Source organism: Hyperolius riggenbachi, chromosome 4, assembly GCF_040937935.1.
Source record: "Hyperolius riggenbachi isolate aHypRig1 chromosome 4, aHypRig1.pri, whole genome shotgun sequence".
Taxonomy (NCBI): domain Eukaryota; kingdom Metazoa; phylum Chordata; class Amphibia; order Anura; family Hyperoliidae; genus Hyperolius; species Hyperolius riggenbachi.
Window position 1 is genome coordinate 249,771,373 of NC_090649.1, and position 144,179 is coordinate 249,915,551.

The following is a 144,179-nucleotide window of genomic DNA, read 5'->3' on the forward strand; positions in this document are numbered from 1 at the left end:
ATCACCACAGCATGTCAAATGCTGATGCACATGGTGTTGCAAATGCTGCAATTATGCTGCACTTAATTTCACCCAGTGGTACTCATGATCGACAGCCAGGATGTTGTACCTGCCGACAAACACACAGTTCAGCCTCCTATACATTTAAATGTTTGTTTTACTTTTGGAAGCATGTATCTGGTCCATCTTAACCGGATCTCAGGCCAAGACATTCAGTCCTTTTAGTCCCTTATTCAATAAACTTTTCTCGTGAGTTTTCTCCAAAGAGACATTGTTACACCTTCTAAAAAAATACATTTAGGTTACCAGCATATAAGAAAATTTGTTTGCTAATACTTTTTACCTACTTTTTGGTACTTTCCCCACTGCAAAGTGCTGAAAAGTTACTTTGTAGAGAAGATGAAAAAATATAACCTGGGAGAAAAGTGAATTGCATATTATCCCTTCCATCTGTTATGGCCTAATGCTATAAAAAAAAGTTCTATAAAGAAACTTTGCATGTTTTCACTCCAAACAGCTTTTTGAATTCATTGCAATCTTTAAAATTAACCTGATTCTCTAGTTAACAACTGTCACGGGTAATTGTTTATTATTTTGTTGTATCAGGACCAAAGTTCGGCCTGTAGCAGAAAATAAAGAATCTCTCTGATTAAAATGTGTGAAAAAGATATGCACACAAGAATGTAGTCATTATACAGGTGAAAACTCGAAAAAAATTAGAATATCATGCAAAAGTTCATTTAATTCAATATTTAAACTTTAAAGGTGAAACAAATATATGAAATAGACCCATTACATGCACAGTAGAGTATTTCAAGACTTAGTTTGTTATTTTAATGTTTATGATTTACAATTTGTGAAAATCCCAAAATCAAAATCTCAGACAGTTAGAATATTGTGAAAAGGCTCAATATTGTAGGCTCAAGTGTCAGACTCTAATTAGCTAATTAATACAAAACACCAGCAAAGGGTTCCTGAGCATTTAAAGTAAACCTCAACACAAGAAAATAAAAAAGTAGTATAACCATTTGAGGACCGTGGGCTTTACCCCCCTTAAGGACCAGGCACTTTTTTTCCATTCAGACCACTGCAGCTTTCACGGTTTATTGCTCGCTCATACAACCTACCACCTAAATGAATTTTGGCTCCTTTTCTTGTCACTAATAAAGCTTTCTTTTGGTGCTGTTTGATTGCTGCTGCGATTTTTACTTTTTATTATATTCATCAAACAAGACATGAATTTTGTCAAAAAAAAATGATTTTTTTTTAACTTTCTGTGCTGACATTTTTCAAATAAAGTAAAATTTCTGTATACATGCAGCACCAAAAATGTGGACAAACATGTTTTTGATTAAAAAAAAAAACTCATTCAGCATATATTTATTGGTTTGGGTAAAAGTTATAACGTTTACAAACTATGGGGAAAAAAGTGAATTTTCCCATTTTCAAGCATCTCTGACTTTTCTGACCCCCTGTCATGTTTCATGAGGGGCTAGAATTCCAGGATAGTATAAATACCCCCCAAATGACCCCATTTTGGAAAGAAGACATCCCAAAGTATTCACTGAGAGGCATAGTGAGTTCATAGAAGATATTATTTTTTGTCACAAGTTAGCGGAAAATGACAATTTGTGACAAGAAAAAAAGAAAAAAAAGTTTCCATTTCTGCTAACTTGTGACAAAAAAAAAAAATGAAATCTGCCACGGACTCACCATGCCCCTCTCTGAATACCTTGAAGTGTCTACTTTCCAAAATGGGGTCATTTGTGGGGACTGTTTACTGTCCTGGCATTTTGGGGGGTGATAATTTGTAAGCACCCCTGTAAAGCCTAAAAGTGCTCATTGGACTTTGGGCCCCTTAGCGCAGTTAGGCTGCAAAAAAGTGCCACACATGTGGTATTGCCGTACTCAGGAGAAGTAGTATAATGTGTTTTGGGGTGTATTTTTACACATACCCATGCTGGGTGGGAGAAATGTCTCTGTAAATGACAATTGTTTGATTTTTTTTTACACACAATTGTCTATTTACAGATATATTTCTCCCACTCAGCATGGGTATGTGTAAAAATACACCCCAACACACATTATACTACTTTTTGTCGCAAGTTAGCGGAAATTGATTTTAATATTTTTTTTCACAAAGTGTCATTTTCCGCTAATTTGTGACAAAAAATAAAATCTTCTATGAACTCACCATACTCCTAACGGAATACCTTTGGGTGTCTTCTTTCTAGAATGGGGTCATTTGTGGGGTTCCTATACTGCCCTGGAATTTTAGGGGCCCTAAACCGTGAGGAGTAGTCTTGAAAGCAAATGTCGCAAAATGACCTGTGAAATCCTACAGGTACTCATTGGACTTTGGGCCCCTTAGTGCACTTAGGGTGTAAAAAATTGCCACACATGTGGTACCGCCGTACTCAAGAGAAGTAGTATAATGTGTTTTGGGGTATATTTTTACACATACCCATGCTGGGTGGGAAAAATATCTCTATAAATGACAATTGTTTGATTTTTTTTTACACACAATTGTCTATTTACAAAGAGATTTCTCCCACTCAGCATGGGTATGTGTAAAAATACACCCCAAAACACATTATACTACTTCTCCTGAGTACGGCGATACCACATGTGTGGCACTTTTTTGCACCCTAACTGCGCTAAGGGGCCCAAAGTCCAATGAGTACCTTTAGGATTTCACAGGTCATTTTTGTTTCAAGACTACTCCTCACGGTTTAGGGCCCCTAAAATGCCAGGGCAGTATAGGAACCCCACTAATGACCCCATTTTAGAAAGAAGACACCCCAAGGTATTCCGTTAGGAGCAGGGTGAGTTCATAGAAGATTTTATTTTTTGTCACAAGTTAGCGGAAATTGATTTTAATTGTTTTTTTTTTCACAAAGTGTCATTTTCCGCTAACTTGTGACAAAAAATAAAATCTTCTATGAACTCACCATACTCCTAACGGAATACCCTGGGGGGTCTTCTTTCCAAAATGGGGTCATTAGTGGGGTTCCTATACTGCCCTGGCATTTTAGGGGCCCTAAACCGTGAGGAGTAGTCTTGAAACAAAAATGACCTGTAAAATCCTAAAGGTACTCATTGGACTTTGGGCCCCTTAGCGTACTTAGGGTGTAAAAAAGTGCCACACATGTGGTACCGCCGTACTCAGGAGAAGTAGTATGTGTTTTGGGGTGTATTTTTACACATACCCATGCTGGGTGGGAGAAATATCTCTCTAAATGACAATTGTTTGATTTTTTTTTTACACACAATTGTCCATTTACAGAGAGATTTCCCCCACCCAGCATGGGTATGTGTAAAAATACACCCCAAAACACATGATACTACTTTTCCTGAGTACGGCGGTACCACATGTGTGACACTTTTTTGCAGCCTAGGTGCGCTAAGGGGCCCAACGTCCTATTCACAGGTCATTTTGTGGCATTTGTTTTCTAGACTACTCCTCACGGTTTAGGGCCCCTAAAATGCCAGGGCAGTATAGGAACCCCACAAGTGACCCCATTTTAGAAAGAAGACACCCCAAGGTATTACGTTAGGTGTATGGTGAGTTCATAGAAGATTTTATTTTTTGTCACAAGTTAGTGAAAAATGACACTTTGTGAAAAAAAAAACAATGAAAATCAATTTCCGCTAACGTTCTATGAACTTGTCATACACCTAACAGAATACCTTGGGGTGTCTTTTTTTCTAAAATGGGGTCACTTGTGGGGTTCCTATACCGCCTTGGCATTTTACGGGCCCAAAACCGTGAGTAGTCTGGAAACCAAATGTCTCAAAATGACTGTTCAAGGGTATAAGCATCTGCAAATTTTGATGACAGGTGGTCTATGAGGGGGCGAATTTTGTGGAACCGGTCATAAGCAGGGTGGCCTTTTAAATGACAGGTTGTATTGGGCCTGATCTGATGGATAGGAGTGCTAGGGGGGTGACAGGAGTTGATTGATGGGTGTCTCAGGGGGTGGTTAGAGGGGAAAATAGATGCAATCAATGCACTAGGGAGGTGATCGGAAGGGGGTCTGAGGGGGATCTGAGAGTTTGTCCGAGTGATCAGGAGCCCACACGGGGCAAATTAGGGCCTGATCTGATGGGTAGGTGTGCTAGGGGGTGACAGGAGGTGATTGATGGGTGTCTCAAGGTGTAATTAGAGGGGGGAATAGATGCAAGCAATGCACTGGCGAGGTGATCAGGGCTGGGGTCTGAGGGCGTTCTGAGGGTGTGGGCGGGTGATTGAGTGCCCTAGGGGCAGATAGGGGTCTAATCTGATAGGTAGCAGTGACAGGGGGTGATTGATGGGTAATTAGTGGGTGTTTAGGGTAGAGAACAGATGTAAACACTGCACTTGGGAGGTGATCTGACGTCAGATCTGCGGGCGATCTATTGGTGGGGGTGGGTGATCAGATTGCCCGCAAGGGGCAGGTTAGGGGCTGATTGATGGGTGGCAGTGACAGGGGGTGATTGATGGGTGGCAGTGACAGGGGGTGATTGATGGGTGATTGACAGGTGATTGACAGGTGATCAGTGGGTTATTACAGGGAAGAACAGATGTAAATATTGCACTGGCGAATTGATAAGGGGGGGTCTGAGGGCAATCTGAGCGTGTAGGTGGGTGATTGGGTGCCCGCAAGAGGCAGATTAGGGTCTGATCTGATGGGTAACAGTGACAGGTGGTGATAATAGGGGGTGATTGATGGGTAATTAGTGGGTGTTTAGGGTAGAGAACAGATGTAAGCACTGCACTTGGGAGGTGATCTGACGTCGGATCTGCGGGCGATCTATTGGTGTGGGTGGGTGATCAGATTGCCCGCAAGGGGCTGGTTAGGGGCTGATTGATGGGTGGCAGTGACAGGGGGTGATTGATGGGTGGCAGTGACAGGGGGTGATTGATGGGTGATTGACAGGTGATTGACAGGTGATCAGTGGGTTATTACAGGGAAGAACAGATGTAAATATTGCACTGGTGAATTGATAAGGGGGGGGGGGTCTGAGGGCAATCTGAGCATGTAGGCAAGTGATTGGGTGCCCGCAAGAAGCAGATTAGGGTCTGATCTGATGGGTAACAGTGACAGGTGGTGATAGGGGGTGATTGATGGGTGATTGATGGGTAATTAGTGGGTGTTTAGGGTAGAGAACAGATGTAAACACTGCACTTGAGAGGTGATCTGACGTCGGATCTGCGGGCGATCTATTGGTGTGGGTGGGTGATCAGATTGCCCGCAAGGGGCAGGTTAGGGGCTGATTGATGGGTGGCAGTGACAGGGGGTGATTGATGGGTGATTGATGGGTGATTGACAGGTGATTGACAGGTGATTGGCAGGTCGATCAGGGGGGATAGATGCATACAGTACACAAGGGGGGGGGGTCTGGGGAGAATCTGAGGGGTGGGGGGTGATCAGGAGGGAGCAGGGGGCAGTTTAGGGAATAAAAAAAAATAGCGTTGACAGATAGCGACAGGGAGTGATTGATGGGTGATTAGGGGGGTGATTGGGTGCAAACAGTGGTCTGGGGGGTTGGCAGGGGGGTCTGAGGAGTGCTGTGGGCGATCAGGGGGCAGGGGGGGGAATCAGTGTGCTTGGGTGCAGACTAGGGTGGCTGCAGCCTGTCCTGGTGGTCCCTTGGACACTGGGACCACCAGGGCAGGAGGCAGCCTGTATAATGCACTTTGTATACATTACAAAGTGTATTATACACTTTGTATGCGGCGATCCGGGTGCTAGTAACCCGCCGGCACTTCCGAACGGCCGGCAGGTTACAGCGCGAGGTGGGCGGAGCCAGTCCCCGGCGGAGGATCACATCACGGATGACGCGATTACTCTGCCCATGCCCCTACAAGGACCGCCGCCTCTGTGCATGTGGCGGTCCTTGCGGGATCCACTCTCCGGCCGCCCCTGTGCAGTGGGCGGTCGGGAAGTGGTTAATTTATCTGGGGCTTCTACCAGCCCCCTGCAGCCGCCCTGTGCCCACACCATAACAAAGTGATCCTCCAGTTCTCCCCAGCGACCCTCTGTCACTTGGATGCCCGGCCTGGGTCCACGCACCTCCCAGTCGTGGTCCCGTAGATGGGAGCACTCTGTGCATGCGCAGGGGGAAAAAAAACTCTACTGCATATGCACAGAATGCTCCCGGCAACAGGAGCATGATAGTGAATGCGTCTGGCCACGGCCATGCATGCACAGTGGCCCGTCGACTCACCAGTCAGCCAGCCAGAAGAGGGGCACTGCAGGGGACTGGAGGGACACTTATTGACAGAGTGGGCACAGGATGGCTGCAGGGGGCTGGTAGAAGCCCCAGGTAAATTAAACAAAAAATTTTTCTTGAGTTAAGGTTCCCTTTAAATGGTCTATCAGTCTGGTTCAGAATTATTCACATAAACTAATTTTTGCATGATATTCTTTCTTTTTTTATTATTTCATCTGTAGATAGTGCTGGCAGTGCAATTTAATAGAACCAGCAAGTGGTCACACTGACACCTGACTTTATAGAGATGTTGTTGGTTCCTTTAGTTTAAAAAAAACATGTTTTTCTTTTTAATGGTTCCCCTATGCATGTAACTTTGGGTTTTCCTGTTACATGCAGTACTTTGGCAATGCAGATCCTTATATCCATGCAAGTATAAAGTAATTATGCAGATTGTTTATCCTGTTGCCAGTTCCACAAAACAAACAACATCCTGAGATGGTGTCTAATTGTCCAAACAGCCTACAAATGGGAATTCTCTAACAAGGTGTTAAAACTCCCACAAGCACACATGTTTTTCTTCCCAGCTCTTATTTTCTTGCACTGACTAGTACAGGAACTTCTCCATAGGACCCCCTTATTTCCTAGTAGTGGCTGAGCTATGTGAATGTAGCAGGGAGCTGTCAACTTCTACCCAGACTTGCAAGCCTCTCATTCTTCAATGCTAAAATAAAAACCCCTTGCCTGGTATTTATATCAGAAGTTCATATACTCAACATTTGTCATGGCCTTAACCTTCAAATGACAGAACATTTTTACACTTGCTGGTTAAATATAACATGCAGTAATGTGCTCTCACTAATCCTTGGTAATATTTCACTTCAGTCAAACTGATGAGTTTTTAAGAGCCTCTTCTGAACGTGTCATTTAACAGTGATGCCACCTTACAGATGCTTGAGCATCTTAGTGGTTTATATCAAATATTTATTTCTTAGTTATAGCTGAACCTTGTGTGAAACCCTCAGGATGCTATAGCAGTATATGACAAGAATGCAATACTTTCTATTTACTGTGTGCTTTGCAATTATATAGTATACACCCTAACAAAGTTGTGCCCATTTGGACACAGGTGGAATCTGCACTTTGAGAAAGGAAGATGTAGAAAGGCAATCAGGTGACAGCAAAGTGTCAAAAGGCCATTTTCACATAGGTCCAGTTTAACTACTGTGCACAGGGAGTACATGTCAATTTTATCGGTACAAATGCCAGGGGAGTAGGGATGTCAATGCTTAGAACTCATGGAGAAGCATGTGATCGGTTTGATCAGCTGACAGATTTGTAAGGTTCTGATTTGCTGCGATTAGAGATGGGCCGAACGGTTCGCCGGTGAACGGTTCCACGCGAACTTCGGTGGTTCGCGTTCGCGTCCCGCTGGCGAACCTTTGCGGAAGTTCGGTTCGCCCCATAATGCACCTTGAGGGTCAACTTTGACCCTCTACATCACAGTCAGCAGGCCCAGTGTAGCCAATTAGGCTATACTAGCCCCTGGAGCCCCACCCCCCTTATATAAGGCAGGCAGCGGCGGCCATTACGGTCACTCGTGTGCTGCCTGCGTTAGTGAGAGTAGGGCGAGCTGCTGCAGACTGTCTCTCAGAGAAAGATTAGTTAGGCTTAACTTGTTCCTGGCTGGCTGCATACCTGTTCAGTGAACCTGCCACTGCATACCTGTTCTGTGAACCCATCACTGCATACCTGTTCAGTGAACCTGCCACTGCATACCTGTGCTGTGAACCCACCACTGCATACCTGTTCTGTGAACCCACCACTGCATACCTGTGCTGTGAACCCATTACTGCATGCCTGTTCAGTGAACCTGCCACTGCATACCTGTGCTGTGAACCCATCACTGCATACCTGTTCAGTGAACCTGCCACTGCATACCTGTGCTGTGAACCCACCACTGCATACCTGTTCTGTGAACCCACCACTGCATACCTGTTCTGTGAACCCACCACTGCATACCTGTTCAGTGAACCCACCACTGCATACCTGTTGTGTTCAGTGAACCCGCCACTGCATACCTGTTCTGTTCAGTGGACCCGCCACTGTATACCTGTTTAGTGAACCCGCCACTGCATACCTGTTGTGTTCCGTGAACCTGCCACTGCATACCTGTTCTGTGAACCCGCCACTGTATACCTGTTCTGTTCAGTGAACCCGCCACTGTATACCTGTTCAGTGAACCCACCACTGCATACCTGTTGTGTTCAGTGAACCCGCCACTGTATACCTGTACTGTTGAGTGAACCCGCCACTGCATACCTGTTCAGTGAACCCGCCACTGCATACCTGTTGTGTTCAGTGAACCCGCCACTGCATACCTGTTGTGTTCAGTGAACCCGCCACTGCATACCTTTTGTGTTCAGTGAACCTGCCACTGTATACCTGTACTGTTCAGTGAACCCGCCACTGCATACCTGTTCTGTTCAGTGAACCTGCCACTGTATACCTGTACTGTTCAGTGAACCCGCCACTGCATACCTGTTGTGTTCAGTGAACCCACCACTGCATACCTGTTCAGTGAACCCACCACTGCATACCTGTTGTGTTCAGTGAACCCGCCACTGCATACCTGTTCTGTTCAGTGGACCCGCCACTGTATACCTGTTCAGTGAACCCACCACTGCATACCTGTTGTGTTCAGTGAACCTGCCACTGCATACCTGTTCTGTGAACCCGCCACTGTATACCTGTTCTGTTCAGTGAACTCGCCACTGTATACCTATTCTGTGAACCCGCCACTGTATACCTGTTCTGTTCAGTGAACTCGCCACTGTATACCTGTTCAGTGAACCCGCCACTGCATACCTGTTGTGTTCAGTGAACCCGCCACTGTATACCTGTACTGTTCAGTGAACCCGCCGCTGCATACCTGTTCAGTGAACCCGCCACTGCATACCTGTTGTGTTCAGTGAACCCGCCACTGCATACCTGTTGTGTTCAGTGAACCCGCCACTGTATACCTGTACTGTTCAGTGAACCCTCCGCTGCATACCTGTTCAGTGAACCCGCCACTGCATACCTGTTGTGTTCAGTGAACCCGCCACTGCATACCTGTTGTGTTCAGTGAACCCGCCACTGTATACCTGTACTGTTCAGTGAACCTGCCACTGCATACCTGTTGTGTTCAGTGAACCCGCCACTGCATACCTGTTGTGTTCAGTGAACCCGCCACTGCATACCTGTTGTGTTCAGTGAACCCGCCACTGCATACCTGTTGTGTTCAGTGAACCCACCGCATCAGTGCGCATACCTGTGCAGTTAAGTGAACCCACCTACCTACGTGAGTGCACGCAGTGTGATATACCACTCCGTGCATACCCGATATGGACAAAACAGGTAGAGGAAGAGGTAGTGCCAGAGCCACAGGAAGGCCACCCGGCAGGTCTGCGCGAGGTCGTGTAAATGTAATTTCGTGTGGACCTGGCCCACAGTACAGTGCTCGGAAGAAGGCACGTCCCATCACCTCCCAAGATTGTCAGGACGTGGTTGAGTATTTAGCGACACAGAACACCTCATCTTGCTCAGCCACCAGCGCTACTACTAGCACCACTTCCGCTGCATTTGACACTTCGCAAGAATTATTTAGTGGTGAAATCACTGATGCACAGCCATTGTTGTTACAGCCAGGTGATTTTTCACCAGCTCATATGTCTGCGTTACGCGGCAACACTATGGATGTAACGTGTAAGGAGGATGAAGGACCTACTGATAGTGCATGTTTGGATTTTTCTGAGGCAAGCGAAGCTGGGCAGGATGATTACGATGCTGACGATGATAGGGATCCTCTGTATGTTCCCAATAGAGGAGATGAAGAGGGGGACAGTTCAGAGGGGGAGTCAGAGAGTAGTAGGAGGAGAGAAGTTGCTGAAAGAAGCTGGGGCAGCTCTTCGTCAGAAACAGCTGGTGGCAGAGTCCGGCACCATGTATCGCCACCTATGTACAGCCAGCCAACTTGCCCTTCAGCATCAGCTGCTGAGGTCCCCATAGTGCCCACATCCCAGGGTGGCTCAGCAGTGTGGAAATTTTTTAATGTGTGTGCCTCAGATCGGACCAAAGCCATCTGTTCGCTCTGCCAACAAAAATTGAGCCGTGGAAAGGCCAACACTCACGTAGGGACAAGTGCCTTACGAAGGCACCTGGAGAAAAGGCACAAACAGCAATGGGATGGCCACCTGAGCAAAAGCAGCAGCAGCACACAAAAGAAAAGTCACCCTCCTTCTCCTCTTCCTCCTTCAGGTGCATCATCTGCTTCTGCTGCTTTCTCCCTTGCACCTTCACAGGCACCCTCCTCCACTCCGCCTCTGCCCTTGAGCGGTTCCTGCTCCTCTGCCCACAGCAGCAGTCAGGTGTCCGTGAAGGAAATGTTTGAGCGGAAGAACCCAATTTCGGCCAGTCACCCCCTTGCCCGGCGTCTGACAGCTGGCGTGGCGGAACTGTTAGCTCGGCAGCTGTTACCATACCAGCTGGTGGACTCTGAGGCCTTCCGTAAATTTGTGGCCATCGGAACACCGCAGTGGAAGATGCCAGGCCGCACTTATTTTTCGAGAAAGGCCATACCCCAACTGCACCGTGAAGTTGAGAGGCAAGTGGTGTCATCTCTTGCGAAGAGCGTTGGGTCAAGGGTACACCTGACCACGGATGCCTGGTCTGCCAAGCACGGGCAGGGCCGCTACATTACGTACACAGCCCATTGGGTGAACCTGGTGGTGAACGATGGCAAGCAGGGCGCAGCGGACCAAATTGTGACACCTCCACGGCTTGCAGGCAGGCCTCCTGCCACCTCCTCTCCTCCTGCTACATGCTCTTCGCTGTCCTCCTCCTCCTTGGCTGAGTGGCAGTTCTCTCCAGCTACACAGCCCCAGCTCCGCAGGGCCTATGCTGCATGCCAGGTACGACGCTGTCACGCCATCTTAGACATGTCTTGTCTCAAAGCGGAGAGTCACACTGGAGCAGCTCTCCTGGCTGCTCTTAAGAAACAGGTGGATGAGTGGCTGACCCCGCACCACCTGGAGATAGGCAATGTGGTGTGCGACAACGGCAGCAATCTGCTTGCCGCTTTGCATATGGGGAAGCTGACACACATACCCTGCATGGCACATGTCATGAATCTAGTTGTTCAAAGATTTGTGGCAAAGTACCCTGGCTTAGCGGATGTCCTGAAGCAGGCCAGGAAGTTCTGTGGGCATTTGAGGCGGTCTTACACAGCCATGGCACGATTTGCAGAAATTCAGCGGAAAAACAACATGCCGGTGAGACGCCTCATTTGCGATAGCCCGACTTGCTGAAATTCGACCCTGCTCATGTTCTCCCGCCTGCTAGAACAGAAGAAAGCCGTCACCCACTACCTCTACAACTACAGTAGAATGAAACAGTCTGGGAAGATGGGGATGTTCTGGCCCGACAACTGGACACTGATGAAAAATGCATGCAGGCTCATGCGGCCGTTTGAGGAGGTGACCAACCTGGTGAGCCGCAGTGAGGGCACCATCAGCGACTTAATTCCCTACGCTTACTTCTTGGAGCGTGCTGTGCGTAGAGTGGTGGATGAAGCTGTGAATGAGCGTGACCAGGAACCGTTACGGCAGGAACAGGCATGGGACCAATTTTCATCAGACCCAGCTGTTTCCTCAACACCTGCGGCAGCACAGAGGGGGGAGGAGGAGGAAGAAGAGAAGTCGTGTGCAGAAGACGAGTCAGACTCAGAGGATGATGAGCAAGGTGTTTCTTTGGGGGAGGAGGAGGAGGAGGAGGGGACGGCGGCAGGAGAACACCCGCAGCAGGCGTCGCAGGGGGCTTGTGCTGCTCAACCTTCCCGTGGTATTGTTCGCGGCTGGGGGGAGGAGGTTGACTTACGTGACGTCACTGAGGAAGAGCAAGAGGAGATGGAGGGTACTGGATCCGACTTTGTGCAGATGTCGTCTTTTATGCTGTCCTGCCTGTTGAGGGACCCCCGTATAAAAAACCTCAAGGGGAATGAGCTGTACTGGGTGGCCACACTACTAGACCCTCGGTACAGGCACAAAGTGGCGGACCTGTTACCAACTCACCGGAAGGTGGAAAGGATGCAGCACATGCAGAACCAGCTGTCAACTATGCTTTACAATGCCTTTAAGGGTGATGTGACAGCACAACGCCAGCAAGGTACCACTGCCACTAATCCTCCTCCTGCAGTCAAAGACAGGACGCTCCAGCGATCTCATGGTGATGTCGGACATGCGGACGTTCTTTAGTCCAACGCCTCGCCGTAGCCCTTCCGGATCCACCCTCCACCAACGCCTGGAACGGCAGGTAGCCGACTACTTGGCCTTAAGTGTGGATGTAGACACTGCTGTGAACAGCGATGAGGAACCCTTGAACTACTGGGTGCGCAGGCTTGACCTGTGGCCAGAGCTGTCCCAATTTGCCATCCAACTTCTCTCCTGCCCTGCCGCAAGCGTCCTGTCAGAAAGGACCTTCAGCGCAGCTGGAGGCATTGTCACAGAGAAGAGAAGTCGCCTAAATCACAAAAGTGTTAAGTACCTCACCTTTATCAAAATGAATGAGGCATGGATCCCGGAGGGCTGCTGCCCGCCCCAAGACTAAGTCAGTCCCCGCACACACAGCATCTCTGCCTGCACGCCGTGTGACTGGCTGCCTGGGCTGCCCCAAGAAGACTAAGTCGCTCCCAGTCCCTCCACACAGCATGTCTGCCTGCAGGCCGCTTGACTACCTTCTCCGCCCCCACCAACAGGGTCCGGGACTCCAGGCGGATTGCTGAATTTTTTAGGCCGCTGCTAGCAGCGGCCGCTGTAATAATTTTTCTGGTGCGTGTACATGACTGCCTAATTTTTCTGGCTGCACTGCGGGCAGCTGCAACAACAAAAGAAAAGGCATGTACATGCGCCCATTCCCCTTCGTGATCATTACCTTGCCGTGGTGAAGGGGCTTGCGTATCACAATGAAGCAATGACCGGCGCCTAGATGAGTGTCTCGGGGGGCACACAAAAGATAATAAGGTCGTTGCTTCATTGTGGTCAGACCAAATTTGATCAGCTGGACAGTCACTGTTCTGTCATTCAGCTACATCAGCCAGGCGACCATATGGGCTGTAAAGCCACCAAAACCTGCACTCTCGCCATGGTGCGCACCAGTCCAGCACGGCCATCACTACACAAACAGCTGTTTGCGGTGCGTTACACGGTGAGTTTGGTGTGTCAGTGTGAAGCAGTACCTTAATTACACTACCTGATTGATGTATACACATGCAAGATGTTTTAAAGCACTTTAGGCCTGTCATTTAGCATTCAATGTGATTTCTGCCCTTAAAACGCTGCTTTGCGTCAAATCCAGATTTTTCCCCGGGACTTTTGGCATGTATCCCACTCCGCCATGCCCCCCTCCAGGTGTTAGACCCCTTGAAACATCTTTTCCATCAGTTTTGTGGCCAGCATAATTATTTTTTTTTCAAAGTTCGCATCCCCATTGAAGTCTATTGCGGTTCGCAAACTTTAACGCGAACCGAACGTTACGCGAAAGTTCGCGAACCTAAAATTGGAGGTTCGGCCCATCTCTAGCTGCGATGACTTCCTGCTTTAACACATGATTATGACCAGCAAATCAGAACCTTACAAATCTATCAGCTGATCAAACTGATTACACAGGAATCCATGAGTTCACCTGAACACCTAAACAACATCCCTACAAGGGGGTAGCACACAGTACTGCTATGCAATGGTAATGCAGTGCATCATGCTCATTACCACAGCAACACCCGCAGTACCCTGGTAACACAGGTTGTGGTAATTGCGTAATGCATGTTACTCCCCTGGCGCTGGTAACATAACATTTCCGTGTGGTTCCTGTACACTGCAGTTTTGGGGACCTATGTGAATCAGGCTCAAAAAGACAGCAAAGTCATGGGGAGCTGAGATGATCAATGAGAGGCAGATCATTTTGATAATACAATACAATACAATAACATTTGTAAAGCGCTTTTCTCCCATAGGACTCAAAGCGCATAGCTGTGTCTCAGATTAATACAGGGTTTCAGGCTGGGTTGTGTTACAGAGGAGATAGTCAGATGTTCATGAATGCCAGACTGAAAAGGTAGGTTTTCAGTTTAGACTTAAATGCTTCCAGGGATGGGGCTGTCCTGATTGGGTGTGGCAGGGAGTTCCAAAGTGTAGGGGCAGCATGACAAAAGGCTCTGTCTCCAAAGGTTTTGAGGTGGACTCTGGGGGTGACCAAGGTGTTACGTCCTTTTGATCTAAGATTGTGGGGGGTGTGATGTAGTTGCAACAAGTCCTTCAGGTATCCAGGGCCCAGATTGTGCAAGGATTTGAATGTCAGTAAGCCAATCTTAAACAGAATTCTCCATTTTATCGGTAGCCAGTGGAGTGAGCTCAGGGTTGGTGTTATGTGGCAATGGCGGGGTTGGCTCGTTAACAGCCTTGCGGCGGCATTCTGTACTAATTGCAGGCGGCGTAAGTCTTTCTTATGCAGGCCTGTGTAGAGGACGTTGCAGTAGTCTAACCTTGATGTGACGAAGGCATGAACTAGGGTTGGAAGATCCTCTGAAGGAATTCGGTGTTTAATCCTTGCAATATTCCTTAGGTGAAAGAAGGAATGTTTCACAACAGCTGAGATTTGATTCCTGAAGCTTAATTTCCCATCAATCAGTACTCCCAGGCTGCGCACACAGTCTGAGTTGTTCAGGTCTGAGCTCCCTATCCTTAGCGGTGTTGGTTGAGACTGGAGCTGCTTTGCTGTTGAGCCCTGGCCCTCGATAACAAGAACCTCAGTTTTGTCAGCATTAAGTTTTAGCCAATTATTATTCATCCACTCCTGAAGCTCAGCTAAGCATGCGTTTATTTGTGGAGTAGGGTCTGTGACATCAGGTTTGAATGACAAATATAGCTGGGTGTCATCAGCATAGCAATGATATGTCAGGCCATGTTGATGTGCATGCAGATTTGTATGCAGCTTGAAATTACGCCAATAATTTTCAGAAGAAAGTGAGCAAAGCTCTGCAGTGTGAGAGTAAAAAGTATCAGAAAGGGAGAATGTGAAATATCACCGAAAGGGAGAAAAAAACATAAGCTAATTCTCCATAGAGTGATGGAGAGGGTGATAGGGTAAAAAGAGCCAGAGAGAGAAAGAGCAAAGGCAAAGGCTTCAATCCACAAAGGGCTGTTTGATTAGAAAAAAATTCAGGTCAGTAAAATACTGCATTCTGTATTTTATACTTTTTTTTTCCAAATTCACACAGATTTTCACAGTTGTGATAGAAGTTCGGTAATTTACAGAAAAATGTTGCTTCAATTCACCAAGCCTTGTTCGGTATGTAGTGGAAAGTGAATTAGGTTTCTGCAAGTTGTGTGGACTAGTTTGCATCAGCAGTTCCTGTGTCCGCTTGTTACAGAGGAAAATGCTTCCTGCATCAATTTAGATCTGCTTACATGCCATTAGAGGCCACTCTGCTGTGTATGGCTATATAGATCTGCACACCTAAAGTGATGCAGAAAAGTCTCTTTGAGGGCTGGTGCACACCGAGCGGCTTTTTGGGCGTTTTCAGATCCGCTTGCGGCTGCGGATCTGCTTGGTCAATGTATCTCAATGGGGTGGTGCACACCAGAGCGGCAGGCGTTTTGCAGAAACGAAAAATGCCTGGGTGAGGCATTTTTTGGATTTCGGATGCGTTTCTGCCTCAATGTTAAGTATAGGAAAAACGCAAAACGCTCTGAAAAACGCCTGTTCAGAGCGGTTTTGCAGGCGTTTTTGTTACAGAAGCTGTTCAGTAACAGCTTTACTGTAACAATATATGAAATCTACTATACTGAAAACCGCAGCAGCAATCCGCAAAACGCTAGCAAAACGCCTCATAAAAATAAAAAAAAGCGTTTAAAAATCTGCTAGCGTTTTGCGGATCTGCTAGCGGGTTTTGGTGTGCACCAGCCCTAAAGCCCAGAGCCGGATTAAGGCTAAATGGGGCCCTAAGCAAAGTAACTGATTTGGGCCCCCCCATCATGTCGTAATAGAATCAGAAGATGCAGCTGCACAGCAATATGTCGCACACACCGGGCAGCCGAGCTACTGGTTGCTATGGGCAACAGCACGCTTTCCTCTGTGGGTGCACAATGCAGGGAATAGCAGCGGCAAAATGCAGAGTGAGAGATGAATGGCTGGGACATTTGCACTCAGGGGCCCGGCTGGGGCACCCCTGTGAAGAGGGCGCCAGATATCACAGCAGCAGCACTTTCCCCCTGCATCTCCAGCCTGGCAATAGCAGAAAGCTCTGGACACCGCCAAACCGGAAGCCGTTCCCCAGACAGAATTATATAACCACTCCCACCACCGAACAACCAATTTCCTCCCAAACTAGACGGACACCATGCAGCCTCCATCCCAGTGAATACGATAGTCCAGCAGAGAAGGCAGCCACAGTGGGGGAGAATGACAGCACCAGATGAATCACATTCACCCATTGCGATCCAAGCAATAGAGGTCCCGTCATCCGGAGCCCATCTGTCTCCTCTAGAGTGCTGCCGCTCTGTTACTACTACTATTACTACTTCCTACTTCATGTCTGATCTGAGAATCAGGAAGTTCAGAGCGAGCGGCTGCACTGTAGAAGAGACAGATGGGTTTCAGATGACGGGATCTCTATTGCTTGGATCATGGATAGGTGAGTGAGCGTTTGCCATCTGCTGCTATCATTCTTGCTGCAGCTGTGGTTCTCTGTGGGAAGGGAGGGTGGAGTGGGCAGCGGCAGAGCGCACAGTAGCAGGAGGGGGACCTAGGAGGAGAGCCTGGCTCTGAAGACAATTAGCAGCGCACGGCATCATTTGACAAGACAAATAACATTTATATCGCGCTTTTCACCTGGTGGACTCAAAGCGCCAGAGCTGCAGCCACTAGGACGCGCCCTATAGGCAGTAGCAGTGTTAGAGAGACTTGCCTATGGTCTCCTACTGAATAGGTGCTGGCTTACTGAACAGGTAGAGCTGAGATTCGAACCCTGGTCTCCTGTGTCAGCGGCAGAGCCTTTAAAGGGACTCCAAGCAGTGCCTGTGGATATGCCTTTAAGCATACCCACAACTAATTCATTACATCCTCACACCTACCAGCATGATGTTTGTAATTATATCCCCCTGGGTTCCTTATATTTCATTGCATTGTGCTGAATCGAGCTGCCAACTTTGGAGAAAAGTCGTCCTGTGGCCGTGATTTCGATCGTGAAAATATCAAAAACTAAAAGGCATAGAGCAGCTGTTTGTATATCATTGGAAAGAGGAAAAAAGAGCTTTAAAATGATATGCATCTTTCCATAGTTACTGCACTGCTCAGAGTCCCTTTAACCATTATACCATCCAGCCACCGCTGACTTTGGAGAAAAGTCGTCCTGTGGCCGCGATTTCGATCGCGAAAATATCGAAAACTAAAAGGCATAGAGCAGCTGTTTATATATCATTGGAAAGAGGAGAAAGAGAGCTTTAAAATGATATGCATCTTTCCATAGTTACTGCACTGCTCAGAGTCCCTTTAACCATTATACCATCCAGCCACCGCTGACAGGATGGCAAGGGCTGGTTTATGTGCTAATGGGGCCCCTTTGACTGTGAATGGGGCCCCAAGCGACTGCTTTTGTTGCCTGGTCGGTAATCCGGCCCTGCTAAAGCCTGGTGCACACCAGAGGAGTTTTTCTGAGCGTTTTGAGTTTTTAAATCTGCTGCTAATTTTATCCTATGTGTCTGTGCACACTGGAGCAATGAGGTTTTGTAAAAAACCCCATAGCATTACATTGGGAAGAGCTTTTAGAGGTTTCGAAAGCTCTTCCCAATGTAATGCTATGGGTTTTTTTTACAAAACCTCATTGCTCCAGTGTGCACAGACACATAGGATAACATTAGCAGCAGATTTAAAAACTCAAAACGCTCAGAAAAACTCCTCTGGTGTGCACCAGGCCTGAATGTCTCCTTCTTCTGCTCTGCCATTCTGAAATCCCACCCATAAGTGCATTGGATCAAAAGGGGTGAGAAGCAGGAGGGACAGGCTCTTCCTATTGGCTCTCTGCTTTCTGCTCTCTGCTATCTGTCAGTGCTATTGCATGCTATTAGCTAGTTTCCAACAGATCAGAGCTGGGGGTAAATACAGAACATCTTGGCTTTACTGCGTGCTCAAATCTTTGTGACTTGACATTTACTGACATGTGTTGAGGTATTTATCACACAAGTCAGTAATTTACCTCACTGGTAGGAAATTTCAGCTTGCCACGCGGTAACAGTCTTAGTAAATTGACATTTCACTAAATGTTCAGTAAAATCAGCTGTTTTCTAGAAATGCTTTGTGAATTGAAGCCAATGTATTGTAGAGAAGAAGTATAAAGTAATGTGTAGAAAAATCTTGCAAAGTGCCAAAGAGAGAGACAGCAAACAGTTTATCATTATTAATTTATTATTATTTAGTATTTATATAGCGCCAACATCTTCCACATCACTGTAAAAAGTATAGTGTCTTGTAACTAGCTGTCCCTCAGAGGGGCTCACAATCTAATTCCTAACATAGTCTTATGTCTATGTATGTATGGTGTAGCGTATGTATCATAGTCTAGGGCCAATTTAGGGGGAAGCTAATTAACTTTTCTGTATGTTATTGGGATGTGGGAGGAAACCTGAGTGCACGGAGGAAACTGACGCAGACACGGAGAGAACATACAACTCCGTACAGATAGTGCACTGACTGGGATCTGAACTGGGGACCCAGCGCTGCAAGGTGAGAGTGCTAAGCACTACGCCACTGTGCTGCCCAGTTTCACACAGAGAGAGAGCATGCACAGTATAGTAAAATGAGAGAGGCCACACAATGTCTTATTAAGCACAAGAGTGCTGCTGAAAGATAAATTATGTACCACTGAGAGACAGAAAGGGAGAGTGCAAAATGCCCCAGGGAGAGAGTGCAAAGTGTCACAGAAAAAGAGTGCAAGGTGCAGCAGAGGGTCAGTACAGCAAGAACAGAGAAAATGCTAAGTTTGAGCAGAGGCATTGCAAAGGGTGGGAGTGTAATGTAGTGACCATTCTCTGTGATACTGTATTGGCACAGATACATAGGAAGTTTTACACAATTGTCAGTAATACATTTATAAAAATACATATTATTTCATCAATATACATCTACAAATTGGATTTTATTGCAACATTCATATATTAGATTTTTTTTGTTTGTTTTAGAAACACCTAGAAAAGGAGTTACAACATTTTTGTATGATAAATACTTTAATGCAGTGAGAATTTGTATCTTAAAAACAAAGTTGACATCACATTATGATATATGTAGGCATTTATTTTTTTACTCTGAAAGTACCACCATGCCCTGTTAGAAGAGAATGTGGTCACATTAGTATAACGTATACAAACAGCAACAGTTAACATGGTATTTTATCAGTGTTTGGTTTCCATAGATACAGCTTAAGTAGCATACAGTGGGAGCAAAGTTACTTTCCCAGGAATCCTGACAGTTTAATGGGAATTATTGGAGTTATTGTAGCCTACTACATGCTACATATTCTGTAGATGCCTGGATTGCTTTTTGTCACCCAAGGGTCCTGTTCAGATCCTTCTCTTTCTTTCATTTGGAGAGAAATCTTTAAATTACCCACCAAAGCTTATGTATTATATTTACAAAAATTAATGCATGTGAAAATGAAATATTGTCCTAATAATCTGCAAGGGAATTGTTTTTTGCTATGCTGGAAGTGCAAAAAGTAGAATTCCATATACCGGTAAAAATGCTGGTAGTATCCTAAAGAATGAAAAGGTGATGCTCATCTTCTCAAAAAACTCCATAAGGCCCCTAGTGGCTCTTCTCTCTCTTTTTTTTCCCACCAAGTTCTCCACACGCCCAGCGGTGCTGATACACAATCCAAGATTATCACAAGTCCCGTCCTTTCTCATGCTCACCTTCATGGAGCAGCTCTGATTGACAGGGCCTCTATCCAATGACCAGAGCAGTGACTGGAAAAAGTGGAGTAGGACAGACAGGAACTACAGACTTCTCCAATATACTGAGGCTATGCCATCTTAAAAAGGAAAGGAGTTAGAGAACATTGTGAACCAATGGGAGTTTTTCTGGAAAGGGAAATATTATCTTTACTTCCCACCGGTTAAGTCTTATGCTTTGGCTAAAATACATGCTCATTATTACTATTGTATATGTATATTTATGTAGCAGTGAGATATTATGCACTGCTTTACAGAACATATAGTCTTGCCACGTAATGATGGCCTGAACATCAAATTTTCGGAATTTGCCACAAAGGTCAGCGAATGGGTGAAACGCCATAGACAGGCGAATTCTAAAACCTAGAGGGGCTGTTTCTGGCCCCAAAAGTGACGGAAAAGTTGATTCAAGGGGCCTAACACCTGGACCGTGGCATGCCGGAGTGGGATCTATGGCAAATGTCCCACCAAAAATTACATAGTTGACGCAGTGTCATGTTTCAGTCTCTAAAGGGCAGAAATCATATTACATGCCTACATTTGTGGAATAAAGTTGCTTTAAAAATTCCAGGGCATGTACATTAGTGATATCGCGAACCTCCGATTTTTGGTTCGCGAACCTCCGCGAAAGGTTGCGGTTCGCGAAAAAGTTCGCGAACCGCAATAGACTTCAATGGGGAGGCGATGTAGCGATTGGTGTCAGCACGCAGAGAGAATCTGATTATTGGTGATCTGCAGTATCACCAAGAATGCAGATATATACCTGATTATTGATGATCTGCAGAATCACCGATAATACAGATATATTGCTAACCTCTGGACACCTAAGGTATGTGAGTGTTTGGTGTAACAGTAATACTTTGAGTAATGCACCTGTAAACAGGTGATAGCAGGCAGTATGAGCAGTACTGCTGTTGAGAGTACAAGAACCTTCCAGCAGCCTGAGACTCTCCAAGGGGCGGAGTCAGGCTGGATAGCAAGAAGACCCGGTGGCTAGTGACCCCTGGAAGATGGGCGTCACAAGCAGGTCTGGAGACTAACACAAATGATAATGCAATTCCCTAGTCTTGGATGCGAGGTCCGTGGTCTCAGCACCCTGGAACTAGTCTGGAGTATAACACAAATGACAATACAGTTCCCTAGTCTTGGGTGCGAGGTCCGTGGTCTCAGCACCCTGGAACTAGTCTGGAGTATAACACAAATGACAATACAGTTCCCTAGTCTTGGGTGCGAGGTCCGTGGTCTCAGCACCCTGGAACTAGTCTGGAGTATAACACAAATGATAATACAGTTCCCTAGTCTTGGGTGCGAGGTCCGTGGTCTCAGCACCCTGGAACTGGTCTGGAGTATAACACAAATGATAATACAATTCCCTAGTCTTGGGTGTGAGGTCCTTGGTCTCTACACCCTGGAACTAGTCTAAATAATAATACAATGATAAACAAAAGTAATCTGGCTCAGTGTGAATTCCCAGGTCCTCCTGGTTCAAACACACTGTAGGATCTGACTATGGTCTGAATGCTTCCACGTAAGTGTTCGCAATGGCAGACAACCAGCAACTGGCAAGCAAGCTGTATATAATAGTTGCAGGACTCTGCCGCCCCACCCGAGCCACTCCTGATAGCTGTCGGCTATCTGGGGTTCTCTTTGGACAACTGTTGAACACAAAAGGCAAGGCCATGCCTGGCTACAAATCCTTAAGCAGTGGCTGGATGGTGTAATGGTTAAGGGCTCTGCCTCTGACACAGGAGACCAGGGTTCGAATCTCGGCTCTGTCTGTTCAGTAAGCCAGCACCTATTCAGTAGGAGACCTTAGGCAACTGCTACTGCCTATAGAGTGTGCCCTAGTGGCTGCAGCTCTGTTGCTTTGAGTCCGCCAGGAGAAAAGCATGATATAAATGTTATTTGTCTTGTCTAATTTTTCTCTTGGATTGAGCAGAAATGGTACTTGCTAGGCTAGCTTCAGTTAGTAGTGTTGGTGGTACAGTGGTTAAGGTACTTGCCCACCACACAGTGAGACCTGGGTTCAATTCCCAACCAATGTGAGTTGGCTTTTAGGCAACAAATCCTTAAAGGGAACCTAAACTGAGAAGGATATGGATTTTTCCTTTTAAAATAATACCAGTTGCCTGAATCGCCTGCTGATCCTGTGTCTCTAATACTTTTAGCCACAGCCCCTTAACAAGCATGCAGATCAGGTGCTCTGACTGAAGTCAGACTGGATTAGCTGCATGCTTGTTTCAGGGTGTGATTCAGCCACTATTGCAGCCACAGAGATCAGCTGGACTGCCAGGCAACTGGTATTGTTTAACAGGAAACATCCATATCACTCTCAGTTAAGGTTCCCTTTAAGCAACCTAATGTTTCTCTTGGATTGAGCAGAAATGGTACATGCTAGGCTAGCTTCAGTTAGTAGTGTTGGTGGTACAGCCAGTGGCGTATCTAGGGAAAAGAGCACCTATGGCAAGGAATGAAATTGCGCCCCGCCCCCTAATATATAGCTTTTTAAATCTAACAATTTTGCCTGCATGTACCCCCAAATAACACCCTCAGGCAGCGCATAGCCCCAAATCGAACTCTGAGGCAGCATGTTGCCCCACATAACAGTGTGGCAGTGTGTAGATCCACATAACACCTGAGGCAGCAGTTCAACTCTAATGTGCTGTCTCCTCTCCACCACTACATACCACATTTTTTTTAAACTCCGAATTTAATATTCTTTCCTCACCCTTACTTTCAGAACTTTAGCACAGGTGGCAATATCTTTACTCCAGAAAACACAACACACCACACACACACATAGAACACACACCATACAACACACACACACCATACAACACACACCATACAACACACACACACACACCATACAACACACACCATACAACACACACACACACCATACAACACACACCATACAACACACACCATACAACACACACACACCATACAACACACACCATACAACACACACACACACACCATACAACACACACCATACAACACACACACACACCATACAACACACACCATACAACACACACCATACAACACACACACACCATACAACACACACCATACAACACACACACACACACCATACAACACACACCATACAACACACACACACACCATACAACACACACCATACAACACACCCCATACAACACACACACACACACACACACACACACACACAGAGACACGTTTAATAATGTGCTTTGGGCTGTCCCACCTGACCACAGCAACAACCATACACATGTCACTACACGATATGTCACAGCCCAACTACACCTGTTTCACCACGTTACTGTGAATGCAATTTAGCAGCTACCAAAACAAGTGTCACACCATAGTTTTCAAGATGTGCATCACATCACTTTCAGGCTAAAAAGGCTTTTTTAATAACATCAATAAAACGGGCTAATAGCAGAAGCAGAAAATTCACAATGCAGTCACATCATGTTAAGGAAAAACTAGTACATTCTTTTACAAGCTGGCGCTGCCACTTCTATTTGCTATTCTAATTCCAGCAGCCACCGCCAAAAACGCCTGTTCTGTGTGTTAAAAAACAACTTCTTGCCTCTCTCCAGTTTGTGTAGCCCATCGTCTTGCGTGGTACTGTTGATGTGCTCCTTCCCCATCAGCCGACAGCCGCACAAGACGCCCGCACCGTTCAGCCTATCACAGGAGGGGACGGCTAGCCAATTAACTTCAAGAGACTTCTTCTAGGAAGCGGCGAGCAGTGCCCACGAACGAAGCTGGAGAGAGGGGACCTGGATGCGCATCTATCATAAGACAAAGAGCGCCTCCACGTTGCCAGCCTTTGGAGAGGTAATGTATCAGGGACAGAGCACCGGCAATGGCGCAGGCAGCCGATCTAATGGGGAGGCGGGACCTGGGACAGCGTGCCTTTGGTGAACAGTGACAGGGCACCGCAAAATTGCGCCCACTGAGAGGTAAGAGACAGGGGCGTCTATGGCACTTGCCATATGTGCACCCCATTAGATACGCCTCTGGGTACAGCAGTTAAGGTACTTGCCCACCACGCAGTGAGACCTGAGTTCAATTCCCAGCCACGGTATGTAAGCTGGCTTTTGAAATACTATGATTCCCTGGCTGATGAGACCCTCCTCCCTCCGGGAGGAGGGAATAGGTAGGAGGGTAGGAGGGAGTAATATACAAGAGCCTAACTCTCCCTAGCAGAGTGTGTGTAGCAGCTGTCCCTTAACTAATTAGTGTAGGCAGACGAGTGAGTAAAACGGCACAAGGACCTTGCCTTTTATAAGGGGGGGTGGGGCTCCAGGCGTGAGTGCAGTCTGACTGGCAACAATATGCCTGCTGACTGTGATGTAGAGGGTCAACGTTCTGCTCCATAGAGCATTATGGGGTGAATCGAACTTCCGCAAACGTTCGCCTTTGCATGGGGAACGCGAACCACCGAAGATCGCCCGGAACAATTCGCCGGCGAACCGTTCGCTACATCTCTAATGTACATGTCTATCAGGTAGTGTAAGGGTTAGGCCCGGTACACACTGACAGACCAAACGCTCCGCAAACAACCGCAAACAGCATTGTCAACCGAAATGGTGACCAAAAGGGTTTATATAATGCTATCTGCAACAATCACTCACAATACAGGACCAATACAGGGGGCAATAGTGGTTGGATACTAGATGATGCCAGTAGTTGTGGTCAAGGATTATTGGGTTATGTAGTCAGTGCACTACTATGACCACCAGCAGACCGGTCTCCAACCGCTAACATGAGCACTGGATGCAGGGAATTGCAAATAACAAGAATACAAAGAGAGAAAAAAATACGGTAACACTTATGATGAGGTGTACATTATTTTGTGCAAGGTACTGTATCAGCACTATCAGTGTGTACACCTGTGTCCACCAGTTAAAGTCACTGTATGGGACAGTCACTGGATGCAGAGAACTGCAATATAACAATATAAAAAGAGAACAAAAATAGCACTTAAAGTGGTGTTGTGTAAGCTTCTGTACCAATAGCAGCAGTGTGCACAGTGCACATCTGTATCAGTGCACTGTGGACAGTGAGACCCACAGAACTGCGATATCACATCACAAAAGTAAGAAAGCCTATGTACCAGTACCAGCCCTTAGAAGGGCTATTTGGGTGCTCAGGACGCTGTACTAATAGCAAGAAACTCAGTGGGGACACAGAACAGAGTCCTAACTAACGCTTTCCCTATCTGCAGTATAGCTCTCTCCCTGCTCTTACACACAGCAGCTACAGGCAGACTATAACATGGCTGCCGTGCTGCCATTTTTATATGGGGGTGTGGTTCAGGAGGGAGGGATAGCTGCCATGTGCCTGCTGACTCTGGAGTGAGGGGTCAAAGCTTGGCTTCATGATGATGTAATGGGGGCGGGTTGAACATGCTCTGTGTTCACTTGCTGACGCAAGTGCGAATACATGTTCTTGGCTGTGAAGTGAACTACTCACAACAGTTTGGGCCATCTCTATTGCCACTAACTGTCCCTCAGAGGAGCTCATCATCATAGTCACAGTCTTATGTCCCTATTGTACACTGATGCAAATTTTGTGGGGAACAATCTATCCACTAAGTTACCATGCCACACATTACATTTGTTTATGATAATATGGTAAATATAAAGTAATTATTGCATTTGTATCAGCAATAACAGCATTAATAATATCCTGCAGGTCAGGTTTAGAATCTATAACAATAAAACTATATTTTATCAGCAATAGCCGGATGGACATTGATTTTCTTTTTCATGTTCTTGGTATCATTTTACCCAATAACAATCAGTGACAACAGCCTATCACTACATGCAATTGTTTTTATTAAATCCCAGTGAGTTCATTCACTAAAAGTGCATTAAACTATAGTACCCTGTGCATTTATTAGCCCTGGGTATCACAGTTAACTGTTAATGCAAGTTTTATTAAACCTTCATGGGATTGAGCTCATCGATGAACTGGTGCAATCAGAATCAGCATCGCCCATGCTGCAGCTCCCTGTGCTACCACAAGACGGAAAGCTTTATAAGGGACAAAGTATGTTCAACCATGAGGAAAACACATAAGCTCAACCCTTTAGACGGTTGGTTTCAGGTTTCTGGGGGTGGGGCTGCTGCTTCTGCTTGGATTGCTTCATCCTGGTGTTTAGGCTGCAAGGGTCAGACTGAATCTCTCCCAGAAGATTAGAACTTACAGGAGTGAGACTCTGGTGAAGGAAGTGGCCGGTGCCTAAGCTCCAGACTAGGTATTGCTAGGTAGCTAATTTGTAAGTCTGCACGTGGATATTACAAAATTATGACCATGAACAAAAAATGTAGATTTCCTTTAAATGACTATCTACAGTAGCTTTAATTATTTATTATTACTGTAATGTCTTCAGCTTATCTTTTTAATTGTTCCGTGTAAACCATATCATAATGAGCTGGTAAACATTCAGATTAGGATATGTATTATTCTTGTATGGCAGTTTCACCAGTCAACTATATAAAATGTTCTACTTTGCAAATGATAACAACTGGAATTCTCCATGTGATTTGTTGACACTGGAATGTTGTAGACAAGAAACATCACCAACAATCTAGAGGCATCAGAATACTATACTGTGATGTACGCAACAACTCTCAGTCCTTGTTATGCCAGTCACCAGCAGATTCCTTCTCTGACATAGATAGGGGTTGCTTGTGTGTTGAAACAGGTGTCAATTTAATGACAAGCAAAAGCTCTGACGAGCTATTAGGTATTTTTAAATATAGAGTGTAGACAACTCAAAACTATAAGCAGGTTATTAGACTGTAATGTGTTTTATGGAATGTGGCTTACTTGAAATAATAAACAAAAAACAGTGATGGCCTAATGTACTCGTAGAAAAAGTAAGCAAAATATTCTAGGACTTTTGTACCAGGCAAATATTACACTCAGAATACTTAAAAGTTTATTCACTTTTATGTGCAGTTTTCTAACAAGGCCACAAAGATAAAGTATGTTTCTTCAATACACACTGTTACCTAGTTTTTCATTTACATACAATTGTCATCAGTTATAGTTAAAGCATTTTTGCACTATTAATTTTTAATTCCCCATGAGCTGGGTTTTGCAATGGTGACTTCTAGTTAGGGGCATAACTAGAGGGGAGCAGTCCCTGGTACTTCAGGCTGGCCCAGAGCCTTACGTTCTCTGATAAAGGGGTCCTTCCTTCAGAGCAGATGTTTTTGTGGCTACACTTGTTATGGGTGTGAAAAGCATGATGGCCACACTGGTTTTATGACCCTTGCCATGTGGGCCCCCAGGCTGAGGGTCACAAGGGGTTGGCAGGTGAAAGGGTGTAAACATTGTGCAGCACCATCAACGTTTTTCTGGGGTTCCCATGATTTATAGTTATGCCCCTGCTTCTAGTGCTATTGTTATACAAAGCTTGGCTGGACTAAATAGCAACTTGTGTAATGTCCAAACTTCACTATTTATATCAACATCATCACACAGGATGCAGCCAGACAGGAGCTAGGAGGAAGCACCTGCCAGTCTTTTTTTGCACAGTGCTGACCTTTCCCAACAAAGGGAACAGAGAAAGGAGGTAGACAAGGTCAGATATTGACCTACTGCAGAGGAAGAAGTTCCAGCACTCCAGCACATGTATCTATGGGTCATGTGATTAACTTTTTCAATGTAAATTTTCTCTGGAACATTTGTATCAAATCTGGACATTGTGTGTGTACCTTGGACCCTTCATTCATCTTAAAAAATGATTAATCTTAATTGGAGATTCAAGAGTATATAAGGGCTTTGCTATTAAATGCAGAAGCCTGCACCAATGACTTCAATGTAATTCATGAAAATACAGAATTTGGTCCAAAATGGCTGCCAATTTCATGAGAGTTTTAATAAGCAAATTTTTGGCCAATTCTCTACAAGACCAAACTTGAAAAATTTTGCTCACTCGTCCCTGGTGTATTTGCCTGGTGTCTAAATAAAGATTGTTTGCATCTAGCCAAGCTACTCCAACTGCATGAGTGAATTCCTAATTGCTTCTAAGAGCGATAAGAGGGAATAGCTAATTCTTACCCTATTCCCTTTTCCCTTTTGTCCCATTAATTTCCCAACTGCCCTACCAGAGAGCAACTGAAACAAATTATGACCTGAGTGGAGACAGACTTTCTACACAGCCAAGTTAAAGTACAACTGAACTAAGGCCTGGTTCACATTAGCGTTCGCTGTCCGGATCTGCCTGATCGGATCCGGACCGTATACTGTACACACGGAACGTACGTTCCGCATAGCAATGCAAAGTCTATGCGGACGTTCACATGTGTACGTTCCGTACAGAACGGAGCCGGATCGGATCCGGACTCCGGACACTTTTCCAACATGAGTTTTTCGGGACCGGATCATCCGGCCCACGCACCCGGACCGGAGCCTGACTGCACCATCAGGATATAGAAACTAATGCGGAACGGAAAGCACAGAACACACTGGCTATCAAAACCGGACGTTCTACCCCACTTCTTATGCGTATTCTAGCGACCATTTCGGATGGGGACACATGGGCCCAGCATTCCTGGAGTGGAGCAGCAGTGACTTTGTGCTGGAGCTGTTGGCAGTATGTCGGACGTGGAGGTGAGGCCCTAAACAGCGGAGGACCTGATTGTACAGGTGCACCTTCTGCTGACCTCCCACACCCCAACAATTTTAATAGTTTTTTTCGCTATTTTTACCACACGGATCCGGATGGCAGCCTGATTCATGCCTGATGCAAACGGACCGGATCCGGATCGGATCCGGATCGGAACCGTACGGTTCCGATCCGGATCTGGTCCAGATCCGATCCGGATCCGGTCCGTTTGCATCCCAGAACGCAAGTGTGAACGGGGCCTAAGAGGGATATATTTATTTCCTATAAACAATGCAGATTTTCTAGCTGTCCTGCTGAGCCTCTGCCTCTAATACTCAGCCATAGACACTGTACAAACTTATCAGATGTTTATGACTGAAGCCTGAATTAGATTAGCCACATGCTTGTTTTGGGAGTGTGATTCAGACCATACTGCAGCCAAAGAGATAAGCAGGACAGCCAGGCAACTAGTTTTGTTTAAAATGTAAGAAATATGGCAGAAACTTTATCCCTCTCAGTTCAAGTGTACCATAAGTCTTTTGCTGCTTTTGGCAACCAACCCATGTGAGTACTTGCAAATTGCATTACTCTACACAGGTACTCTGCTAACCTACTATACTTAGAGGGCTCCTGCTTCCCCTTTTCTCTCAGAGGTTTTTTGAACCCATCCTAAAATGAGCATAATGGGCCCATTCCAATTCATTTTTCTCCCAAGTTTTCTCCTAAGAGGTAATTTTGATCTTCTGTTTAAACTTTTTAGCGCTCTGCCAGAAGTATTCTAAGAAACTTCTTGTTAGCTGGTGACTTAAAAGGCATTTTATTAATACGATGTGAAATATCACCTAGGGTGATATTAGAGAAAAATGAATTAGATCAGGCCCTGTTTTTTCACTTAGGCTAGGTTCAGAGTGGTCAATTGCATAACGCACACATTATAATGTCCTACCCAACCTACATCTGACCTGGTCAGCAGCTATACACCTGGCCGCCCACTTCGCTCCTCCAACAACCATCCTCCCTCCTAACCACCCCATGCATCTCGCACTCCCATGCACGACTACAGGACTTCACAGGAGCTGCCCCGATCTTGTGGAACTCTCTCCCACTGCCCATCAGGCTTGCCCCCACCTTCAACACCTTAAAAAAGCACTCAAAACTCACTTCTTCAAGGAGGCCTACATCAACTCAACACTGCCCTAATCCTATCTGCCGAGAACTTCTTGATGCACCCCCTCCTTTCATGCCACCAACCCCTCCCTCTAGATTGTAAGCCTTTGGCAGGGCCCTCTCCCCTTGTGTATCATACTTGACTGTGCGCACTTTACCCAGATTTATGGAACTTGTATTTTTTACCACTACCACTCCAGTGTATGATCTGGCATTGTATTACTATCTGCATGGTGTTGTGTGTCTTATTTCTTATTACCTGTATTGTTGTATCTATTGTCTATTACCTGTATTTTGCTGTCACCCCTGTTATCATTGTCTGTAATCCTATTTATTGTACAACGCTGCGTAATATGTTGGCGCTATATAAATCCAATAAATATTATTATTAATAATAATAATAATGTGTTATAATAACTGTGAACTGCAATGGAGACTGGACATAGACTTTAATACAAAGCCTGAATGTAGCTAGTTAAAATAACATGATCAGTTACAATGCTGTACTGTGAACAGTCCCATAGAATTGTAGGGGCAGTGAGTTGACATGCAGGATTATTCTGCAACACAACTGACCACTGTGAACCTAGCTTGAGACAAAGGAAATAAAACCTTTTCTCCAATCTGCCGTTATTTTCTGTGATAAAGAATGCCACATCTAAAAATATGAATTTAAACAAGGTAAAAAATAATTGGATTGATTAAAAAAACAATAATTTGATTCCATCTTTAAAGGTTTGGTAAACTATTGTGTAGTTCAAAGAACATTCATTTATACACTGAAAAAGCAAATTATGTTAAATTAAATAAAAAATAAACTTTAATCATGGCTGTTAAATCACTATGAATTTTTAGATAAAACATCATTTATTGCACTAGAAAAGTTTTCTGAATCAACTTTATTGTTATTAGAAATGGAGACGAGGTTGAGCTGTGATGATTCTTAATTTTGTGGTGATTCTTACATTATAAGAATGAGGCTATTGACAACTTAATGATTCTACTACATATTCCCCCTTCTCTAGAGATCTGACTATGGATTTCCAACAAGATTTTGGGGGATTTATCACTATTTTAGTGGATGAAGCTATTAAAGAAACAGGTGTGACCAGCACAAACAGGATTAAATCTTCATACAAATTTTATACCACTAAAATCTTCCACAGCACAATAACACATTCTTTGTGACAAGTAATTATAACATGGCCTAAACATCTTATAGCAACAGACTGATGTATCAGCTGCTGTTACAGACACCTGAATGTGTCTAGTGTAATGTAAGACCATAAAGTGTACATTTTTAACACACCCAGTATCACTTTTAAATATCCTTATAATAAAACATCAACTAATCCCACAATAAGACAATATTCAAATGCACTAATGAGTTTCAACATTGACAAGAGGACCTGATGGGGGACAGCGTGCTATGAAATGCCAATTTCCAACTTCTGATTTCCGTCAATGTCAATTTTCAATTTCCGGATTTTACAGTTTTTGAGGTGTCTTTTTTTTGCATTTTCTGATTGGCTAAATACTTCCGATTTGAAATTTTAGGCCAATCACAAGACTCAAGAATACTCTGTAGTATCTTGTGATTGGTCTGAAATGACATCAACAATCTGATTTTCGTGGAGTAATTTTGCATTCTCTGATTGGTCCAATGCTTCCAAGTTCTGTTATTGGGCTAAAATTACATGCAGTAAACCGAATTTCTGGGAAAATCCAATTTCCGTTTTCTGATATCCAATGGGAAATCTGGAAATTTCAATTCCACAGAATCTGAATGAGCATTCCTAGAAGAGAGAACCAACCATCCTGATTCCAAAAGATCACCCACATTCCACCTAGCAAAGCCCTAATAGCGTGTCTAAAAAAAGTAGGAAATCAAACCAAAGCATGAGAAAGAAGGGAAATCTCTGTTGTATGTTTTACAATGTACCTTTTGGTGCAGTCACATGGTTTGATCACATGACCAAGATAATTGACTTGAGATGCAAATAAATCCGGCTTGCATGCAAACTTAATGTAAATTGTAGTTTGGAAATGAGCCAATCAGATAAACTTCCTGGAGATATTGACTGTATCAGTTCCAAGCTGTATTCAATTTGCATTTAACCTGCAATAATCCTGAATTTATTATAATCCCACAGTCCATATGTACTTGCTGGTGCATTTGAATACTGCCCTATTTTGGGATTGGTTGATGTGTTGGTATAGATGTGTTGGTATAGAAATATTTAAAGGTGAGATTGGGTGCATTTATGTCTTTATGACTTGATAATGTGCAAATGCAGGTGTCTGAAACAGCAGCTGATACAGCAGTCTGTCGCTATGCTATGATTAAGCTATGCTATATTTACTTTGAAAGCATTTTGCTGTATTATAGTAACTTATTAGGAAGTAGCTTGGCCCAAAGTGCTATGAAAGGTTTTACTGGATAAAAATGAATATAAAGATGTATTCCTGTTTGTCCTGGTTGGGCCTGCTTCTTAAATTGATTTGTTCTCCTTCAGTGTCCAATAGCTTGGCAATCTTTGCATTAGGTCTGGCCATGATAGTGCTTCAATCCTAGCATGTGATGAAGCTATGGGACTTCTGCTACTGTGGCTTTTCTCAGCATTTACTATTCTGTTAAATCTATATTCCATTTGGTGATCTGAACTGCATGTGGAAATATGATATCTTGAGGCTTACATTATATATGAAAGATCTATTTTCTTGTATTCCATTTCATTTGGCTTTGGAGTCTTTCTCCCTCCATCTAACTAGCTGAAGTTTGTCTGCTAGAGTTGCTCAGAATTGTATTTGCTGGCCATTAAATATTTTCTTATGCACTTTTTGATGGCGACCACTACCTGCAAACTTGCAGAGGTTTTGAGGGGAGAACCTTTTTGCCATTCTTTAACAGTTGCCTTATGTAGTAATAGGAGGCACACCACACCTTAGCAAATGTCTAAGTTTTGTCTGCAAATGTTGTTAGATTGATGATTTTTTTATCATTATTATTTGTAAAGTTTTCACTGATTTTTCTAAAGACCTTGACAATTTTCTATTTTATGTTTATGATAAGAGACACAAACTGTTTACCATAATTTGGCGTCAAAGTACTATTCATTTTTTGGATTTCGTTTTTTATGGCCAGTTTAGTACTAGCCAGTGACCTAATTACTATGTACCCTGAAGGGAGTGTTGCAGTGGTACTATTCTTTTAAAATCATACAGCTCTCATCCTAATGATGTTGCTACCAAAAACATCCAATTTAGAGATTTAACCAGAGTGATTATAATTGTCATGACAAGGATTTCTTCTCAGATGAAAGTAACAGTTTTGTAAAACAACTTAAAGTGATCTCAGCACTGATTTTATAAAATATATAAAATGAACATTCCCCAAAGGGAGATTCATAAATAGTGTGGGCTTTTGAGGGGTGGCAAGCATTACTCACCTTCAGTGGACTGCTCCCTCGCCCCCCGTAACCCCACCCTGTCTTTATGTGCTCCACCACCTTCTCCATTCAAAGTTGCAGAGGTTTCAACTTTCAGGCACCCGCAGCGGTAGAGCATGACACCACAATGCCTGTTGGGAGATGTAGTCCTTCATTGTGATGTTCATACAACCCATGGCTAGCAGATATACTCACATTAAAGTACTATATCTCCCAGCAAGCATTGCAGTGGACAGGGACAGACACTACTGACATGGCCACATCAAACTGCAACACCTGCTGGTGTGGATGGAGAAGATGGCAGAGTGTATACATATTGCTTAAAGGGGTTCTGTGGGTTTTTTTAGAAAAGAAAACTCTTATATTATTGATACCTATTAGGTTCATACATGCAGAATTGCAATAAAGTGCTAGAACTCAGATAAATACATTGCAAGAGTAACTGCCCTCCTCCCAGGGGTCAATATTCTAGGAGTCCAACAGTCCTCTATAGTGCAAGAGTGCTTCCTCTGTGCCTCAGTGTAGAAACTACTAATAATATGATTGCTAACTGCAGTATGGAGCGAAGCTGCCATTTACAACTAATTTCTATAAATGATATACCACCCACCACCTTCTTAGAACGGAATATATAGTAGAATAATTGCATGATACAGACCACCAAACCTGGTTGTCTAAGGACACCCACTGTGTAAGAGATGTGTAATTGGAGGAAAAGGAACTAGTGATTACCAATATTCAGAGCTCACATAGAAGTGACCTTAACAATCCAGCAGAAATAAAGATCTTGTAACCTCACAAGAGCCGGGCTCTCTCACGTTTTCTGTTTTGGAATTTGTTACACATTTTATTCATGTTAATTTTCTCACTATTATTACCTATTCTGTATGTTGTACCTTTTCTGTATTTTGTACCAACTCTGTATTTTGTATATTGGTGTGTACCAAAGTCTGTATTATTTTGTACCCCATGTTTTGTTTCTTACTTTGTACAGCACCACGGAATATGTTGCGGCTTTATAAATCAATAATAATAATAATAAAAAAGAAGAGCTAATGCAGCGACTAGAAGAAGGACTCATGTAGGCCCCATAGGTCCAAGAGCAGCCTCTGCACATCCTATTGTCTCTGTAGTGATGACTTATTGCCTTGAAATGGAAATACTGCTCATACAAATATTGAAATAGTTGTCTCATAATTAGCACCTCCTTTAGAACAAACTGACATTAAACTGCAAAAACATTTTTAACCGCTGTATATTTTTCAATATAATGTGTTACCTAATTAAACTGAACAATTATATTCACTTTGTATGAGTTTATTTGGTTGGATATCAAGTTTTATGCTATTTGCAACAAACTTGGAAAATGTGTAAATCACTGGCCATCATTGTAACTATTATCTTCTTCATAAGGGGTGAATTAAGATGCTCAATGAATGCTAACACTAAAAAATGCAATTAGCACTAGCACTTACCTGTAGCACTTAAAGAGGCACTCCAGTGAAAATAATGTCATAAAAAATGCTTCATTTTTACTATAATTATATATAAATGATTTAGTCAATGTTCCCCATTGTAAAATCTTTCCTCTCCCTGATTTACATTATCACATGGTGAAATTTTTACCGCTGGCAGGTGATGTCAGTGGAAGGATGCTGCTTGCTTTTTGGAAACAGCTGTTATTTCCCACAATGCAACAAGACTCCCACAGTGTGACGTCAGAACCATGGTCCTGACATCACACTGTGTCTCAGTAGAGGTAGGGTTCTGTGTGAGAATAAGTTTAGGCTAGGTCCTAGTAAATTACCTGTAAAGATTACCAATATTTTACTATTAGAATTGAGTAGAAGAATATTGGTAATTTTACCGATATTCTACTAGTTGCTATATCCGGTGCCCTTTTCTCTGGGCTCCTTTTTTTTACATGTACAGTAGGTATATGTAGCTCTTATCCCATTCCAGGTGCATCATCTTCTTGTACAGCAGCCTTTTTCCTCCATGTACTGCTGCCTTGTGTGGCAGCTCCTCTCCTCAGAGTGATGCACACCTCATTTCCAGCCTTCCTATTCCATTGCAGCCTCCTATTTTTATGCATCAAACCCTAGATCACTTTGTAGGGTCAGTAATGTTCTCCACTGATTTCTAACCTTAGTAAATAAACAGTGGTGCTCAGCAAGATTTCGGATATCCGAACTACCCAGATAATCCAAACTTATTCCACTATACGAACTTTGAATAGCAATTCGGATATTTTTTAAAATCCAAATAGACTATCCGAGCAATCTCGGATTTCCCATCTGAAATCCGAAATTCGGGCGGATAGTTAGTTCAGATATCCAAGCCGAAGCCAAAATCACCTTCAATGGCAAAAATCCCTTTCAAAGGCATGCAGGCCGAGAGAGGGACAGAGGGAGAGAGGGAGAGAGGGACAGAGGGAGAGAGAGAGAGAGAGAGAGAGAGAGACCTCCGAATGGAGTTTTTGCTATTTCAAGAGACTTTTGGAAGCATTTTAAGCCATTTTCAGGTCACTTCCTGTTTTCTTCGGCTATCCCAATCCGGCCGGATACTAAACTTGGATATCCGACACGGATCGGATATCTGGGTATCCGGATCCGAATTAGATCCAGATAGTGAAAAGTGGTATCCGAGCAGCACTGTAAATAAACACCGAAGCTTATAAAAAGCAATTGCAGTCTAAAGACCTTCAATTCTTAACAGTCATTCACTGTAACCATACAGAAGTAACCAGCAACAATTATGACACTTTGGGAATAGCCAGGAAAAAAGTTGCTGAAACAACAAAAAGAAACAAGGGACTGTATGCAATTCACTTTTTCACCCGAGTTTTCTCCTAGGTGTTATTTTCACAACTTGTAAATAAAATATCATTTAACCTCTAGCCGACCACGTCACGGCAATGGGCATGACTGCCACGGCAGCCCCAGGACCGCCTAACGCTGATCGGCGCAAGGTCCTGGGGGAGTGTTTTGCAGGAGATTGCTCTGCTCCGTCATCAGCCTCCCAGCGGCAATCACTGCTAGGAAACTGTTAGATGGTGAAGCCACCGTCTATTTACACGGTACAGCAGCACTGTGATTTATGACAGCGCTGTACTGGGGACAGCCGTATGACACGCCTGTCCTCCTGACACCCACAGGAGTGATCGGTTGTCATAGGCTGATGCCTATGACAGCTGATCATGGTGATTGCTTGGCGGGGGAAGGACGAGCCTTCTATAAAAAATTTAAAAAAAAAATGTATTACAAAAATAAAGATAAATAAATAAACATGCCAGCGGGGTTCAGACCCCACCAACAGCTCTGTTGGTGGGCAGAAAAGGGGGTGGTTACTTGTGTGCTGAGTTGTGCGGCCCTGCAGCGAGCCCTTAAAGCTGCAGTGGCCTAATTAGTGAAAAATGGCCTGGTCACTAGGGGGGTTTGAGCCCGGTGTCCTTAAGTGGTTAAACCACCAGCAAGCAAACGAGATATTCAAAATAATTTTGACAGTACATCTCCACCTACTTTTTAATACTTTTTCCATTGCAAAATGCTAAAAGTTATTTTAAATTAAAGATGAAAAATTATCTCCTAGGAGAAAACTCAAGAGAAAAAGTGAATTGCATATGGCCCAAGGTGTACAAGCCCATAAATGTAAACCATTATTATTTGCACATTTGTAAAACAAATTGCATTGGCTAGCATGTGGTAGATCATTTATTGGAGCACATCAGTTAACATCCGGAAAATGACACTTCTTGACAAGGCCAGCCGTGCAGTAGTTTAATAGAAAACTCATGGACTGTAAATTAAAGTGTGGGGTTAATTGATCAAAATGGCTCTTCCAAACACCTGTCTACATGCTCCACTCCTTTGTCATGATCCTAACAAGTAGATGTAGCATGAAAAGGCAAAGAGACATTTTCAAATCAGATGCTCCATTGGCATCTGCCTGCTTCAAACTGGGTTGACAGTGTACAGGTTAAACTACACCACTGACTATGGCATGAATTAGGGGTGTCTGGTGTAGCAAGGCATCTCCAGAGATCTACAAGCAAACCTGGAGCTTTAAATATTGTCCAATAGGTAGTAAATGTTTGCAACTCTCACCTGTTTCAAATTTGAATATAGGGGATTTTGAAAGGTTAGTAAATAATTAAATGTGTGATTGAAATTTTATGCAGGCAATCACAATGAAAACTTAAACAAATTCACTATGATCCAATATGATCAAATCTAGGTGAGACTAGTAACATCTTACTACTTAATAGCAGATACTTTTTAAAAATCCAGTCCAGGATTGGTGGGTCACTTATAATACCTCCAGTGGAGATCTTCGGAGATGATTTATTATACAGCCTTTAGCATCCTGATGTCCATCAGTCCAACAGACGTTGTTGTGAGCATGTCTCTTATATTGTTGTATGTGAAATTTGTTTGAACCATTTGCAAATAAAACTGCTTTGTGGCTTCTTACTTGGTTTCAGTTTCAGTAATGCATGCAACTGCACTTAGAAAGGTCCTCTTCCAGACTGAAACAACTTGAAATCAACAAAAAGTTCAGTTCTTCACAAATTCAGAATGGTGCATGACATTTTTTTTCAATATTTTCTTTCCAGATTTAGTCAGGAATTCTTTTTAGCTGCTGTATGTTGCATTAGTTATGAGAGTATGGCTTACACCGTATATTTCAAGTACATATTCAATTAAATAAGACTTGAAAGTTGTTGGCTAAGTAAGTGGTTGTGCTTTTTTGTTATTTATTCTGTGCTTAAGCAAAATACAAGAAGTACAAAACTTACAAAAGGAAACAATAAAACAAAATAGTTAACAGCAAGTTAGTGCATAGTTTTTTGTAATATATATGTATATATCTACATATGTACAGACAGAATTAACATGGCTTAAAGTTCAGTTCTAAAAAGGAACTCAATTGTCAAACAATATTATGATAGAACCATTTAAAAGTTCTGTTCTGAAAAAAATAACTTTTTCATACGCAACACACATGGTCAAACCATATGTGCAGATACTTGAGACGCTGACAGCCCAAGACTTCCTAAGCCTCTGGAGTCAAAGAAGTTTTGCTGTCCAGCACCACCAAGAAGGTGAACACCATCTACAGAAGAAAGAATTTGTCGGTCAGTCATGGTTCCACTCGGAGAAGACCCCAAAAAACTTCCCTGAGATGAGACAATTTTTTCAGGACTAGAAGCTAGTTTAGGAGAAGTAGAAAAGTTATATCCATACAGAGCACATGGGCTATGTAATCTGAAAGCATTGTAAGAACTTTGGTGTGGCTGGCCATTGTTAAATGCATTGCTTGTTGGGGAAGGCATGATATACTGGAGCTGAGGAGACATTCCTGAAATCTGCATAGATAAGCTTGTTTGTGGACATCCAAAGCTGTCATTGTCAGCTCCCGTCATAGACATATTTACTGTGGTGCTGTTTGCCATTCCTACATAGGAAGGGGTCCTTGGGCTCACAAAGGGTTCACTGGTTGAGTTGGCTAGTCTGTTATAAGTTTCAGCAAGTGATGTGCTATATCTGTTAAGTGCAAGGCTGGAGCGGCCACAGGTTGAATAATCTGCTGGAGTAAGACCACAAAGTTGGCTTGTGTTGGCTCCAAGGTGGAAAGCAGGCGATGAGCATGGGGAACCTGATAGCAGATGAGGATGAGTGGCTGCAGGTCCAGGTCCAGACAGCAAAGATGAAGTACCAGTATTACCTAAAACATATACACATATAAAATGAATTACTATAGTTATCATCATGATTGTTAGTGGCTGCAAAGTACAAGCATAAATAATTGTATAACTAAGCATTACAAAACTTTCCTGCAGCTGAGATGAGGCATGAGGGTATTTGATCTTGAATATTTTTTTAAATGGCTAAAATAAATTATTACTTTGGATTTAATTAGTGCACTTTGAGTCCGATGGGAGAAAAGCGCTATAGAAATGTTATTGTTATTTTTAGTGCCAGCATCTTCTGGTGCTGTACAATAGAGAATACAAGCAATTACAAAACAATTTGATACAGATAAATGTGGGCACTGTTGTCATTTTATTGATTCCAAAACCTTTATAGCTAATTGTTGGAACTCAAATTGGCTTGATAAGCTTAGTGACACCTGACCTACATACACAGGTGAATCCAATTATGAAAAAGAGTATTTAAGGGGGCCAATTGTAAGTTTCCCTCCTCTTTTAATTTTCTCTAAAGAGTAGCAACATGGAGGTATCAAAACAACTCTCAAATGACCTGAAGACAAAGATTGGTCAACAACATAGTTTAGGGGAAGGACACAGAAAGCTATCTCAGGACAGTTCAGCTGTCTGTTTCCACAGTTAGGAATATATTGAGGACATGGAAGCCCACAGGCTCAGTTCAAGTTAAGGATCGAAGTGGCAGACCAAGAAAAATCTCGGATAAACAGAAGCGATGAATGGTGAGAACAGTCAACCCACAGACCAGCACCAAAGACCTACAACATCATCTTGCTGCAGATGGAGTCACTGTGCATAATTCAATGATTCAACACATTTTACACAAGAAGATGCTGTATGCAGAGGAAGCCTTTTCTCCGCCCACAGCACAAACAGAGCCGTTTGAGGTATGCTAAAGCACATTTGGACAAGCCAGCTTTATTTTGAAATAAGGTGCTGTGGACTAATGAAACTAAAATTTAAAACAACACAGCATTCGAAGAAAAACACCTGCTACCTAAAGTAAAATATGGTGGTTGTTCCATCATGCTGTGGGGCTGTATGGCCCGTGCAGGGACTGAGAATCTTGTCAAAGTTGAGGGACGCATGGATTCCATTCAGTATCAGCGGATTCTGGAGACCAATGTCTGGATGTTTCAACAAGACAACGACCCTAAACACCGCTCAAAATCCACTAAGGCATTCATGCAGAGGAACAAGTACAACGTTCTGGAATGGCCATCTCAGTCCCCAGAACTGAATATAATTGAAAATCTGTGGTGTGAGTTAAAGAGAGCTGTCCATGCTCGGAAGCCATCAAACCTGAATGAACTAGAGATGTTTTGTAAAGAGGAATGGTCCAAAATACCTTCAACCAGAATCCAGACTCTCATTGGAACCTACAGGAAGCGTTTAGAGGCTGTAATTTCTGCAAAAGGAGGATCTACTAAATATTGATTTCATTTTTTTTTGTGGTGCCCAAATTTATGCGCCTGCCTAATTTTGTTTAAACAATTATTGCACACTTTCTGTAAAACTAATAAACTTAATTTCACTTCCCAAATATCACTGTGTGTGTCTCCTGTATGATATATTTAACTGACATTTTTTATCATAACAACCAAAAATTTATACAGGAAAATTAAGACGATTAACAAGGTTGCCCAAACTTTTGCATCCCACTGTAAAGGGGATACTCCCAGGCTAAACACTGATTGCTAGTTTTCCCTTACTCTTCAGTGTGTTGGGGTCAGAATGTATAACTCTGGACTGTGAAGTCTTGTACCAAGGAACCAATATATATGTTATGGCCTGATCCTGAAGTTACAATACATAGTCAAGGGTCAGCAGAAAGTCGTAACATTAGATCAGTCCGAAACACATCAGTGAAGCACTAAATGGGGCTTATTTTTATTGGGCCAGAGATCAATCAAGCGGAACCACAAGATCCACTGTCCATTGGTCACTTGAACAGCAGAGTGGCCACCCGGACCCTAACTGAACGCACACTCTACCAGAGGCAATAAGACAGGTGTGTGGCTATGTGCACCTGTTCAACCTCTGGGAATGCTGTGGCAAGCAGCACAGGAAGCTAGCTGTTTAAAGAAAACCCGAGGTGATTTGTGAAATAATATTAGGGCACAGAGGCATATTGTGTGTCCTTCTATAGTGCCTCCAGCCCCCCCCTGCTCTGCTGCCCCCCCCCCCTCCCCCCCCACACACACACAGATTGTTGCTAGCCTGGTATTTACCTTCAGGCTGCCACTCACCACCACTCACCTGCATCCTGTATAGCACGGCTCCCCACCTGTGTCCCTTCCCTCCCTGCCTCTGTAAGCCGATTGGAGGAAGCTTACAGAGGCGGGAAGGGACACAGGCAGGGAGCCGTGCTATACAGGAGGCGGGGGAGTGGCGGTGAGTGGCAGCCTGAAGGTAAATACCAGGCTAGCGACAATCTGCGTGTCGCTAGCCTGGCACTTTTTATAAGAGGGAACAGCAGAGCGCGGGTGGGGGGGGGCTGGTGGCACTATAGAAGGACACAGAGGCTGGTCACAATACACACAATATGCCTCTGTGTCCTAATATGATTTCACAAATCCACCTCGGGTTCTCTTTAAGCTGATTCTTGGAAGACCTAGAGTCACTGCAGGAATGCTGTCGAGGTGAGTGTATAACAAGACATATGTATAAAAAAAATGTGCAGATTTTGGTATAAAACTACCAGAGCAAGTCAGTAATGTGAGGCAGTGTAAAAACAAACTCCAAAAAGAATCCTGATGAGTCCCTTATCTTTATTGCCTCTCATAAAACTGCAGCCTGATGTAGCTTCTGGGAAACTGACCATTGATAAAGCCAAAAGCGATAGACAGAACATGTTTCCTGTCATATTTAATAACACCTTATTCATTCAAATTAGTTATATAAAGCAGACACAGAGAAGCATCAGAAAGGTCAAATGATTTACACAATAAACATAACTATGCTGCAAATCCGAGGAGCTCAGAAAGACACTTTAGAACATGAACTGTTTCCCTGTTCACTTCATCTAAACCATGCACAGCTGCAGAAGTGCAATAGCTTGCACTTTTTGGCATCTGCTGCGGGCAGTGTAGTGTTCTTTAACATTCATAAATCACCCTCAGTGGTAAAATAAATTCCTAAGATATATGTTAAATGAATTCCTATAAAAGTAAAGTGCAAACTGGTGTTTAAATAACAGTGATTTATAATGGCATACTAAAACTGACAAATTTTAACACAAAATTGAATTTACTCAGCACTAATTACATTTTATATTAGATTGTATGTTTGTTAGTTTTTGTTTTTTGCATCTTACATTAGATGTACACAGTAATTCTGATAATCAAGAAATTATAGCCAATAATCCAATTATAAAAAACTGATCAGAACATTTACTTATACAGCTTTTTTTCTTTGAGTACCGTATATACTCGATTATAAGCAGACCTGTGTAAGCTGATATATTGCTTGCACACTCCGCTCCACAAGCCAGAGGACACAGGTAGTCTTGACCAGCTCACTCTGCACACCATGTTGCAGGGGATGCTGGATACGGACACAGCAGGGAGCCAGCTACCAAGAAACAGCTCCTCTGCCAGTAACAAAACCTGCTACACCATCCATTCTGCTCCTCTGGCTCACACATAAGCTGAGGGGGGAACTTTTCAACACATTTTTTTGTGCTGAAAAATTAGGCTTATACACGAGTATATAAGGTATGTATACATATAGTTATTCCCTACCATATAATATATCTCTGTATGGTCTAATATCACCCAGGCTATAACCTATCAGTTAATATCCCTCAATACAGATTTTTAATAATGTCTTCAAAAACCATAAATATGTTATTAAAATCTGAATAAAATATCTAAAAATTGTTATTCTCTTACACGTTCTACAACAAGTTTTAGAGCAATAATTTTTCATTAAATTAATATCGATACACATAATTAAAAAAAAAAATGTTTAAAGCATATTTTCAATTTTTGCAACATTTTGAATTTTTTAAATATGTAATGCTGGATATTATTTTTAAATACTGGTATGTTATAATGCATAAACTATGTCTTTTAGTTTCTATGTATCTGCAGTTCGTAAACCATTGGTTCTTAATTTATGAACTACTTTAAGTTGAGTCACAGATGCTGAGTACCACCTATTAATGTCATGGGCCTTTGCTCTCATATATTAAAATAGTGGTATCAGTTGAAAATGGCGCCTGAGCTGTCTGTGTAAAAAGGGCACCACCATAGAATGTTATTTGCCTCAAATCGGAGTTATAAGGTGGTGAAAAGGGTGCCTTAGTTTTTTTCTCCGTCTATAAAAGGGAGCCGGATATAGCCAAAATTAAAAATTGGTTATATTAGCAGGTGCTTAAATTTGGTCATATCAGTTAGTTTTGTTATATTGGTTCAACATAACATATATGTTTGACATGAAATACTGCGAAGATTAGGTGCCACAATAGGGGGTGATTGGGTTAGGCATCACCTGGGGGGGTCTTAGGGTTAGGCACCAACAGGGGGTGTCTTAGGGTTAGTTACCACCAGGGGGGTCTTAAGGTTAGGCACCACCAGGAGAGTGTTCTGTGTGAGAGTAGGGAGTAGGGAGAAGTTAGGTCAAAGTAATCACTTTCTCAGCTATATCACTTTTCTCAGCTATATCACTTTTCTCGGCTATATTCGGCGCCCTTTTAGAACCAAACTGAATTTTCTCAGCTATATCTGGCACCTTATCACTTTTCTCGGCTATATCCAGCATCCTTTTATAACCAAAAGTATTTTTTTGCTATATCCAGCACTCTTTTATAATGGAACTAAATTTTCTCAGCTATATCCAGCACCCTTTCATAATCAAATTTACTTTTCTTGGCAACATCAGATGCCCTTTTCACATGAATGAAAAATAACGCATCCTTGGTGCAACTTTTAACTTGCTGAGCATGTGCAAATCTGAAGTCTGAGTCTAAAATAAGCTAACTTACCCTCATAAACTCATAAATAGGCATATTCTAGTAAATATGGATATTAAACTAAAACAGGGCAATGCATTACAATACACGTGCATGGGTGGGGAGACATATGCAAGCACCTAAGTATTCACAAGCATCTTGCATTTAACTTATTATTACACTAAAATGTATTTTAAAAATACACACTGATTTTTCTACAAATATATTTTTTTTAAAAATTCTGAAAAAAAATAATTCAGGGTTAGGTGTTTGACCAAGATTTTCTTAAAAGAGAAATCAATTCATGCACAGAATGAAAAGAAATTGAAAAAAAACTAAATTTGCCAGCAATGCAAGGTAATGACATGCCACATAGCTGTGGTTTGAGCTCTATGTACCATGTAGAATCACTCTTGTTTTGCCATAGTGTTAATTCAATCAGGCCCATTGTGTTAAATATTAAAGTTATATGGCCACAGCTAATTCATATTGTTTTATTTGTAAATTAGTTGGTGGCACAACATGGCAGTTCCGACTATTTACTAAACATATCAATTTAAGTCCACCTGTGCAAAAGTTAGTTGCTAGTGTTGATCATTAGGGGAATGTTATCACTGTATTGATGTTAATACAATTTACTTTGCTATTAAAATTATTATTAATATGATTTAAATGTTCAGCATTTCTTAATAAAATGACCAAAGAACACAAAAATGTAAAAAAAAATGGAACTTTCCTTTAATGTAAGCAACTTTTGCAAGATGGGCTTTAAACTTTACTAGGTCTAAGATGGGTATATATTTATTTTTCTGAAAATAAAGTACACAGGGCCAGATTAAGTAAACTTTTCTCCTGTTTTTTTTTTTCCTCACAAGAAATGTTTTCACATTTAGTCAACAAAAATAATTTCAACTCCCAGCAAGCTAAAAAATAAAAAAAAATAAGTTATTCCAACTGAACTTTGATATTTTCCCACTTTCTTTTTATTAAGTAAATTTTTTTATTTACTTAGAACTGAAAAGGTATTTTTTAGATAGCATGAGAAAATGTCTCTTGAGAGAAAACCTTATTGAATCAATGCCTAGATTCTAGGGTCTGGGCTGCTTTTGCAGTTCACAAGTGCGCTATTATCTAGCATATTTGCTATTGTTGACTAGTAAAGTGCAGTGCAGGTCAGCTCTTTCCCTGCAGAACAGCAAAAAGGCACACAGTGATAAATGTAAATTCCTTGATGTAAAAAAAAAAAAATCATAGCAGGTCAACAAAACCTTATAAACATTCACTTATTTTATGAAGACGTTGCTTACAAAGGGTCTACATTTGTATAAAGCAGAAGAAAAACTTCGAGATGTGGTTGAAAAGGAAATGTTATTTTGTGATTGTATGAAGCTGTATGCATTTTTGGAGAGGATTAAAAGTTATAAAATGAATACAACATATGAAAAAATATGAACTTTTAAAGAAATATTGAGGTGTCACTTAGACACACTAGTTTTCTAAAACTAATGAGAAATAAGGTTTTGCTTTAAATGTTTACAGTACAAGCCTGTACATTTAAAATGACAATGAATTATATGATTTGGAAAACAGGATTTGCAAATGAAAGTATTATAATAAAATGGAGAAGAAGTGTACCTTGTTTTGGTATGCCAGGTATATCCTCAAATGTTAATGTCCTCAAAGAAGGTCTCCAGAAGGCATAAGATTCCACCAGGGCTTCCAAACCCATCCTAAAAAAATATATATATTATTTGTCAGTAAAGTGTAAAATAAAGTAATTTTGGGAATAAAAAAAACTTAACAGTAAAAAAAATAGGTAATACTGCATGCACATTCAAAGGGGGTATTAAACTTTAAATTTAACAGCCACCTGTAAATTATCGTCCTTAAAGAAAAATCAAACAGGGTGACAAAAGACATTTTGCCCCAACTTTTTTTAACAAGAGAAAATAAACTTTGTTGCTAATTATAAACTTCTTCAGTTACTTTATTGTAAGCTATTTGTTTTTTTTATGTAATGCTAGTTTGAGAACCACCTTCTAACTATCAAGCTGTATTATGCCAAACTTTTTTGAAATCACAGATATTATACAGGCAACAGCTATAAAGTGTTTATTAGCTGAGGCTGGCAAAAAAAAGCCTTTATTTTCAGCAGTAACCCAGACTTTTCACTTCTAGTTAAATAGGAGATAAAAAGCTACCTCCTAGAGAAGTATAGCCTGGGTGATAATTTATACAAGATGCCTTCCAACAATTTCCACATTTTATCACCGGTTTAATTTATGCAATCAAGTGGCCACATTTATTTAATGAAATACTTACAATTATTTAAAGGGTTGAAATTGTTTTCCCTTCCTGATTTAACATTTTATAGGGTCAGACTCAAACTTTTGCAAAAGAATGGAACTTTATTCTCACCACATAAATTTGCTTTCACTTTGGTAATATTCTCCAGGATATCTTTTAACAGCCTAAGCTGCTGATTTCTATTAAATAAACCCTGCAACTATATATGTCTTTAAGGAGGTTGAAATTCTATATATAAAACCAAATTGCATTATACTTAAAAGAATGTATTAGCTGGTAAAATTATTAAGACTTCTAACAAGTAAATTAACACATATTATCATAATGCTTTTGTTTTTAGAAGAGTGTGACATCTTGACTTTTGCATTTTGTATTAGCTTTAGTAATCTAATTGTACTGAACCTGTTTTTCTACTTATAATTGCTAAAATTAAAGAATTTACAATCCCAAACTTTTATGTGAAGATTCACTGCACAAAAGCTTTTAAAACATACAGACATGTAAAATATGTTTATGTTGAAATAAATACTATATTTTTATTTGTGATAGAAGTAAAGAAATGTTACAATAACAATAACACTTCTATAGCGCTTTTCTCCCATAGGACTCAAAATGCTTAGCCTCTCAGATTCAGTAGTTGGTAGTAGGATGAAGTATTCCCACAACATAAATTATATTTCTTCAAATTCCACACTGAACAAGTAAGTTTTCAGTGTGGATTTAAACACGTTCAGAGATGGAGCTGTCATGATCTGCAGCATGACAGAAGGCTCTGGGAGCAAAAGTTTCCAGGTGGACTCTGGGTATGACTAGATTATTATGTTATCTTATATTATGCTATGTTGCCTCTCCATTAACTGTATAAATAATACAGTGGGTTGCAAAAGTATTCGGCCCCCTTGAAGTTTTCCACATTTTGTCACATTACTGCCACAAACATACATCAATTTTATTGGAATTCCACGTGAAAGAACAATGCAAAGTGGTGTACATGTGAGAAGAAGATTGAAAATCATACATCATTCCAAAACATTTTTTTATAAATAACTGCAAAGTGGTGTGTGCGTAATTATTCGGCCCCCTGAGTCAATACTTTGTAGAACCACCTTTTGCTGCAATTACAGCTGCCTGTCTTTTAGGGTATGTCTCTACCAGCTTTGCACATCTAGAGACTGAAATCCTTGCCCATTCTTCTTTGCAAAACCGCTCCAGCTCAGTCAGATTAGATGGACAGTGTTTGTGAACATCAGTTTTCAGATCTTGCCACAGATTCTCGATTGGATTTAGATCTGGACTTTGACTGGGCCATTCTAACACATAGATATGTTTTGTTTTAAACCATTCCATAGTTGCCCTGGCTTTATGTTTAGGGTTGTTGTCCTGCTGGAAGTTGAACCTCCGCCCCAGTCTCAAGTCTTGTGCAGTCTCCAAGAGGTTTTCTTCCAAGTCTGTATTTGGCTCCATCCATCTTCTCATCAACTCTGACCAGCTTCCATGTCCCTGCTGAAGAGATGCACCCCCCGAGCATGATGCTGCCACCACCATATTTGACAGTGTGGATGGTGTGTTCAGAGTGATGTGCAGTGTTAGTTTTCCGCCACACATAGTGTTTTGCATTTTGGCCAAAAAGTTCCATTTTGGTCTCATCTGACCAGAGCACCTTCTTCCACATGTTTGCTGTGTCCCCAACATGGCTTGTGGCAAACTGCAAAAGGGACTTCTTATGCTTTCTGTTAACAATGCCTTTCTCCTTGCCATTCTTCCATAAAGGCCAACCTTGTACAGTGCATGACTAATAGTTGTCCTATGGACAGAGTCTCCCACCTGAGCTGTAGATCTCTGCAGCTCGTCCAGAGTCACCATGGGCCTCTTGACTGCATTTCTGATCAGCGCTCTCCTTGTTCGGCCTGTGAGTTTAGGTAGATGGCCTTGTCTTGGTCGGTTTACAGTTGTGCCATACTCCTTCCATTTCTGAATGATCGCTTGAACAGTGCTCCGTGGCATGTTCAAGGATTTGGAAATCTTTTTGTAGCCTAAGCCTGCTTTAAATTTCTCAATAACTTGATCCCTGACCTGTCTGGTGTGTTCTTTGGACTTCACAGTGTTGTTGCTCGCAATATTCTCTTAGACGACCTCTGAGGCCCTCACAGAGCAGCTGTATTTGTACTGACATTAGATTACACACAGGTGCACTCTATTTAGTCATTAGCACTCATCAGGCAATGTCTATAGGCAACTGACTGCACTCAGATCAAAGGGGGCTGAATAATTATGCACACCCCACTTTGCAGTTATTTATTTGTAAAAAATGTTTGGAATCATGTATGATTTTCGTTCCACTTCTCATGTGTACACCACTTTGTGTTGGTCTTTCATGTGGAATTCCAATAAAATGATTCATGTTTGTGGCAGTAATATGACAAAATGTGGAAAACTTCAAGGGGGTCGAATACTTTTGCAACCCACTGTATATAGATTGATTATTCAATGAGAACCCTGACTCCCTACACCTTCCCCTTCCTTCACCCCACCCTCCTATGGTTGACATGCAAAACACCCTTCTGTACTATTCCTACTGGTAGTTTAAAGACAAAACCCTGCCCACTCCTTTACCCTCCTCTTCCCGTGGTCAAGTGGAAAATTTACAAGGCACAAAATAGATATGGGAGGTTAATAATAGTGCCACTGCCAGCAAGGGTCTGGACAGTAAACTGTTCATATTGTCAGTAAAGGAACTATTTGTTCTCAAATCAAACAAAAAACACACCAGAAGGTAGTGGTGTGCTAGAGTGTATATGTCTTTCTAAAGAAAAGCCCTGATGTCCTGCTTACAAGAGCTCTGATATCCTGCTTAACCCTGTTTGCAGGAAGTGACATAACTACAGATTACAAGACACAGTTGGAAATGGAAAACAGCCAAGCTTAGCGCTCTCTGAGAACAGCCTCTAAATACTGTGCACTCTGACAATGTAAGTATGGGGCACTATAGCAGCCCTTTTCACATGTACAAACCCCAGCAGTCTGTTTCCCTTTTCTATTACCAGATCTCATATGTCCAGTGGCTTTGGTGGTGGAGGAGTAAAATTAAATCAATTCAATGTTTAATGTTCCTCTTAAAGCATGGCAGTGGTCCAACAGGGAACTAACAGGAAATAAATCTCTCCAGTGTGCTTGTCCTTGGAAAAAATTTGTATACATAGTATAGCTGAACTCTGCTACTGAAATGGGATTGACTACTTCAACTGATGTGTATGCATTTAACAACTTACCCAGAGCATAATCTGGAAGGCATCCCTAAGTCATGCTTTTGCCCTATTGCCCCTGACATCAATGGAAATGGGAATGGGAAAAATGTATTTTTTAAGAGAAAATTGAATCAGCACCATATAAAAATAACACTTTATTAGTCCTTTAGTAGCAGCATACAGTATGATTTCTTTAGATCCAATACAAATATGCAGCTCATAAGTAAACTATGCTGAGTTCTAATGAATATCAGATTTGGTCCTCATAAAACTATCCCAGTGTTGTCCGTAAAGAAAACCTGAACTGAAAAGTAAAAGTCAAAATAAACATACACAAGTCATACTTACCTCCCGTGTAGTCTACTCCTCAATCTCTTTCTCCTCTCCTGTGTTCTGTATGTCCACTGTGATCAAGGGAATTCTCCGTCCTCCATTTTGAAAATGGCCATTACCTCATAACAGCTTTCTGGTCAGCACACTGTTAAACTGTAACATCGTCCACTTGAGCCATAGGGAAACATGGACATTACCAGGCATATCAGTTGTCCACTCAGCTATAACTGACAGCAACTGATATATAACTGACAGCAACTGATATATTTCAGTTCTGACAAAATGTTGTCAGAACTGGAAGGGACCATTGTCATAAGGAAATGGTGAGCTTCTGAGAGGAACTGATGGCAAGGTAACTATGTAATGTTCATTTGAAGTTACCTCATGTGTTTATTTTAAATAATTTTACTCAGTACAGGTTCTCTTTAACTGATGATGATGAGGTGACAGTCATGCTTGCTCTAACAGGGGAATCTTACCAAAATGTTGCCTCATCAGTGCAGATGAGACTGGAATTGGTGATATGTTTATGCTGACTAAATTTGATATTAATTGGAACTCAGAATACTGCACTTAATAATCTGTATGTTTTTTTTGGAACTGAAGAAATTGAATTTTATGGAGCTATTGAAGGATTAATAATGAGCTATTTTTATTCGGTGCTGGTCCTATTTTCCAACAAAAAAATAATGACTCATTGATTTAAAACTGGAGCAGTTTCAAGGATGAAAAGGATGTGTTCAGTTTTATTTGAAGCTTTGTGCAGATTTCTGAAACAGTGATAAACACATAGAGGTGTGAATTCTAATTCTGGGAAGTCTTGTACAGGAAGCCAAATCGTGTTGCCATGGTTTCCATCAAGCTCCCTATAGAGACAGAGTAGTTGCAAACTGTAGTTAAAATGACATATTAATGACAACATTTAGGGCCTGTTTCCACTACACGCAGAATGGATGCAGAATGGATGCAGAAAAACTGACTCCAATGAATGACAATGGGCCTGTTTCCACTAAACACGATTTTTCTGATGCAGATTTTCCCATAGGCATTCATTGGAGTCAGTTTTTATGCATCCATTCTGCATCCAATCTGCGTGTAGTGGAAACAGGCCCTAAGTTATAAAATGGCTCCTGCAGTAATGTTATGTTATATCTATTTTTATAGAGTTGCCCTTTTAATTTATTTGCCAACACAAGCTTTCAAGAAATGTAACCATAAATGTATTAAATACAATTTAACACAGTGCAAAACCAGCAAATGTTAAAGAACAAATTATATACTGTATAAAACGGTATATAAAAAGCATTCTAAATCTTTTCTCAGTTTAATTATAACATCTGTTGTCTTTTTTATTTAATAGCAGTGGTAATAATCAGTAGCTATTAAAATCATTATAATGTATTTTTATTTTGAGGTCAATTGAGAAAAACTTTACATTAATAGATACAGTCGTCAACTTAGGCCCGGTTCACATTAGCGGTGGCCGTCCGGAATCGCCGTGCCGGAGCCGGACCGCTTGCAGAATGGACGGAACGGACGCACGGCAATAGCAATGAAAGCCTATGCGTCCGTTCACATGCGTCCGTTCTGCCGGACCGGAGCCGGACCGGATCCGGACCGGATCCGGACTCCGGCGTCCGTTCCAACATGCGCTATTTTTTGGTCCGGCTCCTCCGGCAGCCGTATCCGGGGCGGAGCCGGACTGCACCATCCGGCCAATACAAAGTAATGAGAACCGGAGAGCGCACAACACACTGGCTACAAAAACCGAACGTTCTACCCCACTTCCTATGCATTTTGGATGGGGACCACATGGAGTTCACAGAGTGGGGCAGCAGCGATTTCATGCTGGAGCTCTAGGCAGCAACATGTCTGATATAAGTCTGATAACGAGGAGGCGAACAACAGAGAATTCCCAGGTATACGAAAAATGCCTGGATCCATGGTCCCAACTGCAGTCTCTGTATCCACGGATGGTCTCCACACGTCCACCTGTCTCCAACAATGACCCCAGACCCTTCTGCTGACCTCCCAGACCCCAGGTATTTACAGGTTGTTATCTCCTTAAGAAACCGGATCCGGACCGCAACCGTGTTCACACCGCACGGAAACCGGATGCAAACGGACCGGATCCGGACCGGATCCGGATAGGAACCGTACGGATCAGGTCCGGTCCGGATACGGTGCGGTCCGGACATCCGGTGCGGTTTTGACAAAACCGCAAGTGTGAACGGGGCCTAAATAATTATTGTACATGAATCTCAATCATTAGTATGCAAAAAACAATGGAACAGTAATAAGAATAAAGGGGCTGGACTATTTAAAATGGGGATGGGGCAAAAGGAATAAAGAAAAAAGAGGGGGTAGAGAATATTATTTGGGATCAATTATTATTATTATATATTTAGATAGCGTCGACATCTTCCGCAGCACTGTACAGAGTATACAGTATATAGTCTTGGACTAACTGTCCTTCGAAAGAGCTCATTATCTAGTCCCTACCATAGTCATATGTCTATATTGTGTAGTGTATGTATTGTGGTCTAGGGCCAATTTTTAGGGGAGGGGGCAATTAACTTATCTGTAGGTTTTTGGGGTGTGTGAGGAAATCCACGCAGACATGGGGAGAACATACAAACTCCTTGCAGATATTGACCTGGCTTGACCTGGCTGGAATTCGAACGTAAACCATGCTTTCTTGATATTTAGCAAAACTGACAAACATAAGTTTTAGTGTTATTATATAGTTGCACCACCAAGTAGAACCATAAAATTGACAAGAATGTCAAACAGACAACACCCGCTGTAAAATCAGTGACAACTGTGAGAACATGGGGCACTTGAGAATATAATTTCTGAAATGTTGTTATTCATCAACCAAATGGACAGTAGAGTATCAAAATAATTTCCTAGTGCATTAAGATGCTAGTATAAGTAGGCTGTATCAGCGAATTAGCTGCAGGTTAAGCCATTGCATCACACTCCAGAAATGGATCTCTAGCTTACATGTATGTTACATGAGCAATTGAAAACAAACAGTTCCATAATACGTCACAGTTTTATGTACATGGCTTCGCTGGTTTTCCCTAGTATTCCTGGAAGCATGTTGCTGCTCCAATACAAAGGCCTCTATTAATTAAACTCTTCTCCTGAGTTTTATCACAGGAGAAAATTTTACAACTTACCAATAGCAAGCATGGGTGTCACATGGTCACACCTAATTGACCCACCTACTGAATCTTGAAAAAAAAAAAAGGAAAAGAGCTGTACTACAGTTTAGAAATTGCAGTTCACCCTTAACCACTTGAGGACCACAGTGTTAAACCCCCCTAAAGACCAGGCCATTTTTCTCTAAAAAGGCCACAGCAGCTTTAAGACCTCGATGCAGGGCCGTACAACTCATCACACAAGTGATTCCCCCCTCCCTCCCTTTTCTCCCCTCCAACAGAGCTTTCTGTTGGTGGGGTCTGATTGCTCCCCCAATATTTATTATTATTATTTTTTGCAAATATTTATGTTTTTTTTTAAATAAAAATGTGTATTAATTATTTTTGTGTTCCCCCTCCCTTCCCCTGCCAGCCAATCAGTGTGATTGGCTGTCATAGGATTCAGCCTATGACAGCGGATCACTTTTTTTTCTTCCCAGGGTGAAAGCCGTGTCACATGGCTGTCCCCAGTACAGTGCTGCTGTAGATCGCAGCGCTGTACACTGTTATTAGACGGTGATATCCCCTGGGAGATTGATAATGGAGAGGCGATCGTCTGATCGCCGTTAGGCGGTGCCAGGGCGTCCGCGCCCATCAGCATAACTCGGTCGGCAACTTGTTAAAATAGGTATTCTGCCCAATGTCCAATACACTGGTCTAATATTACATTTGTCTTTACTTATAAACCTGATTGCTATTAGAATGTGCAACGTTTCATTTTTTTTTTCTTTAGGTGACCTTTTAGCGCAAAGGGGAACCGTTTATTTTCTTGTTTTGTACAGAGAACTATATTAGATTAACTTTTAAGAGTAAATTGGTGTCTTCATAGTTTCAACTAATTTTGAAACCCAGTACAAAATGCTTGACTTTACCCAATATCAAGATAACGGCAAGTTATAATGACAATTTTGAGACTGCTATTATTAGACAAAAAAATGAAAAATATAATAAATAGTATTTTTTTTCCATTACTATTATAATTGTTGAATGATTGGTTTTGTGAATTTTGTTAATCACAATATATTATATAAATACAAAAAATAAATAATTTTATATGTCCATTTTTTATTTACTTGATTTGTTTTGTGCAAGGAGTTCACATAAGAAAATACATTTTCATATAACTAAAAGGTATGGAGGAAAAATAAAAAGCTAACCTTTCATCCACCTTAATCTATTTATTGGAAAACGTAGTGCTCAGGAATTAATTCCGTTTTTAAGTCTATTTCTTTGTAGTCCTGAGACTGTAATATCTGTGAAGTAAGGTCCAAGGTCTTAAAGTAGACTAATTCTGAGCCATGATTAAATCACCTCTTAAACTAAACCAGATTTTAGCCTGTCACCCTTTTTCCAGATCAAACAAAAGCCATGAGCTAGAGGGAGAAAACATTCCTTGTTGTAAATGAATAAATACTTTTTTCACAGTGGAAGTAAAGGCAATAAAAAGGCAAAGCAACCCATTTCCTAACAGCAACACATACATGTTAATATTTAATCCCTCTGTGTTGTCATGACAGCAGTTTGTTATAAAGTGAGAAAATAGAATAGTTAAAGCAAAGCAAATGTAGGTATTTATATGAAAATGTCTGACATCTTGTTATTTAGAAGTGTGCAAAATTCCAAATTTGGATAAGTACGCATGCGGAATTGTATTTATTGATAGCACTGATGTAGCATTTGTGCAGATATACTGTAGATATATTCATCTGTAAAGTTATGCACACAATAAATGTTATCGTTGCCAAAATAGTGCTTAGGGATCCCTCTGGGGGACAGCTTAGGAAAGGGAGCTGTACAGAAATGTTGCTTGGCTTCCGACCAGGCAGCATTGTCTGGTCTATGGAGAGTGGAGATGGAATGAACAGCAAGTGAAACCTGGCTCTGGCCGGGAACTTCAAAGGGAGCTCCCACAAGCACAACACTTGTTGGATGAGGATGCTACATCTCGCTGGATCACTAGAGGGGTGGGTAGCAATGTCAGGAGACACCTGTACACACATAAAACTGCCCAATGAGTTCGTTAAGAATTATTGTTTCAGCTATTGGAAACATTATGTGTGTGTAGCTTGACAGTGCTCTACTCTTTACATTCATTTTAGAACTGTAAAAAGTCTAAAATATAAATGCTAATTCAGCATATGAATTGGTATGTAATATTATTTTTATTAAAGAACTTTTAGGTGACTTTTAGGCCTAGTTCACCGTGCTCAGTTGTGTTGCAGAATGATTCTGCATGTCAACTTGCTGACCATACAATTCTATGGGCCTGTTCACAGTACCACATTGTAACTGATCATGTTAATATAACTCGTTGCAGGCAGGCTTGCATCAAAGTCTATGTCCAGTCTCCATTGCAGTTCACACTCACTATACTGTGTGCGTTATGCTATGGACCACTGTGAACCTCTCATAATTTCCTAAAGTTATGGTTTCCATACATTACTTGATTTGTGGTATTGAATTCCATCAGATTTGATCATAATAGTCTAATCAGCCAGAGGTTGATGGTGCAACGTGGTCTCCCGATCATGTTTTTTTCTGGACACAAATCGATAAAAATCTGGCATGCTGAAAGATCTTGCTCAAAAGGGCTTGCCACATGCACAGGGTTAGCTTTGCTCATTTTGAGGATGATTAATAGACCTGATGGACCCCCAGCTGGTGTCTCCGCTGTGTAATGTTTGGGGGTAAACATGCCAGAGAGACTGGCTGGAACAGTCAGCTTCACAGATTTCCAATAGATTTCATGCTGAATCTAATGGTTGAATCTAGTGGCCATCTGCCAGTGTAGGGGCTCCTTTAAACTGATTCTCTCCCTGAATGATAAGAATGGGCAAAGCTACAACAATTAGGGGTAAGCTTGAGTTTTTACCAAAGTTATTTTAACATGAAATTTACAATTTGTACCTGAATTGGATTTTTTTTTTACAAGAATACAGCGGTTCTGGATGCTAGACTGGCTACAGGGGCATAAAGAGATATTTTGCATATTCAGTAGTGGTGCATTGTTGGTAACCACAAATGTTCATTTATAGCTAAATTATTGTAAGGTTCCTTCTGTTTTAAGAAAGTAAATCATACCAAACATTGTTTTTTTAGTAGGAGGGCTTTTTGGTCTCTTTTGGCCCCCTATACTTTCCTGGTGGTTTGGGTCACCCCAAGCTGCTTGTTTACTCTCCAGATTCTCTTAAACGTTTAGTTATGTTACGTACCATAGATAATTGAAACTAACCAACTGTAAATCATTTGTGTTACTGTTTTATTACCTTGTAATTGATATCATGGACTAATTTCATTTACTGCACCAGAGAAGATAATTGTGCTATATAAAATAATAATGTTAACTGGATTTGTATGATCACATAAAAAAAATGGCCACACCCAAAACCCTTTTACAGCTAATGGACTTGTAGCTTGGTGTTATATCAGTCCATGGACTTGTAGCTACTAGCTAGTTAGATCAGTGTTGTTAAGCTGAGGAAATAGATAGGACATTTTTGGGAGTAGTTGGGGCTACTGTACAGCTTTGCTAGATGTTAGGACTTAGGAAAGTGAGGGCCTGTGTTTATTTCTTTGTGATGTTACATTTATTCTACTATATTAACATATTTACAACTGCACCATATTAGACCTGGTGTTGAGCAGTACTGCTGCTTATCTGCATTATATAGCTTCGCACTGGGTCCGGAAAGATATCTGTGGCTCCGTTTTTAAAACCTGATCAAAACCGGAGCCAATGTTAAAAATAGCAGCCGTCTTCACCCAAACAAAAAACAGATCCATCTGCGTTTGCGGGGATCCGTCTTCAAAACCTGAACAGAAGGTCTGGATCTGCTGCATTTTCACGCAACGGATCTGGATCCTGATACACGCAGGGGTAGAGGCAGGCAATAGAAAAACAGATCTCCCTCTACACAGGCAGATTTGGACACAGAAACGGATCCGTTTCTGTGTCACAGCCTGTGGTGGGAGAGGGGGCCGCCATGCTGGAGGGGTATAGCAGGCAGGACACGGGTGGCAGTGGTCAGCAGGGAGGGGAGACGTCCCCCCTCCTCACCTGAGTCCCCCGTCCTGCTACCCCCTCCAGCTACATGCCGCAAAACTTGTTAAAATGTATAGCAGCGGTGAGCAGGGGGTTTCCTCCTCCTTTTACTTCTTCCGCTCGTGGCGTCAGTGCCTGCAATGCCGCCCTCCGAAGTATAGAGGGCGGTATTGCAGGCAGTGACGCGGCAAACGGAGGAAGTGGAGAGAAGGAAAACTCCCTGCTCGCCGCTGCTATACATTGTAACAAGTTTTACGGCATGCAGCTGGAGGGGTAGCGGGGACAGGGGACCCAGGTGAGGGTCCCCTGTTCCCACTGACCGCTGCCATTCCCATCCTGCCTGCTATACCGCTCCAGCATGGTGGCTACCTCTCCCCCCACGGCTGGGCATACGTTTCCACGAACTGGAAATGTATGCTACAAAAATGCATTTCTGGAATACTAAAAAAGTTTAGTAAAACGGATCCGTTTGAAATGGATCCGATCCTGAACGGACCAGTGTGGACCTAGCCTAACTGTTTATCATCATTGTTATTGCTTGGTGCTTTGTTGCTTATATTGCTACATTTTCAATTGCAGGATATTAGACCAGACAATTAGCAGTTGTGCTGATTAATGTGCACAATAAGGGCTTTTTCACAGTGGGACGTTGCATTTGATGCAACGTTAAGGTCACAGAACGTGCCCCTAACGCAACGCATGTTAGTTTTGAAGTTGGACGTTATATTGAACTGCGTTATGCGTCTCTGTGAATGTGGCACATACTTTGTATTGCTGTGCGGTAGACTGCGTTATTCCTTTTTATAACGTGCGACTTTAACGTTGCATTGTGAAAGCAGCCTTAAGCTATAAAATACTTTTACTGCTCATTATAATTGCTTTGTGAATTAAAGTTTATTAAATTACAATTGCAGCATATTAGACCATGTATTGAGCATCAGTGCTGCATAGCCAACACAGCATAACTATGTTGAAAGCTGTTGTGGGTTTTGATTTCTATATGCTCCGAGGATGATTCTACAGCATTTATAGCAAATTAGAACAGGCAGATTGCAGAACAAATACAGTTTTTAGAGTTAGGTCTTGCCCATCATTACAACTTTTCTATAGTTATGAAACAGTTGGTGTTAAAAAAAATAATGCGTGTGACATGACGTCCGTCACGTCACACGCATGCTGCGTGCTGCTAAATCACTGTGTGACAGTCTTGCCACCTTGGCCTGGCCCGCCCAGCTTGCAGTTGCATTAAGTCTGCAGACTGCAGACACAACCAACCGACTCCGTCTGATTGAGCCGAGGACAGGACAGACTCAGAGCAAGGTGGGTACCGTACTACCGTGGTTGACATTCACACATGGGCACTTACTGTGGCATAGGCACTTGGGCAGTGGGGCACGATTCCATTTCAGATCCGATCCTTGAAGCTCCGCCACCCCATCTTAAGTGGTCAAGCAGCCCGCCAAGCGCCGGCCAGAGCCAGTTCCATTGCCAGCAGGCCCGTATCTATTAAGAGGCACCCGTGGGCCGGTGCCATGGGCGGGTCCTCAGAGGGGGGGTGGCCACTGTTTGGTATCATAATTTAAATTATTTTTTATTTAATTTTTTTCCCCGTGACTTTTTTAAAATTATTTGTGTGCGTGTGTGTGTGTGTGTGTGTGTGTGTGGGGGGGGTAATGAGCGCCGCTGCAGCCAGCAGTTATTATCTTTCTGGCAGGACATGTTTTGTCTCTTTGCGCAGCAGCTCCGCCGCCACCATAATTGTATAGTCTAATTAAGGCGCTCTGTAGTGTTGCCGGCCCCTGCTGTCTTGCTGAGAGAGAGATGGGCCACTTGCATGGGCGGGGGGGGGGTTGTGGCATGTTTTACATGAGAGGCTATGCAGTAAATTGGCCTCCTATTCTCTGTCCCCCCACCCCCCTCCCTGATTTCAATGGTCTAGCCGAGCCCGGGAAAAGTCCGGGAGACACATAAAGGAGCCGCTCGCACGAGAAGACTCGAGTCGCTGCTACAGCCCAGCTACCCAGTCCGGCCAGGAGCCAGCTCACCCAGTTACAGCTACAGCCCAGCTACAGCCCACTGCCCGCTCGCCCAGCTACCGATAATTTTCTGCTGAAATGTTACCCACGTTGCGATTATTTTCTGCTGAAATGCTGCATGCATTGCGATTATTTTATGGTGAAATTCTGCCCACATTGTGATTATTTTCTGCTGAAATGATGCCCACATTGCGATTATTTTCTGGGGAAATGCTGCCCACGTTACGATTAATTTCTGGTGAAATGCTGCACACATTGCGATTATTTTATGGTTAAACATTGCTGCATTACGATTATTTTATGGTGAAACGCTGTCCCATTACAATTATTTTATAGTGAAGCGCTGCACCATTACGATTATTTGGCACCTATGGGGGGGCCGCATCCAAATTTTCGCAAGGGGGCCCAGTGATTTCTAGTTATGCCCCTGACTACTACCTAAACTGGGGATACTTATAGACCTGGCTATCTATACTGGGGACACCTATAGTATGTCTATATTGGGGACACCTATAGACCTGGCTACTTATACTGTACTTATACTATTTATTTATATAGAGCCAACATATTATGCAGCACTGTACAGAGTATGTATTGTCTTGTCACTAACTGTCCCTCAGAGGGGCTCACAATCTAATCCCTACCATAGTCATATGTGTATGTATGTATTGTGTAGTGCGGGGGTGCCCAATAGGTTGATCGCAATCTACCAGTAGATCGCGACCGCCTATTTGGTAGATCACGGCCTCTTGGCCGCGTCCAATCACATTTTGCGGCTGGCAGCTGTCCCATCGAATTCTGCTGCCAGCCGCTGGCCAATAGGAAGCAGGGGAGGAGAAAGGAGGCGCGGCTGAAGAGGCCATGATGCGACGTCATGGCTGGAGGCGGCGCCGGGCACGTACGCACGCACGCTGCCTGCCTCATGCAAGCACGCTGCCCGCCGGAGAGCTCCGAGTCCGAGAGGGGAGACCAGACATTGCCGCTGGAGGGAGGTAAGTGTTTGAGCACCCATCCTACGAATGGCACCTATCCCCACCTATGCTAATGGCACCTATCCCCACCTATGATAATGCCACCTATCCCCACCTATGCTAATGGGACCTATCCCCACCTATGCTAAAGGGACCCATCCCCACCTACCTATGCTAAAGGGACCCATCCCCACCTACCTATGCTAAAGGGACCCATCCCCACCTACCTATGCTAAAGGGACCCATCCCCACCTACCTATGCTAAAGGGACCCATCCCCACCTACCTATGCTAAAGGGACCCATCCCCACCTACCTATGCTAAAGGGACCCATCCCCACCTACCTATGCTAAAGGGACCCATCCCCACCTACCTATGCTAGAGGCACCTATCCCTACCTACCTATGCTGACACCCATCCCCACCTACCTATGCTAAAGGGACCCATCCCCACCTACCTATGCTAAAGGGACCCATCCTCACCTACCTATGCTAAAGGGACCCATCCCCACCTACCTATGCTAAAGGGACCCATCCCCACCTACCTATGCTAAAGGGACCCATCCCCACCTACCTATGCTAAAGGGACCCATCCTCACCTACCTATGCTAAAGGGACCCATCCCCACCTACCTATGCTAAAGGGACCCATCCCCACCTACCTATGCTAGAGGCACCTATCCCTACCTACCTATGCTAGAGGCACCTATCCCTACTTACCTATGCTAGAGGCACCCATCCCTACCTTCCTATGCTAAAGGGACCCATCCCCACCTACCTATGCTAAAGGGACCCATCCCCACCTACCTATGCTAGAGGCACCTATCCCTACCTACCTATGCTGACACCCATCCCCACCTACCTATGCTAATGGGACCCATCCCCACCTACCTATGCTAGAGGCACCTATCCCTACCTACCTATGCTGACACCCATCCCCACCTACCTATGCTAATGGGACCCATCCCCACCTACCTATGCTAATGGGACCCATCCCCACCTACCTATGCTAAAGGGACCCATCCCCACCTACCTATGCTAAAGGGACCCATCCCCACCTACCTATGCTAAAGGGACCCATCCTCACCTACCTATGCTAAAGGGACCCATCCCCACCTACCTATGCTAAAGGGACCCATCCCCACCTACCTATGCTAAAGGGACCCATCCCCACCTACCTATGCTAGAGGCACCTATCCCTACCTACCTATGCTAGAGGCACCTATCCCTACCTACCTATGCTAGAGGCACCCATCCCTACCTTCCTATGCTAGAGGCACCCATTCCTACCTACCTATGCTAGAGGCACCCATCCTTACCTACCTATGCTAGAGGCACCTATCCCTACCTACCTATACTAGAGGCACCTGTACCCAGTGAAGGGACCTGTACCCAGCTACCTTTGCTGAAGCGACCTATACATAGCTACCTATACTGGAGGCACTTGTACCTGGGGGCTGTTCATGATCTGCAACACTTTTTAAATGTTGGTAGATCTCCTGGACTTGGCAAATTTTAAAGTAGCTCGCGAGCCAAAAAAGTGTGGGCACCCCTGGTGTAGTGTATGTATCGTAGTCTAGGGCCAATTTTAAGGGGGTAGCCAATTAACTTATCTGTACCGTATGTTATTGGGATGTGGGAGGAAACCAGAGTGCCCGGAGGAACCCCACACAGACTCTGGGGAGAACATACAAACTCCTTGTCGAACTGGGAACCCAGCGCTGCAAGGCGAGAGCGCTAACCACTATGCCACCGTGCTGCCATAATAATGTACTATATTGTACTGACATCTTCAGCAGTACTTCACAGAGTACATAGTCATGTCACTGACTGTCCTCTGAGCAGCTCACAATCTAATCCTGCCATAGTCATAGTCTAATGTCCTACCATATTATTATGTATTTATATAGCACTGGCATCATCTGCAGCACTTTGCAGAGAACATAGTCATGTTACTGACTTTTCTCAGAGGAGCTCACAATCTAATACCTACCACTATTTTGTGCGAGAGAACACTGTCTAGTGTGTGGGTTTTTTTTTGTTTTTGGTTGAGAACATTTCCTACTTGCTTTTTTAGGGTTACTTTACTCATTTCTGGGGAGAAAACACGGTCCCACTGACTTTGGGTTGTACTCTTACTAGGAAATTTTCATTGGTTACACCCACTGTATGTTATGGACATGCCCACTGCATTCTGTGGCCACGCCCATTTTTGCCAATCTCCTTTAGATGCGGGGGGAGGGGGCGTCAAAGGTCTGCGTAGGGGAGCCCAGACCTGAATGTATATAGGAAAAGTCAAGATGAGAACTGTATCTCCTTTACTTTCCTTGTGCTCAAACCATGCTTGTAGATGCAACATAATGTTTATGTGTTTAATAACTTTGCGAAGTTCTGTCAATTTTGAAGAGTTCAGCTATATTTTAAGACAGGCTGTTTTTTTGAGAAATACACTGGTCATGTGACCAGAAATGTAGAGTCTGCAAAAAGGTATTTGTGCATTATTTACTTATGAAAATGTGGGCTATTTAACTGAAGCAAGTGTTATTATTTACTGGGTTTGGTAGTTTTTATTGTGATCTTCTTAAGTGTCACAAATGTAGGTTTATCGTGCTTTTAAATGTGCAGCTGTACTATACATTCTATGGCAGAAGTTCATAAGCAGATGAGAAAGCTTCAAGGAGTTATCAGCCAAAATTTAAAAAAATGAGCTTTACTCACCTGGGGCTTTCTCCAGCCCCTTGCTGCTGACTAACCCACACCGACCTCTACGCTCTCCGCCGCCATCCCGGGCACCCTCCCAGAACTACTGCGCCTGCGCAGTGCGCTGCGGACCACGTGCCAATGATTCACAGTGGCGGTTTGCGCACACACCATGCGGGGAGCCCAGGATGGCGGCGGAGAGTGGAGAGGTCGGCGTGGGACAGTTGGCAGCAAGGGGCTGGAGGAAGCCCAATGTGAGTAAAGCTCATTTTTGTTTAAATTTCGGCTGATAACTCCTTGAAGGAGAATCTATATATATAATAGGCTACGTGCCTCAACCTTCAAGCAAGACAAACAAGTTGCTCCCTGCCCCCAGGGCCGTTCCAAGCAAGAAGGGGCCGTAGCACCCTGCCCCCAGGGGCGGTCCTACACTTGCCGCCAAGCTGGAGAGGGTAGCGGGCAGGAAGGGGGAATTGGGCACAGTGGCGGGGAGGGGGGTCGGACCCCCCCTCCCTCACCTGGGTCTCCCAACTGCACTCCCCCTCTAGCTTAAGTTCAGCAGCAGCTGCCGCTATTAGTAAAAGGCAGTGGGCGGGGATGACTCACCTCTTTCGCATTCCAGCGTGCGTTCCACTGTCCTCACTTCCTGCAATGCCGTCCATTTACAATACAGTGGGCGGCACTGCAGGAAGTGACGACAATGGAACGCACGCTGGAACACGGAAGAGGTGAGTCATCCCCGCCCGTTGCCTCTTACTAATAGTGGCGGCGGCTGCTGCTAAGCTTATGCTGGGGGGGAGCGCAGATGGGGGACCCAGGTGAAGGAGGGGGGGTCCGACCCCCTCCCCGCCGCTGTGCCCAATACCCCCTTCCTGCCCGCTACCCTCTTATGCGGCGTATGCTATGCCACAGGTCCGCTAGTAAGTGATAATCTTCAAAGAACTGCTTTCAATGGTTTGATCTTATTCTTGATGAAACAAATCTGCTCAACCTAGTTAGCTACATTTACAATTATAAAAATGTAACACGTTAGTAATCTTGCCTAATGATATAATTATGTAGAGAAATATAATATCCATAAAAGTGAACCTTAACTTCCTGTCTGCTCTAAAAGATAAGCAACAGCATAATAATCTTTAAAGAAAAAAGATTTCTTTGTTACAATTGAAAGAAATCCTACAATAAATCTGCAGTGTGTCTACTTCCTGCTTTCATGGAAGCAGACATTGTGTTAACATCCTGTGATTACAAATAGCTGCTCTACGGGGGCTGCCGAGATTCCTGAGCTGACACAGCTGAGAGATCAAATTACACTTATGATTAGTCAGAGATGAGGGGAAATTTGACTGGCTAAACTCTCTTAATACATACAGGGTGGATTTCTCTATGTTTTCCTTCTGTCCTGTGCAAGCATTCAGGTCCATTTAAACATGTGTCACACAATGCATGTACACTATTATAAGCACCAGAGGATCTTGTGAATTGCCCATATTGTTATTATTTAAGAGCTATTAGCTGGTGTATATCTGGAATTCCCATAGAAGAACAATTATGTAATGAAAAGCGCTAACCTGTTTCGTCCAGAATCTCTAAATCCTTTTGCAAAAGGATTTCTGTCAATTTTCAAACGTGTTATCTGGAAAATAGAGAGGAAAATCCTACATTTGTATATACATATGATTTAAGAACATTAAACATTTGTCTACATATCCATTCATATTTTTTTCAACATATATAAGGCTCAATTATCATAAGTCAATGAATTATTCAATTAATCAATAAATGAATAACAACAAGTGATTAGCAAGTAAGAGTGGAAATCATGTATTGATGTTATTAGAGATGGTTAATGAGATGCTAATAATTTTGAGTTTATGCAAAATGTATGTTAATTTTATGTAAATGCATGCAAGGTAGCTCGGAACTGGAACTGGACTAATCAATATCATCAGCAATTCCAAACTGCATTGATTTACATAAACCATGTTTGCATCAGCTCTAAATTATTAGCATTGTATTGACTATCTCTGGCATCTCTAGCTATTATTAATGCAGGGGCATCTTATAGTGATTTATTATGGGGGCATAGTGAACAGGACTAGGGTCTATAGTTTAAACCTCTTCCAGGACACTTTCTGCATACAAAGTAGTTTGCATGTTCTTCCTGATTGTGTGGGTTTTCTTTTGGAACTCCAAGTTCCTCCAACATCCCCAAAACATACTAATAAGTTAAAGGAATACTATTGATACCCAGGTGTTTTAAAATGACAGTGTGCAAATAATGTCTAAGTAGCTGTGTAAACATTTTCCTACTTTTCATGTTAAATATCAGAGGCAAAAGCTGTAATTTATTGAGGGTAGGATTTAGCTATATTGGGACAAATCAATTGCAGAAGGGGTGTCTGCTTCAATGCACAGCCAGAGTTGCATATCAGACTACAGAAAGCAAATAGCAAACATATCAAACAGAAAGCAAAAACGGTATGAAAAGCCGTGACAATTCGTTACATTTCCTCTGCTCTCTTCAGACATGTCAGTCAGAAACACAGGACACAGGAGCTGCAGCTCCTGTGTCCTGTCTCTCTCTGTCACACACAGAGCTACACCTAGAGTTAACTAATCAAGTGTGAGGGGAATTTCCCCTCTCCTTATGGCTCAGTCAGCCGTCAGTTTTGGCGTCAGTAAACTTTGAAAGTATTTTGCTAACAGTAAACAAAGAAGTTGCTACTAAAATGTATACACCAGTACTTAGCAGCACTTCCCAAACAATTCCTGTGTCAATTGAAAAAAATATGTGAATCGATAGTATTCCTTTAATGGCTTCCTCCTCAAACAGACCTCGGGACTGGTTCACAGCACCAGGGCTTTTCTAAGTGCCAGTGATTTAAAACATTCTTGCTAATGTAATGTTAAGTGCAATTTTTAAACAAATTACATTGCTCAAATGAGAACGCACACACATAGCATTAAATTAGCAAGCCTAGAAAAGCACTGGTAGTGTGAACCAGCCCTCAGACTATGCAAAAGGACATTAGGTTGACTATGCTAGAGATAAGGATCTGTCAATCATAAATGTATAACAACACTAAGACTCATAGTAAAGGAATACTGTAGGGGGTCGCGGGAAAATGAGTTGAACTTACCCGGGGCTTCTAATGGTCCCCCGCAGACATCCTGTGCCCGCGCAGCCACTCACCGATGCTCCTGCCCCACCTCCCGCTGATGTCCCCAGGAGCGTACTGTGCAGGCGCAGTATGGTTTGTGCCTGCGCAGTACGCTCCTGGTGATATCAGCGGGAGCGAGGACACGGCAATGCAGGCGCAGTGGTTTTCAGACTTTAAAGTCTAAAATTCCATAAGTGAACTGGAGGCGGGTCTGGAGCATCGGTAAGTGGATGTCTACGGGGGACCATTAGAAGCCCCGGGTAAGTTCAACTCATTTTCCCCCAACCCCCCTACAGTATTCCTTTAAGATCTAAATATGGTTAACTTATTCAGAGGAAATGTTAATGATCTGTTAAACTCATCCAAACTTCATACAGAGTAATGTTTTTTATATCTATGCACCAGCACCTTTTAAACTGTTAGTATATATGTTTCAAAGCTACAGGTGACTTAGCACCTTGTTTGAAAGTCTTCTAAAGATTTTCTGATACAATTATGATTGTATATACCGTAGTATCATTTTCAATAAAAAAAAAAAAACATTTCATTCAAAGTCTGAGCCCAATATTTTTAAGTCTATACATCAAAGCAACTGCTACAAGAATGCTTAAAAACTACTGAAAATATATGTATTGCAGCAAAGTTTTTATGAATTATAACTGTCAAAATGACTATAATTTATGAAGCTGTTCAAATATATTTATATTCTTCATACCACTATTGCTATATTTCCAAACAAGTCTATTGCATTCTGAATAAAATAATGTTTCATATTAGTATTATTATTAATAACAATATTATTATAATTCCTTTTGCATATTACCCCTGAATCTTAAAGAGACTCTGTAATAAAAAAAAACCCTCTGAGGTATACTTATCTCAGGGTCCCAATGAGGCTTCCCCCATCCCTTTAATTTAATCCTCCCGCATTCCTCCCTCAACAAAGCTTGATTTATTTACCTTTCCGGGATCCAGTGCAGGCGCAGTAGCGGCTTTTCGTTCGGGCTAGGCGGAAATAGCTGAACCTGATTGTATCCGCTCTACTGGCGCAAAAGGACTCGCACCTGCGCAGTAGAGCGGATCGATCTGGCTTGGCTATTTCCGCCTTAACCCGAAGGAAGAGCAGCTAGTGCGCCTGTGCAGGATCGCGGTAGGTAAATATTTACCTCGCCACACTTCAGGGGACCCGGGCAGGCTAACAGAGGGACGGAGAAGGACGGAGGCAGCCTTGTTAGGCTCCAGAGGCTTCCCCCTCCCAAGGTAAGTATCTCCCAGAGGGATTTTTTAAAATACAGATTCTCTTTAACGTAGAGTAAATAGGAGAAAAAAAATAAGTTTCTCTGCAAATAACCAGTTTATGTATGCATTTTATTGGATGTAGTGATGAACACAATTTTTGCATAGACGTAATTTTGCATCGAAATTCACAAACAATTACAATGCAAAATCGTAATGCAAAATTTCAGGAAAAATTTTAATTAATTTCGTCTGTAATTGTAATCATTAGTCATTTTTGCGTAATTTTGTGCCAACTTAATCGGTTAATTGCAAAGCCTCAATACATGACATTGCCACCAAAACTGCTAAGGAGAATAGTGGGTACAAGTTAAAGAAGTTTTCAAAAAGACCTTGTAGTTTTTGAGAAAATCGATTTTAAAAATGAAAGGAAAAATGTTTTTTAAACTGTCATTTTCTGAGTTTCAAAATGATTTTTTTGACTTGTACCTATTGTTCTCCTTAACAGATGTAGCAATTCTGGTGGCGATAGCACGTATGGGGGCCAAAGTGGTGGTGATAGCATGTATTGGGGCTAAAGTCAGGACAAAATTACGCAAAAATTATGTGAGAATTAATGAAATTATGAATGATTACACAAAATCAATTGAATTTACCAATCGTTATTATGTATGGGTGTAACTGCAAAAATGTATGTGAATTTTTTTGCGTAATCACAATTAGTTGGAGTGAATATATTGAATGGATAATTTAGGCAGTTCGATTATATTACATAGAAATGGTAAAATTGGATAAAAAAAGATTGGATCATTAGTGGCCACCATAAGGATTTCTGGATGTTATCCAAGAAAAAAAATCTTCAATTTTTTAATTGGCATATTTGCTTAGCACTGTTTAGCACCCAAAAATCCCTATTTGCCTTTTTTCAAAAACCTCTATTATTTTTGAGACCATACATTTCCAAATATTTAAAACCTCAGCAATCTGTAAATATTTCAGTTACCAACAACTTTCAAACTATTTCAGACTTAAAAGATTGACAATATTAAATAAAACTTAAAAAAGGAGTACCTGTTGATTCTGGTATGCTGTGACAGTAGTAAATATTGTTTCTGGGAATGTAAATGCTTTTTCCCCCTCTCCCACTGGAATTGGTTTTACTGGGGAGAGTTCATCGCCGCAGTCTTTTCGAATCACATGGACGCGTGGCTGATATTTGTGCATCGAGTGAAGAATTATCTGTGTAAAAAGTTCATGGCTGTGTTATAAGAAGTGAAACATTTCAGTTATGCAGTCTTCTGTTCATAATAACACTTTTCCCATAATGACCTCATACATGTTGATCTATTTAACGAGGTGACTAAATGTTAATCATTAGCTATAAATTCATTTCATATTTTAACTTTCAGCACTATTTCAGCGAGTGTCGAATTCTTTTCTGATCCTAATTATTCACAGTCAAATGTCCATCAAGACTGCGTTTGAAATTGTGGTTTGGTTTTCATCCATCAACTTCAAAAGCTAATAATAACTTATTGTAATGCTGATGACTTCAAAATCATGGTGGAAGGCATGAATAATCAAGAACAAACTCTGATGGAAGTGGTACTTTGACCATTTTCAAATCCTATTGATGTAGCTGCCGATACATCTTTAGTTTTCATAGAAACAATATGTGCACATGCTTTCAGTAATAGGGGAAACAGTCACTTGTTCCAATTAGGGGAACGTTTTGAAATATTGTTATCAAAACAACATTTACAATATTATAGCAACTTTTTAGTTTACTAAGCCATATTCTGCTAATTAACATTTATCTACAGTATATACAGTTCATGTCTCCTCCCCGTCTCCTCAGATTGTAATCAACTACCATCACCACTACTACTACCACTACTATTTTTATTCATGATGCTTCTACTACTACTACGAATACTGCTACAACTGCTGCTACTTTGAAAATTTTACTTGCGCTGCCACACTAAGCTGCGCTTCTTGAGTGAATCAACCTTTACTGATTTGTCTGTGAGCCAGATGCAGCCATCAAAAGAGCCTCATCTAGCTCCCGAGCCATAGGTTCCCTTCCCCTGCTATAGATTGTGTCCTAGTGGCTGCAGCTCTGGCGCTTTGAGTCCACTAGGAGGAAGCTGATATAAATGTTATTAGTCTTATCTTTGTCTACTTCTATTATTACTGCTGCTGTTACTACAACTGCTACTACTATCACCACTACTGCTACTAGTACTACTACTACCACAGCTACTACTACAACTACTTATTATCGTTATTACAGAACTATTACATTTGTATGAAGATTGGAATTGGGCCCATAAAAATCAGCAGGAAGTGCATTTGATTGCCCCAATACCAAGCTGCATACCATATGCAGCAAATCTGCATATAAGCTGAAATTATTAGCATCTCATTGCCTATCTCTGTTTAGCAGTGTAAGGGATAAATTCACAAAAGTCCACTAAACTTGCTGTGTGCAGGGAGCACATGACAATTTTACTGTTACTTACAGTGACAAATTAGTACACATTGCGTAATTAGCGTGATCCACGTTACCTAGGTAATATGAGCATTGCTAGGGTAACGCATGCTACACTTCTTGCGTAGCAGGTGTTACTTTAACAACATGCCCATTACCTAGGTAACACGGGTCAGGTTAATTGTGCAATGTGTGCTACATTGTGACTCAGCATAAGTAACAGTAAAGTTGCTGTTGGCAGTAAGTGCATGCCACCTTTACAGGACTTTTTGTGAACATGCTCCAAAGTGAGCTGTTATAAAAATTGAGAGGATGTTTCTTGTTCTCTGTTTTAGTCTGTGATCCCACCCAAACTAATCTTCCTTCCTTTTTTTTCCTTTCACTGAAAATGAATAATAATAATGTATAAGTAGGGAGGGTAAGGATTGATCATGGCTGCACCAGTAGCTGCTCCCTTCACAGGAAGGATTACAGTTTCTCTTTTATGCGGTAGTGGCTCCAACAGACTAACATTAGCAGTCTGTGCATACCAATGTGCAAACTAACTTAAAGAGAACCCGAGGTGGGATTTAATTATGTTACTGGGGCACAGAGGCTGGTTGTGCACACTAAGACCAGCCTCCGTTGCCCCATGGTGTGCCTCCATGTCCCCCCTGCGTGCCACTATAGCCCCCGCAGTGCTGGCAACACGCAGCGCGTCGCCAGCACAATGTTTACCTATGCGCTGTCTGTCAGCGCCGCTCCCCCGCCTCCTCCGCATCGGCGCTACCCGCCCGCGTCACTTCCCTCCTATCAGCGGGAGGGAAGGGACATGGGCGGGTAGCACCGATGCGGAGGAGGCGGGGGAGCGGCACTGACAGACAGCGCTTAGGTAAACATTGTGCTGGCAACACGCTACATGTCGCCAGCACTGCGGGGGGTATAGCGGCGCGCAGGGGGGACATGGAGGCACACCATGGGGCCACGGAGGCTGGTCTTAGTGTGCACAACCAGCCTCTGTGCCCCAGTAACATAATTAAATCCCACCTCGGGTTCTCTTTAATATCTGTGGAAGCCAAAAATACAGGAATAAATCTTGTACTGACTATGGAGCTGACAGCAGCATCATACATCAGAGGTCACCCTATCTACTTGGGCTTTAAGACAAATTAAAGTTCCTATACAAACAGGTCTTTTTGAATTTTATTTTTTTTACTTCCGTGCTGTTTGTATAGGTAGGCCATTTGTAAGTTGGGTGTACATAAGTTGGGGACTACCTGTAATAATTTAAGTGCTTTACTATAGCATCCAAGTGCTAACACTCCAATGGCAACTGCCATCAACACTGTGTTGCCAAGCACATAAAGAGCTTTAATTACTACGTGGTATTTACTCCGTTTTGGATTTTTCTCGTTGCATAGCTAGTAAAGTACTCTGGGCTGAGTGTCTTGGCACATGAACTATCTTCTGTCGGTTCTTGAGTGGGTGCTCCCCTATCCATTGTTTTCATAAGTGTTGAGTTTATCATTCTAACCTTATCCAATCTACCTAATCCTATTTAACCCAATTTCAATGTGTCCCGGAGTAAAAGTGGTTTATCTCTGGCACAATATTAGATCATATTTAAAAAATAAAGAAAATACATTGAGGCCCACCAATGTAGTACAAAATCTCAGTGTAAATCTAAAAAAAATCCTCAAAGTAAGTGTGATCATTTTTCTTAACAGGGTACAACATCACTAGCCCAAGACACACCACCGTGACCATAGTCAGAGCCAGTGATTGAGAGCAGTGGCACATAGCTACAAGTTCTTGTGTGAATCATAAAGGTTTTTTTGGCACAGTCTGGTTTAGTTTAGCATTAAGTGGCTGCCACATGTATTTCCTTTTAAAATATGCCAGTAACCTGGATGTTGTGCTGATTCTCTGCCTCATTACATTTCAGTCACAGACTTACAACCAGTATGGCAATTGGGGGCTCTGATTAAAGTCTGACCACACCAGGTTTTAGGTGTGTCACAGAGACACTATTGAAGCAACAGATATCAGCAGGACAGCCACCTAATTGAATTTGTGACTTCTTTAACAGAACTAAAGATGGCAGCCTCCATATCCCTCTAACTGCACTCACTTTAAGAGGGATATTTTTAAAGAGAACCCAAGGTGGGTTTGAAGAATATTATCTGCATACAGAGGCTGGATCTGCCTAGCCCAGCCTCTGTTGATATCCCAAACCCCCCTAAGGTCCCCCTGCACTCTGCAATCCCTCATAAATCACAGCCATGCTGCTGACAAACAGCTTGTCAGAGCTGGCTGTGTTTATCTCGATAGTGTCAGTCTGCTGCTCTCCCCGCCTCCTGCAGAACTCCAGTCCCCGCCTGCATCCCTTCCCTCCCTGCTGATTGGAGGGAAGGGACGGGGGCAGGGACCGGAGCTATGCAGGAGGCGGGGGAGCAGCTGAGACTGACACTACAGATGTAAACACAGCCTCACAGCATGGCTGTGATTTATGAGGGATTGCAGAGTGCAGGGGGACCTTAGTGGGGTTTGGGATAGCAACAGAGGCTGGGCTGTATAGGCAGATCTAGCAGCTGTATGCAGATAACATTCTTTAAACACACCTCGGGTTCTCTTTAAATCCACCGAATGAGCTTTATTACAGAGATTTCTAAAGGGGGATTTACCAACAGTGTGTTCCTATAAAGAATACAATGTGTTGTGTTTGTTAATCATTTTGATTCAAATCAAAAGTAGTCGAAATTTTTAGAAAATAAATATTATATGTTGTCCTAAAAACAGAACAGGCCTTTTCATAGCTCGTTAAAATATTTATCTTCAGATATGTAAAAATCGCCTCTCACCAAAGCTGACAACAAATTTCCACTCGTGTGGCCTACATCAACAAAGCTCTATGTAATTCTCACCCACAAAATGATACGTGCAAGACTTGGCTATTATTTGGATCTCTTCTCAGCTGTCTGAAATAATAGGAAAGGGAACTTTTCAGTTCCCCACTGCAAAAAAAATGACTTTCTGATGATTTGGAGTCTTTTTGCTTCAGAAGTATTTAACCACATTTCACTTTCAATTAGTAAAAAACAGACAAAAGAGGAAATTATATTCTAGTTTCTTGGAAATATTAGTATAATGAGACAACCAGTCCATCCTTGTTTTCATTGAGAAAGGGTCAAGTTGTATTAGACGGTACATATGCCCGGCTAAACCTATCAGTCTGGTTAAAGCTATATAGAGGTGGGTCCAGATGTTGTCGAGAGCAGGTAAATGGCTCAACATTGTTGTACTTGTTGTCATTGGTGGTACACTTGCCTATGGTGTACTTTCAATCTCTCTAAATAATGCTATACACAATTCAGTGAAGAAATACTTGAAATAACGTGCAATAAATGTTACTACCTGGATGAGTGTTTATTAATAGTGCATGTCCAATGGAAATAGCTTGTGTATGGGCAAATAATATTGGGGCTAAAAAAAGCAATATACGGTAAACCATGCTTTTTGGGAACCTAACTTTATTATTTGCCTAAAAGGAAAGGGAGAGAGCAAGGATCAGCTTACGTTGAATTCCTCCACACATACTAGCAGACTTATTAACTGCACCTACGTGTCAGGAAAAGCGCTATCTCCTATAAATATCATTGACTGACAGAGGCGAGGTAAACTGACCAGTAGTTTCAGCTGAGTAAATCACTATTCCCCCAAAACAATTACTGTGCATTAAACGTATTTAATGAAAGGGAAAGTGATATAGATTATTACAGACAAACCTTTAATTGTAAATCTATTGAAAGCTTTGTTATAGAAGCCTAAGTCAATATATATCAAGTATTTATTTGTGATAGTAACCTGAGCACTGAATAAATATTAATGCTAATAAACTGATATAGTGCATCCAAAGTGTTTTCTTATATCAGAGTATCTGACTGTTGTTAAAGGGACTCCGAGCAGTAGAGAAACTATGGAAAGATGCATATCATTTTAAAGCTCTCTTTCTCCTCTTTCCAATGATATATAAACCGCCACCCTACGCCTTTTAGTTTTCGTTATTTTCGCGATTGAAATTGCCGCGACCGCGATTTCAATCACGAAAATAAAGAAAACCAAAAGGCGTAGAGCGACGATTTAGGTGTCGCCAGAAAGAGGAGAAAGAGAGCTTTAAAATGATATCCATCTTTCCATAGTTACTTGTATTACACAGGACGACACTTTCCTCAGTGTCAGCAGCTCCATTCAGCAGAAAAAGTCGGCCTGTGTAATACAATGTAACTATGGAAAGATGGATATCATTTTAAAGCTCTCTTTCTCCTCTTTCTGGCGACACATAAATCGTTGCCCTACGCCTTTTAGTTTTCTTTATTTTCGCGATTGAAATCGCGGCCGCGGCAATTTCAATCGCGAAAATAGCGAAAACTAAAAGGCATAGGGCAGCAGTTTATACATCATTGGAAAGAGGAGAAAGAGAGCTTTAAAATGATATGCATCTTTTCATAGTTTCTGCACTGCTCGGAGTCCCTTTAAGGTCCCCTTTCCACTTGCCAACTTCCATTTTTCTCACACAAACCTCTGCCTTGCTTTGTAAATGGCTTATCCCACTTACCAGGGAAAACAGTTAATCTTCACCATGGGTGAGCTGTGAGCCCATATGGGAATCTCTTGTTTGGTTTAAAATACCAGCAGTACATTGCTTTGCTTGTAGAACTGCAAATCATGTGACTGACAGTGTCATTACAGGAAATGTCAGGTGTAATTACTCTGTATGTAGCTCAAGTGACATGTGGTTATGTACTACAAGTTTTTTTTAGTACTGTGACAATTCCAAAGGGCATGAATAACTATCAGATTACAATTACAAATTGGGTGTTGTGATTTTGGACGCAGTGATTTAGGTGGAGTATTTTGGAACACCTGACAATATCAGCATTTTGTATTTTGTCATACCAGAATTTTGTCATCCAGTGCTTCAGAACCTCAATGTTCTGCAAGATTTAGTAAAATGATGGCAAGTGGACCAGTTAGGAGTTTGTACAAAATGGCAGAGCGATGTATGTTTGTGGAATCACACACCCTGCGGGATTGCGAGGTGCAGGACCAGAGCAAAAGTCCAGAAAGTTTCAGAAGGTCCTCACATTCCACAAGCTCAAACAAGGCTGTTTATTAAAGTGCCAGATGTCCATTTAGCAAACCAACGTGACATTTCGGGGCCAAAGTGGGCCTGAAATGTCATGTTGGGTTGCTGAATGGACATCTGGTAATTGATGATTTAATAAACAGCCTTGTTTGAGCTTATGGAGTGTACGAACCTGAATTTTACAGTTACTTAACTCTGTGTTCTTTCCTTAACCACAAGCCCCCCTTTTTCCTGGGTCTAATATTAAACATTTCTCTGTCCCTTAAAGGACATCTGAGGTGAAAATAAACTAATGAGAAAAACAATTGGATCTATCCTCAGTCTATTAAAAAAGCCCTTATTCTAGATATCCCACAGTTTTATTTTATATTTAAATCTAGTTTTTAGTTTTAGATTTCTACTGTTTGATTGTCTCTGCTCATTGACAGCTTCATTGAAGTATGTCAGAGCTCAAATCTATGAACTATTGAACCTTTTTATCTCTTTCTTGCTCTCAGAAGCCATTTGCTGACAGGAAAGTGTTTAATGGCTGTAATTACTTATCAGCGAGGGTTATGCTATAGTCTGACCCAGTCTGACCCTGTCTCGACCCGGACAGAAACTGTCACTTGCATACCGTATGTTTAACTTTTTCAGGCAGAGGAAGAAAAAAAGGAACACAGCCTAGTTATTTGTGTGCAAGGCCCTGTACATACACATGTTTATCTCATCATGTCACATGTCACCTCGGTGGTCTTTTAATAAATATTAGCTCCAATCCTTTTAACCATAGTGCTTTCCCTCCCAGACACCTGATGTTAACCTTAGAAACCATGCCTAAAACAATGTTCAGGTGGTACAGCTGAGAGGTTAGTTGTGTTCTATGATGGGGGGGGGGGGGGGGTGAATGATGTGTGGGAGGTGCCAGACAATAGCGCACATTCATCATTGCTCATTTAGTGATCTGGCAGGATGGATGGTTAAATGACATTATGGGACAGTTATACTGCTCTTCACATTACTTCTCTTTTTGCAGATTAATCAATCTCTCATTTTAATGTTTCATGTCATAATTGTATTAACTGGTATAACGGATTCCTGTTGTCAAACAAAGATCATTAATCAATGGTCTTTCCGCCGCCAACAGTGCATATATTCCTATGTCACTTCCTGCTGCATGCACAGAAACCCCCACCATCATACGGAATGCTGGCGCTCAAATCACTATCAGTAGATGACCCCCAAGCCACATAATCAATCATTCAGCTCTAATGCTGATGTAATGCACCAAATGAACACTTTCTGCCATTTAAAGCAAACCTTTCAAGGTATAAATATGGTGGATACCAAGGGGGGTAACTACAGGGGAGCAACACCTGCATCTGCAGGGGGGGGGCATAGTAAGGGGGGGGCACTACTACTTCCCACCCTCTGGTAAAATGGTTCTTCCTTCAGATCAGGTGGTTTTGTGTCTACACTAGCTATGGGTGTGACATTTACGATGTCCACACTTGCAGGATTAGCCCCCAGGCTGTGAGGGTCACCCGGAGTAGGCAAGGATAAAGGGTGTAAACATGGGGGGGGGGCATCAAAGTTTTGCTGGAGGGGCCCATGATTTGTAGTTAAGCCCCTGGTGATACCATTGCTGGTCTGTTTCTGAAAGACCTATTTGCCTGCCTAGCATACGGTTCCTCTGGCTATAATGCATTTGGAGTAAAACACCCAGAACATATATCCACATAGGCAGCCATGGAGTAGTCAGATCACATGGTCTGCATACTTGTTCTGGATATGTGACTTATGGCCAGAGGAGTAGTATGACAGCAAAGAAGCTAGGCATTTTAGACATGGGATAGGTTCATATGTCTCTCATGACAGCTTTTCCATTGCAGTTAAAATATTCAACGTGATAAACAAACTGGTGAGTTAGGCTGGGCAGCTCCCATACATATATATTAATGCCGGGGTCCTGGCAAATGAAACAAAAAATGCTAGTGATTCATTTACCTAAAAGTAAAATGAGTTTATGGGTGAGGTGACCCTTTCCTGAGACCCATCATATAACAGAAGATGATGATAGGTTCAATATACATAGGATATTATACATGTTTTCATTGCTAATACTTACATGACCTTGGTCATCCAGCTCATTATTGGTAAGCTTTAATTTGTCAAAACTAATGACTTGTCTCATCCAGGTTTCACCAGAAGCCGGGGAGTCGGGATGGATATAAACGCGAGGGGGGACTGGAGAATCTGCATTTCCCGCAACCATCCATTTTGAACTATGGTAGACATAACTGCAAAAACAAGTACAGACATATAGTATTACAGAGACAATTTTAGAAAATTAAACAGCTATCCAATCAGGTTAACCTCCAGATATTAATATTATTCGTAAATATTATTTAACTGTAACGTTGCATTCAATAAAACAATTGTAAATACTTTCCCCACACAAGGCAAAGTAAGCAAGGATTTAGGACATAGGTTCCTTCATTGCATAGCTGCTGTTCTCTTGCTAAAATTCTCAGCTGTTGCCTAAACCCTGTGAGCCTGAGTTACTAAAACTCTCAATGGCTGGAGGCTATTAGAGAACTCAAAGGACCACTATTGCGAAAAATCGTAAACATTTTAAATTCATGTTTATACACACCGATAAGAAGTACATTTCTCTCAGATTAAAATAGCACATAAATTACTTTTCTCCTTTGCTGCTGTCGCTTACAATAGGCAGCAAAAATCTGACAGATCTGACAGGATTTAGACTAGTCCATTTCCTCATGGGGGTTCTCAGGATCGCCTTTATTCTTTACAACAGCACACCCTGAAAAGGATCTGAACAAAGATGTTGGACAGCCGGCTTACTTACCTATTTACCTTTGCACACTATTTTGGCAGCTGGACTCAGCAACTAATATTCAGTAAGGGCCTGTTTCCACTACACGCAGATTCTGCATGCAGAAAACTGACTCCAATGAATGTCTATGGGCCTGTTTCCACTGAACGCGATTTTCCTGATGCAGATTTCCCATAGGCATACATTGGAGTCAGTTTTCTGCATGCAGAATCTGCTTGTAGTGGAAACAGGCCCTAAGTGTTTTGGAGATGGACTAGTCCAAAAACGATCAGATCTATCAGATTTGTATGACCTACTGTAAGTGAGAGGAACATGGGAGAAAATTAATTTGTAGTGCATTTTACTAAGCGAGAAATGTACGTCCTATAAGTATGTGTACACATATATTTTACAATTTAGACAAACTTTGACTGGATTTATGAAACATTGGTCCTTTTTCCGTTTTCTCCCAGCATAGTTTTTTTCATCTTATCTACAAAACAACTTTTTCAGCAACTAACAATGGAAAAAGGTGCTAAAACATAGGTAACAAAAAATACGATACCAGGTTTATTTATAATATCTTGTAGCTTGATGAGAAATGTAATTGATTAGGTGGGAAAGCTCCTATGAGAAAACTCAGAAAAAAAGTCAATTGAATAAGGGTCCTCTGGTTGAACTCGATGGACGTATGTCTTTTTTCAACCCAAATAACTATGTAACTATGTAATTTGGGGTATATTCATAGAAATGTCTTTTAATGCAAACAATGTTGTGAGTTATGCAAGTAGCATAACTCACTTAAAGAGAACCTGTAACAAAAAAAAGTTTCCCTGGGGGGTACTCACCTCGGGAGGGGAAAGCCTCAGGGTCCCAATGAGGCTACCCCCTCCCCTGTAGCTGCAGGCAGTCCAGCGCTGGCTCCCCCGAAGTGTCCCGGAATCCTCCCTCGACAAGCCTGACAAGTGCTGATAAGAGCTGATTTATCTACCTTTCCAGCGGGGAGTGGTTCTCCACACGTAGATAGGCAAAAATAGGCGATCTTCGTCGGGTCCGCTCCACTGCGCAGGCACAGGAGACTTGCGCCTTTGCAGTAGAGCGGCCCAAAAGCGATCAGCTATTTCTGCCTAACTTCGAGCGGAGAGCCGATACTGCGCCTGCGCTGGAGTTGGGAAGTTAAATATTTACATCCCCGCTGTTTGGGGAGCTTTATGGCCGCTGCCGTGGGACCGAGGAGGACGGGGAAGCCTCAATTGGATCTGGAGACTTCCCCCCACCCGAGATGAGTACCCCCCAGGGGAGGTTTTTTCATTACAGGTTTTCTTTAAAGAGACACTGAAGCGAAAAAAAAAATTATGATATAATTATTTGTACGTGTAGTGCAGCTAAGAAATAAAACATTAGGAGCAGAGACATAAGTGTAATGTTGTTTCCAGTACAGGAAGAGTTAAGAAACTCCAGTTATCTATGCAAATTGCCATTGAGCTCCACGACTTTCGCTGAGAGCTCTGTGTTCTGAAGGTTGTTATCTTAACTGTATTGTTTTTTCTTTTGCAGAGAACAGTTCAGGACAGGTCAAAAGTTCACTGCCTGTTCTCTAAAAAACATTTAGAATGCTGAGTAGTATGTAAACTGCAAATATTAGAGAATGATGGTTATTTAAAAACAGCTGTATAACTGAAAATAAAAATATGAGAATATTTTTTTTTGCTACTTATGTTCTAGTAATTATCCGTGCTACATAACCAATTCATTAAATCATATTTTTTTTTCTCGCTTCAGTGTCTCTTTAACCACTTGAAGACTGCAGTGGTAGCCACTTGATGCTCCAGGGCCGTAAATATTCGTCTATGCAAGTTAATGAGAAATGAATGGGCAGAGAAAATTGCTCTGGTCCTCAACCCACTCCTAAAGACCAGGCCAATTTTTACATAATTGACCACTGCGGCTTTAAGGCATAGCTGCAGGGTCACACAACTCAGCACACAAGTGATTGCCCCCCCCCCCCCTTTTCTCCCCACCAACAGAGCTTCCTGTTGGTGGGGTCTGGTAACAACCCACAACCCCCCCACCCCCCTCCACCCAGTGTTAATGTTTTTTTTTTATATATTTACATTACATTTTTATTAATACATTTTGCTTGCTTTGTGTTTTTTGTTTTCAAAAACCCCTCCCACCACCCTACCAGCCAATCCTGGCAATCGGCTGTCATAGGCTTCTGTCGCTCGGAGACTGAATGCGAGGCGGAGCTCAGCCCCCCACGCAGGAGATGCAAACGCAGCCTGCGCGCGATCTAACTGCAGCCCCAGGACTTGATGCCAATTGGCATTAGGCGGTCCTGGGGCTGCCCCCGCGGCCACGTCTATTGGCTTTGAGCAGTCGTACAGTAGTTAATACATGCAACACTTACCTTGCTTGTATATCAGGTAATGTAAGTGTTGCATGTATAAAGTAAGTTGACCTATTTCAGTAACTCACTACTCCGACTAGGTAAACCGGGTAAACTTAACATGCACTGTCTGCACACATGGGGCTCGATTCTCTAAAGTGTGATAACTGCTATCACAGCAGTTATCACGTGAGCTGCCGCGCGCAAAGGGTAACGCGTGAACAGCGTTACTTTGCGTCATAAGCGACGGTTTTCAAAGCGCACGTGTTCGTGTGCAAACCTTGCTTATCACGCGAAGTAATGCTGTTTCTGCGCTACCCTCACTAAAGTTGTATGACTATAGCACAGTCTATATTCCCATAACTGTTTGCAATCCTTGCTGTAGTCTTCTATGACTTAGCTGAGTGTTGCAAACGTTTGCCACCAAATGGCAAATTAACAAGCATGCGGATCAGGTGCTCTGACTGAAGTCAGACTAGATTAGCTGCATGCTTGTATCAGGTGTGTGATTCAGCCACTACTGCAGCCAAAGAGATCAACAGGACTGCCAGGCAACTGGTATGGTTTAAAAGGAAACATCCATATCCCTCTCAGTTTAGGTGCACTTTAAGTCTGGTACACACCTTCAGTTTTGATTTTACCCCCTCCATGTAGTATGAGGGTCATCAGATTTGTAACACTATTTACATATTAAGAGATTGTGTATGTAAACTCTCATCCTACATGGAGGTGATACAACTGGTCAGTATTTGGCCAATCAAAACTGAAGGTGTGTACCAGGCTTAACTTTCTTTTTCCTTCCATGCCTTGTGCAGTATGGTCTGGTGTTAAGCTATGTACACACTTTAGATAACTATCATTCAGAACAACAGATAATTAGCACATGAATGAGCGTTCGCCAACTGGAATGCCAATGTCCTAAATGAATGAGCTCATACAACATATACAGACTGGCTATATTTTCAAATGACTGATCGGAATATTGTGCGCACATACAAAAGTCACGTCAGAGTTGGGCGATGATTCTGTGCATGCGCACAACGATCATTATCTAGCGATATCCATACACACTGTTCGAAATAAACGATCATCGTTCAAGCAGATCAGTCTTGACTCACTGATATCGGTCATTCTTAGCTTTAATGATCATTTGTGAAAGTTTTGTGCACAATTATCTGATGATCAATCGGTTTGAAGCCATTTCAAATGACTATAGTCTAAAGTGTGTATGTAGCTTTATGGTGGCCACTAATGATCCAATCTTTTTCATCCAATCTTACCATTTCTATGTAATATAAGGGAACTACCTAAATTATACATTCAATATATTCCCTCAATTTACCCTTATACTACATAGTTTTGGTAAAATTGGATGAAAAAGGTAGCATCATTATAAGCCGCCATTAGCGTACATACATACAACCAATTTTGATTTGCCAATCATTGGCCAATTTTATCAACTACATGTAGAACGAGGCCAACAGATTTTTAATACTATGAGCAGATTGTATAGGTAAGCTCTCCTACTACATGCAAACACAGTGAAGCCAGCGCAAGAGACTTGGGCGGGGCGCACAGGGAGTAACTTCTGAGCCGTCAGAAGACAGAGCCGAAGTTACTTTTAAAACAATAATTCAGCTTCCAGCAATTGCTGGAAGCCTAATTATTTCATTCCCCACCATCCATGGTGGCCTGGAGGGGGGAATAGTATTTAACACGGCCGGGACTTGTGCAGCAGCAGGATAAGCCATATACCGGCTGTATCCTGCACCCACGTCTCCAGCGCCGATTCCTCTTGTACGCTACTACATGGCAGTTCTAAAATTAGCCAATGATTGGGCAGTCAAAATTGGATGTGCACCCCTAAAGGTAGCCATACATCTAACGATTCTGATTCAATCGACAAAGCAATCGACCTGCTTAAGGAATCGACTTCAGTATAGTTGATCAAAAGTCGATCAGCTAGTGACCCACACACTACAAGCAATTCCTATGTGATTCACCTTCACTAATCAATCTGACTGATATTGTGTCTCCATGCTCTGAATGGAAAAAATCGATTCAGAGTCGATCGAATGATATGTAAACCGTAGCCGATTCCTGTGCGATTGACCGATATCTTGCATCTTGCTCGATTGACTAAGCTGGTCCGTTCGACATGATATCAGCCACTTTTCATCCATTGGGCATACTGGAGCACACTTGATTCTCTCTAGATTCCCTCTCGTTTCGATACAATTATCAAACTGAATGGTCAATTGTACAGCAAAATCAATAGATGTTTGGGCACCTTAAGCCCGGTACACACTTTCAATTAGGATTGGCCACTCACTGACCAATTTTACCACCTCCATATAGTATGAGGGGTTACCTACACAATCTACTCATAGTATCATATCTGTTGACCATCATACCACATGGAGGTGGTAAAATTGGTCAATGATTGGCCAGTCATAATTGAAAGTGTGTACCAGGCTTTAGTCATAGAGCAGATCTGGCAACATTAAACCAAGAAATGTTGAGTCTGGTAATACCTTTAACACTTCAAGTTTCTTCTTCAGGCATAATAAAGAACTGGATTAGAACTCTACACATCTGATCGAATTCTGTACCATGCTTGAAGACGAAACACAAAGTTTCAAATGCTTACACGTTTTTGACAGACCTTTCTACTGTTTATTATAGGAAAAATAGGTAGACCTATATATTCTTTTATTAAAAAAAAACAAAAAACAGGTGGTGTCACAGCAAAGAACCATTTTTCATAACTGCAGATCAGACCTTTTTTATTTCCAACCTAAGGGTAATTTAACACTAACCTGTAGTATCATGTTGTAATGGACACCGTTTTGCACCATGTATGATTCTAGTCTACGAAAATTGTGCTGAAACCTCTCCTACAGTAAGATGTCAGCACCTAGGTCCTGACATCATACTGTGGTAGCTGTGTTGCATTGTGGTAAATAATGGCTATTTCCAAATGTCTAGGGGGCTGTGTGCGCGATCATGCGGGCAACAGGGGGGATTGCGATGTTGCCGGCAACAGGGGGGATTGGCTGCAGGGGACAAAAATCCCCTGAGCCAATCCGTACATGTCCGCCGAGAATGAACACTGTTTTAGTTCAAAAACAGTGTTCATTCTTAAATAGAGCCGCTAAGCTTACTCCCGCTCGCCGATTTCGGCCGCCGATCATTCGATATATGAATGGGAACAACGTTACAATGTAGCAACACATTACTTCCTATAGAGTACTTATTGTTCACTAATCAGTACTCAGCAGGGACATCTTGGGGCCAAATATAAAAATTACACCTACTGACTTTAGGGAATACATTTTTTTAATATGTTTGTCAAGAGGGTATACTATTATTAAATTATGGGCTATAAATTAGTGATGGATGTAAAACTGAAAAAATTAACCTTTATTTCCAAATAAAATATTGTCTCCATACATTATACTAGGGATATGATTCTAACGTTGCAATAACCGGGACAAATGGCCAAATAAAATGTGTGGATTTTAACCACTTTACCTCCACTTTCTCTGTCCCTTTTTCCATCCTTTCACCACCAGGGATGGAGAAATCCGTACTTTCCACGCTCCCACCGCTGCCCGCGCTCCCGCTCGCTCTAGCGCGCACTCCCGCTTGTAAACACGCCACCGGCCGCTCACTCGGAGATCAATGAACGGGAAAATCCATTCCCGTTCGTTGATCTAAGCCCCGCAATGCTCCGCTGCTTCTCCGATAAGCAGCGCGATCATTGTGAAAAAAAAAACTTTCACAGCCTCCTAGTACTTCCTGCAAGCGTCCGGAAGGACGCTTGCAGGTCGCATTAAACAAAAAGTTACTGTTGCCATCTTGTGGCCAACTAGTAAAACTACACCCTAAAGCATTTTTCACATACAAATAAATTAGTTTTACACAAAAAATTAACTCCTTACCTCCCACACGCCCCAATTTTTTTTTTTTGTAATAAAAAAAAATTTACAATGAAAAAAATACATAAATAGTTACCTTAGGGACTGAACTTTTTAAATATTTATGTCAAGAGGGTATAACACTGTTACTTTATAAACTATGGGCTTGTAATTAGGGATGGACGCAAAACTGAAAAAAATGCACCTTTATTTCCAAATAAAATATTGGCGCCAAACATTGTGATAGGGACATAATTTAAACGGTTTTATAACTGGGACAAATGGGCAAATACATTTCATGGGTTTTAATTACAGTAGCATGCATTATTTAAAAACTATAAAGGCCGAAAACTGAAAAATAATAATTTTTTTCCCAAATTTTTTCCTATTTTCCCATTCAAACACATTTAGAATAAAATAATTCTTGGCATAATGTCCCACCTAAAGAAAGCCTAATTGGTGGCGAAAAAAACAAGATATAGTTCATTTCATTGCGATAAGTAATAATAAAGTTATAGACGAATGAATGGAAGGAGCGTTGAAAGGTGAAAATTGCTCTGGTGGTCAAGGGGTAAAACCCCTCAGTTGGGAAGTGGTTAATTATGGCAACATGTTTTAAAACTATAATGGCTGAAAACTGTGAAGGTTAGCAGAGTTACCGCCACCACAAGCGGTAGCAGGGCGGCGGTTTCTGCGTCTCAGCCGGCGGTTTCCACTGCACAGTCAGTTTGTGACATCTTGCCTCAGGGCAGCAGGGACACCGCCGCAGCGGCCGGCGGCATGGCAGCGGTTCCCGCTACTCAGCCGGCATCTACTAATCTTCTTGCCAACACGGATACTGCACACAGCCTCTCTGTCACTCAGAGGCTGAGGCTTACGCGCGCGCAGGCCAAGCGACAGGACCTTTATGCTTGTAGAAAGGCTGTCAGCTGTTCAAGCCGGTCAGCTGACTCCTTCCGCTCTTCTGATTGGATGAATGACTGGGGCGGAGCTGAGGAGCTCTTCCAGTACATATAGGACCTGTATGCCAGTCATTCCCTGTCTGCTGTTGCGAATACTATATGTGCTAGCTCTCAGACCTTAGCTAGATCCTACAGTGTGCCAGAACCGGCAGGAGCTGGGAATCCACACTGAGTCAGTTTCTTGATAGCTTAAAGTACTAATTGCATTGTTTATCTGTTATGACCTCTTGCTTGCCTGACTACGCTCTATTGTTCTGATTCTGTACCTTGCCTTTCTGATCTCGTTGCCGAACTATTGCCGATTTCACTACACTCTGATCCTGTCTCTCGATTCTGTACTGTCTCTGTCCATGAGTTGCTGAACCTGCCTGTCTGACTACGCTACCCTCAGTTCTAGTTATCTAGCCTGAGGGGTTCCAGTATTTCCACTCCTCGGAAATACTGCGCTGCATTAAGGTCTGAATCACCCATTCCCATCTTGGTGTGTTCAGCCTTAAACCAAGGTCTCTTAGCCTTGGGAACTCTCGGTAGCAGCATTGTTGATCACCTCATTCCACCTGGTGATCTCACTACTTTGCAGATTAGGATCTTATTGTCTATTGATCCTTGCCTGCAGTAGTGTCTGTGGCTCATTTGTGTTCCTGGGATTCCTGCTCCTCAGGAATTCCTAATTTGTTCTACGTGTATTCATCATTACTGTTGCACCAAGCACTTACACTTTAGGTGTCCAGAGGTTAGTTCATACTCGCATTATTGATGATTCTGCAGGTCATCCATAATCGGGTATATCTGCATTCTTGGCAATTCTGCAGATCGCCAACAATCAGATTCTCTCTGTGGGCTGATACCATTCGTTACAAAAACTGAAAAATAATTAATTTTTTCATTTTTTTTCTTATTTTTGCCATTATAATGCATTTAGAATAAAATAATTCTTAGCATAATGTACCACCCAAAGAAAGCCTAATTGGTGGCGGAAAAAAACAAGGTATAGATCATTTCGTACTGATAAGTAGTAATAAAGTTATTGGGGAATGAAAGGGAGGAGCGCTGAAATGTGAAAATTCCTCTTGTCCATAAGGTGCAAAATACCTGAGGGCTGAAATGGTTAAAGTAGACAACTTTTCAATACATTTTTAGCAAGGGCCACTTATGCCTTAATAAAAAAAAATTAATTCTCATATACATCCCATCTCCTCTTGTAGACAATCTGTTTTGGCAGAAATTAAAAATGACCGCCTTTTTCTGAGAAAGTCTTGGGAAGCGATATTGTAATCTGCTTTCATTTAATGCTATTTGTTTAATTTTTAATGGTACTCAAATGTAAAATACACCAAAATGTACTTTTTTTTAAAGCAGAAGATGGGGCTTAAAGAGTAAGTATTCATATAACCATTTGTACAATATCTTAAAATGGGATATTAACCAACACTGCAGAACATGCACATTAGTGATTTTTGCTCCATTTTATAACACTGGCATATCTCCTTAAATAGGTTCAGTGTTCATACAACATCTCCCAAGTGTTCACGATCTCTTACAGTGCTTACGGGTCAACATTTATTTCATTTCATTGAGATGTTACATAGAATATTCAACCATTATGTAACCATACAGTTTCCTGCCACCATACAACTGCCAAGCTCAGATTCCTGTATATGTGTTCTCATTTACAGTTACATGCTCAGTACATGCTCAGTACAGATTATGAATAGAGATGGCCCGAACCTCCGATTTTTGGTTCGCGAATCGGGTTTGCAAACTTCAGCGAAAGTTTCCCGCGAACTTTTGCAAACCGCAATAGACTTCAATGGGGAGACGAACTTTGAAAACTAGAAAAATTTATGCTGGCCACAAAAGTGATGGAAACGATGTTTCAAGGGGTCTAACACCTGGAGGGGGGCATGGCGGAGTGGGATAGATGGCAAAAGTCCCGGGGAGAAATCTGGATTTGACGTAAAGCAGCGTTTTAAGGGCAGAAATCACATTGAATGCTAAATTGCAGGCCTAAAGTGCTTTAAAACATCTTGCATGTGCATACATCAATCAGGGAGTTTAATTAGAGTACTGCTTCACACTGACACACCAAACTCACTGTGTAACGCAACGCAAACAGCTGTTTGTGTAGTGACGGCCGTGCTGGACTGGTGCGCACCATGACGAGAGTGCAGGTGATGGTGGCTTTCCAGCCCATATGGTCGCCGGGCTGAGGTAGCTGAATGACAGAACAGTGACTGTCCAGCTGATCAAATTTGGTCTGTCCACAATGAAGCAACGACCTTATTATCTACAGCGGCCTTAAAAATTCAGGAATTCACCTGGAGTTGTGGACCCTGTTGGTGGTGGCAGAGAGGCAGTCAAGCGGCCTGCAGGCAGAGATGCGGTGTGGGGAGCGACTTAGTCTTGGGGCAGGCAGTCACATGGCCTGCAGGCAGAGATGCTGTGTGTGGGGACTGACTTAGTCTTCAGGCGGGCAGTAGCCCTCCAGGATCCATGCCTCATTCATTCAAGGTCAGGTACTGAAAACTTTTGTGACTTAGGCGACTTCTCTTCTCAGTGACAATGCCTCCAGCTGCGCTGAAGGTCCTTTCTGACAAGACGCTTGAGGCAGGGCAAGACAGAAGTTGGATGGCAAATTGTGACTGCTCTGGCCACAGGTCAAGCCTGGGCACCCAGTAGTCCATCGCTGCTCATACTGTCGATGGTTCTTTCTTTATCATTGTTAAAGAAAGCGTACGGCCAGGGAGTCAAGGTTCGATTCCGGTCCGGAGTTGGAGCCTGAGAAACGGCTACCACCACACATCCAAGGAAGGCAGCAGGCATGGCATGCAAGTCCCGAGGTAGTGTCAAAAAATAACAAAACAGGAGGACTTCCAGGTATAATACAATGCGCAGTCACAGATGCAGTGAAAAGTATGCAGTAAAATACAATGCGCAGCTGTCACACAGGTGCAGTTAACAGGTATGCTCGGAGTGGTATATTACACAGTGTGCGGTCACACAGGTACTGTGAACAATTATGCAATGACTGGAATTACAAATGTGCACCTGTCACACATAGACAGGTACCGGACAGGCACAGTGACACTGCATGCGCTCATGTAGGTAGGTGGGTGCACCGTGAACAACAGGTAGATATATGCAGTGATGGGTATTATCATGTGCACCTGTCACACACAGACAGGTGCCGGACAGGCACAGTGACACTGCGTGCACTCAAGTAGGTAGGTGGGTGCACTGAAGTAAACAAAAGGTAGTAGGTGTATGCAGTGATGGGTATTACAATGTGCACCTGTCACACATAGACAGGTACCGGACAGGCACAGTGACACCGCATGCGCTCACGTAGGTAGGTGGGTGCACTGAAGGGAACAACAGGTAGTATGTATATGCAGTGATGGGTATTACAATGTGCACCTGGCACAGTAGTAATTATACCACCAAGGGGCCAAAGACCAGCTGCGACTGACTGACAGGGCTGTATATAATGCAAGTGGGCCACACACACAAAAAAATAGATCACAAGAACAAGCTCTCAAAAGAGCTGTTTAGGGGTGCTTTTTAAGCAATAACAATCAGCAAGGAGCAAGCTAACAAGCCTATAAGAGCCTAACTAAGCTTTCCCTATGAGAGTCTGCAGCAGCTATCCCTTCTCTAATTACTGCAGGCACACGAGTGAGTCCAATGCCTGATGCTGACTGCCTTTTATAAGGGGGGGGGGGGCTCCAGGAGGGAGTGTAGCCTAATTGGCTACAATGTGCCTGCTGACTGTGATGTAGAGGGTCAAAGTTGACCCTCATGATGCACTATGGGGGCGAACCGAACTTCCGGAAAAGTTTGCGGTTCTCCGTTCGCCAGCGAACCGTTTGGGATATCTCTAATTGTCAATGAGATGCTAATGTTTCTAGTGTGTATGCAGACTAGGAACTGGGTGTAATGAACTGCTCAGCTGCCTGTGCAGGCAGGCAGCTTTTTGACCATTGTTTAGGTTTGCATGCTGCAGGACTCTGGAAAGGAGAGCTTCTGTCAGTTTTGCAGCTTGTGTTTGCTGAGGAATTTGCATACGTTGTCATGCAAATTGCCTGGCCACATTCATTGGAGGCGTGTACTATAAGTACTATGTGTTTCCCACAATGCTTGGCTGGTCATAAGGATTCCTTCCTGTGAAACACTCCTGGAGGAGTGTCAGCCTTACTCTCTGTTTGAAGATCAGCTTAGAGTAATTTCTGAAACTGCGCTAGGCAGGTTCCCCTAGTGCAGTTAGGATTGCTTATCTGTTTTGTTTGTTCTGTTGCGATTGTCCTGTCCCAGCGGTGGTCGACAGGAAATCGTTCTGATCTCTGTTCTTGGAGTATAGCTGGTTGCTACCAGCTATCTCTTCTGATCTGTCTCTCTTGGATCGCACTAGCATCTTGCGCTAGCGCTGTGGATCCTTCTGTTCTGTCTCCTTGGATCGCGCTAGCCACTTTCCGCTAGTGCTGTGGATCCTTCTGTTCTGCCTTCCTGGATCGCGCTAGCCACTTTCGCTAGTGCTGTGGATCCTATCTCTCGCTTGTCCCTGTTTTCGTGTGTCTGTCTTGTCTGCTACGAACGCTTGCTGGAGGCTCGGTGAGGAAACCGTTAAGCAAGCGCTCGCGTCCTCTGTTACATGTTTGTCTGTCGATGGTTAGTTAGGCGTACTTGTCTCTATTGTGCTTATCACGTGGAGACCGCGCATGAACGCGTGCACTGTTGTGAATGAGTGCAGTGTTCGCGTTCAGTTAACGTTTGTTATTTTCCGTATCTCCTCATTGTATGATTTGCTGTGCCTTTGCAATCCTCGTATTCTGTTCTGATCTGCCTTGTGTCACTTTTGGCAATCGCCTTTCTTGCGGTTGCGTTTCTGTTTCGTATTTGCTGTTGTGTGTGCGCTGTCGCGGGGTGGCGACTAGATTGGCGCACACACATACAACCTGTCCCTTTGCTCGTTCTCATTCGCAATCGCTTCTCTTGCGATTGCGTTCTGCGCTTCGTACAATTCCTGTCTGGCATTTGTGGAGGTACAGAGGATTGGTTCCTCTGCACTCCTCAGCGCCATCTGCCGACAGGAATTTCCCTCTACGGGTGCGTAGCACCTTTTGCTGGGTTCCTGCAATTATACGCTTGTGGAGGATTTCCGCCGTATCAGCGCACGCGTTGTGCGCTGATCACGGAGAAAGTTCCACAATTGTTACAGTATGACCAGCCCAACCAAAATTCCCAGTGTAGAGGGAATTTCCGATTTGTACGATTTTGTCGAACATGGCTCTTGTACCTTTAAGAGGTTTAAAAATTTTGAACCTGAATCAGCAGACGAGTTTTTGTCTGAGTGCACTAAACTTTTAGCGAACCCTGAATTCCAATGCACCCCAGTGTCTACCTGGGCCTCCCAAATGGTCTACATTCTGTTGTGGGGCGAAATGTCAATGTGGGCTTATGATGTGTTAGATCATACCACCCTGAGTCAAAGACCCCTGGAATTCTTGGCCTTTTTAATTCACAATTGGCTGAGATTACCTCAATTACCATACCCCCTTAATGAGTTGTTGTCAGCAGCTAAATCAGCTGTTCCATCTACTCTTTCATCCAAAATGCAGCCATCCAGAGCTGCTAAGTCTAAACGTAAAAGATCTAGGAAGACTTCCCAGCGGAAAAATCCGTTGCCCATAGCAACTACAAATAAAGAATTTAGTTCTGTAAACTCTGAAGTAGGGAAAGCACTTGAATGTGATGATTTCAGAGAGACTTCTCAGTCTCAGGTTTCGTTGCCCCAATCCAAAGCTTATGTGGATCCTATTATAGGTAGGATCGCACACTATATTACAGCAGTTAAAAAATCTGTTCTTGTTCCTGATCTCCACCCATATGGAGATTTTCTGGATACTGGCCTGTTTGAACCCCCATTTGCTTCCTGGGATGTTGGGGCCTTGCTGGAGGAATTTGATTTTGATTGGAAAGCCTTTTGCGATTTTTACATCGCAAAAAGTGAAGATGTCTTGAATGCTTGTCTCGATTCTATGTACCTTCTGATTGATTCCGATATATGTGACAAGGATGATGCGGATCTGGTGATCTATGTATGGCAAACCATTTTGGATGAGTTGCACACACACCAACCGATTGATTCCAATAAAAAGACATCGTTCTTGGATGATTGTTCCTGCCTTTCTGGGGTAAAGCATGTGAGTCTTGACTTTGTGCAATCTGAAATGAATGAGTGTGCCGCTGTGGTTGATTCCTGTGCGAATCCTGAAGGATTCGCTCCTGATAGTGTGCAGTTTGAATCTGTGCGATCTGATGCCTGTTTCTCGGATGTTCCTGCAGATTTTGATCGGCATGAGTCTGCCGGTTTCCTCAAGGATGTGTGGGATCCTTTGTCATTTAGAAACAGATCTTCGAGATCTTCCGTCTGTGACCCTGCTATGGGGAAAATTTCTCGATTATGCAGCGTCAAAAGTAAAATTACTATGCCTAATAAAGTTTATCCTGTTGATGTCGCTATTTCTTCTGCAGATGAGTCTCTGTCTCACCCTGTTCACACCTGTAAGGGCCCGTTGCCTGGTGACAGTTGCCCTAGTGTTTCTGTCCTGAACACCTTACAGTCTGCCCCGCAGATCGCGGAGGTTTGCGCTATGGAAGCGTCAGTTTCACAACCTAAAGTGATTTTTGATTCGCAGGTTTTGCGTTCTGATTCCTCGGATTCGACATTGTTAGCCGAATCTAAGAGTGAGACAGCGCTTCGGTTTTGCGAATCTGATGCTGAACCTTCTTTGCCTTGTTCAGAGACGCTTTCTCTGAACCTGCCCTGTACCGTGAATGAAAACATGTTTTCCTTTCACACCGACGTTTGTGAGCCCCTTTCTTGCTCTGAGGGAAGTGCTGATTCTACACCCTGTACTCTGGATGAGTCAATGTGGCCTTGCTTAGAATCCCCTGCAGTGTCCCTAGAGGCTCGTCTAGGTATTGCCACTATACTCACCTGTTTTTCTGCAGTTTTGGAGTTACAAGCTAGTTTGACTGCCACACAGAATTCTGGGTACAGTGAGAATGAAGTTAGGGAGTCAGTGTGTGTTCCAGTAAATATTCCTGTACATCCCGCTAATTATGATAAAGTTCAGTCTCAGGTTATGGTGGAGCCATTCCTGGGACATCTGCCCTGCCTGCAGGAGGTATTTAATGTTCAGCCCTGTAACATGGATAGTTCAGGATCCTTCTTAGAAAACCTGGAAAATGATGTTCCTGAGGTCTTGTTTGATGTTCTGGAGGTCTCAGAGTTCCTCCCAAAGGGTGCAGAACTTGTAGGAGATGTCTCCTGCCCCCCAAGTCCTTCTGAGGTGTTGCCCTCTTCCGTGGGCGTTGCTGCCTTGCTGGCTACCTTTTCAGCTCTGGTGGAGCTTCATTCATGGGTAGTCAATGATGAATTTCTGTCAGATACCATTACAGTCATTGAGATCTCTAAGCCTGAGACCGAGTCTTCTTTTGAAATACCAGTACCTGTGACCTCTACTCGTGATGATTTTCTGCCCGGTCCTGGTTTTGGTCTGGTCGTGCCGGACTCTGAGGCTGGCAGTTCCCTGACATGTCCTGAGGTTTCTAGTGTGCTGGTGTACCCCGGTGTGCTCTGTGGCCCAGAGAGCCCAGGTGTGCCTCGGTTGCCAGCGTACTCAGATGCTTCCTCGGTGGAGACATGTTCTGATTTAGCCTGTCTGCTTGCATGCCCAGAAGTGGTCCCTGAAAGTCCTGATCTTGATGGGTGTCCTGCTAATTCTGAATCTGGAACTGTCATAGGTTCCATGGGGGTGCTTGGTAGCTCTCCATGTGAGCCTGGTGAGCGTTCTGGCTTCTTGGAATCTCTGCGGAGCTTCAAGGCGTTCTGGGAGATTCCGAGAGAAGTTTTGCTTGGTACCCTGAATACGATCAACAGCGGCTTTTGTTTTGAAAAAGACACTTCGAACAGGTTTTGTGGCAGATTTGGTATTTTCGGACGCTCCTTGGAAGGTGGTGGGTATTGTCTAGAGGGTGTCAGTGGCTTCTTCTCTGGTATCCACAGTCCTGATGGGTGTTACGCTGAGACTTGTAGTGCTGAAAGGCATGTTTCGGTGGCTTCTTTTTCCGATGAGGTCGGTTTCGGGTGGACTGACTCTGGAATTGGACCTTGTCGGGCTGTCCCGACCTTCATGAGTCTTCTGTTAAAGTGGTTTGGAAATAGCAGTTTTTGAGGGTCGTCTGGAATTCGACCCTGGAGGGGGGGGGGGGTACTGTAATGATCTGCTCAGCTGCCTGTGCAGGCAGGCAGCTTTTTGACCATTGTTTAGGATTGCATGCTGCAGGACTCTGGAAAGGAGAGCTTCTGTCAGTTTTGCAGCTTGTATTTGCTGAGGAATTTGCATACGTTGTCATGCAAATTGCCTGGTCACATTCATTGGAGGCGTGTACTATAAGTACTATGTGTTTCCCACAATGCTTGGCTGGTCATAAGGATTCCTTCCTGTGAAACACTCCTGGAGGAGTGTCAGCCTTACTCTCTGTTTGAAGATCAGCTTAGAGTAATTTCTGAAACTGCGCTAGGCAGGTTCCCCTAGTGCAGTTAGGATTGCTTATCTGTTTTGTTTGTTCTGTTGCGATTGTCCTGTCCCAGCGGTGGTCGACAGGAAATCGTTCTGATCTCTGTTCTTGGAGTATAGCTGGTGCAGCGGTTGCTACCAGCTATCTCTTCTGATCTGTCTCACTTGGATCGCACTAGCATCTTGCGCTAGCGCTGTGGATCCTTCTGTTCTGTCTCCTTGGATCGCGCTAGCCACTTTCCGCTAGTGCTGTGGATCCTTCTGTTCTGCCTTCCTGGATCGCGCTAGCCACTTTCGCTAGTGCTGTGGATCCTATCTCTCGCTTGTCCCTGTTTTCGTGTGTCTGTCTTGTCTGCTACGAACGCTTGCTGGAGGCTCGGTGAGGTAACCGTTAAGCAAGCGCTCGCGTCCTCTGTTACATGTTTGTCTGTCGATGGTTAGTTAGGCGTACTTGTCTCTATTGTGCTTATCACGTGGAGACCGCGCATGAACGCGTGCACTGTTGTGAATGAGTGCAGTGTTCGCGTTCAGTTAACGTTTGTTATTTTCCGTATCTCCTCATTGTATGATTTGCTGTGCCTTTTCAATCCTCGTATTCTGTTCTGATCTGCCTTGTGTCACTTTTGGCAATCGCCTTTCTTGCGGTTGCGTTTCTGTTTCGTATCTGCGGTTGTGTGTACGCTGTTGCGGGGTGGTGACTAGATTGGCGCACACACATACAACCTGTCCCTTTGCTCGTTCTCATTCGCAATCGCTTCTCTTGCGATTGCGTTCTGCGCTTCGTACAATTCCTGTCTGGCATTTGTGGAGGTACAGAGGATTGGTTCCTCTGCACTCCTCAGCGCCATCTGCCGACAGGAATTTCCCTCTACGGGTGCGTAGCACCTTTTGCTGGGTTCCTGCAATTATACGCTTGTGGAGGATTTCCACCGTATCAGCGCACGCGTTGTGCGCTGATCACGGAGAAAGTTCCACAATCGTTACACTGGGTCAGGGAAATAAATGTCCTCTTGATTAGCCTATCCAAGCTGCATACAGAGTGGGTACAATTTGCATGCAAAATGGTATTATTAACATCTCATTGATCATCCCTTCCCTAATGCTAAATAAAACAGCATGCGGTTTAACTTTACGTTTAAAAAAAAACAAACATGTTATTAAAGGGAATCTGACGTGAAAATAAACGTATGATATAATGATTTGTATGTGTAGTACAGCTAAGAAATAGAACATTAGCAGCACAGATATGAATCTAATATTGCCTCCAATACAGGAAGAGTTAAGAAACGTCACTTGTTACATATGCAAAAAGCTTCTCTGAGCTTCTCTGACCAGGCTTGGTCAGTTACAGTACTGTTTTCTGAAGCACTTATCTCAACCTGTCTTTCAGGCCTGGAACCCACTAGCAGCGCTTTTCTAAGCCTTTTGTAAGCACCTGTAATTTGAAAAGCTCCTGCTAATGTAATGATATGTGTGTGATCACACTTGAGGGATGTGATTTTTAAAAAAAACCTCCATAGCCTTACATTAGCAAGAGCTTTTCAAATCACAAGCCATTTGAAGAGCACTGCTAGTGGGTCCCAGGCCTCACTGTTTATTGTTTGGTTAAGGTTTTACAGCAGGAAAGTTCAAAGGTCATAAGCTCTGCTCTGCTTCATTGTTTAAAATACAGAGTACAGTTTGCACAACTGCAAATATTAGAGTATGATGTAATGTTTTAAAAATGAAGCTATATAACTGAAAATAAAAAATATGAGACTCTTTGCTTTGCTACTAATGATATATGAATTATCTACACATACAATTCATTATATCATAGGTTTTTGGGTTTTTTTTGCTTCAGTGTCACTTTAAGGAGACTCTAAAGCCTAATAAAATACTTCTTTTTACCTTTTACTTATGTTCTGTAATATCAGCAGTCCTGAAATGCTGCAGTCAGAACAATGCCTCTATACCCCCAAATCCCGGCGCAAAAATCCACAACTTTTAAAGTCGTGGATTTAGCTCCCTGGGAGGCAGAGCTTAGCGCTGTAGCTCTGCGTCTACTGAAGTCAATCGCCATGCGGATCTCCGCCTCTCCCTGCCCCTCTCTGTGAAAGAAAATTGAGAGGGGCGGGGAGAGGTGGGGAGAGTTGGTGATCAGCGGCGATAGACTCCAGTAGAGGCAGAGCTACAGCGCTAAGCTCTGCCTCTTTCAGGAAGCACTTCACGATTTTTGCCCCGGAGATTTCTGGGGTATAAAGCCCTCAGTCTGCCGCGGGACTGAGGCATTTCAGGACAGCTGATATTGCTGAACATAAGTAGAAGATAAAAATAATTATTTTATTAGGCTTCAGACTCTCTTTAACCTATGTAAATATTGTTAACCCTAACTTAAGCCAATATTTCACTAAGCCATGAACAACAACCCTTTGCCTAGCTCTGAATAATACTAGTTCTCACCTAGAGCCTTACTCTACTATACCCTAGCCTTGCTGACCCCATCTACCCTCATTGAAACTGGAAATATTAATAATTTTTTGCACAGAATTGAGTTAGTAGCCAATTTACTAGGATCTGAATCCATCTGTGTCACACTATTTAGAACAAATACGAGCTTCTTGATCAAAATATTGGCCTGATAAATATGGAGGGCTAGTGTAAGGGTAGGATTAATGCAAAGGATAATTTAGACTGAAAGTTTAAAGATTGGTGTTAATTTTGCAAATATTGGCACAAAATGTTGACTAAAAATCTGGCTTTGCACCTAAGTGTTTGTGGCCAGAATAACAGTGTCATGATATAGGCAGTGTTGCTCGGATACCTCATTATTCTATTCGAGTTTGGTCGAATTTGGATAGTAAACTATCCGACTTCACTAGAAGTTCAATATCCGAGTTAATCGAATATCCGATTCAACCTCGGATATCTGACGTCACTATCCAAATCTGTATTCGAGTAAAATATTCGAGCTGGCCTTAAATAGCTTGTAAAACTTGTATTGGAGGTCATTGATGCATGAAACCACCTTTTTTATGAAGAAAAACATCAAGTGATTATGCGGTGATGTAGTAGTTATAAAAAAGGTATCAAAAATAGTAAATGAACTTCATGAAATGTGTTTGCATGAGAAGGTGTGTCCAAAATGGTTGTAAGTTGGAAGTCTTCATTAACGTCGTCTTCATCTTCTTCTTCCATATCTTCTTCTTCTATATCTTCTTCTTTTTCTTCTTCTATATCTTCTTCTACTCGAATCTTCTTCATCTTCTACTTCTTGTATCTTCTTCAATTATCTTTTTCTTCTTCTATATCTTCTTCTTCTTCTTCTATATCTTCTTCTTCTTCTATATCTTCTTCTTCGTCTATATCTTCTTCTTCTTCTACATCTTCTTCTTCTTCTATACCTTCTTCTTCTTCTATATCTTCTTCTTCTTCTTCTTCTCCTTCTCCTTCTTCTTCTTCTATATCTTCTTCTTCTTCTATAACTTTTTCTTCTTCTTCTATATCTTCTTCTTCTTCTTCTTCTTCTTATATATCTTCTTCTTCTTCTTCTATATCTTCTTCTTCTTCTATATCTTCTTCTTCTGCGTCTTCTATATCCTCTTCTTCTTCTTCGTCTTCTATATCTTCTTCTTCTTCTTCTATATCTTCTTCTTCTTCGTCTTCTATATCTTCTTCTTCTTCGTCTTCTTCTTCTATATCTTCTTCATCTTCTTCTTCTATTTCTTCTTCTTCTTTATCTTCTTCTTCTATATCATCATCTTCTTCCTCTTCTTCTCTATCATTATATTAAGTGTCTTGGTTTTCCTTTCTTTTGTAATATATTTTTTTTTTTACTTCATTTGTGGAAATATTTTATTTTAATAACAACACCATAGTTATATTTGTGTTGATGGCATAATAGGTAGGTACCGTAGTGGCACATTGCAAGCCACAGGGCCTTTTTCTGTGTACCCTGGCGGTGGTAAAACACAGACATCAGCAGGAGGAGGAAGTAGTTGCAGGCTTGTTGCAGCTATTGTAGTGTGGTAATAGCTGTTGGTAGGAGAGTGGGTGGGCAGGTGACAGCAGAAAATAGTTCTTCTTCTGTTCTCCCTGGCAGTGGTAGCAGCACACAGACAGCAGAAGCTCAATGCAGCTACAGGAGGAGGAGTAGTGTGTGTCAGGCAGTGTGATGTCACTGACATAATAGGCCCTGGTTCCTAGCGGTGGTACCAGGGCCATAAATAAACAGCATGAGGTTCCAGACAGCGGTCGTGAAGCCCACATTGTGTCCAATACACAATTGGGACAGCACAGATTTCAACCCGGACACCTCTAAAATAATTTTTAAAAAATTTTTTCAAAATAAATAATGCAGGGCAGGCAGCTATTTTTGAGCGTAATAGCTGTTGGCGCATGGGCAGCAGCACCTTGTAATGTGTTCCCTGGCAGTGGAGACACAGGCAGCAGGAGGAAATACAACAGCAGGCAACATGAGGAGGATGAATGTGTGTGGCAGACTGGCATTTGGCAGCAGGCAGCAGGAGGGCAGGCAGCGAGACATAATAGGCCCTGGTTCCTAGCGGTGGTTCCAGGGCCATAAATACACAGCATGAGGTTCCAGACAGCGGTCGTGAAGCCCACATTGTGTCCAATACACAATTGGGACAGCACAGTTTTCAACCCGGACACCTCTAAATTAATTACATTTTTTTTCAAATGGATGCAACTATTTTTGAGCGTAATAGCTGGTGGCGCATGGGCAGCAGCACCTTGTAATGTGTTCCCTGGCAGTGGAGAGGCACAGACAGCAGGAAGAAATACAGCAGCAGCAGCAGCAGGTGTAATGTGTGTGCACCACTTCATGTCCCCCTCTCGCCGACAACAGGGGCCAGGAATTCGCCTTCCACCCAAGCCTGGTTCATTTTGAGAAACGTCAGTCTGTCCACAGACTTGTGAGACAGACGAGATCGCTTCTCAGTGACGACTCCACCGGCTGCTCTGAAGCAACGCTCTGACAGTACGCTGGAAGGGGGGCAGGAGAGCACTTCCAGAGCGTACTGCGCAAGCTTGCTCCAGATCGGCAGGTGCTTGACCCAATACTCCATGGGATCAACAGGGGCCACGCTGTCAAGCCCGCTAAAGGACCCCATGTAGTCAGCCATCATGCGGGTCAAGAGCTGCCTGTGACTGGAGAAGGATGCTGCTGCAGGCACCTCCTCTCTAGTCCTTGGCAGCTCTACACTCATGTAGAGCTCTTGGGTCAGAGACAGCAGGTCTGTGGTGTGCATGAGCTTGCTGCGATGGATGCAGGCACCTGCTGCTGCCTCTGTGAACGGGATCTCCTGGAGGGCTTCCCCCATCGCCATGGCGATGGGCGGGATGACGTCACCGACATCATGATGTCAAAGGGGACTCCGATCCACCCCACAGCGCTGCCTGGCACTGATTGGCCAGGCAGCGCATGGGGTCTGGGGGGGGACGGATAATGGCGCGGTGGATTGGCGGGTAGCGGTGGATCGGTGGGTAGCAGCGGCGATCGGATTGCACATGTAGCTAGCAAAGTGCTAGCTGTGTGTAGCAAAAAAAATTATGCAAATCGGCCCAGGGGGGCCTGAGCAGTGACTTCCGGCGGCATAGCCCGTGCTCAGCACGGGCTTACCGCCAGGGAGGTTAAATATTGTTTCCTGCTACCTTTTTAACATATCCTGCAAATTTGGTGTTGCTAGGATGTAAGGGGCCTTTGCTATTAACTGCTAAAGTCGGCGGGTGATGATAACCAACCAGAATTATAGGGGTGCAAAAGTGCTGAATTCTGCCATAGGCTTCCATTAGGCTCCCTATTTCACTTTCAAAAATCTCAAATCTTTTCAAAGGGCAATGGCCCAGCAGTGTCAAATTTTCTAGCATTGTAGGAACTGTTAGGGGGATCATAACTGGTGAGTTTCGGGCCCCTAGGCCGAAGAGGTCATAGCCTAGGGTCACAAAAACCTGTTTATTTGGGCAATTTCAATGGTGGTGAATCTGACGTACATAAATCGCAGCCATGGCCGTTAGCAACGTCTGAATCTCACGAAATGTCTCATGCCGGTAGAAGACATATTTTTAGACTTAGACTCCAAAGATGGGTTCCCAACATCTCTGCAAACCAGAGTTACAGGGGTGCAAAAGTAGTAAAATCCCCCATAGGCTTTCATTGGCTCCCTATTTCACTTTCCAAAATCTCACATCTTTTCAAAGGGCAATTGCTCAGCAGTGTCAAATTTTCTAGCATTGTAGGAACTGTTAGGGGGATCATAACTGGTGAGTTTCGGGCCCCTAGGCCGAAGAGGTCATAGCCTAGGGTCACAAAAACCTGTTTATTTGGGCTATTTCAATGGTGGTGAATCTGACGTACATAAATCGCAGCCATGGCCGTTAGCAACGTCTAAATCTCACGAAATGTCTCATGCAGGTAGAAGACATATTGTTAGACTTGGACTCCAAAGATGGGTTCCCTACATCTCTGCAAACCAGAGTTACAGGGGTGCAAAAGTACTAAAATCCCCCATAGGCTTTCATTGGCTCCCTATTTCACTTTCCAAAATCTCACATCTTTTCAAAGGGCGATGGCTCAGCAGTTGCACATTTTCTACCATTATAGGGACTCTTAGGGGGATCATGACTGGTGAGTTTTGCCACCGCTGAGCCATTGCCCTTTGAAATGGTGTGAGATCTTGGAACGTGGAATAGGAGACCCAATGAAAGCCTATGGGGGATTTTACCACTTTTGCACCCGTCGGCCGCTAGCCAATCGGAAGAGGCAGAGAGGAGAGGGGCGGCGCAGCGGGAATGGAGGACGCCGCGACGTCATAGCTGGGGGCAGTGCAGGGCACAATGTGTCAGCGCACGCTGCCCGCCTCCCCCTTCGCTCGCCGGAGTCTTCTTCTATGCCGCGCATCTGCACTGACTCTAGCCAGCGCAGCCGAAGGAGGGGAGACCAGGAGGAGCCCCAGACACCGCCGTTGGAACTGGAGGGAGGTGAGTGGCACCTACAGCTAACTACTCTATACCTGGCTAACTATACTGAAGGTCCCTACACCTAACTACACTATACCTGGCTAACTATACTGAAGCCACCTACACCTAACTACTCTATACCTGGCTAACTATACTGAAGGCACCCACACCTAACTACACTATACCTGGCTAACTATACTGAAGTCACCTATACCTATCTACCTATACTGAAGGCACGTATACCTAGCTACCTAAATGTTGGTAGATCTCCTGGGCTTGGCAAATTTTAAAGTAGCTCGTGAGCCGAAAAAGTGTGGGCACCCCTGCCCTAGGCTATGACCTCTCGGCCTAGGGGCCCGAAACTCACCAGTCATGATCCCCCTAAGAGTCCCTACAATGCTAGAAAATTTTGCCACTGCTGAGCCATAGCCCTTTGAAAAGATTTGAGATTTTTGAAAGTGAAATAGGGAGCCTAATGGAAGCCTATGGCAGAATTCAGCACTTTTGCACCCCTATAATTCTGGTTGGTTATCATCATCACCTGCCGACTTTAGCAGTTAATAGCAAAGGCCCCTTACATCCTAGCAACACCAAATTTGCCGGATATGTTAAAAAGATAGCAGGAAACAATATTTAACGGACTTCCTAGGCCACAAATGTGAAAAAGTTAAATACCTTTTCATAATCCAGATCCATGGAGGACGCCATCCGCGCCCTCCCGTTCATTCCCCCATGGCTCCCGCAGTAATACCGGCCCCCGGTCGGGCCCGACCCCTCCAAACGGGTCGGGTTCTCATTCCCTCCTCAATATGGCCGCCACAGATTGCCGCTGCTGTGCAGTCTACATAGGCGTGATTGCGGCGGCGCAGCTCTAGGCCCTCCTCCCGCCGCGTCATCAATATGCGTGCATACATCGGACGCATCGGGAGGAAGTGCTAGAGCTGCGCAGCCGCAATCGCGTCCGCAATATGCGGACTGCGCAGCCGCGGCAATCTGTGGCGGCCATATTGAGGGGGGAATGAGTTGAGAACCTGACCCGTTCAGAGGGGTCGGGACTCGACCAGGGCCATTATTAGTGCTGGAGCCATGGCGGAATTAACGGGAGGGTGCGGATGGCGTCCTCAATGGATATGGATTATGAAAAGGTATTTAACTTTTCTTCACATTTGTGGCCTCGGAAGTCCTTTAAAAAATGTTTTCATTTTTTTTATTTGCTGTGTGTGGGAATTTTTTTTAAAAAATGGCGTGGGGTCCCCCCTCCCGAGCCTCTGTAACCTCTGTCCCCCATGCAGGCTGGGATAGCCAGAATGCGGAGCCCCGGCCGACTGGGGCTTCGCACCCTGAGCTATACCAGCCCGCATGGTCCATGGTATGGGGTGGTTCTGGGGGGGGGGGGCGGCCAAGCCTTCCCCTCCTTCCCCCCGGAGCCCTTGTCCAATCCATGGACAAGGGGCTCTTCCCCACCTCCGGTGCCCCAGGTGGGGGCGACGACTCCCTGGGGGGGGTTCATGGTGGTATCTGGGAGTCCCCTTTAAGAAGGGGACCCCAGATGCCCACCCCCCTCCCAGGAGAAATGAGTATAGGGTTACAAAGTACCCCTTACCCATTTCCACAAAGGGTTAAATGAAATAAAAACACAACCACGAGAAAAGTATTTTATTATTCTAAATTAACCATAAATACTTACCTGTACCTTTAAAAAAGTTTTCCCACGCCAATATCCACGGTAAATGATCCAACGCACTGTATCCTCTTATGTTGCGATCTTCAATTAAGTTGATTGAAGAGCTCCGATGCCTCCCACATAGCAGAGAATGCGTCCTTTTGGACACATAGCTGCCGGCTCCTGCTGTCTCTCCCCACCTCCTCATCTGTCACTCTCACCTAGCCTGGCACCCATGGGTGCACTGGGTGCCAGGCTAGGTGAGGGTGACAGGTGCAGGCAGCTGGGGAGAGACAGCAGCGGAGCCGGCAGCTTCACGTCCTGCTCAGGACGCATTCTCTGCTATACTAACGGTTCTTGAATCATCCGGTTCTTTTTAATGAATCGGTTCTTTTTTTAATGAATCGGCTCATTTTACTTTGAAACTTTAAAATTGATTTTCTCAAAAAGTATAAGGTCTTTTTGAAAAAAAAATTTTCCTCTTGTTCCCACTATTCCACTTAACATTCCCAACAATTTTGGTGTTTCTACTATGTAAGGGGACTTTGCTATTAACCGTTAAAGTCGGCAGCCATTAAAGTCTATGGGCGAACCAAACTTTGAAAAAAAGTTCCCGGTTCTCTGCGAACGCGAACCCCCAAAGTTCGCCTGGAACCGTTCGCCGGCGAACCGTTTGGCCCATCTCTAGCAAGATGGCATCCGCTATTTATAGAGGGGGGCTTGGCCAGGCTCCCCCTCTGTGATTGGCTGCAGTCAGAGGGCTGGGAGCCCTCTGATTCGCTTGTGAGGACTCGAGGTGATGTCAGACGTGACGCTATCCGAGCTGGTGATGCTATCCGAGCTCGGATAGCTAGGATATCTCTGGATATCTGCTTGCTATCCTAGTGCGCTCGGATAGCACAGCCCGGATAGCTAATACTATTCGAGCTCGGTATTCGAGCTTGAATAGTAAAAAAAGAGCTAGGATATCCGAGTACCTCGGATATCCTAGCTCAGATGAGCACCACTAGATATAGGTAGCTAAAAGTTGATAACATTTAATAGCATTCGTTTTGTATATGAAGAAGAAATGAATGAAACAAAGGAAAATGATTTCAATCATGTTTTTTTGTTCAAAAGAAGGAAAATCAATTTTGCATTGATTTCTGAAACTGTGAAAGTCATTAAGAAACAGAAGACACATACAGGGGATATTTAAGACCCCTAAGAGGTCTACAATGCTGCCTTGTTACCTGGGCACAAGACTAGAACTCTCTGAGCCAACTTCCAAACTTGATGATTTAAAAGCTGCTGATGCCGCACTAACCAGTAAAAAATGCATATGTGACTATTAACATTTATAGGACCCTTACATATGCATTATTCTGCAGTGTAACAAGAGTCAGTGGCAACTCTTCTGGGGTCACCTAAAATAACCCAACATCCTGAAATCACATCCTAGTATTTATACCAGAGACCTGACTAAGGGCCCTTTCACACAAGTAGCTGATAGGCAGTGAAAAGCCTGTTGAACTTTCACAACTGCTTGCTGCTGCCTGGTAAATGCTTGCTGCTGCCTGGTAACTGTTCGCTGCTGCCTGGTAACTGCTCGCTGTCGCTGCTGCCTGGTAACTGCTCACTGCTGCCTGGTAACTGCTCGCTTCTGCCTGGTAACTGCTTGGTGAGCACACAATTCAACTGCCCATGTAAAAGGGCCTTAAGCACTGACTGGCCAGGTCTGTTCTGGAAAAGTGCATAGGTTAGGGGTATTTCAGACTGGTACCCCTATATAAGCCAGGTCATCCCTGCATCTGAGAAAATAGCTACAGATTACATAACTACCTCTACACTGCTGTCAAGTGGAACACCTAAATAGATCATACTTCCAACCGTTCATTAAAAAAAAAATATAATAATAATTATATATATATATATATATATATATATATATACTTAAAAACTGTCACATATTATAAGAATATATATAAATATATACATCAGGAAAAATGTTAGTGTTTTATGTATTATTCAAAATTGCACAGCAATTTGTTGCTTTAATAGTTATTACGCATTTATGTTTTTTTGGAGCAAAGAGAGAAAAAACTCTGTGAGAAGTGACGTGCTGAGGGTCACCTATTTCAGACAGCCGTTTAGCTAGTTATATTGTTATAATAATCTCTGAAAGGAAAACCTTTGCAACAAAATAGCAGTTGAAAATGTGCAGATGTTGCCAGATTAGGACAAATTTTGACACAAAGCCTATCCATGCCTGAATTAAACTCCAAGCAAACATGAAAAGACACAATTTATTCCAGTTATGTATCAATAAAAAGCATTGCATTTACTGGCCTGGTAGAAATACCTTGCAAAGCAGTACTAGAGAGGAGGAAGAATAGCTCAATAGCACTAAGCTTACATTGTAAAATTCCTTATGAAAGAGACTAGAATATTAACTTATCAGTGTTGTGCCACCTGCTCAGTCCAAATTTATACAACTTAAAAAATAGACAATAGAGAATTCTGCATTAGCTTGGAAATATTTGCATCTCATTGACCCTTGCTTGTCTGGAACTTTCTGGAGTGCCTAAAAATACAACCAAGTTACATTCTGCCTGTGCTGTCTGGCTGGACCATTCTGAACCTTTGAATAGTATCTGGAAAATTAAAAAAAAAAACCTCATTCTACATTTCACCTCTGTATTTGTTTCCCTAACATCCAGATTTAATGTAATTGTTACAATAATATGCTACATTGTGTCTGAATGTCAACATATTGTATAATTCTCAGCAGGCTCACAGCACAGAGCAGTACCATGCACCCTGACCTCCTCCAATTCCTATGCACCTGTCTGAAAAAATCTAAAAGACTTAAATAAAAAAATCAAAATGTATCTCCCTAAGCTAATTACTAAGTGTTGGGCACCACAAAAAAACAAACAAACAAACAAAACCAATTGACTTTTGTATTATTTCACACAGCACAGTAGTCTTTATTTACATGTAATCAGTACTATTTAATTTACTTCAGTATTAGAACCCCATTTTGGAGGTTTAGTGAACCCTAGTAAATGTTTAAGCACTTAATGCTTATTACAATCATTCTTGCATCCATTTAATTTTTTTTCCCCTGAAAATAAAAAATTGACAGTAATTTACTTTGTCAAATAAAAATACCTTTGCTAAATTTATTGGCATACAAAGACTTTTCAGCTAATTGAAAATCATAAAAAGGTCATGGCATTTATAGGTCACAAATTCATATCTAAGTGTAATAAATATTTAGGTATATTTAAATGATTGTAAATACGAAATATTATTATAATAACATCAGTAATAATGGTCAGTGAGGTGCTGAACATTTTGAGCTGATGCAAATGTTACGTAAATTGCATGGAAAAATATACTTCTTGTAATTGGACCGATAGATGTCATCACCCGCTGCATTTAACTGGTTCAATTTCAAATGGCATAAATTTACATAAATGCAATATAAAAATGACATTAACTCAACATTACTAGTATCTCATATACCATCTCTAACAGCAACATATATCGTAAAATCTAAACATAAAATATATGTGGCTACAAAAGCAAAACAAGTAAGTCGATAAACAGATACATAGAAAATTGGACTCTAATCCACTGGCTTTATTATTGCAGATATGCTAAAAACAATACTCTCCAACCCAAGAATGTATTTTACAGGTATGCTAAACTACTATACATGTATAAAACAAAAAGTGATGCAGTCACCATTACAACAAGTGAAATCTAAAACAAAACAGGGACTGTTAATCCATCTCAATTACAAATATAATCATGCCATATATCTTGTTTTTAAAAAAAAAAAATCTGTGCAAAGGTAGACATGTAAAATCAGCAACTGCTTTAAATCTGAGAACAAAAATCTAACTTTGAATCTTGCATTAATTGTACTGTATAATTTATGTTGTCCTGTGATAAAGAAAAGTGCTTTCCACTCCAGTACTAGTCCAATCAGAGAAAACCTTTAAACAAATATATATATTCTATTTAAACTGGCCAATAAATGAAGCATAAGACTGAACATTCTATTACTATGTCAACATTATCATATCATATTAAACTATATATATATATATATCTGTATATATATATACACACACACACACACACCTCACAGAGCTGGGCGAACATGTTCTTTACCCTTTTCTGTATTTTTAGATACAGAAGTCTTATGAGCACTACAATCAGTGTTCTTGACAAATGGCCAAGTGACCAAGAAAAAGGGGATAACAACAGCCATAAATAATTATAATTCACATATGTGTAATTAAATCATATAACTCTGTATTCTGAATTAGATCCTCTGAGACCAAAACAATAACGGTTCAGGTTACTATACAATAGCAGATGTTGCACGCACACACATATACGGATAGTCATCATATGTACGAGGCATGTCCCTCCATCCCCCAGCATGCTATAAACACACTGCTTATAAGTCACATTTGTCTGATGGACTATAATAATAGTAATATACTTGCCGATATCTCTTATTATCCACAGGCACTATATCCATGGCTATATAGTATTGCTGGTGTGGATCTAGTCCAGAGATCTTCACTCTCATAGCTGGAAACATCCGCCTGTAAAATAAATTAGTTGCACATTATGGTACCGAATTGATGCTATATACAACAATCGATGTCTGCACGCAATAGCCTGCTATGAACATTGTGTCTCTTTAGCATAGCATACACTGTGGTGAGATTTAGCTTCTATCAAAATAGAGTAGAAGATAAGCTAAGAGAACCATTCTACAACAAGATCAAAATAAAAAAATGGAAGCATTGTTAATAATCCACTTTTATGAGTATCTAAAGCGTTATCCTTCCTATTACAACTGTTAAAACCCTATCCACTATAAGGATAACAAGGGTTGTGTATATAGTAGAATCTCTTTATAGTAAACTTCAAGTGACCTGGCCAAGTAGTTTACTATATCAGACATTTACTTTTTTGGAATTGGTCATACATTATATATTCATACAGCCGAATAGTTTGGACCTGGGAACTGAGTTTACTATAGCTGGAGGTTTACCATGTCAGGTTCACCATATTATAATAAGATTCTACTTTATAGCAACTATTATCCCCACAGATGGGTGTTGCTCAGTGACGTCATGTGGTTCAAACCAGAGAAGATCTGTCATTATTCATTGTCCACTTGGAGACCCAAGTGAACAGCAGACCCTATGCACAGGCCTTGACAGCCAAGAAAATGTCTTCATAGTGGTTTTCACTCTGTCTGCCTGTGCACCTGTACAACACGCAGCCCTTGGCTGCAAATCCACTGGACAAAAACTGTATTGTGCCATTTGGAACAGCGATCCGCTCTGTATAGGCATTGAAATGTGGCCTCTAACATATGGATTTAATCAAATATGTTTTTGCAATATTTAATAAGCTGAGTTCCTTGTATAATATCCAGGTTTTCTTGTACATCTGTCTTTGAACCGTGTCTTTTCAGAGGAGGACGGAATTCATGGATCTCGCTCTAATGAGCACTACACAGGCTCAGCTCCATGTTAAGGGCTGCTGGAATAGGCCTGCCATCTGTAGTCACTTCATCATGCTGTAAGCTTCAATTTAGGTGTTGGGACCCCATCCTGATATCTTTCAAATATGTAAATGTAGATATCAGATTTCCTCACAGAGCTAAGCAAGGCACTTATAGTAAACATCTGTAAAATCAGCGTTTGTCAGATGATCATCATTGTGGCCCATCACATCAGAGCAGGGAAGGAAATCTGTATGTTACAACATATGGAGGCATCCCTCAGTTACAGCGCTGTGCAGAGACCATCAATAACATGCTAAAATTCCGGCTTGAATGCAGATTTTATTCTAGCTGTATCCTGCTTGGAATTGGGTCAATGGAATGCACTCCCTCCCTGCCAATTTTGATTGGTCCAGCTCCAAGCTCCATACAATGTAAATTAAAGAGTACTTGAAGGAAAGAATTTAAAATAACTAGATACTTACCTTAGTAGAGAGAAGCCTCTGCATAGTCCAGAGGCTTCCCTGATTGTCTTACACCCCTCCGTTCCTGCGCTGGGACACTTTGAAAATATTGAACAATTATGTTTGATGTGGTGCTCGTGGCCGGGCTCCCCTGAATTTACGAGCAGGGCCGCACTGCATAGGCATGAAGTACAGCCCGCATCTGCACTGCAGCATGGAGCCATACGTGCATAGCATTTCCCTCAAGCACAAGCAGATCTGTGCTACTGCGCAGACACAGGCCCACACCTGCGCAGTGTGGCCACGCTCATACATGGAGGGGAGTGTGGCCATGAAGATGAAGAGGGCACACACCTGCACAGTGTGGCCACGCTCATACATGGAGGGGAGTGTGGCCATGAAGATGAAGAGGGCACACACCTGCACAGTGTGGCCACGCTCATACATGGAGGGGAGTGTGGCCATGAAGATGAAGAGGGCACACACCTGCACAGTGTGGCCACGCTCATACATGGAGGGGAGTGCGACCATGAAGATGAAGAGGGCACACACCTGCACAGTGTGGCCACGCTCATACATGGAGGGGAGTGCGACCATGAAGATGAAGAGGGCACACACCTGCACAGTGTGGCCACACTCATACACAGAGGGGAGTTTGGCCATGAAGATGAAGAGGGCACACATCTGCGCAGTGTGGCCACGCTCATACCCGGAGGGGAGTGCAGCCATGAAGATGAAGAGGGCCCGCATCTGCACAGTGTGGCCACGCTCATACATGGAGGGGAGTGCGACCATGAAGATGAAGAGGGCCCGCACCTGCACAGTGTGGCCACGCTCATACACAGAGGGGAGTGTGGCCATGAAGATGAAGAGGGCACGTGCCTGTGCAGTGTGGCTACGCTCATACATGGAGGGGCGTGCTGCCCTGAAGATGAAGAGGGCACGTGCCTGTGTAGCTAAGGAGCTGTGGGCCCCGATGCAAGATCTACATTGGGGCCCCCCAAGCACTCTATACATAACAATTGATACAGCGCACCAAAACCTGCCAATGCCAACTACCATGTCAGAGGTGCAAGAATGGGATGGGGAACAGCTTGTTAATGATTACCACTATTCAAAATATCTATACAAGTGATTATTATGAGCACAGGACCAACAGAGAGCTAATGCTGTAGTTGAGGAAGGGCCCTTCGGGGCCCCTCTGGCCCAAGGGCCCCGATGCGGTCGCAATCTCTGCAACCCCTATTGCTACGCCCCCTGCGAAGGGGAATGCAGCCGTGAAGATGAAGAGGGCACACACCTGCGCAGTGTGGCCACGCTCATACACGGAGGGGAGTGCAGCCATGAAGATGAAGTGGGCCAGCACCCTCAATAAGTTACTTAGCAAAGTGTAATATTGCCTTTTATAGTACTTTAGTAAATCATAAATAAAGTGTGTCTACCTAACGTATCCAAGCAACAAAAACTAGTCCCACTTTCCTATTTTTGTAATACCTTATACAGGTTCCCTACATTTCACACCCCTTCTCTGTGAAGTAGGATTCCTCAATAGGAAATATTTCAAACTGGAAATTAGCACGGTGAAATAATATGCATCAATAATATAGTCATCATCTAATTTTGGTTTAATAAGACTTGCCAAATATCCAGAGTCTCATACTGGAAATGTTCAAAGTGTTCTCAATAACAGGGGAATAATAATCAGCTATCCACACTTTCCTGTCCTTGTGACATATACAGAAAAACGTCAACACTGCTGTCGATCGCAGGGTGAAATTCTATATTTTATACAAGCTATATGAAGCAAAACTGGTAATTAATAACATTGGAGGATTTGATCAGGTGGTTGACCTGCCCAGTTGAGCAAAACAACAGTGCAGACATGGAGTAAAATGATTCCCAATGAAAGAATATTGCTAATACAGTAGAATCCCTTTTGTAGTAAACTCCATAGTTAAGTTTACTATATCAGAAAGTTACTATATCAGAATTGGTCATACATTGTATATTTATACCAAAACATTTTCTGGGACCTGAGGACTGAGTTTACTATATCCAGAGTTTTACTATATCAGAGTTTATTATAGTGAGATTCCATTGTATTCTAATTTCTTGACCCAGCTTTAAATTAGTTGTCATATGTTGACCACTGGTTAGACTCTCCTTGTAATTAAACTGTATACTAAACTCAGATAATCAGAAATAGTGGGCTAATACACCTCTCTGAGCTAAAAAGATCAACCAATAAGGTCACATCACATTCTACATTATATCGGTAAAAGGAGGAAATCTGCATTCCAACAGATAGCTGTGCACTATTGTCTGTATTATATGTGCCCCATGTTAGTTTCTTACTTTGTACAGTGCCACTCAATATGTTGGCGCTTTATAAATCAATGATAATAATAATAGCTGCGAGAATTGCAATGCAAACATATTTTTTCTGACAGTTTTTCTAAATCAATTCCATTCTTCACTTCTCCCCTTGACCTATTCTGTTTCTGGCTGGGACATCGGTCTCATCTCCACAGATCCAGGTGAATATCCTGTAGAGGTGTGTGAAGACAATTTTTGGCCCGGTTTTGGGGGTAGGCTAACTCCTAGGTAATGGCTGGGGTGATTAACGGTGCATGGTGTTTATCCAATAAATACATCATGATGGAAACATTCGCAATGAAATTGCTGGACTCTGCTATGAAGGAGGCAGCCAAGCCTTGTCTAGGAGGATGTCACCGACCCCATAGTATGCATCCAGCATGGTGATGGATAGCCTAGCCTGATCCCTGAGCGGAACCCGTGCACTTTGCTCAGACTGATTTACACACAGCTAGTTCACGGCATCAGTTACACAGCCTGTCCTGCCATTTATATCTCCACAGGTGATGACGAGTCAGGAACCTGTGAAAGTGACCTCCATCGCCTCAGCTGTGGAGGGTGAGGAGCTCTCTCACCTCCCGGCTTTGGTGATGATCATCTCTGTGCCGATCTCATGGAAGCGCTTCCACAACTCCGCTCCTTGCAGATCCACACGAATCAAGGAGGTAGGTGAGCCCACCGGGGCCGACAGTGCAGGAGAGGACAGAGGGGGGCTGCACGTTCCAGCTGCTGCCTTCACTCCACCATATCCATCCTCAGAGGGAGCTGCAGAACCATACAGAGAAAAATTGTCACCAGCACAGGCCGTAGCAAATAGCAATCGAGACAAATATATACAGGGAAAAGTATCACCAGCAGAGGCCATAGGAAAACGCACAACAATCACACAGCATATATACGGGCAAAAATGCTACCAGCACAGGCCATAGGGAAACTCTCACACAACGAGCACAGCATACATACAAGGCAACAGTGTCACCAGCACAGGCAATAGTAAAACAGCAATCGCGGCAAATATATACAGGGCAAAAGTGTTAACAGCACAGGCCATAGGAAAATACTCACAGGACTATCACAGCATATAAATAGCAAATATATACAGGAGTAAAGTGTCACCAGCAAAGGCCAAAGCAAAACACAGAATCACGCAACATATATGCAGGGCAAAAGTGTCACCAGCACAGGCCATAGCAAAACTGCAATAGCGGCAAATATATACAGGGCAAAAGTGTCACCAGCACAGGCCATAGCAAAACTGCAATAGCGGCAAATATATACAGGGCAAAAGTGTCACCAGCACAGGCCACAGGAAAACAGACAACAATCACACAGCATATATACGGGAAAAAAGTGTTACCAGCACAGGCCATAGGGAAACTCTCACACAACGAGCACAGCATATATACAAGGCAACAGTGTCACCAGCACAGGCAATAGTAAAACAGCAATCGCGGCAAATATATACAGGGCAAAAGGGTTACCAGCATAGGCCATAGGAAAGCACACACACGACTATCACAGCATATATATATATATCAAATGTGTTACCAGCACAGGCCATAACAAAACAGCAAACATTTATAGGGCGAAATTGTCGCCAAAACAGGCCATAGGAAAGCACACAGCAATCACGGCACATTTACTGGGCAAAAGTGTCACCAGCACAGACCATAAAACAACACTCACTCAACAATCACAGCATATATACAGGGAAAAATGTCACCAGTCACCACCAGCACAGGCCATAGCAAAACAACAATCGCGGTAAATACATATAGGGCAAAAGTGTCACCAGCACAGGCCATAGGCAGACACTCACACAACTATCACAGCATATATACAGGGCAAAAGTGTCATCACTGCACAGATCAAAGCAAAACAGCAATCGCGGCAAATATAGGGGAAAATTAATATAGGGGATACATGTCACCAGCATAGGCCATAGAACATATACAGGACAAAAGTGTCACCAGCCCAGGACATAGAGGCTAAAGGACAACAGTCATATCCCAATAACTGCATATATACAAGACAAAAGTGTCAACAACAAACAGTAAAGGCCATAGGAAAACTTACACAGCAATCACTGTATATATAAAGAGAGGGAGAGAGAGAGCTCAAAAGTGTCCACAAGCACAGTGATATATAAATATAGTGAGTGCAAATGTAAAATATATATATATATATATATATATATCTATATCTATATCTATATCTATATCTATATCTATATCTATATCTATATCTATATCTATATATATATATATATATATTTGTACAAATTAAATGGGCTTTAAAACGTTGCACCACCACTGCCAGCACATCTCGAATAGATACTGATAGGATAGCAGTGTAATGTACTAGCCAGCCACTAGCGAAGGCCGAAAATTTAGGATTGTACCCTATTACTTTGTTTCATGAATAACTAATTAAACGGCATAGTTTAATACCCTCGTGCGCTATCGCGAACCGTTCGTTTGATATAGATTAGATAAAAAGCAAAAGGAGTAGTGATATAAATTATATATACACACTGTAGCTGTATTTATTTTTATTATAGCACACGCCGCAAGACAGAAAGGCGTGCAGAGTTATTTAGGATTACATCAGCTACAAACACGCGGTATTTTGTACACACCATCTAACAAACACTGCTGTTTTCTTTCCACAAGTGCCAACTGTTACACTATTCAACAATTCAACAATTCCTTGACACTACATCGCCGCACAGTCGTTGTTCCGACGTGATAACCTACACGTCGAATCTGCCTACATCCACTATCAAACGTAAATTTACACTTACACTGAAAATTTGTGATAAATATATATTATATAAATCTAAATCTATACCTAAATAAATAAACAGGGGGTGCCTTCTTTCCGTTTACAAAACTGTATTTGTACCACAATTACTTTGTTATATATATATATATATAATATATATATATATATATTACAGAAATTAACTTTGCAGCATGCTAGGGATAGTGCGTTAGACTGAGCAGTGTATAAGTTTAGGGCAGTGGTGTCGAAGTGTGGGAGAGTGATTAGACAGATCAGTATAGAAGCAGGGAGGCTGACACTCACAGGAGGCCAGGGAGCCACACACGGAGTGCTCCACATCAGTGGCCCGGGGTAACTGATCCTCTGCTGCTCCTCTCTCTCCATCCTCCAGCTTCCTCCGCTTCTTCTGCTGCTGTTGCTTCTCCGCGCCGATCAGCGCCTCCACAGAGAAGGCGTGTGCCTTGAGACTCATGGTGCAGGGTGACCTCCTCTTGTCTGCCATGTCCCGTGTGTGTCCTGTGCTGGTGTGTGTGCAGCTCCTCTCTATGGCATGCCCCTACAGCTGGGGGAAGTCACAGCGATGCAGAGATCCAGGCAGCAGCCTTCCCTCTAGTGTCCCACAAGTAATGGCAAACTCTGTGCCTCCCCTCCTATGTGCCTCGTCCGGCGGCCCGGGAAGAACTGACACGGCTTACACAGCGCTCTGCACACACATTACAGCTTGTCATGGAAATGTATAGCCTGGATCTGTCAGCACTTTGCCTGCAGGAGAGCGCTGCACACTACTTGCTCATTAGTGACAATAAAGCGGCGGGACAGGGAGGAGCCTTCCATGGTGTCAATCAGCCGCTCATCTGACCAATCCCAGCTACATCATCAGCAGAGCCGGAGCTACTTCCAAATTAGGCTGCTGATGTCCCCAGCAGCACCCTGCACCGCAGCCCACTCCCTGCACAGCCCACACCTTACCTCCCAATTACAATGCTGCCCACCCACCCCCTCTAATCAGCTCTAATTACCTGGAGGGAAATTATTATGCTCTCTCATCTACTATTAACAGTACCGTGGTGATAATGTGCTGATCAGGCGCAACAAGGTCTTCAAAGAAAGTTTAGACAATTGGGTCACATGCATGAGTTGCCAAAGCCATTGGAAAAGAGCACATAACTTTCCTAATGCTAAACAGTATAAGGATTCCGAGTAAACTGGTCCATAAATGTTTCCTAACAGTAAATAAATATTAGTTTCATATTTTAAAACACACACACACAGACACATCCCAATCTTTTTTCTTTTGTTAGGTGAAGGTCTTAAGCCACATTAGTGAACCACATGTGTCTCAGCCAGATGACTTCTTATAAAGGGGTCTGGGCATCCTGGGTAATATTTGGGGTCCCCATCAGGCGAAGGGTTTGGACAGACCTGCTATATTTGGAGATGTAAACACGTTCCAGTAACATCATTAAAATATGGAGCTCTTGCAAGTTATGCTCTAAACTTTATGCATGCATTTTCATCTCAATTAGTCAGGTTTTCACCTAATTATAGTATAATTTTATCACGCTGGCTCAGGCTTTTCCCTTCCTACAAGACGAAGAAGATTGGTGTTTTTACCACAGTAAGTTGAATTTAGCACCTTAATAAAAAGTTAAGGCTTCCTTTTTATAGGTTGAGAAGGTTTATGCTGGGAGTTGTTAAAATGTTTAGAGGTGCAACGGGATGGCGGACTTCACAGCTTTCCTGACTCAGAAGAAGGAAATAGGACTTTGTTCCCAGCAAACCCTCAGCCCCTGAGCCCCTCACATACAGCGCACTTGTGTTGGCTGGAACCTGTGGCTCTCAGGGTATGCACACGTGGGGGCTACAGGGCTTCCGCTTAACCCATTTATACCACGGGTACCACAGCCCGCAACATACAGAGAAAAAGCATGCTGCTGCTGCTATTGTTACTGTTATTACCATTATTATCATGAATAATGATACTAGCAATGGTGCAGAAAATTAGTATTACTATTGAAATAATAATAATAATAATACATTGATGCGTTTTTATTAAATTCATGTAAAAATACACACTGATAATAACGATGAAGGTGAGGATGAGAATGATTATTATTCACATGTAAATACAGACGATGAATACATGTTTATCCCGCATATATGTATTTTCCCAACTACTGTTCTAAAATCGTTTATATCAGTTTGTCTGCTCCTGCGTCCCGAGTTCTCTTCTTTCTACAGGAAATTAAATTAGAAAGGCAGTGCATTTTTATTCAAGTTAATTAATAAGAAAAGCTGCTACAATATTATTTTCTTGCCCAGTTGCGCTGATATTTTGATGTACTTTATAGTAGTTTTTTTTTCTGTCGCGGGGTATTTGATTTGAGCGCAGCTTTTGTTGTGTCGGGTGGCATTTATGTGACATAGCAATAGTAATGAAAAGTCCTTCTTGTTATTACGGTATGCTAGATCTCTGCCATAGGAGGGGATTGCATATTTCTCTGTCACTGCAGAGGATATCTGGAGCAGAGGTAGGCGGCTGTACAAAGAATGATGCTCCGTCCTAGCTGTGTAGCACCAGCTAGATGTACAGCACGTATATGCAGACATATCTGACAATGTAGATGGGCACTTGGTTGGACTGGCAGCTGTTTAGCAGTCCAGGCATCACAGATTGTGTACCTGCCCGCTTATAGCGGATACTAACATTTCTACAAGGATGGATTGCCATGGGATAAATATATGCATTCATTATATATATACATTCATTCATTCATTTATATAAACATTATATATATACACAAACACATATATTATGTACATTCAGCGGTGATTCCTGCTGACCTCGTGGTTGTGCCATCACCATGTACTGTATATAGCTTACTGTATATAGCTGTACTACTGTAGGTACATTTTCGATGGCATGCATTGTGCATATCTATAACTGTAAACTGGCCTGCATCGATGGAACCTCTTTTTAGTAGTAGGACCTGCTGGAAGTAATGTAATAGGGCGGCCAGTCAGTACTTTGAGGTCATATAGGCAGAGAGAATTGCATGCAGTTTAGGTTACATTTCTGCGCAGACAGGTAGTAATATCGAATACAGGAATTATTCATTGCCTGGCCCTACAAAGCGGCAACTGCTGAGATCTCACTTTATTTCAACAGAAAGCTGAATAAAATACTACACAAAACCTCAACAGATTCATGAATACATAATAATCATTATAATAACAAATAGCAGGCTCTATGTGAGCACGTGCTGTTAGGTTTGTTTTTCATACACTTGTCCTCGTCGTCATCATCATCATCATCATCATCATCATAAAAATAACAACAACAATAACTATTATTATTACTGTTATTAGGCTTGGTAAAAATGTGCCCAGTCCTCTCCTGTCAGTTTTCTACAGTTGGTATCAGTTTTGCATGTTTCTATGGCTTGTGCTCACACATAAATTTGTACATTTCCGGTCCTGTCTTCTATAGGTGTGTTCTTCACACATAAAAGATGAACATATCCGTCCAGTCAGGGAAAACTGATAGAAAACTCATGCAAAATTGACAGGACAGGAAAGTACTGGACCAGACTGGAAATGTACAGATTTATGTGTGAACCAGGCCTAAGAACCATTGCTTCATACACCGATTGTAGCGCTCCTTGGAGCAGGTGATGAGGATTGTAGCGTTCCTTGTAGCAGGGGATGCTGATAGTAGCACTCCTTGGAGCAGGGGATGCTGATAGTAGCGCTCATTTGAGCAGGTGATGCTGATTGTAGCGCTCCATGGAGCAGATGATGCTGATTATAGCGCTCCTTGGAGCAGGTGATGCTAATTGTAGCACTCCTTGGAGCAGGAGATACTGATTGTAGCGCTCATTTGAGCAGGTGATGCTGATTGTAGCGCTCCATGGAGCAGGAGATACTGATTGTAGCTCTCCATGGAGCAGGTGATGCTGAATGTAGCGCTCCTTGGAGCAGGGGATGCTGATAGTAGCGCTCCATGGAGCAGGTGATGCTGATTGTAGCGCTCCTTGGAGCAGGGGATGCTAATAGTAGCACTACTTGGAGCAGGGGATGCTGATAGTAGCGCTCCTTGGAGCAGGGGATGCTGATTGTAGCTCTCCATGGAGCAGGTGATGCTGAATGTAGCGCTCCTTGGAGCAGGGGATGCTGATAGTAGCGCTCCATGGAGCAGGGGATGCTGATTGTAGCTCTCCATGGAGCAGGTGATGCTGAATGTAGCGCTCCTTGGAGCAGGTGATGTTGATTGTAGCGCACCTTGGAGCAGGGGATGCTGATAGTAGCACTCATTTGAGCAGATGATGCTGATTGTAACGCTCCATGGAGCAGGGCATGCTGATTGTAGCGCTCCTTGGAGCAGGTGGTGCTGATTGTTGCGCTGCTTGGCTCAGGTGATGCTGTAGATTGATACCTGTCACTCTCCCGGTTGTATAATGTGTAATTGGGGAAATGTCAGAATAGAATAATGAAGATGTAGACAGAGCCATAAGGCCGGCCTGTGAAGAAGGAGGAATCACTGCTGAACCTGTTAAATTGTGATAGGGGTATTTTGTGCTCCAGGATTTGTTTTGTGTTTAAACAAATACATTTGGTATTAGGGGAAATACAGACGTTTAGACACCTAACACATATGTATGGGGATTGTTTACTAGAGCGAAATATTCTTTACCGGGAAAATAGACACATGGGCCCATATGCAATTTACTTTTTCACCTGAGTTTTCTCCTTGGTTATAATTTTAAACTTGTCAATAAAATTCCCGTTAAGCCACCAGAAAGCAGAAACATACTGAAAATAAATTTAATAGCACTTTTTTTACCTAGTTTTTGGTACTTTTTAAATTGAAAAGTGCTGGAAAGTTATTTTAAATCGAAGATGAAAAATTATCTCCTAGGAGAAAACTCAGGTGAAAAAGTGAATTGCATATGGGCCATGGTGCAGACACGTGTGTGCCTTGGCCTGCTCTGCATGGAAAATGAGCATTATCATATGTGTACCCATCTCTTCAATTTTCTTCTATACCACGAGAGTCCACACACACTGACACACTCCTGCTCTCTCTCCTTTAAATATTTTCTATGAATGTGCCCATTCGTTTTGATTTCATCTATAGAATAAACTGACACTTGGGTGGTTGCTATGGGTGAAGGCATTTCTTGTGGCACGGACAATGGCAGCATTGGTGGTGTAATGGCACGCTGTGAATGATTACAAGGCCAGCTCGGAGCCTCTGTATCAGAATGATAGGTGATGTTCTGTGTGTCTCAAGTGGTGACAATTATAACATGAACCTGTTATGGTCACACAAGATCACAGCACTGCGACAGCCTAGAGTCACATTCACACAAGACTCCAAATCCACTTCTGAAGATGCTTCCTCGTCACATCAGTTGCATAATGTGAAGATTCTGTAATGCCATGTTTGTTAACACAACCACCTCTGGTGGTAATTACATCACATGGGAAACTATTTTCTCTCCTAATGCTGTCAGAAGAAAAATACATCTGTGATGTATAATCAGCAATGCAGAGCATTTAGCAAGATAGTTCATTGGAAGTGGTGAAACGCAAATCATCCATCCATCCATCCATCCAGAGCCATGATATGCACACACTGACATTCCTGCAGTGGCCCATGATCCATCCATCCAGAGCCAGTACATGCACACACTGACATTTCTGCACTGGCCCATGATCCATCCATCCGCACAGAGCCAGGACATGCACACACTGACATTCCTGCACTGGCCCATGATCCATCCATCCGCACAGAGCCAGGACATGCACACACTTACATTCCTGCACTGGCCCATGATCCATCCATCCGCACAGAGCCAGGACATGCACACACTTACATTCCTGCACTGGCCCATGATCCATCCATCCGCACAGAGCCAGGACATGCACACACTTACATTCCTGCACTGGCCCATGATCCATCCATCCGCACAGAGCCAGGACATGCACACACTTACATTCCTGCACTGGCCCATGATCCATCCATCCGCACAGAGCCAGGACATGCACACACTTACATTCCTGCACTGGCCCATGATCCATCCATCCGCACAGAGCCAGGACATGCACACACTGACATTCCTGCACTGGCCCATGATCCATCCATCCGCACAGAGCCAGGACATGCACACACTGACATTCCTGCACTGGCCCGTGATCCATTCATCCGCACAGAGCCAGGACATGCACACACTGACATTCCTGCACTGGCCCATGATCCATCCATCCATCCAGAGCCAGGACATGCACACACTGACATTCCTGCACTGGCCCATGATCCATCCAGAGCCAGGACATGCACACACTGATTCCTGCACTGGCCCATGATCCATCCATCCACATAGGGCCAGGACATGCACACACTGACATTCCTGCACTGGCCCATGATCCATCCATCCAGAGCCAGTACATGCACACACTGACATTCCTGCACTGGCCCAAGATCCATCCATCCATCCAGAGCCAGGACATGCACACACTGATTCCTGCACTGGCCCATGACCCATCCATCCGCACAGAGCCAGGACATGCACACACTGACATTCCTGCACTGGCCCATGATCCATCCATCCGGACAGAGCCAGGACATGCACACACTTACATTCCTGCACTGGCCCGTGATCCATTCATCCAGAGCCAGGACATGCACACACTGACATTCCTGCACTGGCTCATGATCCATCCATCCATCCAGAGCCAGGACATGCACACACTGAATCCTGCACTGGCCCATGATCCATCCATCCACATAGGGCCAGGACATGCACAAACTGACATTCCTGCACTGGCCCATGATCCATCCATCCGCACAGAGCCAGGACATGCACACACTTACATTCCTGCACTGGCCCATGATCCATCCATCCGCACAGAGCCAGGACATGCACACACTGACATTCCTGCACTGGCCCATGATCCATCCATCCACACAGAGCCAGGACATGCACACACTGACATTCTTGCACTGGCCCATGATCCATCCATCCGCACAGAGCCAGGACATGCACACACTGACATTCCTGCACTGGCCAATGATCCATCCATCCAGAGCCAGGACATGCACACACTGACATTCCTGCACTGGCCCATGATCCATCCATCCACACAGAGCCAGGACATGCACACACTTACATTCCTGCACTGGCCCATGATCCATCCATCCGCACAGAGCCAGGACATGCACACACTTACATTCCTGCACTGGCCCATGATCCATCCATCCGCACAGAGCCAGGACATGCACACACTTACATTCCTGCACTGGCCCATGATCCATCCATCCGCACAGAGCCAGGACATGCACACACTTACATTCCTGCACTGGCCCATGATCCATCCATCCGCACAGAGCCAGGACATGCACACACTTACATTCCTGCACTGGCCCATGATCCATCCATCCGCACAGAGCCAGGACATGCACACACTGACATTCCTGCACTGGCCCATGATCCATCCATCCGCACAGAGCCAGGACATGCACACACTGACATTCCTGCACTGGCCCGTGATCCATTCATCCGCACAGAGCCAGGACATGCACACACTGACATTCCTGCACTGGCCCATGATCCATCCATCCATCCAGAGCCAGGACATGCACACACTGACATTCCTGCACTGGCCCATGATCCATCCAGAGCCAGGACATGCACACACTGATTCCTGCACTGGCCCATGATCCATCCATCCACATAGGGCCAGGACATGCACACACTGACATTCCTGCACTGGCCCATGATCCATCCATCCAGAGCCAGTACATGCACACACTGACATTCCTGCACTGGCCCAAGATCCATCCATCCATCCAGAGCCAGGACATGCACACACTGATTCCTGCACTGGCCCATGACCCATCCATCCGCACAGAGCCAGGACATGCACACACTGACATTCCTGCACTGGCCCATGATCCATCCATCCGGACAGAGCCAGGACATGCACACACTTACATTCCTGCACTGGCCCGTGATCCATTCATCCAGAGCCAGGACATGCACACACTGACATTCCTGCACTGGCTCATGATCCATCCATCCATCCAGAGCCAGGACATGCACACACTGAATCCTGCACTGGCCCATGATCCATCCATCCACATAGGGCCAGGACATGCACAAACTGACATTCCTGCACTGGCCCATGATCCATCCATCCGCACAGAGCCAGGACATGCACACACTTACATTCCTGCACTGGCCCATGATCCATCCATCCGCACAGAGCCAGGACATGCACACACTGACATTCCTGCACTGGCCAATGATCCATCCATCCAGAGCCAGGACATGCACACACTGACATTCCTGCACTGGCCCACGATCCATCCATCCACACAGAGCCAGGACATGCACACACTGACATTCCTGCGCTGGCCCATGATCCATTCATCCACACAGAGCCAGGACATGCACACACTGACATTCCTGCGCTGGCCCATGATCCATCCTTCCACACAGAGCCAGGACATGCACACACTGACATTCCTGCTCTGGCCCATGATCCATCCATCCACACAGAGCCAGGACATGCACACACTGACATTCCTGCACTGGCCCATGATCCATCCATCCGCACAGAGCCAGGACATGCACACACTGACATTCCTGCACTGGCCCATGATCCATTCATCCACACAGAGCCAGGACATGCACACACTGACATTCCTACACTGGCCCATGATCCATCCATCAACACAGAGCCAGGACATTCACACACTGACATTCCTGAACGTGTGCATCCATCCATCCATCCATCGCCAGTACATGCACACACTGACATTCCTGCACTGGCCCATGATCCATCCATCTACGCAGAGCCTGGACATGCACACACACTGACATTCCTGCATTGGCCCATGATCCAGGACATGCACACAGTGACATCCCTGTACTGGTGGTACGTCACTGTCTATGCATATTACTGACACTGAGCAGACACTGCACTGTCTGCCAATGTTATCTGCTGGAAAAACTCTGCTGGCCACTTAAACAAATCCTTGTGATCTCTTCAGTTAACAAGGCTTTAAGTTGTCTCAATTAACAGCTATGGGTGCCATGTGACACAGAAAAGAAAGAGAATGTCACAGTTAAAGAAAGAAAACACTTTGAATTTGGAAATATATGTAGATTTTGGTGACGAGGGATTGATCTCATGGATAGCATTACATGTGACATGCTCTGTTGGTGGCATTTCAAGTGACATAGTCACCTAGCTGTTTGTAACAATGAGTTCTTCACGTTGTTACATTGGAGGCTGCGAGTCCTGTACATACGGATAGCTTGATGGGTTCAGCACACGTTGTTCCCAGGAGTGGAAACACAGAGCCAAGTCAGTTAGCTGTGCATTTGTCATCTGTGATAATGTGCCTTAGCCAGCGAGGTGTCAGTCTTCTCCAAACATCATTAGTGTAACAGTGCCTGACACGGGACGCCCAGGCAAATGTAAGCAGTTTGTTTAACAAATGGCTCTCGCAGCCATACTGAACAAGACGGGTATAATCGTCATAGACGCTTGCAGAAAGGATACAGACACGCCTTATCATTACAGACATCGGAATAGAAATAGCACTGCTGCTATAGTTCTATTTCACTTTTATTTCCGGGATTATTGCTAGTTCTAGAGCTGCATTACCGGCAGGTCTATGCTCCTTGGCACACTTCAAATTAAGTTTACATATGTAAATCTCTTAATTTGTGAACAAATGTCTAGTCAATATACAATTCATTAAATTAAAAATAATTAAGATTCTGCCCAACATAGAAAATGAATACTTTTATTTTCAGATGTGGATAAACTAAAATATTGGTATTTGTTATTGTGTTGACCAGAGTTCAAGAGCTGTACAGGTCTTGTGTGCACGATGCTTGCATGAGATCAGATGGGCTTTGATGAAAAAGCAAAAGCCCATATTTACTTAATCATTTGAACTATGCCTAACATAAATCTATCTCTTAATCTATGGACATTGGTCAACACAAAAACAAATAATATTCTAATACAACCACTGTAGAAAATAAACGTATTGATTTTCTTGTGAAAAGTGAAACAGAATCTTAATTTGTTGTGTAAGGTGTTTTTTTTCACAGCAGCTGATGAAATTGATAGAGAAAATGCACAATATGTGAAGAATTAGGCTAAGGTCACACTTGTCTATGTGGAAAACCATCAGTTTCTGCTATGGGCGTTTTTTGCTTTTTTTCCAGTGTGCATTTTTTATACATTTCTGTTTGCATTTTTTCATTAATATTCATATTTAACAAGTAAAAATAAATCATTTTCAAATTCTTTTTTTACCTTATTTGCACAAAAACTCACGACCTTTTTTTACCATAGGAAACATTGCATGTAGAATGCATGCATTCTAAATACAGTATACAGAAAGAATGAACTTGTCCAGCATTTTAAAAATGCATTTAAAAATGTTAAAAAAGGCATACTGTTTTTTTGGTTTTTTTTTCAGCACCTGAAAAAGTGAAAATTGTATACTTACCTAACGGTAATTTTCCTTTCCCCATGCATCCATGGCAACACATCGGGTATTGGTTCCCGCCCCCAATACCCCACAGGACATGATTAGTATAAGTGTTTTGATTACAGCCCCGCCCGCTGTCCAGTAACTAGTACATCACCGAACAGTGGGAGGGACCGCTGTGTTGCCATGGATGCATGGGGAAAGGAAAATTACCGTTAGGTAAGTATACAATTTTCACTTTTCCCCCTGCCTCCATGGCAACACATCGGGATCTAACTATAAGAAAACAACGGGAGGGAGACTGTGGCAGGTGCAAATCACGGCAAAACATTTATTCTACAAACTACAGAGATGCAGATGCACACATTATGACCGCCCTTCCGAATTCTACGGGAGTCGCGGTTGACGTATCAACTTTGTAATGGTTAACAAAAGTATTTATATTAGTCCAGTTTGCCGCTTGGCAAATTTTTTCAGGCATAACTCTAGCCTGAGATGCCCAGGACGTGGCTACACTGCGAGTCGAGTGTGCCCTGATTTCTTTCGGTGGGTTTATCCCCCGTGCCTTGTATGCGTTTTGTATTAGTCGGACTAACCACGATGCAATTGTCCTGCTCGAGGCTGCCTGTCCTTTCCTGTAACCTGATTGTATGATGAACAATCTTTCGGATTTCCGGATTTCCTTTGTAGCCTGAACATAGGTTCTTAGAGCCCTGGATACGTCTAAGGAGTGTAGGGTGGATGAACCTTCCTGCGTGAAGTTCGGTAGTGACCACTCCTGATTTAGATGATGACTGGAAGAAACTTTTGGAAGAAACCCCTGAATTGGCCTAAGTTGCACCCTATCAGGATAGAAGACTAAATACGGCTCTCGATAGCTCAATGCTTGTAATTCCGAGACCCTACGAGCCGAAGAGATGGCAACTAGAAAGATTGTCTTCAGAGTCAAGTCCCATAACGAACATTGTTCGATAGGCTCAAAGGGTGGTCTAGTAAGATATTCTAGAACTAACGGTAAGTCCCATGAAGCAAAGACTGGTTTTATGGGAGGGCGTAGTTTGGTCACAGCCAACACAAATTGCTTAATTAGCGGATTGTCTGCCCATTTCTTACTGGTCAAGGCTGAGATAGCAGAAATTTGCACTTTAATAGAGTGTACACTTAGTCCCTTCTCCACTCCTGTCTGCAGAAAAGCTAGAATGTCGCTCACCGATGGATTGAGGGGACTGAAGCTCTGAGATCTTGAGAATTCCAAAAAAACCTTCCAGATTCTTTGATAGGTTGTGTTCGTGGAGAGCTTCCGAGCCTTCTGTAAGGTCTCTATTACTGTTTCTGAACATCCTAGGTTCCTTAACTTCCCCCTCTCAATTTCCAGGCCATCAATTTCAATCGGGTCGGATCTGGATGATATATCGGTCCCTGAGATAGTAATTCCCTGTTGCATGGCAGCTGGAGGGGCTGGGTCATCGCCATCTGAAGAGCTGTAGGGAACCAAGGCCTTCTGGGCCAGTGTGGGAGGATTGCTATTAACGTCACAGCTTCCGACCTGAGTCTTCTCAAGAGATGCATAATTAGGGGTACTGGAGGAAACACGTAAGCTAATTGGAAGCTCCAAGGGGCTGTCAACGCATCCAATTCCTCCGTCCCCGGCTCCCGGTATCGACTGTAGAATCTCTTGCATTTGCTGTTCTTCCTCGTGGCCATTAAGTCCAGTTCTGGAGTCCCCATCTGTGAACAGATCCACTGGAATACTGTATCTTGCAGTTCCCACTCGTTGTTGGATAGCTGCGTACGACTGAGGTAATCCGGTACTATGTTCAGAGTCCCCGGAATATGCGTCGCTGAAATTGAGACTAGATGACTGACTGCATACTCGAATATTAACCTTGCCTCCTGCAAAAGAGAGTGGCTCCGAGTGCCACCCTGATTTCTGACGTATGCCACAGCTGTCATATTGTCCATCCTGAGAGTCACTACTCTGCCCTTGACTATGTGGTGAAAGGCTCTCAGGGCACAAAAGGCTGCTCTCAATTCTAGCCTGTTTGCTGGCCAACTGCTCATGAATCGAGGCCACACTCCCTGTGCTATAGTTCCTGCGCAGGATGCTCCCCATCCCTTTGTGCTTGCGTCTGTTTGCACAATAATCGGTCTCTCTTGCTTCAGTTGGACTCTCCTCAGAAGATTGCTGTCTGTTAGCCACCAACTTAAATCTGTTTTCATGAAAGTTGTTAACAATATGGTCTGCGTCAGATTCAGACCATCCCATTGCTGGAGAAAGCCTTGTTGGAAATTTCTCAGGTGCCAATGTGCCCATGGCACCATTGGTATGGTAGATGACATTGTCCCTATGACTTTTAGACATACCCTTGCCTGTGCATGCTGTGCCAGTAATACCTGTAAGACTCTCTGCTTCACTGTCAGTAACTTCTCCTGTGGTAACCCCACTGCATTCTCCTCTGTGATAAATCTCGCTCCCAGATATATCAAATCTTTTGTTGGAGCCAGATGACTTTTGTGATAATTGATTAACCAGCCGAATCTTACAAGGGTTTGGATTAGTAACTGCTTGTGGAGTTCTATCTGCCCTTCTGAATCTGCCAGTAGAAGAATGTCGTCTAAATAATGGTGACAACGTAGCCCTTTTAGTCTCAGGAGAGCAATCACTTCTATCAGAACCTTGGTAAAAGTCCTTGGGGCTGTACAGATCCCGAACGGGAGGCATACAAATTGAAAGTGTTGATTTCCTACCGCGAACCGGAGAAACTTTTGGAATGATTCCTGTATTGGTATATGCAAGTAAGCATCTTCCAGATCGATGGACAACAGGAAATCGTCCGGTCTTACAGCTGCTATTATTGTGTTCAATGATTCCATTTTGAATTTTTCTAGACGTATATATGAATTGAGCAGTTTGAGGTCGAGCACGGGTCGCCAGTCCCCCGACTTTTTCTGAACGAAAAATAGGCTCGAGTAGAATCCTTGCTTTTCTTGCTGCTGTGGAACCGGTATTATTGCCTTTTTCTGAATCAATTCTTGCAGATAGGTGTCCAGTATCTCCCTTTTGTCCGTTGTAACTGGTAACTTTGTTCGTCTGAAATGATTTGCTGGTGGTGTACTTGCGAAGGTCCAGAAATGCCCCGTGGTCACTGTTCTTACTACCCAAGGGGCATGTATGTGAGATTTCCATATCTGAGCGTAGTTCATTAACCTCGCCCCAACCGGGCATTCCTGGCCTTGATAGTTGTCAAAAAGACTTTTTGGGGGTTGGTGCTGAATTAGCTTTCTGTTTGTTAGCTCTCCCATAGTTAGTTTGGCCCATTTGCCAATTTTTTCTATAGCTCCTGCCGGGCTTGTAGTTTCTTGCGTTCCTGTATCTGGACGACTGTTGCTGTCCTTGTGACGGTGCGAATTGCCTCATAGGTCGTCGATCTTGAGGTATAAGACCCGACTTACCCCCAGTCACTCGGGTGATGGCAGTATCCATTTTGTCTCCAAATAAAGATTTTCCATCATATGGAATCTTACACCATAGCAACCGGGAAGCCGGGTCCGCCACCCAAGATCTTAACCATAAGGCTCTTTTGGCTGTTACAGATACTAACATAGACCTAGCTGAGGAGCGGATGATGTCTATAGCCGCTTCGCCCACGAAGTCCCCGGTAATCTTTAGGTCCTCTAATGCTGTAATTAGATCTTCCTTTTCAGCATCATCTCTAATCTTCTGTTCTAAGTTGTCTGTCCATGCTCTGATGGCTTGACCTACAGAGGTAAGAGCGATTGCTGGTTTACAAGCTCCGCCACAGCCCACATAAATTTTCTTTAAGTCTAAGTCCAGCTTTCTGTCAAGCGGATCCTTAAACGCGATAGAATCTTCTATTGGAAGAGTAACGTGTTTCGCCAGGCGAACCACTGAGGCATCTACTGATGGTGCATTCTCCAAAGAACTTACTCCGTCTTCTGGCAATGGATATAACTTTGACAGCCTGTTAGCAATAGGAGTCTTCTTTTCTATTTTTTGCCATTCCTGATCTATTAGATCTTGAATTTCATCCATAATCGGGAAAGTAGTTCTAGACTTAGATAAATGTGCGTAATATTTCTTCGGTTTCTTTGATGTTTCCTGCGGTTCTTGAACTGGGTCCTCCCACCCAATCGCTTCTCTCACCGCCCTTACATACGGCTCTACAAGAGCAAAATCGAAACCGATCTCCAAATCGTTTTCCTGCGCCTCCATCGCTGATGTCGACGGCTGATCCGGCATATGCAGTTGTTGCTGCTGTGACATCTGTAGTGGAATCTTAGACATATAATCCTGCACTGATTCCTGTACAGCCTTTTGAACAATTTCTGTAACATCTATAGGTTCTTCGTTTGTCTGTTTCCCCATTTCTCGAAAACAGTCCGCGCAGACCGTCTTCCCTGGAACTGCCGGCTGAGAACAAGCCCAACAAAGTTTGTCCTGATTCCGATAATCCGGGGACCTTGACCTTGATTTATCCCTTTTGTGAGACTTTGTATGCTTCGATTTTCTTCTCCTTGATCTGTCCGCCGAACTCGATCTGCGTCTTGCCCTGTTGCGAGGAGGCGACCTTGAAGCACGTCTTTTGTTACGTGATCTGGAACTGCAAAAGAGAATGCAGTAATGAGCACTCCATTCTGTCTTTGTTCTTACTAACTTACCTTGTACCCCCCTTACCTTTGATAGTATTGCTGGTCTGTGTGAGGCCTATAGGCATCCATAGTTAGGCAGCAAAGTCAGCTGCAAAGAGGAAACAGAATGACAGTATAAGGATCAAAAGTGGAAAACAAGAGAAAGCATCCCTAAACTATAGAGCATAGGGATATAAAAAAACTTCAATCCATTCAAGTAAAAAAAAAACCCACCTGGTGTTCTGCCCCATATGCAGAACCCGACAGGCCGAAAAGAGGAAATGGATGCCGGCCGAAACCACCCATTTAGAGCGGCAGAAAGTAAGTTGCTCCAGCCCCTCATCCACCAGGCACTGTTAGGGCCTCTATATCCAGAGCGAGCGAGCGGACATGACCCCCAAGACCAGCAGAACGGGGTCCCCCATGTTTAGGCCCATTTAGAGCCTGTGTAATGGGTAGCAACAGGGGAGGCAGCCTGTGCGAGGGTCCCATAATGAGACCGGCAAGGGGGTAAAAATAAAAATGTTTTGCAGGACAAAAGCCTGCCGTCCTGTGAGGTGATGGACCAGGAAAAAAAGACAGCGGGCGGGGCTGTAATCAAAACACTTATACTAATCATGTCCTGTGGGGTATTGGGGGCGGGAACCAATACCCGATGTGTTGCCATGGAGGCAGGGGGAAAAGGCATTCAAGTGTGAACTATGCCACTGATTAATGAGTTCTCAGATATAGGGCTTGTGCACACCAAGCGTTTTTGGTAGCATTTTCATATCCGATGCCGCCTGTGAAAACGCTTGGCTAATGTATCTCAATGGCATGGTGCACATCAGCGGTTTGAGGTTTTTAGCAAACCGCAAACGTGGCTACTGCAGCATTTTTGCAGTTTGCAGATGCGTTTGTGTCTCAATGTAAATTATAGGAAAGTGGAAAACTGCTCTGAAAAATGCTAGATCAGGGCGGTTTTCCAAGCATTTTAGTTACAGTAGCTGTTCAGTAACAGCTTTACTGTAACAAAATATAAAATCTGCTACACAAAAATTCTTCAAAAATCGCTAGGCCTGTTTAGAAATCCTCTCTAAACATGATGCCTAGAATCTCTCTGAAAATCTGCTTCAAAAACCTCTAGCATTTTACAGGGCTGAGACACACCAGAAAAAGCTCCCCAAATGCTAGAGGTTTCAAAAGCTCTTCCCAATGTTATTCTATGGGGTTTTTTTTTACAAAACCTCATCGCTCCAGTGTGCATAGGCACATAGGATAACATTGGCAGCAGTTTCAAAAACTCAAAACGCTCAGAAAAACTCCTTTGGTGTGCACCAGGCACAGATCTGCTAGAAGTTTTTGGTGTGCACTGGGCCTAAATCAGTTTTCTATGCAGAAAATGTGCACAAAGGCCTGGTGCATACCAAAAACCGCTAGCAGATCCGCAAAATGCTAGCAGATTTTGAAACGCTTTTTGTTATTTTTCTGTAGCGTTTCAGCTAGCATTTTGCGGTTTTGTGATTTCTGATATTGTTACAGTAAAGCTGTTACTGAACAGCTTCTGTAACAAAAACGCCTGCAAAACCGCTCTGAAGTGCCGTTTTTCAGAGCGGTTTGCGTTTTTCCTATACTTTACATTGAGGCAGAAACGCATCCACAATCCAAAAAATGCCTCACCCCGGGAGTATGCGTTTATGCAAAACGCCTCCCGCTCTGGTGTGAACCACCCCATTGAGATACATTGACCAAGCGTATCCACAGCCGCAAGCGGCTGCAGAAACGCTGAAAAAGCCGCTCGGTGTGCACCAGCCCATAAACAGTTAAGTGTGCCTAAGGACTTGTTTCCACTAGTGGCAATTCACAGCATTTCCCGCACATCCGGATAGGTAACCCAACCTTTTGAAATGAATAGGCTTCCTTCAAATACGCAAGTGGGGAAAAAAAAGGACGGGTGGCAGCAAAAAAATGCATCACGTATACAAATCCCTATGGCCATGAATAGCATGGCTAGAGGATTTCAGATGCATTCTTGCATTAGAGCAAGTAGAATCACACCATAGGGTACTTTCACATTGTATTGTGAAGGAAAATATAATAGCATAGCAACCGTGATATAATTATATTGTAATGGCATGTTCACATCAGTGCTTTAGCATTGCTGCAGATTACCAGATGACACATGCACATTTATTACAGTTGTGGTGTAAGCATGGGCCTGCGTCACCATAAGATCTCTTGATATTCTGTCAGTGTTTGCCATTAAAATTAAGAAGTCACCAAATACAGACAATTTAGAAGTTTGGTTTTTTTTAAACATAAGCATTAGTTCATGTACAGTAAGGTGTACCCATGTACCATCCAGAGGACAATGCTAGTTAAACCTGCCTACCTAAAATAAGAAAAGAGAAAAATGTGTTGTCCTCCATTCATGCATTTAAGTATTTGTCCAAGTATGAATGTTTAATATAATAAAATGTATAGCCATTTCCAATCTGATTCATATATAAAACAATGCATGTTTCAGATGCGCATCTGGCTTCATGAACCATGCAATTGCTATGCTCTGTATATAAATTAATTATCCTATGAATTAAGTTAAAGAAGATGGATGAAGACTAAAGCAAATCCATATTTCTGCATAATACATGGGCTACTTGCCTGCATAGTACACGGGCTGCATTGCTTGCATAGTACACGGGCTGCTTTGCCTGCATAGTACATGGGCTGCTTGCCTGCATAGTACATGGGCTGCTTTGCCTGCATAGTACATGGGCTGCTTGCCTGCATAGTACATGGGCTACTTTGACTGCATAGTACATGGACTACTTTGCCTGCATAGTACATGGGCTGCTTTGCCTGCACAATACATGGGCTGCTTGCCTGCATAGTACATGGGCTACTTTGCCTGCATATTACATAGGCTGCTTGCCTACATAGTACATGGGCTGCTTTGCCTACTTAGTACATGGGCTGCTTGCCTGCATAGTACATGAGCTGCTTGCCTGCATAGTACATGGGCTACTTGCCTGCATAGTACATGGGCTGCTTTGCCTGCACATTACATGGGCTGCTTGTCTGCATAGTACATGGGCTACTTTGCCTGCATAGTACATGGGCTGCTTGCCTGCATAGTACATGGGCTACTTGCCTGCATAGTACATGGACTGCTTTACCTTTATAGTACATGGGCTGCTTGCCTGCATAGTACATGGGCTGCTTGCCTGCATAGTACATGGGCTGCTTGCCTGCATAGCACATGGGCTGCTTTGCCTACTTAGTACATGAGCTGCTTGCCTGCATAGTACATGGGCTGCTTTACAGCACCGCTCCTTGCAGTTTACATGTTTTACTGCCTCAGTAAATCCATCCTTGTAAATGAAGGTAGTGTAAACCAGTTAGTTTCTAATGTGAATAGGTGAGTTTTGCAAGGGTGAAATGCATACATTTTTGAGTGAGAAAAAAATCATGAAAACAGGACATTTTTACCTTGCATGTTAAAAAACAGTATTAGTCATCACTCATCCCTGCACTAGAATGTGGAAAGAACACATTAAAATGCACAAATTATTTTCATTGTATAAAAAATTGCTATGTACCATGCGTGCTGCTGCACAAGTTATGCAGAAATGCACCATAGAAAGTGCATTAGGATAACATAGTCTGTTACAATGTAGAGCATGTGCAGTTTTTTTTTGTTTCAGAAAATCAAGTTAAAGTACTGGCAAGGACACATTTTTAAATAAAACCGGAAGTGAAATTGCAGTGGTGTTTAACTCATAGGTATCCCAATGCATCAATGCAGGACCGTTTTAAACCAAAAACATTCCAAGCCATTGCCTGAAGTTCCACCACTGGTCCTGGGAGGCACCACGCTCCTGGATTAAGCCCCTTCCCCAATCTAAGCACCCCCCAGGTGTTCAATTACCTGCTCCTCCTGCGTGTGTGCTGTAGTAGGAAGTTCATAGGCAGATTCCACTCTGTGCCACCCCCCCGACCCACACACACATCCTTCTGTCCCCCCTGTGCCTCCTCCTTCTGTCCCCCTTTGCCTTGCCACATCTGCCCTCCTCCTGTGCTTCCCTATGGGCATCCCTCTGCCACCCTGTGCATCCCTGCATTCCCACTCCGCTTCATTCTGCCCCCCATTGCGCCTCCTTCTGTCCCCCATTGTTTCAACTTTCAGTCCCTCTTTGTGTCTCCTAAAGTCCTCTTTTGTGCCTCATTCTATCCCCCTTTATAACTCTTTTAGCCCCCCCCCCCCCCCGCCTCATTTTCTTACCTGGTGCCTTCTTCTGACCCTTTTTGTCTCCTTCTGTTTCTTTGTGCTATCTCTACCCACTGTGCATCCCTCTGTCCCACTGTTCCTCCTTCTCTCCCCCTTTGCCTCCTTATGTTCCCTTGTGTCACTTTCTGTCCCCGTCCCCCTCCTGCACTCCCCCAGCCTATTGTGTAATTGCAGAATCTGTGCTCTCACCTCAGTGCTGAAGTCCAGCACTGTGCCTGTACAACCATCCTGTCTGTCTCCTGCTCCATCTATTGCTGGAATTCACTCTCCTCATGTCGTGTGTATTCACGCTACAGTAGAAGATGCTGGGGACTAGGCAGAGCAGTTTGTGGAATGGTGGAAGAACAGCACGGGACTCTGGCTGAGAGGTGAGAGCGCTATACTCTATTATGAAATGAATCCATCTTATACGGCACATGGTTTATATTCTCTATTCTCTAGTGTGCGCGTGGGTTTTTTTTTTGGGGGGGGGGGGGGCACAGCGCTCCTTGCCTGGGGTAACAAAAAGGTTAGAAAAAGCCCTGCATCAATGTACAATATTTTTGTGTGTGTCAATTGGTAAAAATTGGAAAGTGTGAAGAAATACTACGCACTCACGCATTAAACAGTACTTGGTCCCCATTTCCAAACATTTTAACTCCTAAGCAGAGCCAGCCCACATAGTTTATGGCATTAAAGAGAGCCTGAGGTGGACTCAAAAAATGAAAAAAAGGTAGGCTACCTGATCCGCGAGGCTAAGCGCAGCTCCTCGCTTCCCCCCTTGGGCCTCAATGGCCCACTTTCACTTTTGTGATCTCGAATTGCCACTAGTGGAAACAAGTCCTTGTCGTTAAACTCAGGGGGCGATAGCACGGCAGTGGGGGGAGGCGGGGGCAGAGGCCGGCAGTTGGAGGACACAAAGCCACGTCATTAGGCAGAGAACATGGCTCTGTGCCCCATCTGCCCCTGAGGATCCACTTCGGGTTTTCTTTAAGGAGCACTTTGCAAAAAGAACCCCCATCCCTTTTTCCATTTGCAAATGTTAAGGACGAGGGTCTCATCTGCACCTCTGTTTACGTCTGATGGAGTAATAGTCCCTGCTCATGTGGTGGTAAGCCTTGGGGGTAGGGGGGACTTATCGTGGTATCCCTTTAATAAGGGGGTTCCCAGTTATCTGTTCCCCACCCCCAGGTAGAATAAGTATAGGTGCACAATACCCTTCACTACTAGGGATGTGCAGAAGTAGCAAATTCTGTTTCACTGGAATTCCCGATTGTTATGTACAGTTATGGAATTTCTGTAGATTGCATTGCATGGTGGGGCTAGTAATCTTTTTCAACTATTAGAGGAGCTACGGTGTTTTAAAACTGCCCTAGAATGCACGCAAAGTATATTTAAACAATTTGTGATGTGTTTTAGGAAAGCAAATCGTATTGCTTTTTAGTATTTCCATGGGAATGCGTCACATTTGTCACACACTGCAAGAAAACTTGGCAAATACTGTTCTGTTTCGTTGTTATTCTTAACTTGGGAAACAAGTCCCAAAACATTGTGTTATTAAAGCCAATGTATGTGTAGAACCTTGAAAATAGCCGCCAAATTATTATTATTATCTGAGAAAGTAAAGCCAGAAGTATTAAAAAAGGCACAACAAAAACTATGTGTTATCATCATCATTTACTGGAACTAAGCATACTAGAATAGAATATTCTTCAGATAGTTTCCTGATTTTGTTAGGCAGTGAGCAATAGATACCCATACCTGTGAGCAATCAAAACTGCAACATACCCTCAGTCAGGCCTATTGACCAAAGAGGAAGTTTTTCAACAATGGCCCTATAGAACAGGTGCGAGAAGGGAAAAAAAACAAGATCTACTTACCTGAGGCTTCCTCCAGCCCCTGGCAGCCTATCTGTCCCTTGCCGCAGCTCTGGTGTCTGGGGATCCCCTCCGTTGCAGATGGAGCTGTCCCTCCAGAGCTGCGTCGAGGGACAGATAGGCTGCCAGAGGCTGGAGGAAACCCCAGGTAAGTAGATCTTGTTTTTTCATCCTGTTTTTACTTTCTTCTCACACCTGTCCTTTAATATACCTTCATATATCAAAGATTATATTTATAAAAAAACATAATTTAAGCAAAGAGCATATTCTGTGCAGTTGACACAGTTCGATTACCCTCTTTCAATAAAGCACACAGGAGGGGAAAAGGATTTGGAGGCTGCCTGCCATATTTATTTCCTTTTAAACAATGTACATTGCCTGTCTGATCTGCTGATACTGTGCATCTAATATTTTCAGCCATAGACCCTGAACAAGCATGCAGATCAGGTGTTTCTGACAGAAGTCTGACTGGATTAGCTGAATGCTGGTTTCAGGTGTGGTATTCAAAAAATACTACAGCTAGAAAGATTAACAGGAGGCAAGACCATTGTTATTGGATCCGAGATAAACTTTTACTCATTGCATAATTGTGTTCCTTTCATATTGTTTATAGGGCATTCCTCAAGCCAAATACTTTTTTATTTTGTTTTAATACTCTAATTCCCTATAAACTAAACAAACCTCGCCCACAGGTTTTCACAGTGCCTTGGTACTGTAGCAAGGGCTTATGGGAGCTCAGTCTGGGCAGGAGGAGGAGGAGGTTACTAGCCAGAGATTTCAGAGGCAGAGGGGAGGAGGGAGGAGGAGAGGGGAGTGAATTTACACACAGGCAAGCTGATAGCATCTCCAGCCCTCAGCCTGTGGCAATGTGACAAACAGAACATGGCTGCCCTCATTGTATCACAGGAATAAATAATCATAAAATGTGGAAGCTGTTTGCAGCTAGATATGCTGTGTAAACTATCTAAACTTTACATAAGACATATAGACAAGTTACTTGTTATAGTTAGTTTTTCATCTCGGATCCGCTTTAAAGGAAATAAATAAGGCAACTTTCATATCTTTTCAACTTCAGGTGTCCTTTACCAACTTCACCACTGAGGGTTTTTTCCCTTTATGGACCAAAGCAATTTTCACCTTTCTTTTTTTCACCATTGCTCCTTCCATTCATTTGCCAATGACTTTATGACTACTTATCACAACATTATGATCTATACCTTGTTTTCCCAGAACGTCTCAGGACAGCAACCCTGAGACTTGTCTCCATCCACTACACACTGGACAGGAACTAGATAAAAAGATTTGCATAATTGGTTAGGTAGCAGAACATATATAAACCCTCTCATGTCCTTACCCCCTCAGTTGTCTTCCTGTCCAGCAGGATGCTAGATGTGAGGGGAGTGCTGGCCACCCATGCTAGTTGCAGGAGCCGCGGCTTGGATGATCCCCTGGGTCTGCGCAGGCTAGTTGTCCGGGCGCGGGATCATGCAGCACGCTCTGCCTCCCCTGAGTGAACTGAGCGTATTGCGGAAAAGGATCGAGCGCTCAGGAAGTCCCGCCCACCTGTCATGTGACCGGCGCCGCACGTGACCCGACGCCGGAAGCAGGAAGTTCCTGGCCGGCGTGCGCTCCACGGAGAACGATGCTGCATGGAGTCAGCAGGCTGCTGACTAGACGGCAGATGCGATGGAGGAAGCGCTTCTGGGAGCAGTAGTTCGTTTAAGGTATAGAGCCATTTCCTGTGGGAAAGGGGGCGGGCAAAATTGTTAAGAGCTATTTAAGCTGGGCTATGGTCACCATTTGGCTGTTGGTGACCATGGAGGCTGCCGCTGGATCTTCCTCCCAGGGCTCTGTGGAGTCAAGCTCCGTTCCCTCTCTGGTATGTGCATTAGTTATTGCTACATATCTTGTAAGAGAGGTTTATTAGGCTTCTTTGTGCTAATGGCTGGTATTTATTTGTTGTTTCAGCCAAAAATGGATAAATCAGACTCTAAAGCTGAATCCAAGTCTGGATCAAGACAAGAAAGAGCTGATAAGCCTGAGAAGCCTGATAAGCCTGACAAATCTGTACCTCATTCAGGTTCAAGATCTGCGCATAAAACCCCTAAGAAATGTGCTATATGTGGGAATAAAATGTCCTCATCATCTAAGATACTATGTCAGGACTGTACACAGAAGGTGGTCAGAGATGAAACACCTACTATGATGGAAGAGTTAAAGGGTTGGATTAGGTCTGAGATTTCCTCTGCAGTGCAGACGATTAAGACACCTGAGACTACAGTTAATGTGGTTCCTACCCCTTCTCCTGCTATACACCCTGCACCTCCTTCAGACTTGCCAGGTCCATCAGGTTCAGTTTTAGTAGATGACCCTAATCTAAAGAGGAAAAGGAAAATAGATGATTCAGAAGAATCAGATATGTCAGAAGGGGAGTTGGAAATTTCCTCTCTTGAAGAAATTCCATCAGAAACTGAAAAGTCTACTGATAAATCTGTTAAAAATAAGAAGTTTGCTTTTTCCACTGACTTTATGAAGGAGTTGTTAGAAGCTATGCACCAGGCTATGGGGATTACCACGGAACAAAGAACTTTGTCTCCGCTTGACCAGATGTATGAAACTCTGTCTGACCCTCAAACTGCTTTTATACCAGTACATAGTAGTCTTAAGGGAATTATCAAAAAAGAATGGGATAATCCTGATAAGAGAGCTTTTTGGCCAAAATCCTTGAATAAGAGGTATCCTTATAGTCCAGAAGACCAAAAGTTTTGGGGGGCTTCACCTAAGCTAGACCCATCCTTATCCAAGGTGTCCAGGATGTCAGATCTTCAATTTGAAGACTTTGGAAGTCTTAAAGACCCAATAGACAAGAAGATGGATAACATCTTGAGAAGGGCCTGGGAAGCAGCATCCCTGAACTTCAAGCCTTCTGTTGCCTCTACAGCAGTAGCGAGATCATTAAAGCTGTGGCTAATTGAGGTACAATCCCAGATTGCTTCAGGGACGTCTAGGGAAGAAATTCTGAACTTTTTTCCAAAGATCTTACATGCAACTAATTATTTATCTGATGCAGCAGATGATTCTGTTAGGCTTACAGCAAGAACTACCGCCCTGGTTAACTCGGCCAGAAGGGGAATCTGGGTGAAAACCTGGCAAGGAGATACGTCATCTAAGTCTAAGTTATGCAGTATTCCATGTGAAGGGGGCTTGCTGTTCGGGTCTAAGTTGGAAGAGACCCTGGAAAGATCAGCAGATAAGAAGAAAAATTTTCCATATAAAAGGAAAATTTTTCGTCCCAATCGTTCCTTTCGTCCCTCAGAAAAGACGGAACAGAATAATAGAGGTTCCCAAAGAAGGAAATGGGTCCCTAACAAGACTCAGAGACCAAGAAATAACCCTCAGTACTCTTCCTCGGTGCAGCAACCAAAGCAATGACGCCAGGATTCCAGTGGGGGGCAGACTAGCGCACTACTACGAACAGTGGCAGACAAAATTCAAGAACAGGTGGCTTTTGAACATTGTCTTAGAGGGATACAGGATAGAATTTGTAGCTCCAACACCCGCCCAATTCTTTATAACCCCCTCCCCAAGACTACCGATCCAGGCCCAAGCTCTCCAAGACGAAATAAACTCCTTGTTAGAAAAGAGGGTCATACGAAGAGTGCCAAGATGTCAAGAAGGACAGGGGTTCTACTCGCCTGTATTCCTCATAAAGAAACCTCAGGGAAGCTTCAGATTCATCTTAAACCTAAAGAAATTGAACAAAGTAGTCAATTACAGAAAATTTCGGATGGACAATATCTGTTCAGTAGTAAACCTACTGCAGGAAGGAAGCTTCTTAACATCGTTGGATCTCAAAGATGCGTATCTGCACTTGCCTATTCATCTACAATCACAGCAGTTCCTGAGGTTTGCAGTGGAATTACAAGGAGAGGTAAGGCACTTTCAGTTTGTTGCCCTCCCCTTTGGTTTGTCATCTGCTCCGTGGCTTTTTACAAAAGTTATGGCTGAAATCTTAGCAGGCCTTAGACTTCAATCCATCCAAGTTATGTCTTATTTGGATGACCTTCTGATATGGGGCCCTTCAGTGGATACTGTGAGTTCCCAGACGTATATCACTATAGACTTCCTTCAGTCCCTGGGGTGGTTGATTAACTGGGAGAAATCATCCTTATTTCCCCTACAGAAAATGGAATATTTGGGGTTTCTAATTTGTACGAATAGTAAAAGACTTTTCCTGCCTGATAGGAAATCGACATTATTGCTAAAATCTGTTCTCTCTTTTCAGAACCAGAAGGCAATATCACTGAGGAAGGCTATGGCTTTATTGGGGACAATAACCTCTTCATTCCCAGCAGTTCATTGGGGTCAGCTGCACTCCAGAGTTCTACAGACTTGGATCCTATCCAAATGGGACAAACGCCTCTCCTCTCTGGACAAGAAATTCTTAATTCCATGGAGTGTCAAACAGTCGTTACTATGGTGGATCGAACCTCACAATCGCCTGGCAGGAAATCTATGGGAGTTTCCAACACAATGTATCATCACAACGGATGCGAGCTCTTGGGGATGGGGTGCTCATCTGGGTTCTCAGACAGCCCAAGGACAATGGTCAAACAGAGTTCGACTTCAGTCTTCAAACAGCAGAGAGTTGCGGGCAGTCTGGGAGGCTCTTCAAGTTTTCAGTGCCCAAATCCTGGAAAAACATGTGACAGTCCGCACAGACAACAGCACGGTGGTGGCCTACATAAACCATCAGGGGGGCACAAGAAGCAGGTTACTACAACTTCAATCTTCCAGGATGCTGCACTGGGCAGAGAGGAATGTGCAATCATTGAGAGCAGTGCACCTGAAGGGAACCCTGAATTGCTTAGCGGATTATCTGAGCAGACGGAGTCTCTCACAAGACGAGTGGAGTCTCAACGACCAAGTATTTCTACATCTGATAAAGTGGTGGAAGGTACCTCAGGTCGATTTGTTTGCCAGGAGAAACAATGCAAAGTGCCATCTGTTCTGCTCCCTGTGTCCCGAGGACGAGCCGTGGGCTCTGGACGCATTTTCAATCAGCTGGAGTCATCATTTGATGTACATCTTTCCCCCTCTTCATGTAATCTCCAAGGTGGTCAACAAGATTTATCGAGACAGGGCTCAAGCAATTCTGATTGTCCCATATTGGCCCAAGAGACCTTGGTTTGCGCCGCTACGGCGGTTAGCGTCGGAGCATGTTTTGCTCCCGGATCAATCGGACTTACTGATGCAAGGCCCAGCATGTCATCCCAATCTGAAGCTCCTTCGGCTTTCCGCGTGGAGCCTGAATGGAGTCTATTGAAGAATAAAGGCTTCTCTAATAGACTATCAGAAACGCTTATACAAAGCAGGAAAAAGGTTACACGTCAGATTTACTATAAAGCGTGGAAAGTTTACAGTAATTGGTGTATTACCAACTCCAGAAATACGGTACAAACAAATTCTGTTTTAGAATTTCTTCAAGAGGGTTTTCAGAAGGGTTTAAGCATCAGTACCTTAAAGGTGCAAGTGTCAGCATTGAGTGTTTTCCTTGACAGAAAATTAGCGGAGGAAGAATTTGTCATAAGATTCTTTAAAGCACTGAAGAGGCTTCGCCCCGTAGTTCAGAACAGAGTACCTCCTTGGGATCTTAACACAGTCCTCCAGGGTTTATGTGATCCTCCCTTTGAACCTCTGGAAGAGAGTTCAGATAAGCATCTATCTCTTAAAACGGCGTTTCTCTTAGCCATAACATCAGCTAGAAGAGTGGGAGAATTACAGGCTTTGTCAATCTTAGAGCCATACTGTACGATATCAGATGACAGAATTACGCTTAGATTGGATCCGGCTTTTCTACCAAAAGTTGTATCAAAGTTTCACAGGTCTCAAGAAATATTCCTTCCTTCCTTCTGCAATACACCATCAAATCAAAAGGAAGAAAGACTGCATCATCTAGACGTCAGACGATGTGTTCTAGAATACTTACAGCGTACTAGTTCTTGGAGACATTCAAATGCCCTGTTAGTGTTGTTTGCAGGCAAGTTTCGAGGTAAACAGGCTTCTAAGACAACCATAGCCAGATGGATAAAGCAGGCTATTTCCTTGGCTTATTGTCAACAGGGGAAAGAACTTCCAGCAAGATTGAAGGCTCATTCAACCAGAGCAGTATCAACTTCATGGGCAGAGAGGGCAGGAGCATCAGTTGAGCAAATCTGCAAGGCAGCCACCTGGTCAAGTCACAATACTTTTGTGAGACACTATAGACTTGATGTATTGTCTAGTGCTGATTTAAGTTTCGGCAGAAAAGTGTTACAGGCTGTAGTCCCTCCCTAAATATTATCTTGTATATCATCTCAGGGTTGCTGTCCTGAGACGTTCTGGGAAAGACCAAAATTACTTACGGTAATTTCTTTTCCAGAAGTCGGAAGGACAGCACCCTTATTGCCCACCGCTGTTTCTTATTAAATTTATTTTGAAGCATCATAATGTGTGGAGTCTTTTTGTACCAACTGAGGGGGTAAGGACATGAGAGGGTTTATATATGTTCTGCTACCTAACCAATTATGCAAATCTTTTTATCTAGTTCCTGTCCAGTGTGTAGTGGATGGAGACAAGTCTCAGGGTTGCTGTCCTTCCGACTTCTGGAAAAGAAATTACCGTAAGTAATTTTGGTCTTTTTTTGCCACCAATTAGGCTTTCTTTGGGTGGTACGTTTTGCTGTAAATTATTTTATGCTAAATGTATTATAATGGGTATAATCAGAAAAAAAAATGCATTATTTCTCAGTTTCCGGCTATATATATATATATATATATATATATATATATATATATATATATATATATAATATATATATACACAGTGGGTTGCGAATGTTTGGGCAACCTTGTTAATCGTCATGATTTTCCTGTATAAATCGTTGGTTGTTGAGATAAAAAATGTCAGTTAAATATATCATATAGGAGACACACAGTGATATTTGAGAAGTGAAATGAGGTTTATTGGATTTACAGAAAGCGTGCAATAATTGTTTAAATAAAATTAGGCAGGTGCATAAATTTGGGCAATGTTGTCATTTTATTGATTCCAAAACCTTTAGAACTAATTATTGGAACTCAAATTGGCTTGGTAAGCTCAGTGACCCCTGACCTACTTACACAGGTGAATCCAATTATGAGAAAGAGTATTTAAAGGAAACTTAAACCAATGTGTTCCAGTGAATTAATGTCAATAGATTTCATTTATAAGTATAGCAGACACTTAAGGTAGTGTCTGCTCATTCGATTTTGCCCCCGTCCTATGTTTCTTCCTCAGTTTTACGCCCTTAGTATTTCTCATCGACTGGCCAGTCGATGAGCCTGTCACTGTCTTTCGTCGAGACCTTCCTGGGTCTGTGTGCCGATGGTTCTCCTCTCTTTGCCGGCACATGCGTGGCTTGTTTTCCATCGCGCGGATGTCACCTTTCACATCACATGCACTCGCGCGCACACGTGATCAACTAGCGGTGACAGCCTGTGGCTATCACCACACGCATCATTCTACCAGGCCCCTTCTCAATTTTACGCATGCGCACGCTGTTGCTACAACAGCCGCCGCGCGCCGGTCATCAAGACGCTAGTGAGCTGAAGTTGAACAATGCACAGGGCCGGATTTACAACTCAGGAGCCTGTAGGCACAAGTGTTCTGGCGCCCTAAGCCCCGCCCCTCAACACACCCCCAACGTCCGACCATCTGGTGGCGTTGCCTGATATGATGGCTCTGGCTCATCATGGCATGCGAAAAATCAGTGTGGTCATGCAAAATAACATGGGTATGGTCATGGGTAGAGCCAAATGTACATGAACTTAGCAGCGGTGTTAGAGGGCTTACCTAGCAAAGCATTGGATGAAGCCCCCAGTTGTACTATCACAAATGTTTCAAACTCTAATGGTTTAATCCATCCCAACAGCCCACCCAACCCTAGTTTTGACACAAGAAATTAATGCATAAACCAGTTGCACAACTTGCACTCCAGTTGCAATGTAAACCAGAACATCACTGCACATGCACAAAGCAAACTGATCCAAGCATGCACATGGAGAGGGGAGGGGGAAGGTGTCTTCTGCACATGAAGAGGGGAGGGGGTAGGTGTGTTCTGCACATGGAGAGGGGACATGTGTTCTGTATATAAAGAAGGGAGTTGTTGGGGTATCACCTGCACAGTACTAAGGACTTACAGTTGCCATGCTGAGCTGTTGCCAGGAAACAGGATTGCGCCAATCAGTGATGGAGTGGGGGTTGACATGGGAGCAGTGAGTGGCGGAGATGCAGCGAGCAGTATGTGTAGTTGGATTGGTTAGGCTGTTGTCCGTTGGTTATGTTGGCGGCAGCAGGCAGGATATTTGTTGCAGTTTTCAATGCCTTTTTTTCTTCCATTCATGCAGGCTGGCTGCTGGTTATTAGATGTGCTGAGTATATAAATATTTCTTAATTTACAGTATTGATGCAATTAATATTCTAGATTGAGCAAGATGAGATCTATATAGTCAGCACATCTGATAAACCAACAGCCAGCAGCCTGTATGAATGGAGAAAACAGAAAACATTAAAAACTGGCACCAAAGTAAATTATCCTTAAATTAGTGAGGCTGATGACAACTGGAAATGACCCACCTCATTGCACTTTGGCCAGTTTACAGTAATTAAATACATACAGCGACAGGCAGTGCTCAGTACCTGCACATGATACGGAGCACAGGCTGCCGCTATACTGTGAAAGGTTATTACTTGTGGGTGGCTGGCTGGGCTTGTGACTCGGCATGGCCTCATTTGCTTGCACTCTGCTCTCCTCCTGACCTCTGGCCCTGCACTGAAGAGATGATTAGTCATCGGAGGATCTGCGACGCGGCTCCTGTTAGCGTCTGGCCGGCTGCAGCAATACATCCACTTGGGGTGAGTGAGGCAAAGCTGTAGCCTAAAGCATTAGCGGTCAGTACCTCAGCTCTCTTCCGCCCCTGCCACCTTTCAGCTTTCGGGATTCTCATCCATGTGGTTCCCAGCGGCGGTCAGAGAGTAAGCCAGTGTGCACCGCCCCAAAGTCTATGCACGCAGCTGAAGCGCAGTGTGTAGGATTGAATACCGTGGCAGACTACGCTAAGTAGTTAGACTACTAGCTGCCTGTTGATTGGCTGATGCAGAGGGAGACGCGATCGCGGGTGGGGCAGACAGGCCGCGGGGGGGACAGGCTGACAGCGATCGTGCTCCCAGCTTTCAAGTGGCAATATGGGGCACTGGGAGAGCAGCCTCTGTAGTGTAAGGCGCCTGTAGGCACGTGCCTACAGTGCCTTATGCTAAATCCGGCCCTGACAGTGCACGAACAGGGAAATGGGTATTCATGCTCTGCCAATGGCTCTGTGAATGGATGCAGCGCCATATTGACAGAGCCATGGAAAACAAAACCT

The 144,179-nt window shown here is 43.4% G+C and overlaps 1 protein-coding gene across 1 annotated transcript; it reads right to left on the reverse strand.

The window, feature by feature from the left end:
- Positions 1 to 38,160: 38,160 nt before the first annotated feature.
- Positions 38,161 to 114,199, reverse strand: TBX18 (T-box transcription factor 18). The gene is made up of 8 exons (XM_068279387.1): positions 113,748 to 114,199; positions 111,236 to 111,425; positions 106,805 to 106,906; positions 77,113 to 77,284; positions 68,461 to 68,628; positions 64,561 to 64,625; positions 45,788 to 45,882; positions 38,161 to 39,197 (listed from the first exon to the last, which is right to left on the reverse strand). Exons 1-8 carry the CDS (start codon positions 113,944 to 113,946, stop codon positions 38,479 to 38,481), a joined length of 1,710 nt encoding a protein of 569 aa, XP_068135488.1. The 5' UTR covers positions 113,947 to 114,199; the 3' UTR covers positions 38,161 to 38,478.
- Positions 114,200 to 144,179: the final 29,980 nt, after the last annotated feature.

Excerpts from the sequence above, each read along its gene's own strand:
- TBX18 (XM_068279387.1), bottom strand. The coding sequence starts at position 113,946 with ATGGCAGACAAGAGGAGGTCACCCTGCACCATGAGTCTCAAGGCACAC. Across the intron at positions 77,285-106,804 it reads GTGGATAATAAGAGATATCG|TTATGTCTACCATAGTTCAA; the intron begins GCAAGTATATTA and ends TTGTTTTTGCAG. Across the intron at positions 39,198-45,787 it reads ACCTGGCATACCAAAACAAG|GTAATACTGGTACTTCATCT; the intron begins GTACACTTCTTC and ends TATATGTTTTAG.